The 102,965-nt window shown below is 43.2% G+C and overlaps 2 protein-coding genes across 2 annotated transcripts; one reads left to right on the top strand and one right to left on the bottom strand.

The window, feature by feature from the left end:
* Positions 1–29,199: 29,199 nt before the first annotated feature.
* LOC309569093 (SLAM family member 6-like) lies at positions 29,200–63,331 on the bottom strand (the record flags this gene model as incomplete). Its single annotated transcript, XM_082274857.1, has 7 exons — positions 29,200–29,291; positions 32,492–32,575; positions 32,668–32,786; positions 34,487–34,597; positions 47,418–47,684; positions 55,551–55,874; positions 63,208–63,331. 7 exons carry the CDS (start codon positions 63,329–63,331, stop codon positions 29,232–29,234), a joined length of 1,089 nt encoding a protein of 362 aa, XP_082130983.1. The 3' UTR covers positions 29,200–29,231.
* Positions 63,332–67,212: 3,881 nt separating this feature from the next.
* LOC309569946 (T-lymphocyte surface antigen Ly-9-like) lies at positions 67,213–82,990 on the top strand. Its single transcript, XM_082275941.1, has 3 exons — positions 67,213–67,407; positions 80,891–81,238; positions 82,810–82,990. The coding sequence occupies exons 1-3, from the start codon at positions 67,239–67,241 to the stop codon at positions 82,902–82,904; spliced, it is 612 nt and encodes a 203-aa protein (XP_082132067.1). The 5' UTR covers positions 67,213–67,238; the 3' UTR covers positions 82,905–82,990.
* Positions 82,991–102,965: the final 19,975 nt, after the last annotated feature.

Genomic DNA, 102,965 nt, shown 5'->3' with positions numbered 1-102,965 from the left:
AGCCTGATAATTTTGAAATATATATATATATATATATACAGTATATATATATAATATATATATATATATATATATATATATATATATAAATATAATATATATATACAGTATATATATATATATATATATATATATATATATATAGCAATATATTGCAATTTTTTTATAACAAAAAGTAGAAAAAGCCTGAACATTTTGAAAAAAAAAATATATATTGCATGCATATATGCATACTATACATATATATCTATGTAGATAGATAGATAGATAGATAGATAGATAGATAGATAGATAGATAGATAGATAGATAGATAGATAGATAGATAGATAGATAGATAGATAGATAGATAGATAGATAGATAGATCCTCCTGTGGTCTGATGAGACCAAGATAAACTTATTTTGTTCAGATGGTGTCAAGCGTGTGTGGCGGCAACCAGGTGAGGAGTACAAAGACAAGTGTGTCTTCCTACAGTCAAGCATGGTGGTGGGAGTGTCATGGTCTGGGACTGCATGAGTGCTGCTGGCACTGGGGAGCTACAGTTCATTGAGGGAACCATGAATGCCAACATGTACTGTGACATACTGAAGCAGAGCATGATCCCCTCCCTTCAGAGACTGGGCCACAGGGCAGTATTCCAACATAACGACCCCAAACACCTCCAAGACGACCACTGCCTTGCTAAAGAAGCTGAGGGTAAAGGTGATGGACTGGCCAAGCATGTCTCCAGACCTAAACCCTATTGACCATCTGTGGGGCATCCTCAAACAGAAGGTGGAGGAGCGCAAGGTCTCTAACATCCACCAGCTCCGTGATGTCATCATGGAGGAGGGGAAGAGGACTCCAGTGACAACCTGTGAAGCTCTGGTGAACTCCATGCCCAAGAGGGTTAAGGCAGTGCTGGAAAATAATGGCGGCCACACAAAATATTGACACTTTTGGCCCAATTCGGACATTGTCACTTAGGGGTGTACTCACTTTTGTTGACATTAATGGCTGTGTGTTGAGTTATTTTGAGGGGACAGCAAATTTACACTGTTATACAAGCTGTACACTCACTACTTTACATTGTAGCAAAGTGTCATTTCTTCAGTGTCGTCACATGGAAAGATAGAATAAAATATTTACGAAAATGTGAGGGGTGTACTTACTTTTGTGAGATACTGTAAATTACACATCTAACCTCTTAACTACCAATTACACTTTTGCAGTGGTCATATTGTACACCAGGTGTGACCAATTTGCTTTGAATCTAGGAGCCAGCCAAAAAAGTTAGGTTTTTTCTTATTTTTAAGCTAACATGATCTTACGGGTGGAACGTGTAACATGTTCCCGAAGCTGATCTTATCCTTTAACCCTTTCACAGCCAGAGCCGTTTTTGCATTTTTTTTTTCTTACATGTTTTAAAAACCATTTTGGGCCTGAAAATTACATAAGACACCCTATAGCAGTGATGGTGAACCTTGGCACCCCAGATGTTTTGGAACTACATTTCCCATGATGCTCACCTACACTGCAGAGTGCATGAGCATCTTGGGAAATGTAGTTCCAAAACATCTGGGGGGCCAACATTCGACATCACTACCCTAGAGAATAAAATAGCGATACTTCCATGTTTTTGTTTTTTGTCACCCGATATTACCGCAAAGATCTAGCAAACAAACTTTCAGCAAAAAACACATTAAAGGTTAATTTTAGGGGGACACAAAAATGCAATAAATTACCCAATTTTTTTTTGTAAAATATAAAAGACGAGGTTGCACCAAGTAAATAGATACCCAACATGTGAAACCATAAATTTGCGTGCGCCCGGGAAATGGTGACCAACTTCCACACCCTATATTTTCCATAGGCAAAGCTTTAAAATCACCCTATAGGCAGAGGCGTACCTAGGGTCTCCAGCGATCTTGGCGAGGAGCTGTATCGACGCCCCCCCGAGAGAGGGTTTGACAGAGAGAGAGGGGGGGTGACAGGGAGAGAGAGAGGGGGTGACATAAAGAGAGAGGGGGGCAGACAGAGAGAGAGGGGGGGGGGTGACAGATAGAGAGAGAGAGGGGGGGGGGGTGACAGACAGAGAGAGAGGGGGGTTGAGAGAGAGAGAGAGGGGGGGTGACAGAGAGAGGGGTGACATGGAGAGAGAGAGGGGGGGTGACAGGGAGAGAGAGAGGGGGTGACAGGGTGAGAGAGGGGGTGACAGGGAGAGAGAGAGGGGGTGACAGGGAGAGAGGGGATGACAGGGAGAGAGAGAGGGGGTGACAGGGAGAGAGGGGGGGTGACAGAGAGAGAGGGGGGTTGAGAGAGAGAGAGAGTGGGTGACAGAGAGAGAGAGAGGGGTGACATGGAGAGAGAGAGAGAGGGGGGTGACAGGGAGAGAGAGAGGGGGTGACAGGGTGAGAGAGGGGGTGACAGGGAGAGAAAGAGGGGGGGGGTGACAGAGAGAGAGGGGTGACATGGAGAGAGAGAGAGAGGGGGGTGACAGGGAGAGAGAGAGAGAGGGGGGTGACAGGGTGAGAGAGGGGGTGACAGGGAGAGAGAGAGGGGGGTGACAGAGAGAGAGAGAGGGGTGACATGGAGAGAGAGAGAGAGAGGGGGGTGACAGGGTGAGAGAGGGGGTGACAGGGAGAGAGAGGGGGGGTGACAGAGAGAGAGAGAGGGGGTGACAGGGAGAGAGAGGGGGGGGGTGACAGGGAGAGAGTGGGGGTGACAGGGAAAGAATGAGAGTGGGGGTGACAGGGAGAGAGAGGTGGTGACAGGGAGAGAGAGAGAGAGAGAGGGGGTGACAGGGAGAGAGGGGGTGACAGGGAAGGAGAGAGGTGTCCCCTGGTCAGCTTGTCCTGGGAGTGGAAAGGAGGTTGAAGGTGCTGGTCGGCGGTATGGCCTCCTCTGACAGCCTCATAATCCCCATCCCCAGCCTGCCGCCGCTGGAGCCGAATGATGATGTCACGGTCATGTGACCGCTGGAGCCGGCCTCATGTGTGGGCAGGGACAGAGCTCCGGAGAGCCCGCACTGACGCCACCTGGAGTGGACTCAGGGCTCCAGGGTTTGGAGCCGCATGCTGCCTGGGGGCGCAGGCTGTGGGGAGGGCCCAACAATCACTGCTAACACTTCCAATTTTTTTGCGCCCCCCCCCCCCCTTTGCCTGCACCCCTGGTGGGCGCCAATCTGGCCAACCCCTTGGTACGCCCCTGCCTATAGGTCATCTGTGTAGCGTTATGAAGGTCTGGTTTAGAATTATTGCTCTCGTTCCGTGTGTATCGCAATGAACGTTTTTCAGGCATAGTCGCGTTTATGTTTGTATGTGCGTATATGTAGGTTGTGCCTCCAATTTTTTTGGGGGGAGGGGGTGGGGTGGCGATTTTATGTGATTGGGTGTAACTTCAATTTTTACTATTAAAAAAAAATATTTTATTAACTTGTTTTTTTTCATCACATTTTTTCCCCTGTGTAATGCTTTTTTGGTAACAGGTTCTCTTTAACAAGACATCTAGGGTCCAAAAGACCACCCCATGGTCCCCCCTGTGCTCCACTGAATGTAATACAATGCACATCTCACTCCATTACATTCCTTCCAGGTCATCAGCTGCCAACGGAGACCTGGAAGTGATGTAAGGGATAAAATGATTGGCTGTAACCTGCTGACAAACCAGTGCTGTGGCCAATCACAGCACAGGTCAGCAGGGAGCGATGCCTGTGTAAGAAGGGTCACTGATCGAAGGCAGAACTCCTATGTAAAGGGGGACTCTGATCTAAGGGGGACTCCTGCACACAGTTGCATTCTAATATGAGGAGGGGGGGGGGGGGGGTTGACTCTGATCCAAGGGGGGATTCTTTTGTAAGGAGGGAACTCTGATTAAAGGAGGACTCCTATGTATGAGGGAACTCTGATGTAAGGGGGGACTCCTAGGTAAAGGAGAACTCTGATCTAAGGGAGGACTCCCATGTGAAGAAAAACTGATCTAAGGGAGGACACCTATGTGAAGGAGAACTCTGATCTAAGGGGGACTCCTATGTAATGGAGATCTCTGATTTAACGAGGGGACTCCTATGATCTAAGGAGGGGGCTCCTATGTAAAAAAGAACTCTGATCTGAGGGAAGGCTCCTATGTATGAGGGAACTCTGATGTAAGGGGGGACTCCTATGTGAAGGAGAACCCTGATCTAATGGAGGACTACTATGTGAAGAAGAACTCTGATCTAGGGGGGACTCCAATGTAAAGGAGAACTCTGATCTAAGGAGGGAACTCCTATGTAATGGAGAACTCCGATCTAAGGAGGGGACTCCTATGTAAAGAAGAACTCTGATCTAAGGGGGACTCCTATGTATGAGGGAACTCTGATGTAAGGGGGGACTCCTATGTGAAGGAGAACCCTGATCTAAGGGAGGACTACTATGTGAAGAAGAACTCTGATCTGACGGAGGGCTCCTATGTAAAGGAGAACTCTGATCTAAAGGGGACTCCTATGTAATGGAGAACTCTGATCTGAGGGGGAACTCCTATGTGAAGAAGAACTCTGCTCTAAGGGGGGAATCCTATGTTAAGAAGAACTCTGCTCTAAAGAAGGGACTCTTATGTAACAGAGAATTCTGATCTAAGGGGGGGACTCCTATGTAAAGGAGAACTCTGATCTAAGGGGGACTCCTATGTAATGGAGAACTCCGATCTAAGGAGGGGACTCCTATGTAATGGAGAACTCTGATCTAAGGGGGGAATCCTATGTGAAGAAGAACTCTGATCTAAGGGGGGACTCCTATGTAAAGGAGAACTCTGATCTAAAGGGGACTCCTATGTAATGGAGAACTCCGATCTAAGGAGGGGACTCCTATGTAATGAAGAACTCCGATCTAAGGAGGGGACTCCTATGTGAAGGAGAACTCTGCTCTAAGGGGGGAATCCTATGTGAAGAAGAACTATGCTCTAAAGAAGGGACTCTTATGTAACAGAGAACTCTGATCTAAGGGGGGACTCCTATGTAAAGGAGAACTCTGATCTAAGGAGGGGACTACTATGTGAAGGAGAACTCTGCTCTAAGGGGGACTCCTATGTAAAGGAGAACTCTGATCTAAGGGGGACTCCTATGTAATGGAGAACTCCGATCTAAGGAGGGGACTCCTATGTAATGGAGAACTCCGATCTAAGGAGGGGACTCCTATGTAATGGAGAACTCCGATCTAAGGAGGGGACTCCTATGTAAAGAAGAACTCTGATCTGAGGTAGGGCTCCTATGTAATGGAGAAATCTGATCTAAGGGGGGACTCCTATGTGAAGAAGAACTATGCTCTAAAGAAGGGACTCTTATGTAACAGAGAACTCTGATCTAAGGGGGGACTACTATGTGAAGGAGAGCTCCATACTGAAGCAGAGCATGATCCCCTCCCTTCATAGACTGGGCCGCAGGGCAATATTCCAACATAACGACCCCAAACACCTCCAAGACGACCACTGCCTTGCTAAAGAAGCTGAGGGTAAAGGTGATGGACTGACCAAGCATGTCTCCAGACCTAAACCCTATTGAGCATCTGTGGGGATCCTCAAACGGAAGGTGGAGGAGCGCAAGGTCTCTAACATCCACCAGCTCTGTGATGTCATCATGGAGGAGGGGAAGAGGACTCCAGTGGCAACCTGTGAAGCTCCGGTGAACTCCATGCCCAAGAGGGTTAAGGCAGTGCTGGAAAATAATGGTGGCCACACAAAATATTGACACTTTGGTCCCAATTTGGACATTTTCACTTAGGGGTGTACTGACTTTTGTTGCCAGCGGTTTAGACATTAATGGCGGTGTGTTGAGTTATTTTGAGGGGACAGCAAATTTACACTGTTATACAAGCTGTACACTTTGTAGCAAAGTGTCATTTCTTCAGTGTTGTCACATGAAAAGATAGAATAAAATAGTTACAAAAATGTGAGGGGTGTACTTACTTTTGTGAGATACTGTAACACCAGAGTGAGCACAAAAATACCAACCAGAGAAGTCATCAATGTGCTGGAGAGGTTGTAATAGGAAAGGGACTATGACCCATATATGGTGATACAAGAGTTTTAACAAGAATATAATGGAGATTACAGGTTTAGAGATACCAGATGACCCGTTGGCGCTGTCCATTCCATAGTACCAATAAAGTGACAAAACAATATTGGAGTGCAGCAGTACCACATCAATTAAACGCAGCAAAAGGAGTGATTAAAAAAAAAAATGGTTAGATCCAGAAAGACCTTCAATAAGGGATTGGTTCAAAAGAGTGGACTTTTGAAAAGGTTCCTGCACTACTTTGGTCTGACTTGGGTCCGATTTCAGCCCATTGAATTTAATGGAAATCGCATTCCAAGTTGGATCAGCGTCTTACCTGATCCGACTTGTGACATGCAGCATTTAAAAAAACCAGAGTGGGGTCGCCCCCAAAATCCATACCAAGCCCATTGGGTCTGGTACAGATTATGAGGGGAAATGAAAAAAAAGACTGGCGTGGGGTCCATCCCAAAATCCATACCAGACCCTTATCATACACTGAGCATGCAGCCTGCCAGGCCAGGAAAGGGGAGGAGAAAAGGGGGGACGAGCGATTGCTCCTTCCCTCTCCTGAACTATACCAGTCCACATGCCCTCAAGCACCTTGTCCCCAGGTTGATGGGGACAAGGGCCTCATTCCTACAACCCTGGGATGTGGTTGTGGGGGTCTGCCGGCAGGTGGTTTATCGGAATCTGGATCCCGCCCCCCCCCTGCCAGATCCTGCCCCCCCCCCTGCCCTATGTGAATGCATAGTACCCTTACCCATTCACCCAGAAAAATACCAGTGTAGTGTAAGAAAAACAAGAGGCAGTTTTTGACAAGTCCTTTATAAAAAAAAAATAATGTCCCCATTCATGACGGCTGTTGCCGCCGCCGCCCCGGCATTCTGGTAGTTCCGGTGTCTGACAGTTACATATCTATGGAGCATGGCCATATGGTGACGTCACCTGAAGAACCTGCCCTTTTTGATGTCACCACCCTAGGCATGATGGGTCTGTGATGTCACAAGGGGGGGGGGTCTCTGGGTGAATAATGTCCCCATTCATGATGGCTGTTGCCACCGCCACCCCAGCATTCTGGTAGTTCCGGTGTCTGACATATTGTTACATACTGTATCTATGGAGCATGGCCATACGGTGACGTCACCCGAAAACCCGCCCTTTTTTTATGTCACCACCGTAGGCATGATGGGTATGTGATGTCACAAAGGGGGGGGGGTCTCTGGGTGAATAATGTCCCCATTTATGATGGCTATTGTCGCCGCTACCCCGGCATTCTGGTAGTTCCGGTGTCTGACAGTTACGTACATACTGTATCTATGGAGCATGGCCATACGGTGACGTCACCTGAAGAACATACCCTTTTTTATGTCACCACCCTAGGCATGATGGGTCTGTGATGTCACAAGGGGGGGGGGTCTCTGGGTGAATAATGTCCCCATTCATGATGGCTGTTGCCGCCGCTACCCCAGCATTCTGGTAGTTCCGGTGTCTGACAGTTACATATCTATGGAGCATGGCCATACGGTGACGTCACCCGCAGAACCTGCCCCTTTTTGATGTCACCACCCTAGACATAATGGGTCTGTGATGTCACAAGGGGGGGGGGGGTCTCAGGGTAAATAATGTCCCCATTCATGATGGCTGTTGCCGCCGCTACCCCAGCATTCTGGTAGCTCCCGTGTCTGACACTTACATACTGTATCTATGGAGCATGGCCATACGGTGACGTCACCCGAAGAACCTGCCCCTTTTTGATGTCACCACCCTAGGCATGATGGGTCTGTGATGTCACAAGGGGGGGTCTCTGGGTGAATAATGTCCCCATTCATGATGGCTATTGCCGCCGCTACCCTAGCATTCTGGTAGTTCCAGTGTCTGACAGTTACATATCTATGGAGCATGGCCATACGGAGACGTCACTAGAAGAACCCTCCCTTTTTGATGTCACCACCCTTGACATGATGGGTCTGTGATGTTACAAGGGGGGGGGGGTCTCTGGGTGAATAATGTCCCCATTCATGATGGCTGATGCCACCGCTACCCCAGCATTCTGGTAGTTCCGGTGTCTGACAGTTACATTCTGTATCAATGGAGCATGGCCATACAGTGACGTCACACGAAGAACCTGCCCCTTTTTGATGTCACCACCCTAGGCATGATGGGTGTGTGATGTCACAAGGGGGGGTCTCTGGGTGAATAATGTCCCCATTCATGATGGCTATTGCTGCCGCTACCCCGGAATTCTGGTAGTTCCAGTGTCTGACAGTTACATACTGTATCTATGGAGCATGGCCATTCAGTGATGCCACCTGAAGAATCCGCCCCTTTTTGATGTCACCACCCTAGGCATGATGGGTCTGTGATGTCACAAGGGGGTAGTCTCTGGGTGAATAATGTCCCCATTCATGATGGCTGTTGCCGCCGCTACCCCGGCATTCTGGTAGTTCCGGTGTCTGACAGTTACATACTGTATCTATAGAGCATGGCCATACGGTGACGTCACCCGAAAAACCCGCCCTTTTTTGTCACCACCCTAGGCCTGATGGGTCTATGATGTCACAAGGGGGGCTCTCTGGGTGACGTCATTGCATGGCCACACCCCATAGTTATATAAGAACTGTCAGATACCAGAGCTTCCAGAATGCCTGAACAAGGGGTCCCCAAAACCCGACTTTTGAAAAGGTTTCTGCACTACTTTGGTCTGACTTGGGTGCGATTTAAGCCAGTTGAATTCAATGGAAGTCACATCCAAGTCGGATCAGCATCTTAACTGATCCGACTTGTGACATTGAAAAGAAAAATGGTGTGGGGTCCCCCCCAAAATCTATACCAGACCCTTATCTGAGCATGCAGCCTAGCAGGCCAGTGAAGGGGGGGGGGGGAGGAATGCGTGAGTGCCCCCCACCCTTCTGAACCATACCAGGCCACATGCCCCCCCACTCCAAAGCACCTTGCCCCTATCATGATGGGGACAAGGGTCTCTTCCCCACAACCCTGGGTTGTGGTTGTGGGAGTCTGAGAGCAGAGGGTTTATCAGAATCTAGGTCCAACGCGTTTCGCAGCAAGGCTTCCTCAGGGCGATGGAGATCATAAAGACCGTTGTTCTACGAGAAATACACACAAAGACGTATTATAATAAACACATACATATTGTTAATATTTCAGATATTATTTAGTGTGTAAAACAATGTCATATGTTATACAGATAAATCGTTACTAACCCCATGGGATCAGGGGCATGGCATAGCATTAAAAATGAATAATGTCCCCACCGTGGTAGCAGAGTCCCCCTGGCCCCAAAGCAGGCCCCCTCCTATGTCTAGAGCATGTGACCTGGTATGGTTCAGGAGAGAGGGGGGCGCTCACTCGTCCCCCCCCCCTTTCCTGGCCTGCCAGGGTGCATGCTCGGATAGAGGTCTGGTATGGATTTGGGGGGGACCCCACGACATTTTTGTTTTTCAATACATTTTGCATTGCTCACATTGCCTCTGAGCACATGCTGCATGCAGGGCCGGGACAAAGGGGTGGACAGGAGGGGTGGCTGCCCTGGAGGCAATGGTTTATTGCAGGGATGGAGGGACTCTCACCCTAACTCCAAGGAAAGAATCAATGCAGTCGGGCGGAGGGGCAATTACAGAAGGAAGCCCTGTGCGGCTCTCTGCAGCAGCTGAAAGCCAGTTTCTCCGCCACCTGCTGGCTTTCAGCTGCTGCAGGGAGAGACACAGACACAGGGCATCATTCCTGTAATTACTTCTCAGACACCGATGCCCCCTCAAAGGTTCTGCCTGCTTCCCCTCCCCAGGTGCCCCCCTTTGACTGTGCCTGCCCCCACCCCCCCCTACAGCGTTGCTGGCTTCCTTGTTGTGTAAAAAAAAAAAAAAATTGTAAAAAAATATATAATAATTAAACATTCCCCAAATTAGTGCCATAAATCAAATAATATACACCAAATTGCGCAAAATTATTCATAGATGAAAAAAAAATAAATGTGAGAAATCAGTAAATCATATAAAATATTAATAATATGGCTGTGCAAGATTCGAAAATAAACAAACAAACATAAATAAACAAGATTCACATTTGTTTATATGCAAATCTTGCACAGCCATATTAATAATATTTTATATGATTTACTGATTTTTCACATTTTTTTATTTATTTTTTTACATCTATCAATAATTTTGCGCAACTTGGTATATATTATTTGATATGCAAATCTTGCACAGCCATATTACTAATATTTTATATGATTTATTGATTTTTCAATTTTTTTTTTTTTTTACATCTATCAATAATTTTGCGCAACTTGGTGTATATTATTTGATTTATTGCACTAATTTGGTGAATTTAATATATTATAAGTTGCAGCACTTCTAAGAAGATTGTCACATATTAGCGCTTTATTAATTTTATTAGTGTGAGAGACCAACACTATTAATAATTAAACATTGTAAAAAATTGTATTGTAATAATACAATTGTAATTGTATTGTAATAAATAATTAAAAAAAAATTGTAAAATAAAATAATTGTAAACATTTTTATCATTTTTAAAAAAATTAAAATTTTGTTTTCTTTTTAATTCACATTTGTTTGTATGCGAATCTTGCACAGCCATATTATTAATATTTTATATGATTTACAGATTTTTTGATTTTTCACATTTATTTTTTTTTACATCTATCAATAATTTTGCGCAACTTGGTGTATATTAATTAATTTATTGCACTAATTTGGCGAATATTTAATTATTATTATTTTTTTTACAGTTTATTTTTTTTACAGGACAAGGAAGCCAGCAACGCTGCGCGGGTGGCTTGGTGTATATTATTTCATTTATTGCACTAATTTGGTGAATTTAATATATTATAAGTTGCAGCACTTCTAAGAAGATTGTCACATATTAGCGCTTTATTAATTTTATTAGCGTTAGAGACCAACACTATTAATAATTAAACGTTGTAAAAAATTGTATTGTAATATTACAATTGTAATTGTATTGTAATAATAATAAAAAAAAAAAAAATCGTAAAATAAAATAATTGTAAACATTTTTAAAAAAAATTATATATTTTTTTTTTCTTTTTAATTCACATTTGTTTATATGCAAATCTTGCACAGCCATATTATTAATATTTTATATGATTTACTGATTTTTTGATTTTTCACATTTATTATTTTTTTACATCTATCAATAATTTTGCGCAGCTTGGTGTATATTATTTGATTTATTGCACTAATTTGGCGAATGTTTAATTATTATTTTGGTTTTTTTACAATTTTTTTTTTTTTTTTTTTACAGGACAAGGAAGCCAGCAATGCTGCGTGGGTGGCTTGGTGTATATTATTTGATTTATTGCACTAATTTGGTGAATTTATTATATTATAAGTTGCAGCAGTTCTGAGAAGATTGTCACATATTAGCGCTTTATTCATTTTATTAGCGTTAGAGACCAACACTATCAATAATTAAACAATGTAATAAATTGTATTGTAATAATACAATTGTAATTGTATTGTAATAAATAATTTAAAAAAATTGTAAAATAAAATAATTGTGAACATTTTTAAAAAAATTATAATTTTTTTTCTTTTTTATTCACATTTGTTTATATGCGAATCTTGCACAGCCATATTATTAATATTTTATATGATTTACTGATTTTTTGATTTTTCACATTTATTTTTTTTTTACTATCTATCAATAATTTTGCACAACTTGGTGTATAGACCAACACTATTAATAATTAAACATTGTAATAAATTGTATTGTAATAATACAATTGTAATTGTATTGTAATAATTTAAAAAAAAAATCGTAAAATAAAATAATTGTAAACATCTTTAACATATTAGCGTGAGAGACCAACACTATTAATAATTAAACAATGTAATAAATTGTATTGTAATAAATAATTTAAAAAAAAATTGTAAAATAATTGTAAACATTTTTAACATCTTTTAATTTTTTTATTTTTTTTTAATGTAAAAAACAAATAAAAAATGGATAATTTACGCAGGTTGTCTGTTATGTTTGCGTTCGCTAATAATGATTTTAGTGTATTTTTTTGTGAAAATATTGTCTTGATATATTCGGGAGTGGGGGGCCCTGCCAGGTAGGCTGTACGGGGCCCCCCTGATTTCTAACAGCAGCCCTGATCACAGGAAAGGGGCATCAGAAGGGGCATCAGTGAATAGGTGGAGTAGGAACACTGGCGGGAGAGGCACCTGCAGTACCTGGAAAGATGGCAAGAGGGCGCCAAAGTGCAGATGGTGAAGGAAGCAAACTCACACAAAGCCATTGGCAACTCAATTGGATAGTGTAGAGATCACTTGTATGTAGTCCTATGAAGGTTTTTGTCTCCGGTCAGCCTGCCGCCTTAGTTTCCGGATCAAACGGGTAAAGAGGAGCTCTAGTCTCCAGCATAAAAAGTAAAAATCAGCAGCTACAAAAACTGTAGCTGCTGAATTTTAATAAACAGGCGCTCACCTGTCCCAGGATCCAGCGCCCTCCTCACCCGGGCCAGTTCTTCACTAGCCTTCAGGTTCCCGGCGCCGGTATCTGTGGGGCACCCGGCAGTGACAGCTTGCGGCTTCACAGCCCGGCGCCGCTGCGCATGCATTACCCGCGCTGCGCATGCACGAGCCTGTGACTTGGAGGGAGGAGGACGATCTCTGCTCCGATCACCTAAGCAGTTGGAGTGGAAGTGGGTACCTGTCAAACTCAGGTGCCCCCTCCCCAAAAGTGCCATTCTTGAATGAGTAAGGGTGAATAAAGTTGCGGTTGAACCAGGACTGTCTTTAAGGCAGGGCAAAAGGGGCAGCTGCCCCGGGCCCAGTCATTGTTGTGGGGCCCGAAGTAGCTGCCCCTTGAGCCCGCACTGCCCACAAATAGTTGATAGGTGGATTTGAGAGGGCCCAAGAACATGTTTGCCCAGGGTCAAATTGATATTAAAGATGGCCCTGGGTTGAACACCGCTGCAGGGAAGTGATGGTATGGTGTCTCAGGAGACATTAATTGGGGATTTGCAAGCCATCACTTGGCGATAATTAATTAGTGATCCAATAATGGGAGAATATAAATATTTTCACCTAGTGTGAATTGTGGAGCTCCACAAATCAGGAGTTAAACTTGACAATGAGTACAGGTTCTCTTTATCCCCCCGCCGTGTTACAGTCCAGTACTGTCCTGGTGGTACCGCTTTTAAAAAAGGGTCAGTAACTTCTTTCCCAACATTTCCTGCAGGTATAGCAGTCAATTCAAATGAATAGGCTGCTGTACCTGTGCAAATGCGCATGCGCGACCCACATAAACTTAGGCCAGCTTCACACTGCTGCTCTGTTTTTTTTTTTTCCCCCTGTATTCTGTATTCAAAATGCGAAAATACAATCTTCTTTCTATTGCTAGTGCTATGTCTCCATCTTGTGGTAGTAAATGGAAATACATATTAGAAAGGCAGAATGGATAGGATAGAGAGGAAGGAGGAAAAGGAAGGACAAGACAGGACAGGAAAGGAAAGGACAAGACAGGAAAGGACAAGAAAGGACAGGACAGGAAAGGAAAAGGACAGGACAGGGAAGGGAATGGAAAGGACAGGAAAAGGAAATGAAAGGGAAGGAAAGAAAAGGAAGGGACAGGAAAGAAAGGGGCAGGACAGGAAAGGAAAAAGAAAGGAAAGGACAGGACATGAAAATAAAGGACAGGAAAGGAAAAAGAAAGGAAAGGAAAGGACAGAAAAGGAAAAGAAAGAAAAAAGAAAGGAAAGGACAGGACAGAAAAGGAAAGGGAAGGACAGGAAAGGAAAGGACAGAAAAGGAAAGGACAGGGAAGGAAAGGACAAGAAAGGAAAAAGAAAGGAAAGGACAGAAAAGGAAAGGACAGGACAGAAAGGGAAAGGACAGAAAAGGAAAGGAAAGGACAGAAAAGGACAGGACAGAAAAGGAAAGGAAAGGACAGGAAAAGGAAAGGAAAAAGAAAGGACAGGACAGAAAAGACAAGGAAAGTAAAGAAAAGGACAGGACCGTAAAGGAAAGGACAGGACAGAAAAGGAAAGGAAAGCACAGGAAAGGAAAGGACAGAACAGGAAAGGACAGGGAAAGGAAAGGACAGGGAAGGGAAGGGTAGGACAGTGAAGGGAGAGGAAAGTAAAGTAGACTAATTGGGAACAAACTGGAAATGCAGCAAAAATAATAATAAGCAATAAAGCAAATGATATGCAAAGAAGATGGAAAGTCTTTAACCATTTGATCTCCGGAAGGTTTTACCCCCTTAATGACCAGGGCATGTTTTGCTGTTCAGCACTGTGCTACTTTATTTGCCAATTGTGCAGTCATGCAATGCTGTACACAAATGAAATTATATATTTTTTTTGATAGGGAGAAAAAAAATACAGCCACATTTCTGTTTTGTGTACAAAGCCCTGTGTTGTTAGTAAGCACAGAGCTCTGTACTGTAATTTGCTAAGCCAATCAGCAGGTCCTGGCCATATATCATTGGCCGGGACCTGCTAACCGACTTGAGCTGTGGCGAATCACAGCACAGATGGGGCGGCAAGCGCTTGAGCCCCCTACCCTATATGTGCATGCGGCAGTCTGCAAGAAGATAAAGAGCATATTTAGTGGTTTGCATCCATTTTTTTTTTAAATAATTGTGGTTGAGACTAAATAATAGCACATAAAGTAATATTTTTAGTGCCGAAAACATGAAATATTTCATAAGAATATTGTGTATTCTCATTTCAAGACATGAGATGGGGCTCTAGGTCCATTTTTACATGTTAACCCATCTTTTCTTGCTGCTCTGTTAAAAAAAAAAAAGATTTCTTGTTTACAAAGCTCAGTAACCCAAGCTGAATGTCAGAGCTGGCGTGGGAGTAGCTTCATCCAAATGTTTGTCAGAGTTGTGACGCCTCCCATTTTTTTTTCCTTTCCCTTCCCACTCACGTGGAGTTTCATCCAGAGAGAGGCTTGAGCCTGCCAGGGGCCCAGCACTGTTATGCCAATTTAGCAGGGGCATGCTTACTTTTCCCCATTCCCTAGAATTCAGGCTATATTGAGGAGGTGAGGGGACTATGACTATTCTTTATCGAGAACTTTTTGCAACAAAGGAGGTGTTAAGGTGTTGGCAAGTGAGGTGGGCTCACCCGAGTTGGGGAGTCTTCCCCATTCCACCCTGCAAAGAATGGGGGGCGGTAACCCTAGTGGCCCCTGGGCTACTTTGCTGCAAGATGTCACTAGTTCATGGCTTTCAGGTTTGCCCCACTAAGGGGATCCCAGGAACAAGGTGGCTACAATATGAAGACTGATCAGCGGCACTAAAGACGGTCAAGGTACAAGCTGAAGTATGGCCAGGCAGCAGGCAAAAGTAGCCAGAGCCCAGGCAATGGCCAGAGCAGGTGGAAGGTGAGAGTAGTCAGAATACAGTCATTGGTTGGGGTAGATGGCAGGTGAGAGTAGCCAGAGTCCAAGCAATGGTCAAGGCAGGTGGCAGGCAAGAAAAGTCATAGTCCAGGCAATGACCAAAGCAGGTAGGAGGTGAGAGTCATCAGAATCCAGTCAGTGGTTGAGGTAGGTGGCAGGAGAGAGTATCCAAAGACTAATGTGACTGTTCCAGTTTTCTCTGTACAGCACTATGGTATATGTCAGGGCTCTAAAAAAGTATACTGTATAGTATATACTCGAGTATAAGCCAAATATAAGCCGAGGCACCTAATTTTACCACAAAAAAGCAGGAAAACTTATTGACTCGAGTATAAGCCTAGGGTGGGAAATGCAGCAGCTACTGGACCCAACTGGACCACCACGAGACACAAAACAGGGGCTGCGGGCATGGTACAGGAGATGCAGGGCTGTTGGCATGGTACAGGAGATGGTACAGGAGATGGCACAGGAGGTGGCACAGGCATGGCACAGGAGATGGTACAGGCAGGGCACAGTAGAGGGTTTGGGCATGGCACAGGTGATGGTACAGGCGATGGTACAGGCATGGCACAGGAGATGGTACAGGCATGGCACAGGTGATGGTACAGGCATGGCACAGGAGATGGTACAAGCATGGCACAGGTGATGGTACAGGCATGGCACAGGAGATGGTACAGGCATGGCACAAGAGATGGTACAGGTATGGCACAGGAGATGGTACAGGCATGGCACAAGAGATGGTACAGGTATGGCACAGGTGATGGTATAGAAGATGGTACAGGCATGGCACAGGTGATGGTACAGGCATGGCATAAGAGATGGTACAGGCATGGCACAAGAGATGGTACAAGCATGACACAAGAGATGGTACAGGCATGGCACAGGTGATGGTACGGGCATGGCACAGGTGATGGTACAGGCATGGCACAAGAGATGGTACAGGCATGGGAGATGGTACAAGCATGATAAAGGAGATGCAGTGCTGCGGGCATGGTACAGGAGAATGTCCTCTACCATGCCTGCAGCACTGCAAGAGGAAATGCAGGGGCTGCGGAGGAGTCTCATTTACCTGTCGGCGAGGCGCCTTACATTTAAAAATGGCGCCGCCCAGCGCCAACACATCACCGCGCATGCGCTGCCGATGCGCTGGAAATCCCGTACACATTCGGCTATTCCCGTGCAGACGCCGCATGCGCGGTGACGTGTTGGCGCCGGGCGGCGCCATTTTTGAAAGGTAAGTGAAACCGTGACTTGCGTATAAGACGAGGGGGGCTTTTTCAGCATAAAAAAAAAATGCTAAAAAAGTCGGCTTATACCCGAGTATATACGGCAATAATAATGACAATAATAATAATAGTGTGTGACTGTGGGTGGACATTAGAGTGTAAGCTCCTCTGGTGCTCAGACGATTGTGACTGGTTCAGTTTTCCCTAAACAGCACTATGGTATGGGTCAGAGCTATAAAAAAGCATAATAATAATATTGTAGGACTGTGGGGGGACATTAGAGCGTAAGCTCCTCTGATACAGAGACTGATGTGACTGGCTCAGTGCTCAATGTACAGCACTGCTGTATAGGTCAGAGCTATATGAATGCATAACAAATAAGAATAATAATAATGCATGACTGTGGGGGGACATTAGAGTGTAAGCTCCTCTGGTGCAGAGACTGATGTGAATGGCTCAGTGCTCTCAGCACTGTAGTATATGCCAAAGCTATATGAATGTACAGTATAACAATGTGTGACTGTGGGGGGGGGGGGGGGGTACATTAGAGTGTAAGCTTCTCTGGTGCAGAGACTGATATAACTGGCCAGGTATTCTCTGTGCAGCACTTTGGAATAAGTCAGTGTTAAATAAACAATAAATACATAATAATAATATAGTGTAAGAATTAGAGTGCAAGCTCTTCTGGGGCAGAGAGCTAATAAAATAGCTATGAATTTAACTAAAACACTGATGGGGGGGGGGGGCATACTGCTTGAGTCATAATTGCGCCTATCAGTCTTGACATCTGGACGGCCATATTGGATAGGCACATGAGAATCCCTTATGTTTAGGTGATGATCCATATTGAGACATTGTGGCAATCAGTGGGGGAGGGGGGTTAATTCATCTCTCTCTAATTCAGCTCTGTTCATTCCTTTGTGGTCCAGACATCTGTGGGCTTTGTTCTATTTTAGTTGCTATAAATGACTCATTAAAAAATTAACTTGTTTTAAAGCAAAGTCACCATGTTCATGGATGCATACCCCCCCCCCCCCAATTAATTCATATATAATGTTTAAAGTGGACTTCTCATTTGATACATTTTCGCTTTCAGGTATCTATTACCTTTCACAGAGATCACAGGACTCCCCCTGACATCTGATTTTCTCTCCAGAAGGACGGCGCCATCTTTGTTCAGGCATCAACCAGGGTCACTTACTATTGACTTCCTGGACGGAGATGCTACAATCAGTGGTGGTCAACTTGAAAATGATAGAGGGCCTTAAGTGCGGCCCCCGACAGTTCCACATGGGCTCACAATAGCAGCGTATTTGAATGCATTGAGGTGGATTGCGTCAAGTTAGGCTGCCCAATTAAAATGAATGGGCTGTAATGCACCTCAGTGCCCCCAAATTCTGGACCTGCTGCACTTTTTTTGCAGCATATCGCAAAGCACGCTGAAGAAGTTGATGTATAATAAGCTCCAAGAATTGGTATCAGTGGCAGTAAAAGTAACACCCAGCATTGGTGTCAGTGGACACAATAATAACCCCCAGCATTGGTGCCAGTGGACTAAATAATAACCCCCATCATTGGTACCAGTGGACACAATAATAACCCCCACCTTTGGTACCACTGGACCCAATAATAACCCAAAGCATTGGTACCAGCGGACACAATAATAACCCCCAGTTTTAGTACCACTGGACCCAATAATAACCCAAAGCATTGGTACCAGTGGACACAATAATGACCCCCAGCATTGGTGCCAGTGGACACAAAAATAACCCCCAGCATTGGTGCCAGTGGACACAATAATAACCCCCAGCATTGGTGCCAGTGGACACAATAATAACCCCCAGCATTGGTACCAGTGGACCCAATAATAACCCAAAGCATTGGTACCAGTGGACACAATAATAACCCCCAGCATTGGTACCAGTGGACACATAAATAACCCCCAGCATTGGTACCAGTGGACCCAATAATAACCCCCAGCATTGGTAGCAGTTGACCCAAAAATAACCCCCATCATTGGTGCCAGTGGACACAATAATAACCCCCAGCATTGGTACCAGTGGACACATAAATAACCCCCAGCATTGGTACCAGTGGACCCAATAATAACCCCCAGCATTGGTACCAATGGACCCAATAATAACCCCCACCATTGGTGCCAGTGGACACAATAATAACCCCCAGCATTGGTGCCAGTGGACACAATAATAACCCCCAGCATTGGTACCAGTGGACACAATAACAAACCCCAGCATTGGAGCCAGTACACACAATAATAAGCCCCAGAATTGGTACCAGAGAACAGAAAAATAACCCCCGCCACTGATGCCAATGGACACAATACCAACCCCTAGCATTGGTGCCAGTAGACGCAATAATAACCCCAGCATTGGTGCCAGTGGACACAATAATAACCCCCAGCATTGGTGCCAATGAGCACAACAATAACCCCTAGCATTGGTGTCCCTGAATGTGATAATAACCCCCACCACTGTTGTCAGTGGCAGTAATTGTAACTCCCAGCACTGGTGTGAGTGATGACAATAATAACCTCCAGCATTGGTGTCAGTGGATGCAATAATAACCCCAGGCTTCTGTGTGAGTGGGATCAATTTATAATCCCCAACACTAATGTCAATAAAAACAGTAATTAACCCCCAGCATTGGTGTCACTGATGGCAATAATAACCCTCAGCATTAGTGTCAGTGACAATAATAGTAACCCCTAACATTGTGGTCTGTGCAATGTAAACTGAAGAAGGTGGAGTACAAAAACCCTCACCAATGGTAACTCCTCATAATGGGCACAGGAGGTGTACAGACCTGGTAACTCAGCACAGGGATGGTGGGAACCCCTCATAATGGGTACTGCAGTTGTACAGACCCAGGAACTCAGCACAGGGATAGTGGGAACCCCTCATAATGGGCACAGCAGGTGTACAGACCCGGGAACTAAGCACAGGGATGGTGGGAACCCCTTATAATGGACACAGCAGGTGTACAGACCCAGGAACTCAGCACAGGGATGGTGGGAACTCCTCATAATGGGTGCAACAGGTGTACAGACCCAGGAACTCAACACAGGGATGGTGGGAACCCCTCATAATGGGCACAGCGGGTGTACAGACCTGGGAACTCAGCACAGGGATGGTGGGAACCCCTCATAGTGGCCACACCAGGTGTACAGACCCGGGAACTCAGCACAGGGATGGTGGGAACCCCTCATAGTGGCCACACCAGGTGTACAGACCCGGGAACTCAGCACAGTGATGGTGGGAACCCCTCATAGTGGCCACACCAGGTGTACAGACCCGGGAACTCAGCACAGGGATGGTGGGAACCCCTCATAGTGGCCACACCAGGTGTACAGACCCGGGAACTCAGCACAGGGATGGTGGGAACCCCTCATAGTGGCCACACCAGGTGTACAGACCCGGGAACTCAGCACAGGGATGGTGGGAACCCCTCATAGTGGCCACACCAGGTGTACAGACCCGGGAACTCAGCACAGGGATGGTGGGAACCCCTCATAATGGGCTCAGTGATCAAAGAGTGTCAAATCTCATAGTGGCAGGAAATCAAACAATGGGCAAATCAATCTTTCATCACTCTACAGACGCCCCCCCCTCCCCCCCCAGGAGGAGACTCCAGTGGAAAGTATTGCTGTCTCTCGCCTTGTAACTTTTTCCTTCTCTTCCTCCACAACCATTGAAAACAGAAAACTCTGTTAATACTTATTGGGCCTAATCTGTAACACGGATCTGGTGTTTTCATCTGAAGCGTAGGGGTGGTTTCCTATCAACAACCACAACTGCTCTTTTGAACTTCGCTGAGTAAACGGAATACAGGAAAATAATAAGTCTCTTTCTTTTTTAAAGATGTCAGCACTGTGTGTGTGGTATGATCGCAAATAAACGTTCACAATGCCTGCGATACTGAAACATTTATGGGGGGTTATCACCCTAGTTTGGAAAATTTAACAATGACCTGAGAGATGTTCCATAAGTGTCGGTTCACAATGATCCGACTCGAAGTCGCCCTGATTTCGGGCGACTAATGAAGTCGCCCGTGCAGCGACTTTGGCGCGGCTTGCAACGACTTCACATAATGGAAGTCAATGCAAGTCGCTCCGACTTTGCAAAAAAAAAGGTGCAGGAACCTTTTTCTAAGTCGGAGCGACTTAAGTCGCTCTGATTAGAAAGGTTCCATTGCACAGCATGGACCGCTACTTGTCAGGCGACCAAGTCGCCTGACAAGTCAGATCAGTGTGAACCTAAGAGTCGGTTCACACTGGGGCGGCACGACTCTGTACTACTTCGGGGGCGACTTGTGCATTCCCATGCACCACGACTTCGGAGCGACTTGCAGGGACTTCATATAATGGAAGTCTATGCAAGTCGCTCCGAGGTCGCCTCGAAGTAGTACAGGACCCTTTTTCTAAGCCGGAGCGACTTGTGTCGCTCCTATTAGAACGGGTCCTGTAGCAGTCAATGGACCGCGAGGGAGCGCGACTTGTCAGGCTGACAAGTCGCCTGACAAGTCGCTCTAGTGTGAATGGAGACGAGAGTAATGTTTATAATGAAAGCATAAAGAAGAGCTGTTCCATTAGAGTAACGTTTATAATGAAAGCATAAAGAAGAGCTGTTCCATTAGAGTAACGTTTATAATGAAAGCATAAACAAGAGCTGTTCCATTAGAGTAACGTTTATAATGAAAGCATAAACAAGAGCTGTTCCATTAGAGTAATGTTTATAATGAAAGCATAAACAAGAGCTGTAAAGTAATGCTTATAATGAAAGCATAAACAAGAGCTGTTCCATTAGAGTAATGTTTATAATGAAAGCATAACCAGTCTAAACCTAAACTTAGTAGGCACAGATCAAATATACACAAAATTTCCAAAAGTACTGGGACACCTGCCTTTACACGAACATAAACTTTAACCACTTGCCGACCGCCTACCGCAGATATACTGCAGCAGGCTGACTCGGCTCCGCAAACCGACGTATGGGTACATCAGTTCGTGGGAGCGCTCTGCCCGCACTAGGCAGCGGGGATGCCGATCCACGGGGGCCGGCGGCCGCGATTGCCGCCGGGCACCCGCGATTGCTCCCCGCTGTAAATACAGCAGACCGTTGTTCTCTCTGAAATGATCATAGAGCTCCTGTGTTCCTCCTACTTAGGATCACAGGTCTCTGTGTTCATTTCACAAGTCCCTCCCCCATACAGTTAGAAAGCACCCCCTAGGCTCACACTTAACTCTTTTATCACCCCTGGGTTTACCCCTTCCCTGCCATTGTCATTAGTACAGTAACAGTGCATATTTTTAGCACTGATTACTGTAGTAATGTCACTGATCCTCCCAAAAGTGTCAAAAATGTCAGTTAGGGGCCCAATCTGTCCACTGCAATGTCGAAGTCCCGCTAAAAATCACTGATCACCGCCATTACTAGTAAAAAATAATAAATAAAAAATAAAAATGACATAAGTCTTTCTCCTGGTTAGTAGACGTGATAACTTTTGCGCAAACCAATCAAAATACCCTTATTGGTATGTTTTTGTACCAAAAATATGTAGCAGAAAACAAATTGGCCTAAATTATGAAAAAAAATAATTTTTTAATTTTTTTATTGGGAATGTTATATAGCAGAAAGTGAAAAATATTGTTTTTTTTTTTTTTCGGAATTGACGCTCTTTTTTTTTTTTTTTTTTTTCTTTTTAGTGCAAAAAATAAAAATCGCACAGGTGATCAAATACCACCAAAAGAAAGCTCTATTTTTGGGAAATAAAGGATGTACAACCGCTTAGCAGTGGGAGGGGCTTAAGGGAGGCTTTTAACAAAACCCAGGCTTCCTTGTATCTTAAAATAAAGCTTTGATTGCTTTGTCTGAGCCTAACTTAAAGAAGAACTTCATTAAAATAGTCAGAGACTGCATAGCAACCAGCAACTGTTGAGACAATGAAGACTTTGGTGAGAAGTATATAATGTACAGTATTGTGTATATAGTGCAGGAGTATGTAATGTACAGAATGCAGGGGACAGGAATATGTAATGTATAGAATGCAGGGGACAGGAGTAAGTAATGTACAGAATGCAGGGGACAGGAGTGTGTAATGTATAGAATGCAGGGGACAGGAGTGTGTAATGTACAGAGTGCAGTGGTCAGGAGTATGTAATGTACAGAATGCAGGGGACAGGAATATGTAATGTATAGAATGCAGGGGACAGGAGTAAGTAATGTACAGAATGCAGGGGACAGGAGTGTGTAATGTATAGAATGCAGGGGACAGGAGTGTGTAGTGTACAGAATGCAGGGGACAGGAGTGTGTAATGTACAGAATGCAGGGGACAGGAGTGTGTAATGTACAGAATGCAGGGGACAGGACTAGTGTGTAATGTACAGAATGCAGGGGACAGGAGTATGTAATGTATGAAATGCAGGGGACAGGAGTGTGTAATGTACAGAATGCAGGGGGCAGGAGTGTGTAATGTATGAAATGCAGGGGACAGGAGTGTGTAATGTACAGAATGCAGGGGACAGGAGTGTGTAATGTATGGAATGCATTGGGCAGGAGTAAGTAATGTACAGAATGCAGGGGACAGGACTAGTGTGTAGTATACAGAATGCAGGGGACAGGAGTATGTAATGTATGGAATGCAGGGGACAGGAGTGTGTAATGTACAGAATGCAGGGGACAGGAGTGTGTAATGTATGAAATGCAGGGGACAGGAGTGTGTAATGTACAGAATGCAGGGGACAGGAGTGTGTAATGTACAGAATGCAGGGGACAGGAGTGTGTAATGTACAGAATGCAGGGGACAGGAGTGTGTAATGTACAGAATGCAGGGGACAGGAGTGTGTAATGTATAGAATGCAGGGGACAGGAATAAGTAATGTACAGAATGCAGGGGACAGGAGTGTGTAATGTATAGAATGCAGGGAACAGGGGTGTGTAATGTACGCAATGCAGGGGACAGGAGTGTGTAATGTACAGAATGCAGGGGACAGGACTAGTGTGTAATGTACAGAATGCAGGGGACAGGAGTGTGTAATGTATAGAATGCAGGGGACAGGAGTAAGTAATGTACAGAATGCAGGGGACAGGAGTGTGTAATGTATAGAATGCAGGGGACAGGAGTAAGTAATGTACAGAATGCAGGGGACAGGAGTGTGTAATATATAGAATGCAGGGAACAGGGGTGTGTAATGTACGCAATGCAGGGGACAGGAGTGTGTAATGTACAGAATGCAGGGGACAGGAGTGTGTAATGTACAGAATGCAGGGGACAGGAGTGTGTAACGTACAGAATGCAGGGCATCCATTCCCCCCAATCCCATACTGGCTCCATCCACCACCCCGATCCCATTCCGGCTCCATCCACCACCCCGATCCAATCCCAGCTCCATCCACCACCCCGATCCAATTCCGGCTCCATCTATCCCCCAATCCCATCCCAACTCTATCCGTTCCCTGATCTCATCCCGGCTCCATCTGTCACCTGATCCCATCCCAACTCCATCTGTTCCCGATCCCATTCTGGCTCTATTTATCCCCCGATCCTATACAGGCTCCATCCTTGCCCCCCTGATCTCACCCCAGCTCCATCCATCTCAAACACCCATCCTAGCTCCATCCATTCCAAACACCCATCCCAGCTCTATCAACCCCCTCCCTTGCCCATGCTTCCCTCCTCTGCAAGTTAGTGTAGTAGTAAAAATCACAGACCTCAGATCAGCAGTTGTGGGAGAGTGGTGTGCTGCTCCCCGCCTCCTCTGTGTATAGGAAAACATAGGAAGGCAGAGGGGCGGGTTCAGTGCACTCCACTCTCTGCACTGTGTGTCAGAGGCAGCTGGAGAGAGATACCAGCTGCCATGTGTTGCTCACGGCATGCGGCAACCAAGCCGCCGTGGGTATTTCAGGACTCAGCCCTGATTCACGGTACTCCGGGACACGGACCATTTTCCGGGACGGTCCCGGCAAATCAGGGACTGTTGGGAGGTATGCCAAAGGTATTATACCGGGTTGAGGTCAGGACTCTCTGCAGGCCAGTAAAGTTCCTCCACCCCAAACTCACTCATTCGTGTCTTTATGGACCTTGCTTTGTGCAGTCATGTTGGAACAGGAAGGGGTCATCCCTAAACTGTTCCCACAAAGTTGGGAGCATGAAATTGTCCAAAATGTCTTGGTATGCTGACACCTTAAGAATTCCCTTCACTATTACTAAGGGGCCAACCCCAACCCCTGAAATACAACCCCACACTATAATCCCCCCTCCACCAAATGATTTGGACCAGTGCACAAAGCAAGGTCCATAAAGACATGGTTGAGCGAGTTTGGGGTGGAGGAACTTGACTGGCCTGCACAGAGTCCTGACCTCATCCCCATAGAGTACCTTTGGGATGAATTAGAGTGGAGACTGCGAGCCGGGCCTTTTTGTCCAACATCAGTGCCTGACCTCACAAATGTGTTTCTGGAAGAATGATGAAACATTCCCATAGACACACTCCTAAACTTTGTGGACGGCCTTTCCAGAAGAGTTGAAGCTGTTATAGCTGCAAAGGGTGGGCCAACTCAATATTGAACCCTACTGACTACAGATGGAATGCCATTAAAGTCAATGTGAGTATAAAGGCAGGCGTCCCAATTTTTTCTGGTAATATGGTGTATATATACTGTAGCTGCCAAGGGATTTTTTTATATCTGTCCATCCAGTCCTGAGTTTTTCACAGCCCTGCCATACAGTACGGGCCTTTCCTGCAAGGCAGGAGGTTTGATTTTTCATTGCAACACTTACCGATCTTGTCCTTCCCCCAGCCTATGAGTGGACAGTGAAAGGAGAAGCAGCAGACTGATGAGCTCATCTCTCTGTCACTTTGCACTCTCCTCCTATCATCAGGGCGGGGACAAGGGGCGGGCGAGAGGGACGGCTGCCCTAGCCGCAATGGTTTACTGTAGGGATGAGGGTGCCGTCCTTCAGTTACAAAGCTGACAGGAGTAGTGACAGCAGCAGGCAAATGACTGCTGGGTGTAGGATCCCCTAATCTTGCACATCATGAAGGGGGGAGGGGGGATGCGGTTTGCAGTGCCGGGACAAGGTCATCCAGCGCCCAGGGCAAATATCCCAAACTGCACCCCCCTCCCCTTCTCATGATGTCCAAGCTTAGGGGATCCTACACCCAGCAGTCACTCGCTTGTCAAAATCACTGCCGCTATCACTACATCTGTCAGCTTTGTAACAGAAGGAAGGCGCCCCCAGTAAACCATTGTGTCCAGGGCAGTTTTCCCCTGGCCCACCCCCTTTGTCCTGGCCCTGGTAGTTTGGCATCTTAGCCCTGGGCTCTGGATGACCTTGTCTCAGCGCTGCCTATCAGCATGTCCTTTGGTAAAACATTCACACGGCAGCACGACTGATTGGCTCCTTTGTGATGTTGCACCCTCTCCCAGTCTGAACTCTGTTGTACTGGTGGCCAGCAAAAAAAAAACAGCTTTTGCTGCAATAGTCACCTTCAGTTAGGAGATTTCCTTTTTTTCCGCCACTATTGGAACTGATAGAGTTTTTGGGTGTCGAAATGTAGCCATCATCCCGAAAACTACCGAAATGAATACCCTCCAAACATAGTAAAGAGACTATCATGGGCTACTTATAGGATACACAAGACAAATTTATATAAAAGATATATTTTTATTGTACAAAAATATAAAAAGATATGCGTCTAGAGTGTAAAACGTAGCACAGAAGTTTATCACACAGTAACATCCCAGTGATTGATGACAGCAGGGCAGTTGACGCGTTTCGAAGCCACCTTCTTGTTCAGAGGTTCCATACACAGACGGAGTAAACTAGAATTGAAAAATAACATCCAAAAATGAGTCTGAATACAACATTAACCAAAAAGCTAGATGCGTACATACACAGATTTATGCATATACACTCACTGGCTACTTTATTAGTACCGCGTTGGACCCCTTTTGCCTTCAGAACTGCCTTCATTCTTGGTGCCATAGATCCAACAAGGTGTTGGAAACGTTCCTCAGAGATTTATGGTGGAGGGGGGATTATGGTGTGGGGTTATTTTTCAAGGGTTGGGCTTGGCCCCTTAGTTCCAGTGAAGGGAACTCTTAAGGCGTCAGCATACCAAGACATTTTGGACAATTTCATGCTCCCAACTTTGTGGGAACAGTTTGGGGATGGCCCCTTCCTGTTCCAACATGACTGCGCACCAGTGCACAAAGTAAGGTCCACAAAGACATGGATGAGTGAATTTGGGGTGGAGGAACTTGACTGGTCTGCAGAGTCCTGACCTCAACCCAATAGAACACTTTAGATCGGAGACTGCGAGCCGGGCCTTCTTGTCAAACATCAGTGTCTGACCTCACAAATGCGGTTCTGGAAGAATGGTAGAGCATTCCCATAGACACACTCCTAAACCTTGTAGACGGCCTTCCCAGAAGAGTTGAAGCTGTTATAGCTGCAAAGGGTGGGCCAACTCAATATTGAACCCTATGGAGTCCTGAGTCCTGACCTCAACCCAAAAGAACACTTTAGATCGGAGACTGTGAGCCAGGCCTTCTCGTTCAACATCAGTACTTGACCTCACAAATGTGCTTCTGGAAGAATGGTCAAACATTCCCATAGACACTCCTAAACCTTGTGCACAGCCTTGTGCACAGCCTTGAAGCTGTTATAGCTGCAAAGGGTGGGCCAACTCAATATTGAACCCTACGGACTAAGACTGGGATGCCATTAACCACTTTACCACCGGAGGATTTTGCTGTCTTACGTCCGGGCCACTTTTTGCGATTCGGCGCTGCGCGACTTTAACTGACAATTGCACGGTCGTGCGACACCGTACCCAAACGAAGTTTACGTCCTTTTTTTCCCACAAACAGAGCTTTCTTTTGGTGCTATTTGATCACCTGTGCGATTTTTACTTTTTGCGCTATAAACAAAAAAAGAGCGTTTATTTTGAAAAAATAACAATATTTTTAAAATTTTTTTATATGAAATTCCTCCCAAAAAATATGTAAAAATCTATTTTTTTTTAAATTTTTGGCCAATTTGTTTTCTGCTACCTATCTTTTGTAAATAAAATCACAATAAGCGTATTTTTATTGATTTGCGCAAAAGTTATTGCGTTTACTAACAAAGGGAAAGATTTTGGTCATTTTTGGTGTTTTTTTTTTTTTTAACGAGCAATGGCGGCGATCTGCGATTTTTTTTGCGGGACTGCGACATTGCGGCGGACAGATCAGACCCTTGACGGACATTTTTGACACTTTTGGGGGGTACCAGTGACATTACGGCAGTAATCAGTGCTATAAATATGCATTGTTACTGTAAAAATGACACTGCCGCCGCTCCTCCCCTGGCCCGACTCCCGCTGTGAATGAAAACAGCGGGAGCGCGCCTCCGGCGGCGCGCGAGCGCCGCCTACAGGGGGAGGAGTCCAGTGACGTAGGTCTACGTCGCTGGACGATAACGAGCCACTGTGCCGCAGTAGAGGCACAGTGGCCGGAGTTAAAGTGGTTAAAGTTCATGTGTGTAAAGGCAGGCGTCCCAATACTTTTGATAAAATAGTGTACTAGAAATGAAGAAGTAGGTATATGTAAACCATCAATATGTTGTAACAAGTGTATAGTGTCACGTATGTATGTAGGTAACCTCGTAACATGTGGCCTAAGGTGCCCATCCACCATTTGACTTCATATTTTGGTGATAGACCCATTGCCTGATACAATGGGACGTCAGGGAGGTGAAGTAAATTTTTTAATGGAGTTTGGGTAGGGCATAAAAAGTGGGTCAGCATGGGTAACGCGTATTTGTATGAATTCCCATTGGTCCTTAGAAATTATGCCATTGCCATATGCTGAATCGACAAATTTGTAACAGTCATCATGGATTTTATTGATATGACTATTGGTAATGGGGGTGATACCATTTTTTGTTGTATAAAATTTTGCCACTAGTCGTCTACAGTTTGATGGACAGTGTTATTCATCCCACTTCCCCTGAGCCCAGGTTGTCCTGGAACCGCCCCCCAGAGTCAGGTTCAGGTTCTTCCATTACTTGCATGTAAAAAGTACATTTAATGATTTATTAAGGAGTACAGAGCGTTTGAGTTTGCTATGTCTGCCTATAGTTCAGCATTAGAGAATCTCACTTAAAAACAGCTAGAATAAGCACGTAAAAGTGTCTTTCTAATAGCTTCTACCAGCAGTCACAGGGAGAAGGTAAGGTCAGCACTAGGAACGTGCCAGTGTTTTTTTTTTTTTTTTGCTGTCAGTCTAACCATGTAAACATGCTTAAAGTAGGGTAGAGCAGATGACTTTGGCTGTCCAACCAGGAGGTTGGAGGCGGGGCTTTGACCAAGGTATATGTGTTAATTACAGGAGAGAAAAGTGAGGTCACTAAACTGGCTTTGGGTTTTTTTTTTTTTTTTTTTGGGGGGGGATCACAAAGTTGGCTGAACAGAGCTACAAATCATATTTCAGTTCCTTCATTCCAGTTTATGGCATTACAGTGTCTGCTTACCATAGTCGGGGGTGAAGTTATAATTTGGCTGTAAAGTCTTCTCATGGGTCTACTGTGCAGGGACCAGCCAGCTCATAAACCGTGTTGTAGTTATCTTCACTCTTAAAACAAAGAAAAAGAAAGGTATCAGGGGGGGGCAGTAACAGGATGGAGACTGGAGAGGGCGCACCAGCTTAGAGCATTATCTCTAAAACCATTTATTCAAGAGCACATTAATAAATCTACTCCCAGACGTCCAGACTGACAAGGCGTACCAGAATAATATCATCAGTTTGTCCATTCTGCTTTCCTTTGGGCTTGGGAGGACTTCATCAAAGATCCAAATCTCTTACACGTTTCGAGGGCTGTGCCCTCTTCCTCAGAACCAGTTTTCATCAGTTTTAGCTCTGAGGAAGAGGGCATAGCCCTCGAAAAATGTTAGCTATTTTGGTTCTTTGATGAGGTCTTCCCAAGCCCAGGAGCAAGTGGAGTGCCTATCAGTGCCGCTTCATCCTAATCAGTGAAGCCTCATCATTACCCATCAGTGCCGCCTCAATAGTGCCCATCAGTGCCGCCTCATCCTCATCAGTGCAGCCTCATAAGTGCCCATCAGAGCTGCCTCATCCTCATCAGTGCCCATCAGTGCAGCCTCATCAGTAACCATCAGTGCCGCCTCGTCCTCATCAGTGCCCATCAGTGAAGCCTCATCAGTACCCATCAGTGCTGCCTCATCCTAATCAGTGCCTATCAGTGCAGCCTCACCCTAATCAGTGCCCATCAGTGCAGCCTCATCGGTACCCATCAGTGCCCCCTCGTCCTCATCAGTACCCATCAGTGCAGCCTCATCAGTACCGCCTCATCCTCATCCTAATCAGTGCTCATCAGTGCAGCCTCATCCTAATCAGTGCCCATCAGTACAGCCTCATCCTCATCAGTGCAGCCTCATCACTACTCATCAGTGCCCATCAGTGCAGCCTCATCAGTACCCCTCATTGGCATTAGTGCCCATCAGTGCAGCCTCATCCTAATCAGTGCCCATTAGTGCAGCCTCGTCCTAATCAGTGCCCATCAGTACAGCCTCATCCTCATCAGTGCAGCCTCATCACTACACATCAGTGCTGCCTCATCAGTGCCCATCCGTGCCGCCTCATCCCCATCAGTGCCCATCAGTGCAGCCTCATCAGTGCCACCTCATCTTCATCAGTGCAGCCTCATTAGTGCCCATCAGTGCTGCCTCATCCTCATCAGTGCCCAACAGTGCAGCCTCATCAGTACCCATCAGTGCCACCTCATCCTCATCAGTGCCCATCAGCGCGGCCTCATCAGTGCCCATCAGTGCTACCTCATCCTAATCAGTGCCCATTAGTGCAGCCTCATCCTAATCAGTACTCATGGGTCGAAGAAATTAGTTTTAGAAAGAAATTAATGAACATGCTCAAAGAGATAACTTCATATCAGAATCCCTTATCACATTAGAGGACCAACTCCCCATCAAAGCCCCATTTCAGGTCAGAAGCTCCCCTTGCACATCAGAGGTCCCCCCCCCCCCCCAGCATATCCAAATCACCTTTCCCCCCTGAAAATCCACAGCCCTCCCCTGAACATCAGAGATTCCCCCTTCACATTAGAGTCCACAGTCCATCTATGCTGCCCTACAATATTTACCACCATGGCACAGGGCTGGAGCAGGTCTGGATAGCAGGCTGGAGTTGGAGCAGGTTCTTCTCTGAATGCTGGAGTGATCCTGGATGCTACCACCCGAGGACAAGGGGCGGGCAGGCGGGAAAGTTGCCCTGGGCGCAGTGAAGCAAAGGGACAACAAATTGATGCAGGGTGGTACACTAATTCTATGGCATGTATTAATATTGGGTTAGCTGGCACAATTCTGAAACCTTGGAAATGGACAACCCTGTCCCAGTACTGACTACCCTGGAACTGCATTATGCTTTTCCATGATGCGGTTGGGCCGGATACCAGTGCCATAGCATGGAATGGCGCAATGTGTATGGCTGCTCAGCCAGGGCTGCTGTTAGAAATCATGGGGCCCCGTACACCCTAGCTGACAGGAACAGTGAACCAAGCATAACAAGTTGCTCCAGCTGCACGAACATACCACTCATTTATGCAACCAGAATACCTGTCAGACTGACCCTTTAATTATGTTTTTTTATTATTTTTTAACTTTAGTTATTTTTTACATTTCTGGAAAAGCCCTGTGGGGGTTGGTGAAATATCAGGAGTCTAAACAGACACCCAACATCTCGCTTTTGAGAAAGAGATTGAGGACCCTTATTCCTCAATCCTCTGTCTGCAGCCTCAGCTGCAGAGTGAATGATCAGGAAGCACTTTGTACAGAAACTTCCTGTTCATTCACAAATTGAAGAATTGTAAACACAGGTAGGGCCACAAGGAGATTGGTTCCAGTAATTGTGCCCACTCCTGCTGCTCTGGGCCCCCCTGCTGAACTTATGGGGCCTGGGCCCTGTACAGGAGGGAAGGTGCTACCCCCCTTATTAGCAGCCCTGCACTCAGCACCATTGGTTGTTATGGTGCTGGTGGCCGGCCCACCTGCACCATGGACATATAAAGAACAAGATCCTGCAGGTCAAGTAAGCCCTAGTAGAGGAACAGATATGGCCACCTGGGCCTTAGTTTGGAGACTCCAGCCGGACTCTATCCAATATGAAAGGAAAAGTTTTGACCTTAGTTATACTTTAATGCAGTATTCGAAGGGCCAGTAATCAGGGAACCTTTTTAGGGGGATTGTGGGTACATTGATGATATATAAGAGAAATTGCAGGAGGGCAGGTGCTACCCCCTTATTAGCAGATCTGCACTCAGCACCATTGGTTGTTATGGTGCTGGTGGCCGGCCCACCTGCACCATGGACATTGAAAGAACAAGGTCCTGCAGGTCAAGTAAACCCTTGGGGAGGAACAGATATGGCCACCTGGGCCTTAGTTTGGAGACTCCAGCCGGACTCTATCCAATATGAAAGGAAAAGTTTTGACCTTAGTTATACTTTAATGCAATATTCGAAGGGCCAGTAATCAGGGAACCTTTTTAGGGGGATTGTGGGTACATTGACGATATATAAGAGAAGTTGCATCTCCATTAGCTGTGTTCATAACACCCATCACGTGAAGAATAGAAAAAACTATGTGATCGCTAAATATATCTCATTGGGAGACTAGATTCCCACTTGTAATCCATACTAGTTATCTCTTCTGAAAGGCCAAGGGAATTTAAATTATCTTATTGTGCTAGATAAAAAGTCAACAACCAAGCCTTATTTGCCCCTAGTGCCATATATATTGCGTACCTTTTTCCTCTTGACATTGTCATAAACCGTGGTCACTTGCTTCACGGGCTCTGAAGGAACTTGAATCGGACTTGTCGTACTTAACTGGAAATAGATTGACATATCCTCAATGTATCTTTAACAGGTTGGCAATTACCCAACAAGTTGGCACTCGCACCTCATAAAAACCTTCATACCTCTTTTTTGTAGACTACCGCGTAAACTGTGTTTGGACCTTGAGTGGCTACAGTCTCCGATGCTGGATTTGGCGGAGGAGGCAGTCGTGAAGGACATCGTGACTGTATGTGGTGTTTACCTTAAAAAAGTAAGCACATTGGATGTATCCGTTCTGATTGGTCAAAAGTTTAGCCTAACCCTGTGAGTCTTCCAATATTCTGATTGTTAACCCTGGAAATGTTCTACTTCAAAAGTTGGCTACAGAGTGGCTTGTCCAATGATTCAAGGGAAAGTCCCAATTCTTAGGTTATATTAGGACTTTTCTGGTACAGCTGCACCAAAAAAAAAGTGCCAAACAAAAGATCAAAGAGTCCAGTAATGATCTGTTAGCTCATTAAGTGACCATGAAAAGGATGACATTTTTGCACCTTTAAAACCCTGAGGGGGGTGGAGATCTTTGAGCCCCTGAAATGTGTTGGTTGCCTGTTTTCCTTTCCATGGTCTTTAACAGCCGATAAATAATTTTTCACAATTTTTGGACTTAATTTTTGAATCATTAGCTTGGCGTTTTTTTGGTGCAACTGTATTTGGACTACTCAACTTGGGCGACCCTTTTTGTTGTGAAGAGCTGCCAAACCCAAGCCATTTGGCTCCACTAAGGACTTTTTACCGGTAGAGAATTCAGTGTCTCACCTTCACCCTATCTCTAATTCTTAGGCAGGTTGTAAGTTCATCAAGACTTCTTAACCACTTGCCGACTGCCTAACGCCGATCTACGTCGGCAGTCAGCCCCTCACAGGCAAAGTGACGTAGGGCTACGTCACTAGCTTGTGAGGGTCTAGGGAGCGAGCGCGCGCCCCCGGAGGCGCGCTCCCTCTCCCGCGTGGTCACGGACCCCCCCCGCGCGTGTGACCGGCGGACCCGATGTCCGCCGGTCACTCGGCGATCGGCGGGGGAGAGGGAGAAAGTCAGGCGGCTTGTGTAAACAAGCCACCTGTCATTCTCCTCGGTGTAAAAACACTGATCACACGGATCTACTATGTAGATCCGTTGATCAGTGTCCTTACAGCTCAAGCCACAGCCAATCACAGTAGAAAGCACGCCCCTAGGGACACACACAGCCCCTCCCTCCCAAATAAAGTTAACCCCTTCACTACCAGTGTATTTTTACAGTAACAGTGCATATGTATAGCACTGATTACTGTAGAAATGTCACTGGTAACCCCAAAAGTGTCAAAAATGTCAGTCAAGGGTCCGATCTGTCCGCTCCAATGTCGCAGTACCGCAAAAAAAATCGCAGATCGCCGCCATTACGCGTTAAAAAAAAAAACAACAAAAATGACAGAAATCTTTCCCTTTGTTAGTAAACGCGATAACTTTTGCGCAAACCAATCAAAATACGCTAATTGTGATTTTTTGTACCAAACATAAGTAGCAGAAAACAAATTGTCCAAAAATAAAAAAATAATTTGATTTTTACATTTTTTGGGGGGAATTTCATATAAAAAAATGTTAAAAATATTGTTATTTTTTGTTTATAGCGCAAAAAGTAAAAATCGCACAGGTGATCAAATACCACCAAAAGAAAGCTCTGTTTGTGGGAAAAAAAGGACGTAAATTTCGTTTGGGTTTGGCGTCGCACGACCGCGCAATTTTCAGTTAAATTCGCACAGCGCCGAATCGCAAAAAGTGGCCCAGACGTAAGACAGCAAAATCCTCCGGTGGTAAAGTGGTTAAAGTTTTCTAATCTTGAGATTGGAAATACTGAAAGTCAGTCATCAAATTTTCTGGACTGAACAAGAAAACTGTTATTTATGTAACAGTGTAACATGCACTTACCTATTTTTTGATTGAGTAGTTTTCTTATCAAGAATCCCACAATCACAATGATGGTGACCACAGCAAGCGAACCAATTATAAAATATTTAGGGTCCAAAATTTTTACTGGAGCTAAAAAACATAAAATTATAAAAAGCAGATTATGGATTTACCAAGAATGCACACCACACAATAAATAAATATATATATATATATATATATATATATATATATATATATATATATATATATATATATACAGGGCTTTTTTTCTCAGAAAAAAGGTGCAGGAACTCAACCACTACCCTGTGTTTACAAGTGATAGCGGTGAGCAAGGAACAGAGGTTCTGAGCCAAAGGTGGTGGAACTGAGTTCCTCCAAGTTCCAGCTGAAAAAAAGCCCTGTATATATATATATATATATATATATATATATATATATATACATACATATATATATATATATATATATATATATATACTGTATATATATAAAAGTTGTAAGGACAACCTAGAAAATATGCCATGCAGCAGATATTTTGTGGACACCTGACCAACATGCCTATTTGAGATGGATGGACATCCAATTCCAAAACCATGGCCATTATTATGGACTTGACCTCCCTTTGTGGCTATAACATCCTCCGCTCTTCTGGGAAGGTGTTCCACAAGATGATTTCAGCATGTGTCTGGGGAAATTTGTGTCTTTTTCAGCCAAAAGGACATTTGTGACCTGGCTCAAAAATGGCCTTCCAAATCATCATTCTCATTGATCCAGTTCCTGGTTTATCTAGTAGCAGTTAGTCACATTCAACTGGATTTGTACTATAATGCTGAAGACGTTTCGTAGTTTCTCCAAGCCATGCCTTCCGTTTCAATGCACTGGAACCAAAAAAGTGGAGAAGCTACAATACATCTTCAACATTACAGAATAAGTTCAGCTGAATGCAACTAAGTACTACTAGAAATAAAATAGATACTCCAAACCATTATAGTTTATTTATAGAGCTTCCCGATGCTCACAGAACCGAAACGGATATCTATCGAAGTTCTTCCATTCACAATCCACCCTTTTCATTACTGATGATTTCAGATAAAGACTTATGCCTCGTAGCACACGCAACGATTGTTGGTCGTGAATTTTCGCCCAGCGTCCGATCGGCCGATTTTCGGCTTGTTAGTATGATGCTTCCGACAACCGACTGCGACTTTTCGGCCGAACAAAATCTGGTGTGCAGGCTATAAAATTTATGTTGGCCGTCAACACAACGGCCAATTTTTCGTCAGTCAGTACAGATTTCGGCAGACAAAAATCTGATGAGCAAGACTGGGCATGCTCAGAGAAGAAAAAACACACGGAAAGTAAACCAGAACATGACATCACTTCTGAAGTTGGTTTTTGTTGGCTGAGAAAATTCGGCTTAAGCCTCGTACACACGCAACGATTATAGGCCGACCGATCGGCTGTCTTTTGTCCAGTGTTGTTGTGTTGGTTGAAATGTGCTCTAGACTTGCACACGAATTTTCTCGGCCAACAAAAACCAACTTCAGAAGTCATATGCTGGTTTACTTTTCGTGTGTTTTTTCTGCTCAGAGCATGCCCGAAAAATCGGCCGTGCTGTTGACGGCCAACAAAAATTTTATAGCATGCACACCAGATTTTGTTCGGCCGAAAAGTCGCAGTTGGTTGTCGGAAGCATCATACTAACAAGCCGAAAATCGGCCGATCGGACGTTGGCCGAAAATTCACGGCCAACAATTGTTGCCTGTGTACGAGGCTTTACTCTTCACAAAGCCGTGAGCCTTAATGTTAATACCCCTGAAGCTGGCCATGAACAGCAAGATTTGCTTTTATAGAAGTTCAGAAAAATCGTTCATCAGAGCATTTGATCTTGCCATCAGCGAGTCAACTAATTGTGTTCAAACACCCCTAAAATATTGGCTAGACTTGCTACTTGAATGAAATCTTTCAGAAATGTATTCTCATGTTCTTGTTTTGTGCATTATGTCAATGGCCATTTGCGCACATTTGTACGTATTTTCGTCAGGCTTAAATTACTGCCCAAAAATGCAGATTTTTAAATTTTTTTCTTTTACTGAAGAATGCACGGCCCTCGTTTACGCGCCTGTGTGCAAAGGTACATTACAATGAATGGGCTGATTTTGAGCTCTGTAAAAAAAAAAAAAAAAAAAGCTTTTTTTAACCGCATTCGGACCGCCTGCTACAGAAATACTGCGGCAGGCTGGCCCTCCTGCGCGAACCGCCGTAGGTATGCGTCAGTTGTGCGACTGCAGCTAGGGGGCGAGCACGCGCCGCCCCCACTCAGCAGCGGGGACTCCGATGCACGGGGCAGGCAGCTCTGAATCCGATTGCCGCCTGACACCCGCGATCGCTCCCCACTGAGAGAGAAGAACGGTCGGCTGTTGTAAACACATCTGACCGTTCTTCTCTCTGAAATGATCACAGAGTGCCTGTGATCCTTCTATATAGGATCACATGTCTCTATGGTCATTTCACAAGCCAAACACAGCCGTCTGTCATTCTCCCTGACATGATCACAGAGACCATGCGATCCTTCTATATAGGATCACAGGTCTCTATGATACTTTCACAAGCCCTGCCCCCATACAGTTAGAAAACACTCCCCTAGGCTTACATTTAACCTCTTGATCACCCCTGGTGTTAACCCCTTCCCTGCCAGTGTCATTATTACAGTAACAGTGCCTATTTTAGCACTGATTACTGTAGTAATGTCACTGGTCCCCCCCCCCCCCCCAAAAGTGTCAAAAATGTCAGTCAAGGGTCCGATCTGTCCGCCGCAATGTCGCAGTCCCGCAAAAAAAAATCGCAGATCGCCGCCATTACTCGTTAAAAAAAAAACACCAAAAATTACATAAATCTTTCCCTTAGTTAGTAAACGCAATAACTTTTGCGCAAACCAATCAAAATACGCTTATTTTGATTTTTTTTTTTACCAAACATAGGTAGCAGAAAACAAATTGGCCAAAAATGTAAAAAAATTTAGATTTTTACATTTTTTATGGGGGGGAATTTCATATAAAAAAATGTGAAAAATATTGTTATTTTTTTCAAAATTTACGCTCTTTTTTTGTTTATAGCGCAAAAAGTAAAAATCGCACAGGTGATCAAATACCACCAAAAGAAAGCTCTGTTTGTGGGAAAAAAAGGACGTAAATTTCGTTTGGGTACGGCGTCGCACGACCGCGCAATTGTCAGTTAAAGTCGCACAGCGCCTAATCGCAAAAAGTGGCCTGGACGTAAGACAGCAAAATCCTCCGGTGGTAAAGTGGTTAAAGTAATGCAGTGCCAAATCGCAAAATATGGCCTGGTCATTAAGGGGGGCAAATCCTTCCGGGGCTGAAGTGGTTAAGCTGCAGTGTGCAAGAGGCCTAAGAAGGTCATAAGGGTTGTTTTAGCCTCGGTAAAAGGAATCCCCCGCCTCCACACACTTCTTTTTTTTTTTTTTGCTTTTTTTGTCTTATGAGAAGCGTAGGCGAGGTGAAAAGAGAGATCGTGCAAGATAAGTTACGAGGAAACTTTGTTAAGCATCTATATTGACCGCATTTTAATTCCAGGAAAACAACAACTCCCTTCCATTAAACTGAAGACGACAATTAGGGGGTCTATTTATTATTATTTTCACCTGAAAGTCACATTTTTTTGCTTTTTTTTGCATATATTTGCTTTTGAGTCAAATCAGTGAATCCTGTGTAGCACCCCCATAGTTGGGCTGATCAGGGCCGTTTTTTTCCTGGGGGGGTTCACCCTTGAATACCCAGAGAACAATAATTAGCACGCCTGCCACGCTGTGATAAATTGTGGTGTGTGTGTATTAGTGATCGACCGATATCGGTTTTTCGTTGCCGATACCGATATTTCGCCGATCGCATATCGGTATCTGCCGATATTGGCCGATATTTTCACACATGTAAAATTTTGCCAAAAAAACCCCCACAAAATTCGAAACAAATCTCTTAATAAACAAGTTAATCTTTATTTATTAACATTTTTAACATTAGGTGCTCGTTCTTCGCAACTGCACAAAAACTGATAGGAAAACTTCAATTGCAGGGACCTTTGCTTTGCATTTCATATCATCTGATTGTGCATTAATGCATAATAAAGTGCTGCAGTGGTGGACTCACTCACTGCAATATGTTTTAATTCACTACTGCAGTGCAGTCAGTGCAAAACTGGTAGAAAAAAAGCTAGGCAACAACAACAGCTACACAAAATACACATACATACACAGTGGATTGGATGGACTGGAAGACTAACTCTGCAGTAAGGCACTGACTGCAACTAATACAGTGCAGTCAGTGCAAAACTGCTAGAAAAAGAGCAAGGCAACAGCTACACATGTCAAAGTGGATTGGACTGGAGTCAGTGGAGGACTACCTCTGTCTGCAGTATGGCACTCACTGCAACTACTGCAGTCAGTGCAATACTGCTAGAAAAAAATCAAGGCAACAGCTAGACAGTGGACTGGATTGGAGTCACTGGACTACCTCTGCAGTAGGGCACTCACTGCAACTACAGCAGTCAGTGCAAAACTGCTAGAAAAAAAGCTAGGCAACAGCTAGACAGTGGATTGGACTCTTAGTAGTAGGGCACTGACTGCAACTACAGCAGTCAGTGCAAAACTGCTAGAAAAATGCTAGGCAACAGCTAGACAGTGGATTGGAGTCAGTGGACTACCTCTACAGTAGGGCACTCACTGCAACTACAGCAGTCAGTGCAGAACTGCTAGAAAAAAAAAGCTAGGTAACTGCTACACATTGGATTGGATTGGATTGGACTCTTAGCAGTAGGGCACTCACTGCAACTACAACAGTCAGTGCAAAACTGCTAGAAAAAAAGCTAGGCAACAGCTAGACAGTGGATTGGATTGGAGTCAGTGGACTACCTATGCAGTAGGGCACTCACTGCAACTACAGCAGTCAGTGCAAAACTGCTAGAAAAAAAGCTAGGCAACAACAACAGCTACACAAAATACACATACATTCACAGTGGATTGGACTGGACTGGAGTCCGTGGAAGACTAACTCTGCAGTAAGGCACTGACTGCAACTAATGCAGTGCAGTCAGGGCAAAACTGCTAGAAAAAGGGCAAGATGACAGCTACACATGTCACAGTGGATTGGACTGGAGTCAGTGGAGGACTACCTCTGTCTGCAGTGTGGCACTCACTGCAACTACTGCAGTCAGTGCAATACTGCTAGAAAAAAATCAAGGCAACAGCTAGACAGTGGATTGGATTGGAGTCACTGGACTACCTCTGCAGTAAGGCACTTAATGAAACTACAGCAGTCAGTGCAAAACTGCTAGAAAAAAGAGCTAGGCAACAGCTAGACATTGGATTGGACTCTTAGTAGGGCACTCACTGCAACTACTGCAGTCAGTGCAAAACTGCTAGAAAAAAAGCTAGGCAACAGCTAGACATTGGATTGGACTCTTAGCAGTAGGGCACTCACTGCAACTATTGCAATCAGTACAAAACTGCTAGAAAAAAAAGCTAGGCAACAGCTAGACAGTGGATTGGATTGGAGTCACTCAGTGGACTATCTCTGCAGTAAGGCACTCACTGCAACTACAGCAGTCAGTGCAAAACTGCTAGAAAAAAAAAGCTAGGCAACAGCTAGGCAGTGGATTGGAGTGGAGTGGAGTGGACACTACTCTTTTCAATACTCCCAGTTAAGTAGAACAATATTATAATGCAGAAAGCAGAACATTTCATCATGTCCATGGTGACCTGTTAAAGGTCTTCTGTTTTGTTCATACAATGCTGCCACTTCATAAACATGCTCAGGAGGAGTGGAGGACAGAGGAGCAGAAAGAGAGAGGTATCTTCTAGCATGGGAAGCAAGTCTTTTGTAGCTTGCCTCATTTTCTCTCCACCACTGAAGAGGATGACTTCTTCTGTCAATTACTGCTTCTTTCAAATAGAGATGAAGTTCATCATCCAGGCTCATCGTTGCAGATTCAGAAGAAATTGAATCCTCCGCATGAAGCCCGATCAATTGGACGATGATGAAGAAGATTCTCTTCTGTTCGTTGACTTATTTTTGGACATTTGTCTGTTTTTGCAGCATGCTGCTCTTCATAAAAATAATGTTCTGGACTTGTCTTTTCAGCAGGAACCTCCTGCACCTCCTGTTGAATATCTTCTGTCAGCCATTGTTTGGCCTTAGCCAATACATCATCAGAAGAGAAAGCATGGTTCTTGTATTGAGTAATCAAAAGATTTGCAAGCATAACATTTTTGATCTCTTCATGCTTCTCAAAACATACAGTATATCAATCAAAGCTCTTTGGCTTGACAGACCATCATTTGAAAGTTGGATGATGTTGTGTGCCATGATGACACAGAGGTCTGACATATCAGCAAGCCTCACTCCTTTACGCATGTTTGCTCAACTGTCTCGAAGTTGCGTAAGCATCACTCGGTCTTTGTTGATTCCCCATTCTTCAAGCATGCCTAGAAACATTTCTCTAGTGTACTCAGCTGTGTGGGATCCTTGTATTACTTTTGTATTCAACACCAATTGCCTTTTTGTCCATCTGAAGTGGCATCCAAGAATGAGTACTGACTCTGACTCTGTTTGTGACCAGCAGTCCGTCGTGAATGAGAGTGAGTTGCCATCATTCTCTGGTTGCAGCATAGCCTTTACTTTGTCAATGACCTTTTGGTGAAGCTTTGCCAGCATTTTGGTTCGATAATACTTCTCACTTCAGTGTGTAGCTTGGCTCAAGTATGGACTTCAACCACTGAAATCCTGAGTCAGACACCATTGTAAATGGCTGGTTATCAGTGACAATCATCTCTGTGATTACTCTGTCCAGCAGTTGGGATCTTTCATCTGAATCTAGACAGTGACATCTGTTTTTTTTTTCACAAACATATCTGTTATTGTTGCCTGGGATAGTGGGGGAGGTATTGAAATTGAATCACAATCACATTGGTATTCATTTTGTTTTTTTTCTGTGCTGCATGATACAATTCAATATGATGAACTCTTAGATGGGCCCAAAGATTTGAGGTATTTTTGTTTTTTTGCAGTTACTGATCCCATGCTTATGTTGTTTGTACATGTGTTGCACACTGCTGCTTTTCTTGGAGATGGTTGAGACGAGAAATAGTCCCAGACCACACGTTTACTCTTTCTCTCCTCATCCATCTCCATTTCAACTTGAAAGATACAAAAAAGATTAAAGAAATGGCTTGCTGAAGTTGCTGCTGGCACTGGCACCCTGTTGTGGGTTGGTGACTGACGCCTGGCATTGTGGGTTGCTTGCTGGCACCCTGTTGTGGGTTGGTGGTTGACACCTGGCAGTGTGGGTTGGTGGCTGACGCCTGGTAGTGTGGATTGGTGGCTGACGCCTGGTAGTGTGGATTGGTGGCTGACGCCTGGCAGTGTGGGTTGCTTGCTGGCACCCTGTTGTGGGTTGGTGGTTGACACCTGGCAGTGTGGGTTGGTGGCTGACGCCTGGTAGTGTGGATTGTTGGCTGACGCCTGGCAGTGTGGGTTGCTTGCTGGCACCCTGTTGTGGGTTGGTGGTTGACACCTGGCAGTGTGGGTTGGTGGCTGACGCCTGGTAGTGTGGATTGGTGGCTGACGCCTGGCAGTGTGGGTTGCTTGCTGGCACCCTGTTGTGGGTTGGTGGCTGACGCCTGGCAGTGCAGGTTGCTTGCTGGCACCCTGTTGTGGGTTGGTGGCTGACGCCTGGCAGTGTGGTTTGCTTGCTGGCTCCCTGTTGTGGGTTGGTGGCTGATGCCTGGCAGTGTGGGTTGGTGGCTGATGCCTGGCAGTGTGGGTTGCTTGCTGGCACCCTGTTGTGGGTTGGTGGCTGACGCCTGGCAGTGCGGGTTGCTTGCTGGCACCCTGTTGTGGGTTGGTGGCTGACGCCTGGCAGTGCGGGTTGCTTTCTGGCACCCTGTTGTGGGTTGGTGGCTGACGCCTGGCAGTGTGGGTTGCTTGCTGGCACCCTGTTGCGGGTTGGTGGCTGACACCTGGCAGTGTGGGTTGGTGGCTGACGCCTTGCAGAGTGGGTTGCTGGCTGACGCCTGGCAGTGTGGGTTGCTTGCTGACACCCTGTTGTGGGTTGGTGGCTGACGCCTGGCAGTGTGGGGTACTTGCTGGCACCCTGTTGTGGGTTGGTGGCTGACGCCTGGTAGTGTGGGTTGGTGGCTGACGCCTGGCAGTGTGGGTTGCTTGCTGACACCCTGTTGTGGGTTGGTGGCTGTTGCCTGGCAGTGTGGGTTGGTGGCTGACGCCCTGTTGTGGGTTGCTTGCTGGCACACTGTTGTGGGTTGGTGGCTGACACCTGGAAGTGTGAGTTGGTGGCTGACGCCTGGCAGTGTGGCTGGCTTGGTGTCACCCTGTTGTGGGTGGCTTACTTGCCAGAACACTGTGGTGGCTGGCTGGCTTTACCCAGTTCTGGGTGGCTGGCTTGTAGGAACACTGTGGTGGCACTGGCTGGCTGGGTGGCTTGCTTGCCAGAACACGGTGGTGGCTGGCTTGCAGGAACACTGTGGTGGGTGGCTTGCTTGCTGGAACACTGTGGTGGGTGGCTGGCTTGCTGGAACACTGTGGTGGGTGGCTAACTTGGGGTCACCCTGTTGTGTGGGGGGCTGGCTTGGTGTCACTCACCCACCCTGGACTGTTGTGGGTAGCTAGCTTGCTGGAACACTGTGTGGTCACTAGTCACTGTGGCGGGTGGCTGGCTTGGTGTCATCTGGGTGGCTGGTTGCTTGCTCACTGGAACCCTGTTGTGGGCTGGGTGGCTGGATGCTGGCCAGTCTGTTGCTGTAGGTCAGATGGCTGGCATCTGGCACCCTGGTGTGGGTGGCTGAGGCCAGGGCCTGTGGGTGGATGGCTGGCTGGCACCGTGACCAGACTGTTGCGGACTGTAACATGAGGCTGTGTGAGGCGGTCTTAAGGCAGAGAACGTGTGCAGCGCGCGGTGAAATAGCGTCATGTATGGGCCGCGCAGGCGTTGTTAGAAGGCAGAATGTGTGCGCGCAACATACGCAATGACGTCTCGAAAATATTGGCAATACCGGTAAATCCAAAGGCCGATACAGATATATCGGAGAAAGTGCACATCGGCCCCCGATATATTGGTGTTGCCGATAGTGGGTCGATCTCTAGTGTATATATACAATATATACAGCGCCCCCAATTGGCACATCTGTTAATGAAGCAAATGGTAAACATGGCTTCAATGTCTGGTTTCTAAAGAGGTCAGCCTGTTAAGTACGACAATTTTATCGTGTTTGATAGAATAATATTAAATTATTATGTATTGATGAGTCCTTATATAGATGATGATGGATGGGGGGGGGGGGGGGTACGATTCGCATCCTAGAGAAGGAATTCAGTTATTTTTTTGGAAGCGAGTTCGTATTTCATGCGTTTTTTCTTCTGGTTATGAGAGCCTGTTTTTTTTTACTATAATGAGTTTCTTATTACAATGAGCCTTTTATTACAAGAGTTTAGAATATAACAATGTTAAAGGTTGTTTCCAATATTCAACATTCCCTTTAATAAGAAGTTTATTTGATTGTAAGATAAACTTATGAATTATATATGTGTCGTTATATATATAGTGTATGCTATATTTAATCATTTTAATAATTTTGATGGATCAATATATAAATTACATATCTGTTTTTGCTGCCGCGATTTTGACTGGGCTTGAAGCAATGCCTATGCCTTTGGACCTCAAAACGCATTAAAATTGGCCCAAAGTAGCGCAGGGACTACTTTGAAGTCGGTGCGACTTCAAGTCGCACAGATATGAACGGCACTCATTGGAAATAATGGAGAACGACTTGCAGTCCCAAATCGCAGGGCAAGTGTGAAAGGGGCCTTAACCACTTCAGCTCCGGAAGATTTTACCCCCTTCCTGACCAGGGTTTTTTTTGCGATTTTTTTTTTTTTTTTTACTGCGTGAATTTAATGGACAATTGCGCGGTCGTACGATGCTGTACCTAAACGAATTTGACGTCCTTTTTTTCCCACAAACAGAGCTTTCTTTTGGTGGTATTTGATCACCTGTGCGATTTTTTGATCATGCGCTATAAACAAAAAAAGAGCGTCAATTTTGCAAAAATAACAATATTTTTCACATTTTTTTATATGAAATTCCCCCCAAAAAAATGTAAAAATCAAAATTTTTTAACATTTTCGGCCAATTTGTTTTCTGCTACATATGTTTGGTAAAAAAAATAGCAAAAAGCGTATTTTGATTGGTTTGCGCAAAAGTTATTGCGTTTACTAACAAAGGGAAAGATTTTTGTCATTTTTGGTGTTTTTTTTTTTTAACGAGTAATGGCGGCGATCTGCGATTTTTTTTGCGGGACTGCGACATTGCGGCTGTCAGTTTCTCTGATGATCACGGGAGGCCGGTGGCAATTGCCGCCGCCCTTCCCGCGGCCCTCTGTCTAAACACAGCGGGAGCGCGGCTCCGGTGGCGTGAGACCACGTGCACAAAACCGCGTAGATCTAGGTGATTTCGTGCAGCCGAGGCGCCCTGCTGCAGTATATTTGCGTGGGGCGGTCGGCAAGCGGTTAATATAAAAAAAAAAGGTTCTTAAAAATACAGCAACTACAGTGAAAGTAGGGAAAAATCTGCTGATACGTTTCATTGTGAACTAACGCTTACTCATAATACACCCATAATACATTGCGTGATGAGTAAGCGTTCGTTCAGCATGGAACCCATCAGCAGATTTCTCTACTTTCATCACTGGGATTAAACTTATATCCAATATTTTGTATTATTAGACATTGTTACCGGAGTGCGGATATCCAGCCTGGTAACCATAGGAGTGTGCAGACTATTGCATTAGAGTGTGCACCCCCAAAGCCCAAACACGCCTGTGTGTGTGTATACACATACAGGGTATATATATATATATATATAGTACATATGTATACACACACAGGAGATTATATATATATATATATATATATATATATATATATATATATATATATATATATATAGTACATATATATACCCCCACAGAATATGTATAAAGTACATATGTATACACACACAGGATATATATAGTAAATATGTATACACACATAGGATATATATATATATATATATATATATATATATATATATATATATATATATATATAGTACATATGTATACACACACACACGGGATATATATACTACATATGTATACACACACACACACACACACACAGGATATATATATAGTACATATGTATATACACACAGGATATATATATATAGTACACATGTATACACACACACACGGGATATATATACTACATATGTATACACACACACACACACACACACAGGATATATATATAGTACATATGTATATACACACAGGATATATATATATAGTACACATGTATACACACACAGGATATATATATAGTACATATGTATACACACAGGATATATATATATAGTACATATGTATACACACACAGGATATATATATAGTACATATGTATACACAAACACACAGGGTATATATAGTACATATGTATACACACACACACAGGATATATATATATATATATATATATATATATATATATATATAGTACATATGTATACACACACACAGGGTATATATAGTACATATGTATACACACAGGATATATATAGTACACATGTATACACACACAGGGTATATATATAGTACATATGTATACACACACACACACACAGGGTATATATATAGTACATATGTATACACACAGGATATATATAGTACACATGTATACACACACAGGGTATATATATAGTACATGTGTATACACACACACACACAGGGTATATATATAGTACATATGTATACACACAGGATATATATAGTACATATGTATACACACACACACACAGGATATATATATATATATATATATATATATATATATATATATATATATATATATATAGTACATATGTATACACACACACAGGATATATATATATATATATATATATATATATATATATATATATATATAGTACATACGTATGTATACACACACACACACACAGGGTATATATAGTACATATGTATACACACACACACACAGGATATATATATATATATATATATATATATATATATATATATATATATATATAGTACATATGTATACACACACACAGGATATATATATATATATATATATATATATATATATATATATATATATAGTACATACGTATGTATACACACACACACACACAGGATATATATAGTACATATGTATACACACACACACACAGGATATATATATATATATATATATATATATATATATATATATATATATATATATATATAGTACATATGTATACACACACACAGGATATATATATATATATATATATATATATATATATATATATATATATATAGTACATACGTATGTATACACACACACACACACAGGGTATATATAGTACATATGTATACACACACAGGATAGATATATATATAGTACATATGTATACACACACACACAGGATATATATAGTACATATGTAAATACACACACACAGCATTTATATATATGTATATATAGTACATATGTATACACACACACGGGGTATATATAGCACATATGTATATACACACACACAGGGTATATATAGTACATATGTATACACACACACACACACACACACCCAGGGTATATGTATATATAGTACATATGTATACACACACACAGGATATATATACTGTATATAGTACATATGTACACACACACACACAGGATATATATGACTAAAGACTAACGTCTGAAATGCATAGGATGTTTTTACAGCATTGTACACGTCTTTTCAGTAAAGGAATACCATTTTTGGGTTCCCCTTCTAATATTCATAATAAATGTGTGATATAGAATATTTGTACCTGCTCTCTTGCTGCATATCTCCGTTAAGTTGACTTCACTAGAAACCCTACTGACAGGGTTCTCGGCTCGGCATGTGTAGGTGATATTTGCATTGTCTTTTGTGACCCAAACTATAATAATACTGCTATTGTAGTGTAAATCGGTCCGGGTCTCAATCCAGCCAAAGGTTATATTGTCCCCAGTCTGAGGGACGCAGTCCATGGTGACCATGCAGCTGTCATTGTGGAGCCTGGGAGTCAGGTTGACCGTCACATTATTGATCTTCTCTGTGAAGAGGGAAAGATTTTTGGGCTAAATTTTTGTGACTATTCTATTTATTTAGTATATTCATTAAGCACTGTGGGAGCTATGTAAGTGCACTACAACAAAAACATTATAACATACTTGGTTGCATATACAAAAAAAGGTTTGCAGGACACAGTCCTGCTTGTGGTGGATTATAATGGCACTCACAGGAGACAGATTCCTTATATATAAAAGTATCAGATTTTATTATACATTGTTAAAACAGGCACCTAAGGAGTCAAAACATAAAAGAAAACACACAATAAAAAATGTGATAACAGTATCCTTGGGAGAATTTTAGGACAGACACCTATATAAGATCAATCTAATGATCGATGGATTATGTGTACTTTGCTGATCGACGCGTTTCGCAAACTGCTTCCTCAGGACCAACAGCAGGTGTATCTCATTCTGGTAATATGCGTTGCAGTAGAAGTATACTTTTATGTCACATACATCTGGGTGTAGGAACCAGCATCTCAATGGATTCTATCCATTATGTCAATATATTTATACTAGTCTATATGAAGTAGGATTCCGACATGTATGGAGAAAAGAAGTATAATTACCATGGGTGCAAGATTGACCTCATTTTAGTAGTTGATAATATATACCTTGATACTTCACTGGAAAAAAGAAAGCTGCCTTGTACATCAGCCTGAACAGAAAAACAGATGTGTTCCATATCTGAAGACAGGGGAGGACTGGGCCAGGGGGCAGGGGGGCAATTGCCCCCCGGGCCGCTCTGATTTCCTGTAAAAAGGCTGCACCGCTTCTGCCACAGACATGCTTAAAGGATTCCTGGTGAAGAGAAGTAAAAAGTCCCTACTGACCTACTGAGTGCGGGTTGAAGACAAGGACAGAACGGAGGCCTCCCTGCCCAGCATGGATGGTGTAAACTGTGTCTGAGCAGAGGACGGTTCCATGCCCCACTGGAGACTCTCCTCCCCTGGCCAGCCTCAGCAGAGCTGTCCCAGCTCCTCCAACCGCCCCCTGCTGGCCAAGTTGATCCAGATTCAGTTGGTGAGTAGAGAGTACCTGGAGCAGGGCTTCAGCCTGGAATAGGGGTCAGGAAGAGGACGGGAAGAAGGAGAGTGGGAGGGGGCTGATTCGCTACAACATGGGCCTCTGGTTTGTACTTGCCCCCTGGGCCGAAAGTTACCAGTCTGCCCCTGTTTGAAGATATAGAGTAATGCTCGTGTATTCCTTCAATCTGTCCACCCAGGGGGGATATGTGTCATCTGCCTCAACGTTGAGTTGAGGGCAGTAGGAAGTCTACGGAAAAAAACTTATATTTAAAGTGGTGGGAAGCAGAGATCAGAAAGAGAACTGGATCCCAGACCAGTCTGAGAGCAAGACTTCTGATACGGGGGAAGCACCTACCCTTCTATATGGGGCCAAGGCCCCATAAGTTTAATGGGGGGGGCAGAGCAGCAGGAGTGGGCGCATTTACTAGAACTAATCACGTACTACTTAGGACCAATCACGCTGTGGCCTTCCCTGTGTTTACAGTGCTTCAGTTTATAAATGAACAGGGATCCTCTGTACAGAGCACTACCTGTTCATACACTCCACAGGAAAGGATTGGGGAATGTGTGTCCTCAATCTCTTTCTCTGTCTCAAAAGTGAGACTTTGGGTGCAGGGGCAGACTGGCAACTTTCAGTACAAACCAGAGGCCCATGGTGCAGCGACTCGGCCCCCCCTCCCACTCTCCCTCTTTCCCGTCCCTCTCCTGACCCCCATTCCAGGCTGAATCCCTGCTCCAGGAACTCTCTACTGACTCCGGATTCCCAACCTGGTCAGCAGGGGGGCGGTTGGGGGGAGCTGGGACAGCTCGGTTGGGACTGGCCAGGGGAGGAGGGAGGAGAATCTCCAGTGGGGCATGGAACCGGCCTCTGCTCAGACACAGTTTACACCATCTATCCTGGGGAGGGAGTCCTGCGCCCTGTCCTTGTCTTTATCCTGCACTCAGTAGGTCAGTGGCGGGGACTTTTTACTTCTCTCCACCAGGAATCCTTTAGGCATGTCTGTGGCAGAAGCGGTGCAGTCTTTTTACAGGACATCTGAGCGGCCCAGGGGGCAATTGCCCACCTGGCCCATTCCTTTCCTGGTTGGGTGTCTGATTAGACCCCTGATTTTACACCAACCCCCACAGGGCTGTTTAAAAAAATTCAAAAACTAAAATTGTAAAAAATAATTTAAAAAACATAATTAGGGGCACATTCTCACAGGTATTCTAGTTACATTAATGAGTGGTTTATTCAAGCGGCTGGAGCCACCTGCTAGGCTTGGTTCACTATTCCTGTCAACTAGGCTGTGTGAGGCCCCATAATTTCTAACAGAGAGATATGAGAAATCATGGTTAGAAAGGAAGATAAGAGGAGCAGCAGATGGGAAGTTCAGAAGAAATAAGTGAGAAGTTGGGATCAGAAGAAAAGAGCTCCAGAGAAGACAAACAGTAAGAGAGATGTCCCTAAGATGTTAGTGTAACACTCTCCCGGATAGGTTGCTAGTTAGTTTATTCAAATGTAGTTCTTGTGGCTCTCCTGTAATCTGTAGAGCAGCTTGTGATTACTTTGGGCTGCTCTGGGCTCTGAAGGCTGAGGGTTTGATTGGTTCCCCCTGTCTTCCGGAGGTTTCCAAAATGTGGTGGGTAGGAGAGTCAAATAAGCAGTGTGAATATTTATGTGACCCCAGCTTATCCCTGGGGGAGTGTGCCCAGATGGTGGCTGGGGAGGTCATAATGGGTTTGGCGCCTGAGAAGTTCCGAGCCACAAGCTGAATATTCTGCTTGTGATTAAAGAGGTCCCAGCTGGGGGGGGGGGGGGGGCTTTCCTGCTATAAGGATAGTTTCAGAAGAGGGGGGGGGGGCTTTCCTGCTCTAAGGATAGCTTCAGAAGAGGAGCAGCACATAAGAAGTTGGAACCAAATAATGGGTGACCAGAGAAGAAGAGAATCCAGAAAAGAGGAGAAGAACATTAGAAGTCCCTAAGGAATAAGTGAGAAGTTTTGATAACATAAAAAAGCTCTGAAAAAGAGAAGAAGCCTGAGAGATGTCCATAGTCAGTACATAAGAAGCACTGATCAGAAATAAAGATAGCTCCAGAAAAGAGGAGCAACACATGAGCATTCGGAACCAAAAAAATAAGAAGTGGTGATCAGAGAAGAAGAGAATCCAGAAAAAAGGAGCAGCACATTAGAAGTACTAAAGGCAGGGCTTTTTTTCTCAGAGAATAAGTGCAGGAACTCCCCCTTTCCGGGTCAATTATTGTCTCTGCCCTTACCCAACTCTAAGCACCGTTTCTTGATTCAACCCCTCAACCTCTCAGTGCTGCCCCCTTTAGAGAATACAGAGGCAGGTATCATTTTGTGGTGCTAAGTAATTTGTATAGAATTTGGTAATAATAGCAAGAAAAGCAGTAAAATAGATCCCCTGCAGCCACCAGCAATAGACCCCCCCCCCAGCAACCACAGATCTCCCAGCAGCCAGCATCAATAGACCCCTTCTTCAACAGCAGGTCCTATCCAGCAACAATTGACTCCCCAGCATCATAAGCCCCCCCTCCAGCAAACCAGCAACAATTGACCTTCTCAGAAACGATAAACAACCATGCAAAAACAGCTCCTCTCCAGCAACAATAGATGCCCCAGCAGCCAGTATCAATAGACCCTCCAGCACACCCTGCCATTAAATACAGTACCATTCAGTACTGAAGGTGCCGGAACTGCGTTCCCCCACGTTCCTGCTGAAAAAAAGCCCTGCCTAAAGGAATAAATGAGAAGCTGTGATAGGATTAAAAATAAAGCTCTGGATAAGAGAAGGAACCTGAAGTCCCTAGGAAGTAAGTACTGATCAGAAATAAAAGCTCCAGATAATAGGCACAGCACATGAGAAGTCTAGAAGAAATTTGTGAGAAGTTGTGATCAGAGGGAAAAAAGCTCCAGAGAAGAGAAGAAACCTGAGAAAATACCCTAATAATAATAAGCACTATTCAGAAATAGGAGAGCTCCAGATAAGAGGAGCAGCACAAAAGGCGTTCTAAAGAAATAAGTAAGAATTTGTGAGGAGAGGCAAAAAGCTCCAGAAAAGAGAAGGAAGTCCTCGAGAAGTAAGTAAGCAATACTGATGTTATGAGGCTGGTGGAAGCCTGTCGTGCAGAGAAGGCTCACCGTTGCCGGTGGGCGGACCTTGGATGGAAACCCGAGGTGAGTAGCACAGGCTAGCCAGAGGTGCGGGGTCTAAGCATCCACCGGTCTTCACCAGAGCCTCTGATGGTGAGAATGGATTTGGCTGCAGGTGGATACCAGGTCACGATCCCCAGGGTCGCCCCACCATAGGGTAACCGGTCAAGGTCCGAAGATGGATGAGCCGACAAGGAGAATCCAGAAGAGTAGTCAAAACGAGCCGGGGTCAGGACGGGCAGCAAACAAGCGAGGTCAGGGACGAGCCAAAGGTCAACAGGTATCAGACAGGAATCAACAGGAAGCAGGTTCGGGAACACAGGAGAGCTGAAGACAACACAGCAAAGTGCAAATGCACCAGCTGCCTTTAAATAGGCCTCCTTTGGCGCCAAACGTCCGGGTTAACGTGTGAGAACGTGAGAACGCATAATGTGCATGGGGTCATGCACATTAGCGAATGCGCATTGGCTAATGTGCATGACCCCATGCACATTATGCGTTCTCACGTTCTCACACGTTAACCCGGACGTTTGGCGCCAAAGGAGGCCTATTAGCCAGGTGCTAATTCGCGCATGGGCATTAGCCAATTAGCGTTTTCTAACAACTGATTAGAAAGAAGGATAGCTCCAGAGAAGAGGAGGAGCACGTGAGAGATCCCAAAGAAAAATTAGAAAAATTGTGATCAGAGGAGAAAAGCTCCAAGGAAAAGAAGGAATCTGAAAGAAGAGTCTAAGTAGTACGTAAAAAGCACTGATCAGAATAAGGATAGCTCAAGAAAATGGGAGCAATACATGAGAAGTCAAGACCAAATAACGGGAAGTGGTGATCAGGGAAGGAACCTGAGAGAAGTCCTCAAGAAGTAGGTAAGCAATACTGAATAGAAAAAAGGATAGCGCCAGAGAAGAGGAGAAACCGCACATGAGGAACCCTGAAGTAATAAGTGAGATCTGGTGATCAGAGGGGAAGAAGAGCAGCATGAAACAAGTTTGGAAGTTGTAATGGTAAGTAAGCTCCAGAGGAGAGCAGCAGGGTAGGCAGGGCCGCTGATAGGGGGGGACCACCAGCCCTCTTGTAGGGGGCCTGAGCACACAGGGGGGCCCACACAGAGAGGGGATTAATGATGGACAACAAATACAGAAATCTTCCTCCAGCACCTGAATCTGATCTGTCCCTCTCCCTGCTATCAGCTTTTATCTGTTGGGAAAGAGACAGTTGTCCCTCACTAATCCCCCTCCCTTGTGTAGGCCCCCCTCCCAGCACTTATCTCTGCTCAGGAGTTTATTTGTAAATTGTAACTTTGTTTCTCTCTCTCTGTCTCTCTGATCACTGAGCTCCAACTGCACAGCCTGTATATTTTTCTCATCTCATCTTCTTTTTTATTTAACATAGTTTTTTTTTTAGATTTAATTATGTGAGTTATGTTATATTTGTGTCTGATAATAGTGATTTTGTTGTAATTTTAACTAAATATATCTTTAATATTTTCTTGGGGGGCCCTGCCAGGTAGTCTGTACGGGACCCCGCGATTTCTAACAGCAGCCCTGAGGGTAGGGTAGAAGTTGTGATTGGAGAGGAAGAGAGCTCCATAGTAGAGGAGCAGCACATCAGAAGTCTTGAAGGAATGGGGAAAAGTTGTGATCGGAGAGAAAGAGAGCTCCATAGTAGAGGAGCAGCACATCAGAAGTCTTGAAGGAATGGGGAAAAGTTGTGATCGGAGAGGAAGAGAGCTCCAGGGTAGAGGAGCACCACATCAGAAGTCTTGAAGGACTGGGGTAAAGTTGTGATCGGAGAGGAAGAGAGCTCCAATGAAGAGGAGCAGCACAGCAGAAGTTTGGAAGGAATGGAGAAAAGTTGTGATCGGAAAGGAAGAAAACTCCAGAGTAGAGGAGCAGCACATCAGAAGTCTTGAAGGAATGGGGAAAAGTTGTGATCGGAAAGGAAGAGAGCTCCATAGTAGAGGAGCAGCACATCAGAAGTCTTGAAGGAATGGGGAAAAGTTGTGATCGGAGAGGAAGAGAGCTCCAATGAAGAGGAGCAGCACATCAGAAGTCTTGAAGGAATGGGGAAAAGTTGTGATCGGAAAGGAAGAGAGCTCCAGGGTAGAGGAGCAGTACATCAGAAGTCTTGATGGAATGGGGAAAAGTTGTGATCGGAAAGGAAGAGAGCTCCAATGAAGAGGAGCAGCATATCAGAAGTCTTGAAGGAATGGGGAAAAGTTGTGATCGGAGAGGAAGATGGCTCCAATGAAGAGAAGCAGCACAGCAGAAGTCTTGAAGGAATGGGGAAAAGTTGTGATCGGAGAGGAAGAGAGCTCCAATGAAGAGAAGCAGCACAGCAGAAGTCTTGAAGGAATGGGGAAAAGTTGTGATCGGAGAGGAAGAGAGCTCCAATGAAGAGGAGCAGCACATCAGAAGTCTTGAAGGAATGGGGAAAAGTTGTGATCGGAAAGGAAGAGAGCTCCAATGAAGAGGAGCAGCACATCAGAAGTCTTGAAGGAATGGGGAAAAGTTATGATCGGAGAGGAAGAGAGCTCCAAGGAAGAGGAGCAGCACATCAGAAGTCTTGAAGGAATGGGGAAAAGTTGTGATCGGAAAGGAAGAGAGCTCCAATGAAGAGGAGCAGCACATCAGAAGTCTTGAAGGAATGGGAAAAAGTTGTGATCGTAAAGGAAGAGAGCTCCAATGAAGAGGAGCAGCACATCAGAAGTCTTGAAGGAATGGGGAAAAGTTGTGATCGGAGAGGAAGAGAGCTCCAATGAAGAGGAGCAGCACATCAGAAGTCTTGAAGGAATGGGGAAAAGTTGTGATCGGAGAGGAAGAGAGCTCCAATGAAGAGAAGCAGCACAGCAGAAGTCTTGAAGGAATGGGGAAAAGTTGTGATCGGAGAGGAAGAGAGCTCCAATGAAGAGGAGCAGCACAGCAGAAGTCTTGAAGGAATGGAGAAAAGTTGTGATCGGAGAGGAAGAGAGCTCCAATGAAGAGGAGCAGCACATCAGAAGTCTTGAAGGAATGGGGAAAAGTTGTGATCGGAGAGGAAGAGAGCTCCAATGAAGAGAAGCAGCACAGCAGAAGTCTTGAAGGAATGGGGAAAAGTTGTGATCGGAGAGGAAGAGAGCTCCAATGAAGAGGAGCAGCACAGCAGAAGTCTTGAAGGAATGGAGAAAAGTTGTGATCGGAGAGGAAGAGAGCTCCAATGAAGAGGAGCAGCACATCAGAAGTCTTGAAGGAATGGGGAAAAGTTGTGATCGGAGAGGAAGAGAGCTCCAATGAAGAGGAGCAGCACATCAGAAGTCTTGAAGGAATGGGGAAAAGTTGTGATCGGAAAGGAAGAGAGCTCCAGGGTAGAGGAGCAGCACATCAGAAGTCTTGAACGAATGGGGAAAAGTTGTGATCGGAAAGGAAGAGAGCTCCATAGTAGAGGAGCAGCACATCAGAAGCTCTGAAAGACCAAAGAAGAAGGTTTGATTACGGAGAAAGAGAGTTCCAGAGAAAAGCAGGCAAGTACACAAAACCTTTGCACAGTGTATTCTGCTATGAATTTTAACCTCGCGGGAGTCTTTCTTTCTTTCAGTTCTGTATTTGGTATGTTTACTATTGATTTGTATCACAGACTATTTCAATCTAGATCACGTCCTGCTCTTACCCAATCATGCAATATATCTTACCGTAAACTTTGAGCTCATATTTACAAAATGTTTCTTTGCTGCCATTGGTGACCCTTATCTCATAGGTCCCTTGATCCTCCCTCTGGAGCTTCAGAATCTCGAAAGAGGAATTTCCCCCATTGTACCTGTATCTTCCATCAGATGAATTTCTGGGCACTTCAGGTGTCTGACTATAAATCAGTAGGTTCCATCTTTGGTTTGTATTGGTCCGCTGCAGCGCCAGACTTTCAGATTTCAATTCAAGAGCCACTTTTTCAAAATGAAAGGGATGTCCAAGAGTCCCCTTTAATTCAGTGACCAAGTCACCACATTGAGACACCAAACCTTTATGGAGAAGACATGTTTTGTCAAGCCTTTTCAGGGTAATGATACTAAACGCAATGAACACATACAAAATTGAACAAAAAACAAGTTTTCTTTCATTCATTTTATTTTTTTTTTTACTGGAGATTATTTCTAATTAAAGGAAAAGGAATAATCCACAAGAATCAATTAGAATTGATCTTTCATTGCTCTGGCTTCAGTATACAGTGCATTGCGAAAGTATTCGGCCCCCTTGAACTTTTCGACCTTTTGCCACATTTCAGGCTTCAAACCTAAAGATATAAAACTGTAATTTTTTTTGAAGAATCAACAACAAGTGGGACACCATCATGAAGTGGAACAAAATTTATTAGATATTTCAAACTTTTTTAACAAATAAAAAACTGAAAAATTTGGCGTGCAAAATTATTCAGCCCCCTTAAGTTAATACTTTGTAGCGCCACCTTTTGCTGCGATTACAGCTGTAAGTCGCTTGGGGTATGTCTCTATCAGTTCTGCACATCGAGAGACTGAAATTTTTGCCCATTCCTCCTTGCAAAACAGCTCGAGCTCAGTGAGGTTGGATGGAGAGCGTTTGTGAACAGCAGTTTTCAGTTCTTTCCACAGATTCTCGATTGGATTCAGGTCTGGACTTTGACTTGGCCATTCTAACACTTGGATATGTTTATTTTTGAACCATTTCATTGTAGATTTTGCTTTATGTTTTGGATCATTGTCTTGTTGGAAGACAAATCTCCGTCCTAATCTCAGGTCTTTTGCAGACTCCCTCAGGTTTTCTTCCAGAATGGTCCTGTATTTGGCTCCATCCATCTTCCCATCAATTGTAACCATCTTCCCTGTCCCTGCTGAAGAAAAGCAGGCACAAACCATGATGCTGCCACCACCATGTTTGACAGTGGGGATGGTGTGTTCAGGGTGATGAGCTGTGTTGCTTTTACGCCAAATATAACGTTTTGCATTGTTGCCAAAAAGTTCGATTTTGGTTTCATCTGACCAGAGCACCTTCTTCCACATGTTTGGTGTCTCCCAGGTGGCTTGTGGCAAACTTTAAACGACACTTTTTATGGATATCTTTAAGAAATGGCTTTCTTCTTGCCACTCTTCCATAAAGGCCAGATTTGTGCAGTATAGGACTGATTGTTGTCCTATGGACAGAGTCTCCCACCTCAGCTGTAGATCTCTGCAGTTCATCCAGAGTGATCATGGGCCTCTTGGCTGCATCTCTGATCAGTCTTCTCCTTGTATGAGCTGAAAGTTTAGAGGGACGGCCAGGTCTTCGTAGATTTGCAGCGGTCTGATACTCCTTCCATTTCAATATTATCGCTTGCACAGTGCTCCTTGGGATGTTTAAAGCTTGGGAAATCTTTTTGTATCCAAATCCAGCTTTAAACTTCTCCACAACAGTATCTCGGACCTGCCTGGTGTGTTCCTTGTTCTTCATGATGCTCTCTGCACTTTAAACGGACCTCTGAGACTATCACAGTGTAGGTGCATTTATACGGAGACTTGATTACACACAGGTGGATTCTATTTATCATCATTAGTCATTTAGGTCAACATTGGATCATTCAGAGATCCTCACTGGAGAGAGTTTGCTGCACTGAAAGTAAAGGGGCTGAATAATTTTGCACGCCCAATTTTTTTATTTGTTAACAAAGTTTGAAATATCCAATAAATTTCGTTCCACTTCATGATTGTGTCCCACTTGTTGTTGATTCTTCAAAAAAAAAATTACAGTTTTATATCTTTATGTTTGAAGCCTGAAATGTGGCAAAAAGTCGAAAAGTTCAAGGGGGCCGAATACTTTCGCAATGCACTGTAGTGACATCCTTTTGGTGGCTAAATAGGATGCCACTTTATTTGATCTATATCTCTGAAAGAATGATTGGTCCCTGTGGATTTTTTCCCTCCTTTTTAGAGAGAACCTCCAAAAATATAAATATTTTATCTTTTTTGGTTAATTTCTGTACTTCTGTGTACGTCTTTGAAAGTTGCAAAAAATGTTTTTTTGTGAAATCTGTCAATATATAGCGAAGCCACACACTACATAAAAGCTGAGATTGGCCTTGCAGTGGAAATAACTGCTCTGTAATCTGATTGCCTGGGCAAAAGGGTCTACAAAAGAGAAAGACTTCAAAGATAAGGACACTATAACCCCCTCAATAAGCAAGAGTAATGGCACTGGACCATCTGACCATCAATATGAGCTTGTTGGACATCCCATTCCAAATCCACGCCCAATGATATGAAGTTTGCTCCTTTGCAGCTATAACAGTCTACATTCGTCTGAGAAGGGTTTTCACAAGTTTTTGGAGTGTGTGGGAATTTGTGTCCATTCAGCTGAAAGAATCTTTGTCAGGTCAGGCACTGATGTTGAACGAGAAGACCTGGTTCATCATCAGCATTCCAATATATCCCAAAATTGTTTATTAGGGCTGAGGTCAGGGTTTTATGTAGGACACTGGAGTTCCTCCACACCAAACTGGTCAAAGGTGTTCAGTAAGGTTGAGGTCAAGGCTCTGTGCAGGCCATTCAAGTTACTCCACACCAAACTGGTCAAAGGTGTTCTGTAGGGTTGAAGTCAGGGCTCTGTGCATGCCATTTAAGTTTCTCAACACCAAACTGGTCAAAGGTGTTCAGTAAAGTTGAGGTCAGGGCTTTCTGCAATCCACTCAAATTCCTCCACACCAGACTGGTCAACAGTGTTCAGTAGGGTTTGAGGTCAAGGCCTTGTGAAGGTAATTTAGGTCCCCCCACATCAAATTGGTCAAAGGTGTTCAGTAAGGTTGAGCTCAAGACTGAGCAGGCCATTCAAGTTCCTCCACACCAGACTGGTCAAAGGTGTTCAGTAAGGTTGAGGTCAGGGCTCTCTGTCGGCCACTTGAGTTCCTCCACACAATACTGGTCAAAGGTGTCCAGTAGGGTTGAGATTATGACTCTTTGCAGGCAACTTGAGTTCCTACACACCAAACTGGTCAAAGGTGTCCAGTAGGGTTGAGGGCAAGTCTATGTGCAGGCCATTCAAGGTCCTCCACATAAAACTGGTCTAAGGTGTCCAGTAGGGTTGAGCTTAAGGCTCTGTGCATGCAATCCATGCTCCTTGACACCAGACTGCTCGAAGGTGCCTAGTAAGGTGGAATTCAAGGCTCTGTGCAGGCCATTCAAGTTACTCCACACCAAACTGGTCAAATGTGTTCAGCAGGGTTAAGGTCAGGACTCTCTGCAGACCACTTGAGTTCCTCCACAACAAACTGGTCAAAAGTGTTCAGTAGGGTTGAGGTCAGGGCTCTGTGCAGGCCCCCTCATGTTCCTCCACACAAAACTCATTAAACCACAACTTATGAAGCTAGCCTTGTGTGTACAGGGGCATAGTCCTCCTGTAGTCATGATCACAATGTTGGAAGTGCATGATTGTCTAAAATATATTTCTATGTAGGCATGGGCGAGCTGTTCAGGCTGAGCATGAGTTCAGCCTGAAGATCACCTGTTCGGGTGTTCACCTAACACCCGAATCTGATTTTTGCCCACCGAGTGCACAGGCAATAAGTTGTTAAGGAGAAGCTAGCCACCGCATCCTTTACAATGGATGAGTCATTAGCTGTCAGTGGGCTTTCCCGTTGACAGCTGAATGAAAATAAAATAATAATGCAGAATTTGCCAGCAATAGAAAAAAAAACGCATGGGGGTCCCCCCCAATACATACCAGGCTCTTTGGGTCTGGTATGGGTTTTAAGGGGAACCCTACACCAAAATTAATAGCAAAAACACCATAGGGGTACCCCCCAGAATCCATACCAGAGCCTTAGGTCTGGTATGAATTTTTAGGGGAACCCTAAATTTAAAATAAAAATGGCATTGGGTCCTTCTTAAGATCCACACCAGACCCTTATCCGAGCATGCAGCCTGGCAGGCAAGGAAAGGGAGAGGAAGTGTGAGCCCCCTCCTCCTGAACCATAAAATACCTCATGCCCTCAACATGGAGGGGTGCTTTGGGGCAGGAGGGGCTCTTCCCCCCCACCCCAAAGCACTTATCCCCATGTTGATGGGGACAAAGGCCTCTTCCCCACAACCCTGGCTGGTGGTTGTGGGGGTCTGTGGGCAGGGTGCTTATCAGAATTTGGAAGCCCCCTTTAACAAGGGGGGCCCCCAGATTCCAGCCCCCCCATGCCTCCCTTATTAAAAAATAAAAAAAACAATGTCCCCTATATACATCCATCATCAGTCACGACGACCGCTGGACCCGAAAAAGAAATCGCCGACTGCCTACTCCACTGTCTGACAGTTCTTAAATAGGTAAGGGGTGGGGCTGTCTGGTTACGTCACCTGGTGTCAGTACCCCCTTGTGAGGTCACTGACCAGCGCATGCTGGGTCGGTGATGTCTAATGGGGGGCGGTGCCAAGGTGACGTCACCAGGTGGCCCTGCCCCTTAGCTATTTAAAAACTGTCAGATGGCAGAGCAGGCAGTCGATGGTTGGCCATTGTCACAGGCAGAGCTTTTTTTCCGGCAGTGTGGCAGGCATCACGGTTGACGATGGATCTGCATGGGGGGACATTGTTTTTATAATTTTTAATAAAGAACTTGCCAAAAACTGTGTTTGTTTTTATTTCTTTTTGACACTTTTTTTGGTGAATGAGTAGAGGTACAATGTACCCCATACTCATTCATATGGGGGGGGGTGGGATCTGGGGGTCCCTTTGTTAAAGGGGGCTTCCAGATATCAATAAGCCCCCTGCCTGCAGACCCCAACGCCACAACCACCCCAAAATCACTGCTCCTTTAAAAACGGTGTTTAAAAATGTTTGTTTTTGCATTGGTAGCATCAATGCAAAAAAAATCTTTTTAAAAATATTGTTTTTAAAGGAGCAGTGATTTTAAAGATGCTTAAAGGGAAACAATGAAAATGAAAAATTCCTTTACATAAAGTGCCTGGGGTCTGCCTTAGTCTGCCTGTATAATGGCGCATCTGTACCGTGTATAGAACCTGCTTCAGCAAAACAGAGATATATGCAAGCCATTGCCGGCAATAAAAAAAATAAATAAAAAAATGGTGTGGGGTCCCCCCATGTATACAGGCCCTTTTGGTCTGGCATGGATTTTAAGGGGAGCCCAATGCCAAATGTAAAAAAAAACTGCGTGGGGGGTCCCTCCCAAAATCCATACCCAGTCCCTCAGGGCTGCAAGCCAGTGCCGGGCAAAAGAAAGAAAATTAAAAAATGGCGCCCCCCATCCATAGCCCATTGCCAAAATGTACAAAAAATGGCATTGGGTCCCCCTCAAAATCCATACCAGGCTCTTATCTGAGCATACAGCCTGGCAGGGACGAGCTAACCCCCCATCCCCCTCCTGAACCATACCAGACAACATGCCCTCAGTCCCCTTACCCCAAAGCCCTTTTCCCCATGTTGTTAGGGACAAGAGCTTCTTCCCCACAACCCTGGGCGGTGTTTTTTGGGGGTCTGAGAGCAGGGGACTTAATGGAATCTAGAAGCCCCCTTTAACAAGGAGGCCCCCAGATCCTGCCCCCCCCCCTCATGTGAATGAGTATGGGATACATTGTACCGCTACTCATTCACCAATAAAAGTTTTTGACAAGTCCTTTATTAAAAAATAAAAAAAAAACAATGTCCCCTGATGTTTTATCGGGTTGAGGTGCAGGCCATAGAAACATAGAATGTGTCGGCAGATAAGAACCATTTGGCCCATCTAGTCTGCCCAATATATCTGAATCCTATGAATAGTCCCTGGCCCTATCTTATATGAAGGATAGCCTTATGCCTATCCCATGCATGCTTAAACTCCTTCACTGTATTTGCAGCTACCACTTCTGCAGGAAGGTTATTCCATGCATCCACTACTCTCTCAGTAAAGTAATACTTCCTCATATTACTTTTAAACCTTTGCCCCTCTAATTTAAAACTGTGTCCTCTTGTGGTGGTTTTTCTTCTTTTAAATATGCTCTCCTCCTTTACCGAGTTGATTCCCTTTATGTATTTAAAAGTTTCTATCATATCCCCTCTGTCTCTTCTTTCTTCCAAGCTATACATGTTCCTCCACCCCAAACTCGCTCATCCATGTCTTTATGTACCTTGAATTGTGAACTGGTCCAAGTCATTTAGTGGAGGGGGGGATTATGGTGTGGGGTTGTTTTTCAGGGGTTGGACTTGGCCCCTTAGTTCCAGTGAAGGCGTCAGCATACCAAGACATTTTGGACAATTTCATGCTCCCAACTTTGTGGGAACAGTTTGGGGATGGCCCCTTCCTGTTCCAACATGACTGCGCACCAGTGCACAAAGCAAGGTCCATAAAGACATGGATGAGCGAATTTGGGGTGGAGGAACTTGACTGGCCTGCACAGCAGTGTTCATTTTGGCAGCAAATTTCAATTTAGTTTTAGTCTTAGTCTTAGGACTAAAATGGCATTTTAGTTTTAGTCCCATTTTAGTGTTTTAGTTTTAGTCGTATTTAGTCGACTAAAACGTCCTACATTTTAGTCAACTAAAACTAATTTTAGTCATCTATAATGGAATGGGTGTAGTTCAATTGTAATTTGTAATGCATTATATAAGCATTTCTCTACAATTTCCAAACTCATTATATACTACTTGCTGGTCCTGGAGTGAAAAATCGAATATGTTATTATTTATGGTATTAAGCTCTGAGCATGCACCAGTGTTAATTTTGGCAGCAAATTTCAATTTAGTTTTAGTTATAGTCTTTTGACTAAAATGCCATTTTAGTTTTAGTCATATTTTAGTCATCTGAATTGTTTTAGTTTTAGTCGTATTTTAGTCGACTAAAATTGTGTTAATTTAGTCGACGAAAACGTTTTTGAGTCCTGACCTCAACCCGATAGAACACCTTTGGAATGAATTAGAGCGGAGACTGCGAGCCAGGCCTTCCAGTCCAACATCAATGCTTGACCTCACAAATGCACTTCTGGAAGAATGGTCAAACATTCCCATAGACACACTCCACTCTTAAACCTTGTTCTTCTTCCCAGAAGAGTTGAAGCTGTTATAGCTGCAAAGGATGGGCCAACTCAATATTGAACCCTATGGACTAAGACTGGGATTCCATTAATGTTCATGTGCGTGTATAGGCAGGCGTCCCAATACTTTTGGTAATATAGTGTATGTTGCCACAATCAAATTTAAAAAAGTCAGTGAGCCTCAGCTAAGCAACATCTGGAGGAGCCCGGGTTCAGAATGGTTGGTATACAGTGTGACCTGCAACTACGAAGTGCAGTCAGATGTTATAGCACAACAGAATGACCTCCGTTTTGTTTCTTAGATCGATAAAAATTGGTTTAAAATATGAATATATGAACTTACCAAAACATCCGCGGGCAATAAAGCAGATAATGTAGCAGAAGTAAAACATAATTCCGTAAGTTTGTTGTCTTGCCTTCCTGTGCAGGTTCAGAGAACTGACACGGTCTACTGTACATTCTTTCATCTCTTGTAGGTTGGGGGTTGAGCATGAAAATCTATTTTCCTTTACATCTGCTGTGTCTGCACCATATTATTATTTAAGATAAAATAGTTTCGGAAATAACAACTTTGGTGGAGGTTTTTTTTTTTTTCAAGTGGTTTATTTAGCTGTGTTCTATTCCTGGTATAAAGAGGTATGCGCTACAGCAGATTTCACTTTCATGAGTAATGCTACCTGTAATGGAACCGGGACCCACACTGTGTTTGTGGGCTTCCATCAGTATACGGCTTCCTCCAGTCTGAAAATAGATATCAGATATTATAGCCGCCCCCCATACAAAAGTAGCCGACAACTTAGCTTGTATAGAACTGGAACCTTTATTGAACAAATTCACACTGAATATATATACCTCACAGGAGGACATCCCCCTCCTGATCAGATTACCCTACCAGGTCGGGTGCCTGATTACATTATCCTATGCAGATGAAATTATGTACAGAAATAGAATTAACCTGTACTAATTATCTAAGGAACCACCAACACAAACAGTATTCTACTTTCCCACCAGTAAATAATAGATGACAGTGATTCAATCAACATGAGCCAATTAACTATTAGACTGCCGTCATCGAGTTCCTGAAGTACAATACACCTTATTATAAGTGTAAACACATCCCCACAGTAGATAGCAGGTGAGTAAACCAGCATATTCATCAATGTGTGGAAGACAGGTGGTTGAGATGATGATATTAGCATCTGCTATGAGTCTGACTGTGTGAAGTAGTCTCTTATTGGCAATAGGCAGCTAGGCCTTAACATGAATCCTAGGTCTAGAGTCTTCATATGTTCCTTGAGATATATGAACTTTAATGGCATCCCAGTCTTAGTCCGTAGGTTTCATAATTGAGTTGGCCCACCCTTTGCCTTGGGCGCATCAGAAGGAGGGGGTTACAGAAAGAGCAGGAACAACACTATATTGTCAAAGGTATTGGGACGCATGCCTTTTCACCCACATTTAATGGCATCCCAGTCTCAGTCTGTAGGGTTCAATATTGAGTTGGCCCACCCTTTGCCTTGGGCGCATCAGAAGGAGGGGTTACAGAAAGAGCAGGACCTACACTATATTGTCAAAGGTATTGGGACGCATGCCTTTACACGCATATTTAATGGCATCCTAGTCTCAGTCTGTAGGGTTCAATATTGAGTTGGCCCACCCTTTGCACCTATAACAGCTTTAACTCTTCTGGGAAGGCTATTACCAAGGTTTAGGAGTGTCTATGGGAATGCCATTAAAGTTCATGTGCGTGTAAAGGCAGGCGTCCCAATACTTTTGACAATATAGTGTATATGACTAAGCCCTGATTCACACTGTGGAACCACATGTTATTCGCACAAGAGTCGCACCACATTTCTGTGCAAATCACATGCGATTCTGTGCAGTGCCATTTGAGCCCATTCATTTTGTATGGCTCAAATCACACCGCATCTGCACAAAAAAAGGTGAAGACACCGTTTTTTTTGCCGCACTTGAATCCGATCGCATGGGTGTTTATATCCATGCGATCCAAATCAGGCAAGCACACTGCATTTTGTGACCAACTTTTGGGATGTTGTTAAATTTTAATTGACACCCGCAGCAGATACACAGTTCGATTGCTATGCGGTGCGTTGATATCTAACCATAACAACAAAATGATCTTGATAGACATCCCATTTCAAAACCATGGGCATTATTACGGAGTTTTCCTCTTTGTGACACTAGCAGCTTCCACTCTTCTGGGAAGACTTTCCACAATATTTAAGAATGTGTCTAGGAATTTGTGTCCATTCAGTCAAAAGAGCAATTGTGAGGTCACTGATGTTGAATGAGAAGACCTGGCTAGTAAACAGTGTTCCAATTTATCACAAAGATGTCTAGTAGGGTTGAGGTCAGGGCTCTATGCAGGCCATTCATGTCCCCCCACACCAAACTGGTCAAAGGTGTTCAGTAAGGTTGAGCTCAGGGCTCTGTGAAGGCCATTCAGGTTCCCCCACACCAAACTAGTCAAAGGTGTTCAGTAAAGTTGATGTCAGGTCTCTGTCAAGTTCCTCCACACCTAACTGGTCAAAGGTGTTCAGTAAGGTTGAGCTCCAGATTCTGTGCAGGCCATTTAAGTTTCTCAACACCAAACTGGTCTAAGGTGTTCAGTAAAGTTGAGGTCAGGGCTTTCTGCAGTCCACTTGAGTTCCACCACACCAGACTGGTCAATGGTGTTCAGTAGGGTTTGAGGTCAAGGCCTTGTGAAGGTCATTTATGACACTTTTCCACTGCAAGTACCGGCTCGGCTCTACTCGACCCTGCTTGGCCTGGTTTGCTTTTCCACTGCTGGTACCGCATGGTACGGTGTTGGAATGGTTCGGTACGGTTTGGTATGGTTTGCTTTTCCACTAAAGTAGTACTAAAGTTAAGTGGGTGGGATAACAACGATTCTCTGACCAATCAGTGGCTAGTAGTGACTGCATGCAAAGGATTGTGGGATATGGTACCGGTATGGTACCTCTTGGAACCACAATCGAGGTGGTACTGTTTTAGAGAGCCGTACCATTCGGTTCCATGCAGTGGAAAAGCGCCGCCGTACATTACCGTACCGTACCGAACCGTTCCTACACCGTACCATGCGGTACCAGCAGTGGAAAAGCACAAAAGCGAGCTGAACCGTTCGGTTCCATGCAGTGGAAAAGCGCCATTAGATTCCCCCACATCAAATTGGTCAAAGGTGTTCAGTAAGGTTGAGCTCAAGACTGAGCAGGCCATTCAAGTTCCTCAACACCAGACTGGTCAAAGGTTTTCAGTAAGGTTGAGGTCAGGGCTCTCTGTAGGCCACTTGAGTTCCTCCACACCAAACTGGTCAAAGGTGTCCAGTAGGGCTGAGATTACGACTCTTTGCAGGCAAATTCTGTTCCTACACACCAAACTGGTCAAAGTTGTCCAGTAGGGTTGAGTTCAAGACTCTATGCAGGCCTTTCAAGGTCCTCCACATAAAACTGGTCTAAGGTGTCCAGTAGGGTTGAGCTTAAGGCTCTGTGCAGGCAATCCATGTTCCTTCACGCCAGACTGGTCAAAGGTGCCTAAAAAGGGGGAATTCAAGGCTCTGTGCAGGCCATTCAAGTTCCTCTACACCAAACTGGTCAAAGGTGTCCAGTAGGGATGAGCTCAAGGCTCTGTGCAGGCCACTCAAGTTCCTCCACACCAAACTGGTCAAAGGTGTCCAGTGGGGATGAGCTCAAGGCTCTGTGCAGGCCACTCAAGTTCCTCCACACCAAACTGGTCAAGGGTGTTTAGTAAGGTTGAGGTTAGGGCTCTGTGCAGGCCACTCGAGTTCCTTCATACCAAACTGGTCAAAGGTGTTTCGTAGGCTTGAAATCAGGGCTCCACTCTAAAAGAGTCAACATTTTTTAGTAGGTCAAGGTCAGGGCCTTGTGCAGACCACTTGAGTTCCTCCATACCAAAATGATAAAATCATGTCCTTATGGACTTTGTGCACAGGGCTAAAGTCAGGGCGGAATTAAATCAGAGGCAGGTGCTGAGCTGTGGGGAGTGCCGGTTGAGCAAGAGCCAATCCTTCTTTCGCATCACACAGCCGTGCCCTGCACTGTGCATGATCGAGTTGGCAAACTGACGGGTGGAGGTGAGTATATCTGTATACTGTACCTTGTATTGCCTTTACAAGGACCTTCGTGGCAAGATCAAAAGGGATTATTTTATTCAAAGCTGAAGCTTTAAAAAAGTAGAAAAGACCTTTAAATGAGACTTATACGGGATTTTAGTGATGATTGGGTTTACATCTACTTCTTCCTCTTGGGCCAGGCTGGTTTCTCCCCTTTGAGGTGTCTGCTAACCTGCTAGATCTGATTGCAGGTCCTTCCTTACTTCCACCTCAGAGAGTTTTATATGGCCACTATCCATGCAGGAAGTGGTGCCTTCCTGCTCTTTATTAAGAAAAACAACAAGTCACATTTTTCTTGCAAAGACATCAGCATTGTCAGCCGAGAGGATCTGTGCTATAGAATCCACAATCGAGGAATGGTGATACTTCTTTTCTTGTTTATGCCTCTATGGGGTAAGTGATATTTTTATTGTAGTTTTCAGGCCCCAGAGTGAACCTCCTGGTCCCACTGGTCTCTCGTTTCCACACAAGTTCTCCTTTTGGTTAAATGTATCGTTTTTCATATTAGGCCACATTGGTGTCAGTAATGGTGTCCCATCATTGGTATCAGTGGGAGGAATAGTGCCCCATCATTGGTATCAGTGGGAGGAATAGTGCCCCATCATTGGTATCAGTGGAAGGAATAGTGCCCCATCATTGGTGTCAGTGGGAGGAATAGTGCCCCATCATTGGTACCAGTGAGAGGAATAGTGCCCCATCATTGGTATCATTGGAAGGAATAGTGCCCCATCATTGGTGTCAGTGGGAGGAATAGTGCCCCATCATTGGTACCAGTGAGAGGAATAGTGCCCCATCATTGGTATCATTGGAAGGAATAGTGCCCCATCATTGGTGACAGTGGGAGGAATAGTGCCCCATCATTGGTGTCAGTGGAAGGAATAGTGCCCCATCATTGGTGTCTGTGGGAGGAATAGTGCCCCATCATTGGTATCAGTGGGAGGAATAGTGCCCCATCATTGGTGTCAGTGGGAGGAATAGTGCCCCATCATTGGAGTCGGTGGGAGGAATAGTGCCCCATCATTGGTGTCAGTGGGAGGAATAGTGCCCCATCATTGGTGTCAGTGGAAGGAATAGTGCCCCATCATTGGTGTCTGTGGTAGGAATAGTGCCCCATCATTGGTATCAGTGGGAGGAATAGTGCCCCATCATTGGTGTCAGTGGGAAGAATAGTGCCCCATCATTGGTGTCAGTGGGAGGAATATTGCCCCATCATTGGTTACAGTAGGAGGAATAGTGCCCCATCATTGGTATAAGTGGGAGGAAAAGTGCCCCATCATTGATGTCAGTGGGAGGAATAGTGCTCCATCATTGGTGTCAGTAGGAGGAATAGAGCCCCATCATTGGTGTCAGTAGGAGGAATAGTGCCTCAAAGGCCAGATAAAGGCAAGCAAAGGACCACATGCGGGCCCCCCAGGCCACATTTCAGGGACCACTGCACTATACAATCCGATTGCACAATCTCTGTACAATCTCCATACATTGTTGATGATAGCTCTGAAGATTATACAGTTACATTGTAAAGTGTATGGTTTGCCTTAGAGCCATAAATATTGCTGGCCATACATGTGACCATTTTTAGCCAATTTCAAACACTTTTCGATCCACCAAGATTTTCAAATACTTTAAAAATTAACCACCAAAAACGAAACAATCTCCCACATGTTCAATCGACCAACAGAATTATTGTAGATGTTTTATAAAGTTGAAATGGTCCTTGTATCTATCAAATATGCCTTTTTATTTTATTTTGATCATTTTTTTATTTTATTTTTAAGAAAAAAGAATTTTGATGTGAAAAAAAAAAATTGAATGCAAATCAAATTAAATGGGAAAAGTTATGTAGAAATGATCAGATTTTCCCACGACATTCAAAGAGAGAAATATGATTTCCTGTGGTCTGTTAAAAACACCATTTTATGTTTTTGATCGCTTTGCAATTGTGATCATAAAAATCGAGTGAAAAGTTTCAATGCTCAAATTGCCATGTGTATGGACAGCTTAACTATATAGTTTCAAGGGCCTGCCTGACTGAAAATAGATTGGATGGACTACAATACAATGATTGATAAATATTGAGGAGATTGTAAACATAAATTGCAATGTGTGTGGGCAGATTAACCTAATTTTCTCATTTTATCTATAAGTCTATTATTTTTGTAATAACTTTGTCTATTATTTTTGTAATAAATGTGTCTATTATTTTTGTAATAACTTTGTCTATTATTTTTGTAATAAATGTGTCTATTATTTTTGTAATAACTTTGTCTATTATTTTTGTAATAACTTAGTCACTACTTATGAAATAGAAAAAAACACATTGTTTTAGAGGAAAACAAAATTTTCCTTTGAGTTCTTTTTTTCTTCCAAAATCTATTTAACTTGATGTGTGTTTAAAGTCAAAAAGCAGTAAAAAAAACAGAAACCTTTTACATTTCATTATATTTTTGTTATTTAATTAATTGATTGTACTAATCATTATTATTACATTTTTATTTAATTTTTTCCTTTAAAATTTTTTCATTTAAAATTTTTATTTTTAAAATGACTAGCGTTACTACGGGTACAAAACCAATTATTTTAATTTGGTATTTGTCTTATTTATCAAGATGTGATTTGGTTGCAAGCTGTGACAAACTTATTTATAATAATTAAATAAAAAATATAATAAATAAAAAATAAATAAATATAATAAATAAAAAAAAATTAAATAAAATATATAATAATTAAAAAAAATATTTAAAAAAAATGCTGTGTCTCGTGCCATGAAAAAAGATGAAAAAAAAAAAAGAATGAGTGTTTTTTTTTTATTTATTTTTTTACATTTTGAATGAAAACTAGTGAGTGCAAATTAATTTGAGCTGGTTAGGGGTTAAAATAGTGAGGACCTTTTGTAAAAAAAAAACAAAAAAAAAAAACTTTTTTTCAAGTTGTACTTTTTTTTTACATGCTTTAGTGACCCCCTGTTGCACAGAATGAAACTTTTTTTTTAAGTTGTACTTTTTTACTTGACTATATGAATACAAGAGAAACGTGGACTTTTTAGGCACACGTATGTCAAAGCCAAAAAGTTATTTTTTACTTGCCATTTTAGTGGGTTCTTTGTTACAGAATCACTAAAGCAAGAAAAAAAAAAAAAAACGTATTTAGATAATTTATGTGTTATAGAATCACTAATATAAGTTGAAATGACTTGCGTTTATTTTAATGCATAAAGTAAAAGCAAAAGTACGTTTATTATTTATTTATTATTATTTTTTTTATTATTTATTTATTAATCTTTTATTTGTTTTCCTTCTTTTATTTACTTTGGTGGCTCTGAAAAATGATATTGTTGCTGTATATTGTGACGTACAGTATCAGGAATTCATTCACGAAAGCCTCTAGAGCTACTAACAGGTCCATTATGTCCCTTCTGTCTACCTTTGTGGGTTTTTTTTTGCGGTATCTATTTTATTTATTTTTTATTATTCACCTTTTATTTGTTTTATTTCTTTTATTTGCTTTGGGAACTCTGAAAAATGATATTGTTTCTGTATATTGTGACGTACAGTATCAGAAATTAATTCATGAAGGCCTGTAAAGTTACTAACAGGTCCATTATGTAGCCTTCTGTCTACCTTTGTGGGTTTTTTTTGTGGTATCTATTTTATTTATTTTTTATTATTAATTTATTAATCTTTTTTTTTTGTTTTCTTTTTTTTATTTGCTTTGGTGGCTCTGAAAAATGATATTGTTGCTGTATATTGTGACGTACAGTATCAGGAATTCATTCATGCAGGCCTGTAAAGTTACTATCAGGTCCATTATGTCCCTTCTGTCTAACTTTGTGGGTTTTATTGCGGTATCTATATTTACAATTGACAGGAAAGGTAGACTTGTCATTCATAGCCTTGATCAGATGTTTTTTTTTTTTTTGCTGGAATTTGGTTTGCGATGGGCAGCGCTACTATTATATTTTAAAGGAAACTTGAAAGAAATATAAAAAGTATGTCATTGTGGTTTTTCTGCTAAAAATGCTAGTTTCCTGGCCGTGGTGCTGGTGCCCATTGGGTCACCATTCCAAGAGTAGTAGGACATCTTGGGATTTTTTATTTCAATTACAGCATGGCCAGTGACTAAGAAAATATTGAATCTGGAGGCAGTTGGGCAACCAAAATTTTCCAAAGAAGGCCAGAAAAGGTGGCCCACATAATTTTTCTTGCAAATTTTTTATTTTTTTTGTTTAAGAAGCACCAGTTTGTTTACAATTTATCTCCTCCCAAATTCTTTTTTTGTCTGACTTTTGGATACATTTTCGAATTTTCTCCAACCAAACAAGAAGTAAGGAGAACAAGAAGTAAGGAGAAATCTTTCCAACATGGACGTAGATGGAAATTAAAACCCGATGTTGTCCAATCTGCCCAGCATTGTACCCTATCCACCCTATTCAGTGGTGCATGGCCAATGGAGATTCCATATTAAAGCTCAAAATTTCTAAAATTTAATTATAAAGTGCATTGTGATAAAGGACAAAAAGAAGCACACTAATGGCACTTTTCCACTGCAAGTACCGGCTAGTACCGGCTCGGCTCTACTCGGCCCTGCTTGGCCCGGTTTGCTTTTCCACTGCTGGTACCGCATGGTATAGGGTCGGAACGGTTCGGTACGGTACAGTATAGGTTTGCTTTTCCACTAAAGTAGTACTAAGTTAAGTGGGTGGGATAACAACGGGGTGCGTGGGATTCTCTGACCAATCAGTGGCTAGTAGTGACTGCATGCAAAGGATTGTGGGATATGGTACCAGTTTGGTACCTGTTGGAACCACAATCGAGTAGGTACTGTTTTTTCAGAGACGTACCGTACCGTACCGTTCGGTTCCATGCAGTGGAAAAGCAAACCTATACCGTACCGTACCGAACCGTTCCGACCCTATACCATGCGGTACCAGCAGTGGAAAAGCACAAAAGGGTGCCAAACCGGTACGGTTCCATGCAGTGGAAAAGCGCCATAAGAGGCAAGTTCAAAGACGTTTGATACCAAACCAGACCTTTTTCCATCGTGGTCTTGAAAGGTTGGTGCATGTGCTTCCTTTTGCCCTTTATTTCAACTTGAGCCTCAAACATTTTTCCTGGCTCCAACATGGAAGCACACATGTGGGGCTACTATCTTATGTACCACATGTATGTTGTCATGGATTGGTGGTATGAAAGGAAAGTATTTGGTACAATTTTTGGTTTTTCTGGCTCCAACATGGCAGCATACATGTGGTACATGTAGTAGTAGCCTCACATGTATGCTGCCATGGATTGGAAAATAAGGAAAGGAAAATTAAGGTAAGTATTTGATATAATTTTCGGTTTTTCTGGTGCCAACATGGCAGCATACATGTGATACACATGGTAGTAGCCCCACATGTATGCTGCCATGGATTGGAAAATAAGGAAAGGAAAATTAAGGTAAGGATTTTCTACAATTTTAGGTTTTTCTTTTGCCAACATGGCAGCATACATGTGATACACGTGGTAGTAGCCCCACATGTATGCTGCCACGGATTGGAAAATAAGGAAAGGAAAATTAAGGTAAGTATTTGATTCAATTTTTCATTTAATTTCAATTTCTATTTGTCACCAGAGCAAGAGGTAAAGGTAAATCTTCCAAAGTTCTGGTGACAATTGGAAATTCTACTCACTTCAGAGAGGTTTTCTCTCACTTCCTTTTATATCTCTGGAACAGAAAAATCTCCTCAGTGAGGCACAGACAGCAAACAAAGATAAGGGTTTTTTTTTTTAACCTCTCCCTATTCTATCCAGAACCTAAAAAAACAGAAAATTGTATCAAATACTTACCGTAATTTTTATTTCCTTAATTTTCCAATCCATGGCAGCATACATATAGGGCTACTACCACATGTACCACATGTATGCTGCCATTGATTGGTGCCAGGAAAGCAAAATTAAGGTAAGTATTTGATACAATTTTCCATTTTCCTGGTGCCAACATGGCAGCATACAAGTGGTACATGTGGTAGTAGCCCCACAAGTATGCTGCCATGGATATAAAATTAAGGGAAAAAAATTAAGGGAAATATTTGATACAATTTTCCATTTTCCTGGTACCAACATGGCAGCATACACGTGGTAGTCGTCCCACAAGTATGCTGCCATGGATTTGAAAATGAAGGGGAAAAAATGAAGGGAAGTATTTGATACAATTTTCCGCTTTCCTGGAACCAACCTGGCAGCATACATGTGGTACATGTGGAAGTAGCCCCACATGTATGCTGCCATGGATTGGAAAATAAGGAAAGGAAAATTAAGGTAAGTATTTGAAACAATTTTCCATTTTATTTCTATTTCAATTCTATTTGTCACCAGAGCAAGGGGTAAGGGTAAATCTTCCGAAGTTCTGGTGACACTTGTCTATGGAGATTCTACTCACTTCAGAGAGGTTTTCTCTCACTTCCTTTTATATCTCTGGAACAGAAAAGGAAGAAAATTCTCCTCAGTGAGGCACAGACAGCAAACAAGAAAAGGTTTTTTTTTTAACCCCTCCCTATTCTATCCAGAACCTAAAAAAAAAAACAGAAAATTGTATCAAATACTTACCGTAATTTTTATTTCCTTAATTTTCCAATCCATGGCAGCATACATGTAGGGCTACTACCACATGTACGCTGCCATGGATTGGTGCCAGGAAAGCAAAATTAAGGTAAGTATTTGATACAATTTTCAATTTTCCTGGTGCCAACACAGCAGCATACATGTGGTAGTAGCCCCACAAATATGCTGCCACGGATTTTAAAATTAAGGGAAAAAATTAAGGTAAGTATTTGATAAAATTTTCTGTTTTCCTGGAACCAACATGGCAGCATACATGTGATACACGTGGTAGTAGCCTCACATGTATGCTGCCATGGATTGGAAAATAAAGAAAGGAAAATTAAGGTAAGTATTTGATACAATTTTCCATTTTATTTTTATTTCAATTCTATTTGTCACCAGAGCAAGAGGTAAGGTTAAATCTTCCAAAGTTCCGGTGACACTTGGAAATTCTACTCACTTCAGAGAGGTTTTCTCTCACTTCCTTTTATATCTCTGGAACAGAAAAGGAAGAAAATTCTCCTCAGTGAGGCATAGACAGCAAAAAAAGAGAAGGGTTTTTTTTTTAACCCCTCCCTATTCTATCCAGAACCTAAAAAAAACATAAAATTGTATCAAATACTTAATTCTAATACTTAAATACTCTTTCCTTAATTTTGCAATCCATGGCAGCATACATGTAGGGCTACTACCACATGTATGCTGCCATGGATTGGTGCCAGGAAAGCAAAATTAAGGTAAGTATTTGATAAAATTTTCAATTTTCCTGGCGCAGACATGGCAGCATACATGTGGTAGTAGCCTCACATCTATGCTGCCATGGATTGGAAAATTAAGAAAAGAAAAATTAAGTTAAGTACTTGATACAATTTTTAGTTTTATGTCTATTTCTTTTCTAATTGTCACTAGAGCAAGAGGTAAGGGTGTCACAAGTTAGCCTGCAGTTCCGTGTATACTTCTACCTCCTTGCTGCAGTATTTTTCGATTTCCTTTCACATGTGTGGTTTGGCTGTGGTCACCTGTGGGCCTCATCTGCTATTCTGTGGGCTTTTATTTACTTCCCTTCCATCACTTCCTGGCCCCTCTCCTAGTTGGCTTGTCTATATAAGGCATGCTCAGTGTAACCCACATTGCCTGAGCAACTTCACAGTTCTCTGAGCTCATTTTTGCATATCACTTGTCTATAATGGGTCTGAATATATGTGTACCGACCCCAGCTTCCTTTACCACCTGTGCTTGTTCACTACCCACCCTGACCTCGGCTTGTCTCCTGGATTTCCTTTCATCTGCTGCTTGTACTCTGCACATGCAAGTGGTCTCCGCATCCTCAGCTGGGCGTAGCTGAGGGCCACAACCTGGTTCCAGCATTCTGCAAGCCCATCCCCACCATCAGGGGCTCTGGTGAAGAAGCAGGGTGGGGCTTAGACTCCTCGTTCTGGGGAACCCTGAGCTGGCGATCTACAAGGGCTTATTACCACAGACTCCTGACAAAGGGTAAATCTTCCAGTTCTAGGGACAATTGTCTATGGAAATTCCACATATAGTAGGGAGATTTTCTCTGACTTCCCATTGTATCTCTGGAAAAGGAAATGAAAAAAATTCTCTTCAGTCAGGCACAGACTACAAAAAAGAGAAGGTGTTTTCAACCCCTCCCTAATTTATCCAGGATCTAAGCAATGGAAAATTGTTACATAGTTACATAGTAGGGGAGGTTGAATAAAGACAATAGTCCATCCAGTTCAACCTGTGTATGTGTGTGTGGCTGTAATCATCTCTCATACCCCTTAATGTTCTGATCCTTGAGATGTACGTCTAAGAGTCTTTTGAAAGCCACCATACTTCCCGCAGAAACCACTTCTTGTGGTAGAGAATTCCACAATCTTGTAGCCCTAACAGTAAAGAACCCCCCACGTTGCCTGAGGTTAAAACGCTTCTCCTCTAATCGCATTGTATGCCCTCTTGTCCTCATGCAATCCCTTTGACTGAACAGCTTTTCTTCTAAGCTGAGATCCCCATTGAGATATTTATAAATTGCTATGTCCCCCCTCAGGCGTCTCTTCTCCAGGGAGAATAAATCAAGCGATTGTTATATTGTTATTTACACTAAATGTGATCATACTGTGATCGCTAGAGCCCAGGTAGTCCTGGACTCCTACCTCCGAGATTAGGTCTGGGTCATTCGTGATCAATAGATCCAGGACTGCGTTTTCTCTAGTCGGAGAAATTGTATCAAATACTTACCGTAATTTTCCTTTTCTGACTCCAATCCATGGCAGCATATACAGTATGTGGTAGTATGCTGCCCTGTGGACACCAGAAAAACGTAAAATTCTATCAAATATTTACCGCAATTTTCCTTTTCTGGCTCAAATCCATGGCAGCTTACATGCAGTGGTATGATGCCCTGTTGACTCCAGAAAAACGTAAAATTGTATCAAATACTTACCTTAATTTTCCTTTCCTTGCGCCAATCAATGGGAGCATACCCCCACCATGTTGGCACCAGGAAACTAGTTTTGGCTATTCATGCTTTTTTTTTCGTCCAGGACCGAAGAGCGCCTTGTATTTTACAGTGACCTATTTATTTTTTTGGACCCCCTTGATCTTCATTACGAAAGATACCATTGCACTTGTTTCCTGTCATGTGACCAATTTCCTAGGCATTTGGTAATGTAATCCCTACTGAAGTCCAAGACCACAGTTCAGTTTAGCTTATTTATCTTATCATCCTCGTTAGCCTATATTTTATGACCAAATTCCAAGGCATTGGCCTGGAGCATTGTCCAGCATGAAATCCCCGAGGATTCTCCAGTTAATGTGAGAATTTTGTGGCATCCTTTAGTTTAAGTGAGTCGGGGGAAGATGGGGGTGTCATAATTGGATAGCAGGTCTCTTTTTATGTGCTATCGTGCATACATCCAGGAAAAGGATCTCTATAAAGTGTGGTGATAATGATCTCATCATTTCAACAGGGAACAATGGACTATTTCCACTAATTGTTGGATATCAAAGGGCCAGGAAATTGTTTTTCCGGCCACCATTTCCTACTAAGTAATTGTATTTACTGTAATAATTTGTAACACAATACAACGCATGAAAGCGTATCTAAGTGTATCTAACTACTTTTTTTTATTTTTATTTTTTGATGAAGAATTGGAACCCCTGTGAGATGTTCATTGGTGTTTGTGTCCCCACCAAGGTGATTTACCTTCTTTGGTGATGGGAAACCCAAAAGTTTAGTTTCTTCTCACCTTAGAGAGATTTCCTGTTGTGTCTCTTGATGGCAAATTAAATAAATGACCTGATGGAGTTTTAAGGGTTTCCCACTCTATCCAACTCAACAACAATTTGCCTTAAAAGCATAAGTCTTGTATTTTTCTTCTGCTTTCACCAGGACTGAAAGTGATGGAAAACTCAAAATGTTGGAGTTTCTCCTCACGTTGGCAAGATATCTTCCCATTTCCTGTTGTGTCTTTTGATGGAAAATGAAAAAGATAAATAAATAAACCGAATTAAGTTTTAAGATTTCTTACTCTATTTAACGTTTTTAACTTTAAAGCATAAGTCCCGTATTTTTCTTCTGGTGTCACCAGTACTTTTAGTGATGAGAAATCCAAAATTTTGGAGTTTCTCCTCATATTAGAAAGACTTCTTTTAATTTCCTGTAGTGTCTCTGGGTGGCAAATTAAATAAATAAACCTAATGAAGTTTTAATGATTTTCCACTCTATAAAACTCTACAAAGTTTTTTGACTTTGAAGCATGAGTCTTGTATTTTTCTCCTGGTGTTGCCAGGATTGAAAGTGATCAAAAACCCAAAGTTTTGGAGTTTCGAAAACCCAAAGTTTTGGAGTTTCTCCTTACATTGGAGAGATTTCTTCTCATTTCTTGTTGTGTCCCTTGATGGCAAATTAAATAAATGACCTGATGGAGTTTTAAGGGTTTCCCACTCTATCCAACTCTACAATGTTTTGCCTTAAAAGCATAAGTCTTGTATTTTTCTTCTGCTTTCACGAGGACTGAAGGTGATGGGAAACTCAAAATGTTGGAGTTTCTCCTCACGTTGGCAAGACATCTTCCCATTTCCTGTTGTGTCTTTTGATGGCAAATTAAAAAGATAAATAAATAAACCGAATTAAGTTTTAAGATTTCTTACTCTATTTAATGTTTTTAACTTTAAAGCATAAGTCCCGTATTCTTCTTCTGGTGTCACCAGTACTTAAAGTGATGAGAAATCCAAAATTTGGGAGTTTCTCCTCATATTAGAGAGACTCCTTTTCATTTCCTGTAGTGTCTCTGATTTTTCTACTCTATAAAACTCTACAAAGTTTTTGACTTTGGAGCATAAGTCTTGTATTTTTCTCCTGGTGTTGCCAGGATTGAGAGTGATCAAAAACCCAAAGTTTTGGAGTTTCGAAAACCCAAAGTTTCGGAGTTTCGAAAACCCAAAGTTTCGGAGTTTCGAAATCCCAAAGTTTCGGAGTTTCGAAAACCCAAAGTTTTGGAGTTTCGAAAACCCAAAGTTTTGGAGTTTCTCCTTACATTGGAGAGATTTCTTCTCATTTCTTGTTGTGTCTCTGGATGGCAAATTAAATAAATAAATGACCTGATGGGGTTTTACAGGCTTCCTACTCTATCCAACTCTACAAAGCTTTTGATTTTAGCATAGTCCATAGTCCACTGACTGCCGGTTAAACCTACTGGCAATCAATGAACAGCCTGCTGTAGTTCAGGTCTGATTTGAGGTCTGGAGCACAGTGGGTGGTATGCTAAGCACAGGTGGGCTACATTAAGCCCACACCCTAACTGTTGGGCACAAGGAACCTCAAGAGCAAAATGAAGCATGTGTAGGGTGGGTTCCATGTGGACCAAGTTCTGGAAACCATTTAGTACAGGGCTATCTGAGACTTTTTCCCCAAACTCAGGACTGTTCTCTTTCTTCTGGTCCCCGTAGGAAGCTCAAACCCCAGGACCACTCGATGAACTCCAAACCAGTCTTCCTGGGTCTATTCATGTCCAAATCCAGGAATAAAATATTCAGAGCCGTCACAGTGTGTAAAAATATAGTGTCCCCTGCCCTTGCCCTACATGAAAATGAGGAGCCTTGCATGAAAAAGTCAGACTAGTCTATACCAGGGAACTCTGAAGAAAGTTGTTAGTGCCAGCTGGACGATACCTCACCCTGAAACTTCACATACACAAAGGAGTTGAGATGCTTGTGAAATCAGTGACCTTATTTGGCCACTTGTCTATATTACGTCAATAACATCAGAATCCCCACATACAACCATACGTCAGAGCCTCCCTATACAGGAGAACCCCCCATGAAATCAGAATACCCCCATGACAGAGACCCTGTATCACATCAAAGAACCTTCCATCACCACTCAGTCTCTCCAACACAGAGTCCTCTTATCACATCATATTCCTCCATCAAATAGCCCTCAAATCACAGAGCTCCCCCAATCACACAGTCCCCCCATCACAAAGCCCCCCGTCACAAAGTTCCCCCCCATCATAAAACCTCCTAGTCACACAGTCCCCCCATCACAAAGTCCTCCAGTCACACAGTTCTCCCATCACAGAACCTTCCAGTCACACAGTCTCCTCTTCACATCAGAACCCTACCTTTTGGCTCCAGCAGCATATCAGAGGGCGAGAGGTGGAGAAGGACTGGAGGAGGGGGAGTTCCGTCTTCTCCTAAATGCTGGGGGTGGCATCTGCCCGGAAGTGGCATCTTACATCAAGCAACGAATGACACCGTACACATTGGCTTAGTGTCATTGGTTGTTATGGTGCTGGTCTACTCCCACTATAGCAACTCATGACGCTGATCCAGGTTGAACAAGGTCCTATGCTTGTGGCACCTCAGAGCAGTGGCACCTCAGAGCAGTGGCACTTCAGAGAAGGGCTGCTGATAAGGGGGTCGCACCTGCCCTCTTGTACAAGGCCTAGGCCCCATAAATTCAACACTGAGGCCCAGGGCAGCAGGAGTGGAGTGGGCGCAATTACTGGTACTACCTGTATTTAAGGAAGTAGTATATATGGTTTGCCACAAATGTCCAATTGCCTCCATCCCTTTGTATATATGTGTAAAAGCAAAAAAGATTTATGGGACTTTGATTGAGGTCAGTTGGACATAAAAAAATCCAAAAATCCAAAAAAATAGTAGGGTATCCAAAATGAATACAATTTTTTCTAGGACCAAAATGGATCACTCAAGAATACAATGGATAAAACATGACATAAATGCTCTGTGTGCTCACAATATTTGAATATATCACAGTTAGATGAAACATATGAGTAATTGTAGGCTCGACGCGTTTCATGGACCTCCGTCCATTCATCAGGAGCTTGAAAGTTTATCTAGAGATGAGAATATAGGTTATATTAATGTACTAGTGTAAAATATGGACTAATGGGGGATATAATGGATTGGACACTACCTTAAGCAGTGTCATATATCCAAGAGCCATCCAGTCTGAAGCGGGAAGACCGAAGCCAATCCAGGGAGTTCCTGACCCGGGGCTGAGGCATGGATCACAACCAGCAACACAAGGGCAACAAGGAGGAAAGGACCAGAGATGGAGTAAGAACGAACCAATAAAAAGGCTCCAAGGATGCAAATCCAAGAAGTGATGGTAAAGGCACATAGGGAGCATATGCAGTCTGAAAAAATATATATACAAATGCAATAAATCTATAGAATAAATATACTGAGGAAAACAATCTCAAAAATGTCTATAAATAACAAAGTGTATACCCCCCCTGTATTTGCTATGCTTCAGTTTGTGAATGAACAGGCAACCTCTGTACAGAGCGCTTCCTGTTCATTCACTTTGCAGCTGAGGCTGCAGAGAAAGGATTGAGGAATCTGTGTCCATAGTCTTTGTCTCTGTCTCAAAAGCGAGATGTTGGCTGTCTGTTTGGACCCTTGATATTTCACCAACCCCCACGGGGGTGTTAAAAATAAATAAATAAATAAATAAATAAATAGATAAGGACTCATTCTCACAGGTATTCTGGTTGCATGATTGAGTGGTTTCTCCGTGTGGCTGGAGCCACTTGTTAGGCTTGGTTTCCTGTTGCTGTCAACTAGGCTGTACGGGCCTCCATGACAGCCCTGCCTCAGAGTGTCGAACCATCCCCACTGTAGGTGGGACATTAAAGCATAGGCCCCCTGGCACAGCCAGATACCCAAAATGAGAAGGGAGCCTTAGGGTTTACATCAACTTTAACATCTTAATCTGCATGCTCGGTGCCTCCTAATCTACTGAGACTTTTCTCTGTGTTCTTTAGCACCAGGTGTCTTCTCCAGCGTGGTCCTTCAAGAACTTTCGGCACCTATAGGGGGCTCCGTTTTGTTTCAAGTCAAGCTTTCAACAGATACTTACCTGAACAGTATATTCTGGGCCTCCACCAGGAAGGGAAAGAAGCAAATGTTGGCCATTGCCAAGCCAGACAGCTTTCGAGTCATCGATTCCACATTCAAGAAACGATTGAAATGCCAAGAGTCGGGACAGACATTAAACCTGAGTGATCTGAGAGAGGAGGACAGCGGAATATACGAAGCAGAGATATATGGCAGCGGAAATACAACGCATTTGATGTTCCATTTGCAAGTGAATAGTAAAAGCCAAGACAAGGGTAAGGAAAAGCATTTGGCTAAGGTAATGTTTTGGGGGGGGAACATATTTATGTATAATTTACTGGGGGTGGTGGCTCCCCTGCGCCGCCGGCAACCCACTCCTGCTGTGATTGGATACAGCCGGATCCAACCCGCTCCCGCTGTGATTGGAAAAATTTGTGTAGTTTCTGATTAGTTCATTAACCTGTTGCCAACCACCCCACGTACATTTACTGGGGCCGGCGGCTCCTCTGCACTTCCGGGTCTAGGGCACGCACATGCACCACCAGCAACCCGCTCCCGTTGTGAGTGGACACAGTGGGAGCCAATCAGCGGGCCTGGCGGACTCGATGTCCGCTGGCACCCAGTGATCATTTGGGGCAGAAGCAGAACTGAGGTCAGTAAACAAGGCAGATCGCCGTTCTGTGAGAGGGGAAGATAGAAATCCTGTGTTAGAATAGAATAGTTTTCTAATTTGAATAGTTTTCGAATATGAATAGTTTTTTAATTCAAATAGTTTTCTTAGATTTGAAAAGTTTTTTAATTCAAATTGCAGAAGAGAATAAAATAGAATAGAAAATAAACTCAAAGAATAGAATAGAAAACAAAATAATAGAATAGAACAGAACAGAAAATAAAATAAAATAAAAAAGAATAGAATAGAATAAAAAAAAAATAGAATACTTTTCAAATTCAAATAGTTTTCGAATCCAAATAGCTTTCAAATTTGAATTCAAATTTCTGAAGAGAATAAAATAGAATAGAAAATAAACTCAAAGAATAGAATAGAAAACAAAATAATAGAATAGAACAGAATAGAAAATAAAATAAAATAAAAAAGAATAGAATAAAAAAAAAAATAGAATACTTTTCAAATTCAAATAGTTTTCGAATCCAAATAGCTTTCAAATTAGAATTCAAATTTCTGAAGAGAATAAAATAGAATAGAAAATAAACTCAAAGAATAGAATAGAAAACAAAATAATAGAATAGAACAGAATAGAAAATAAAATAAAATAAAAATGAATAGAATAAAAAAAATAGAATAATTTTCAAATTCAAATAGTTTTCGATTTCAAATAGCTTTCAAATTTGAATTCAATTTTCTGAAGAAAATAAATAAGAATAGAAAATAAACTCAAAGAATAGAATAGAAAACAAAATAATAGAATAGAATAGAAAATAAAATACAATAGAAAATAAAATAAAAAAGAATAGAATAGAATAAGATAAAAAATTTTAAAATATAACAATATAACTGTTTTTCGAAAGTAAAATTTTGAATAAAATAAATTCAAATTCGAATAGAATATGAAAAAAAAAAGGATTGAACAGAAAATAGAACAGAATAGAAAATAAATAGAATAGAGTGGAATAAAAAGAATATAACCATCTTCCAAAATTCGAATTCAAATCTATTTAAATTTTCCAAATTCGACTGAATTAGGAAAATTCGAATCAATTAAAATTAAAATAAACAAAACGAATTCCGTAAACAAATTAAACAAATTTACGTAAATATCAAATTAAAAACGAAACAAAACTAATTTTTTTTGTTCTGGTCCCTAATCTTCATTTTCCTTTTTCCCAGCTGGAAGTTATTTGGGAGGAGCTCCGGGGACGTGGAACAACATCCGACTCACAACCTTTGGAATTCTCATCAGCTACATTATCACAGAAACCTAAAAACTGCGGGATCAACCACCGCCATAGCCAGTCCTGGAATTGCTTCAGATCTTTGAATAGTGAGGTCCATTCACTTTAGATAGGGTGACAATCTTTATTTTGAGGTTTTTGGAGGGGGAGGGTGTATTCAGGGTACTTATTTCTTTTAGGAGGCTATTTATAAAAAAAAAAAAGTGCAAGAAAAAATAAATAAAACAAATAATTTGACAGTAGAGAAATAATGAATAAATACACAAAAAGAAAAAAATACTAAAAAAAGAAAAAAAAAAAAAAAAAGGAAAAAAAATGTTAATAGGGAAAAAATGAATAAATATACACAACAAAATACTAAAAAAGTAAAATAAAAAAAATATTTGACAGTAGAGAAGTAATGAGTAAATACACACACAAACATGCTTTGTAAAAGTAACAAACACAAAGTAAAATTAAAAAAAAACACTGACAGTAGTGAAATAATGAATAAAGACACACAAAAAAAAGTGAATAAAAATAATAATAATCAGAAAGGGGAGAAATAATGAATAAATACACACACACACACACACAAAATAGAAAAAGTAATATAAAAAATTGACAGTAGAGAAATAATGAATAAATACACAAAGAAGAAGAAAAATACTGTACTAGAAAAAAAAAAAAAGAAAATATAAGAATTTGACAGTAGAAAATTAGAAATATTAATAAATACACAAAAAAAAAAGAAATCAAAAGCTTTATACACCTGAGGGTCTATTTATTATTAAAAAATTGCAGTGCAAATATCTCAGTATGTGCACAGGCATGGCAAATATTTCCTTTGATGTGTTTACTTACATGTATTTCCTTCATCATCAGCTCCATCTGGTGGCCATAATATGATATTTTCCTGATTGAGGATTTTCACCATGGCTGGCTAAGACCCTCCTTAGTGTATAGCATTTTTTCTTGTTTGTGTATTTATTCATTATTTCCCTCCTTTCATTTTTTTTATTTTACTTTTTTCATTTTTTTTGTATTTTTTGTGTGTATTTATTAATTATTTATTTTCTGTCAATTATTTTTCTTTCTTTGTATTTTTGTGTATTTATTTATTATTTCTCTACTGTCAGATTTCTATTTTACTTAATTTTTTCTTTTTTAGTACTTTTTTGTGTAGTTATTCATTTTTTTTCTCTGCTGAAAAATATATATTTTTTTATTTTTACTTTTTTATTTTTTTGTATTTTCTTCTTTTTTGAGCATTTATTCATTTTTTCTGAACCGCCAAATTATTTTTCTTTATTTTACTTTTTCCTTGCATTGTCTGTTTTTTTTTTCCAGTGAAAAACAGGTCTAGGATAATAAAAAGGATCTTTTTTTTTACTCTTTTTAAAGTCCATTACACCTCTAAAAACACCAGAACACCTTACTTTGGGCTTTTTAGCTAAAATGTTAACTTTTTATTAAATTTCCCAAAAAATTTCAGAGATATTAAAACTCTCAATTTTGCTCATCGCTAGTGGTCAGCAAGCAATCATGTGCCATTTTTAAATTGATGCATAAGTAAAATTATTAGGTTGTCTGAATGTATTGCAATTTTTTGTGCAAAATATATTATAATATAATTATTCGCAAGTGGTAACAGACCAGAAAGATGCGAAGAGACCCAGCGATGATGGATACGGTTTTTGTATATGTTTTTTTCCTCTTTACCGATTATCAGGACTTACAAAATGCTATTTATATTTCTTATTATTATTTTCATTGCATTTCTCTCCAGTAACTGGAGCTACTGTATAGGCTCCTCTTCATGTTTATCTGACTATTTTTAACTGCTTTGCATAAAAAAAAAAAAAAAAAAGTTGTTTGCGATCTCAATTAGAGAAAGACAGTCTGAAAGCAAACATCTTTTCTGTGCTATGCCATTAGAAAAAAAACGTATAAATACTTTATGACACTGATGTCTCTCTATATTCATTTTTTTTGTAAAATAAAAAAAAAAATACAAATAATTAAAGAAAAGTATAAAACATGAGTTTTATGAGTTATAACTGCTAAAAATCAATAGCTTGTGGTTTGTGTTTATTATAAAAAAAAAAGTTGTTTGCGATCTCTATATTCATTTTTTTTTTTTAATAAAAAAAATACAAATAATTAAAGAAAAGTATAAAACATGAGTTTTACAAGTCATACCTGCTGAAAATATCAATAGCTTGCGGGTTGTGTTTATAAAAAAAAAAAAAAAGAAAAAGTTGTTTGCGATCTCAATTAGAGAAAGACAGTCTGAAAGCAAAGATCTTTTTCTGTGCTATGCCATTAGAAAAAAACGTATAAATACTTTATTACACTGGCGTTTCTCTGTATTCATTTTTTTTTTTGTAAAATAAAAAAATAAAAAAAATACAAATAATTAAAGAAAAGTATAAAACATGAGTTTTATGAGTCATACCTGCTAAAAATATCAATAGCTTGTGGGTTGTGTTTATAAAAATAAAAAAAAATTGCAGAGCTGCGAGACTGCCTGTACATTAATGCTTTACAAATTGGAATGAAATGTTACCTGGCTCTGTACTCTGCAAGTCGAATGTTATTTATTAATTCATAAGGAGTGAAGATTGAATCAGAATAATACTGCATATTGGCCACTAGATGGAGCTGACGATTATAGTAAATAAATATGTATTTCCTATGATCTTCTGCTCCATTTAGTGGCCATGATGAGGCATTTTCCTGATTGGGGTATTTTTTCTGCTCTCATAGAATTTTTTTTTTTTTTATTTATTTATTTATTTTTTTATATGCAAAGTTATCCTACGAATTGCACAGAGCTCTATCCTATGAAATTTCAAGTACATTTGTTTTGGGCAAAATGTTACCAATTTTCTCTACAGCTCGAATGTTTTTCATTCACAAAAATAATGTGAATCGGTGAAATACTGCATCATGGCCACTAGATGGAGCTAATAAAATACTATTTCTTATGTTCATCAGCGCCATCTAGTGGCCATAATGTGGTATTTTACCGACTGAAGCTTTTCAAGAAAATAGTGCAATATGGCCTCTAGAAGGAGCTGTAAATTATAGTAAATAAATATTAATTTCCTATGATCATCTGCTCCATCTAGTGGCCAGAATGAGACATTATCCCAATTGAGGGATCTAATTGAAATTTAGTGTTTATTTTTTTTCTATTTGCAAAGTTATCATACAAAACCTATGAGGATTTCCAGAAAAATACTGCAATATGGCCACTAGATGGAGCTGGCAATCATAATAGATAAACATTTATTTCCTATGATCAGCTGCTCCATCTAGTGGCCATAATGTGGTATTTTCCTCACTGAGGAATTTCTTTTTCTGCTCTCATAGAAACTCAGGGGTGTGTTTTTTTTTTTTTTTTTACAGCTGTGGGCAAAATGTTACCACGCAATTTTCGAGCTTGAATATTCTTCATTCACAAAAATAGTGTGAATTAGGAAAATACTGCATAATTTTTACTAAATGGAGCTAATTAAATACTGTCTTCTTACCTTCATTAGTGCGATCTAGTGGCCATAATGGGGGATTTACCTGATTGTGGAATGTCAGAAAAATATTCCATTAATGGCCACTAGATGGAGCTGATGATCATAGCAAATAAACATGTATTTAATAATATTCTTCATTCACTAAAAAAGTGTGAATCAGGAAAATACTGCATCATGGCCACTAGATGGATCTTATAAAATACTATTATGCACATCGTTTTGGTAAGAGGCCAATTGATCTTGGTGGAGGAGTTTCACTTCTGGTGTTAATTATTCACACTTTGTGGGAAGCAATACGTGGAGATCTTCACTTCACTGGTGTTGGACTTTGCTGAACTTATGGACAATTCATATCACTTATAATTCATATTTATATTTTATATTTTGTTTTTGGTACTTTAAGCGCAACTTTTTTTTGATATATATAGTTTATTGTGTTTGTTTTACTTATTGTTGCTGCTATTATTTTATGTAAGCGCAGCTCCTTTTGGAACCACCAACTGAGCCATCATGGAGCCACCAACCGAGCCATCATGGAACCACCAACTGAGCCCTGAGCCATCATGGAGCCACCAACCAAGCCATCATGGAGACACCAACTATGCCATCATGGAGCCACCAACCTAGCTATCATGGAACCACCAACTGAGCCATCATGGAGCCACCAACCAAGCCATCATGGAGCCACCAACTATGACATCATGGAGCCACCAACCGAGCTATCATGGAACCACCAACCGAGTCATCATGGAGCCACCAACTGAGCCATCATGGAGCCACCAACTGAGGCATCATGAAGCTACCAACCGAGCCATCATGGAGCCACCAACCAAGCTATCATGGAACAACTAACCGAGCCATCATGGAGCCACCAACCTAGCTATCATGGAACCACCAACTGAGCCATCATGGAGCCACCAACTGAGGCATCATGAAGCCACCAACCGAGCCATCATGGAGCCACCAACCGAGCTATCATGGAACCACTAACCGAGCCATCATGGAGCCACCAACCGAGCCATCATGGAGCCACCAACAGAGCCATCATGGAGCCACCAACTGAGCCATCATGGAGCCACCAACTGAGCCATCATGGAGCCACCAACCTAGCCATCATGGAGCCACCAACTGAGCCATCATGGAGCCACCAACTGAGGCATCATAGAGCCACCAACCGAGCCATCATGGAGCCACCAACTAAGGCATCATGGAGCCACCAACCGAGCCATCATGGAGCCACCAACTGAGGCATCATGGAGCCACCAACCGAGCCATCATGGAACCACCAACTGATCCATTATGGAGCCACAAACCGAGCCATCATGGAACCACCAACTGAGGCATCATGGAGTCATCAACCGAGCCCTAATGAAGCTACCAACCGATCCATCATCAAGCCACCAACTGAGCCATCATGGAGCCACCAACTGAGGCATCATGGAGCCACAAACCAAGTCATCATGGAGCCACCAACCGAGCCATCATGGAGCCACCAACCTAGGCATCATGGAGCCACCAACCGATCCATCATGGAGCCACTAACTGAGCCATCATGGAGCCACCAAACGAGCCATCATGGAGCCACCAACCGATCCATCATGGAGCCACTAACTGAGCCATCATGGAGCCACCAAACGAGCCATCATGGAGCCACCAACAGAGCCACCAACAGAGCCATCATGGAGCCACTAACCGAGCCATCATGGAGCCACCAATCGAGCCATCATGGAGCCACCAACTGAGGCATCCAACCGAGCCATCATGGAGCCACCAACTGAGGAATCATGGAGCCACCAACCGAAAAAGAAAACAAATTTGAAAACTCTCGAATGCTTTAAATTTCATCTTTGAGCTTCCGGCTGCCAAAGTGAACTAAAATACTTGATCAGTTTTGGGTGGAGTCTCCCTTTAAATTAAATGCCCCCCCAGGCGTTAGAAAGCATCAGCAGGGGGTTCTTTATGCCGAGACCACGACTTTGGATCATTTCCAGGAAAGTATGCGCCGATCCCAGGGGAGGCAGAACATAACGACCGCTGTCAATCACATCGCCTGCCTTGCCAGCCCATCCATCTTGCAGTGAGTCCGCCGGGAATCGCCATACGCAATACCGGTCCTTGCCAGAATAATTTTTTTTTTCGCTCTCTCCGGTGCCTGGGGAACGCGCGGCCGTTTGACGAATGGCCCAGCTCGCTGGAGTCCTCATTGATCTCCGTCTGGTAAAAAGGAGAATCCATCATGCCCCCCCCCCATCTCTCGCGCTGGCTCAACAATACTTCATCGGCAACCGGATTGCCAAATAGACGTCTGGGTATTCCACGATCAGATTTACAGCCTGGCCACTGAGACGGGGGAACCTGGAGCTGTCGCGTTTCCAGACTCTGATGTCATTTTCTGCTCTTCTCTTTATGGAATGTTTGTAGAATATCACTGGACTTTGGTCAACCATGGCAATAGGAGACACTGGAACTGTAGTTCTTATATAATTCCTTATGCAGGTCTTCTCAGGGCAGAAAGGGTTACTAAAAAGATGGCACTCTAGGAGGCCTTTAGAAATTCTGCAACTGTATGGGCTGGGTTCACACCGCACAGGTAGAGCAGACCATTCACTTCTACAGTTTGCACTACACATGAGAAGCACGGAAAAAAAAAAGGCCCTTGACTCTTTTCTAAAAAACACGTCACACCGAACACATAGCCGACCACTCCTAAAACTTTCCTAGTTGTGTCATTTCCATATCATTTAGTACATTTTGGAGGCAATTCTGAATTTTGCCAACAGGTGGCAGTATGGCTCCTTGGTAAAGCTTTCTGTAGCAGAAGTGATAAGCCCCAGCATCCAAACTGATATTTTCGTACTTGGTAAAGGTAAACCTGATGAGAGTCTCTTCTGTCTCTTGGAGTTTCTATTGGTAAAATCCCTGTGCTGAGTTCCCGGGTCTGTACACCTGCTGTACCCATTATGAGGGGTTCCCACCATCCCTGTGCTAAGTTCCTGGGTCTGTACACCTGCTGAGCCCATTATGAGGGCTTCCCACCATCCCTGTGCTAAGTTCCTGGGTCTGTACACCTGCTGAGCCCATTATGAGGGGTTCCCACCATCCCTGCGCTGAGTTCCTGGGTCTGTACACCTGCTGTGCCCATTATGAGGGCTTCCCACCATCCCTGTGCTGAGTTCTCGGGTCTGTACACCTGCTGTGCTCATTATGAGGGCTTCCCACCATCCGTGTGCTGAGTTCCCGGGTCTGCACACCTGATGTGCCCATTATGAGGGCTTCCCACCATCCCTGTGCTGAGTTCCTGGGTCTGTATACCTGCTGTGTCCATTATGAGGGGTTCCCACCATCCCTGTGCTGAGTTCCTGAGTCTATACACCTGCTGTGCCCATTATGAGGGGTTCCCACCATCCTTGTGCTGAGTTCCTGGGTCTGTACACCTGCTGTGCCCATTATGAGGAGTTCCCACCATTCCTGTGCTGAGTTCCTGGGTCTGCACACCTGCTGTGTTCATTATGAGGGGTTCCCCCCATCCCTGTGCTGAGTTCCTGGGTCTGTACACCTACTGTGCCCATTATGAGGGGTTCTCACCATCCCTGAGCTGAGTTCCTGGGTCTGTACACTTGCTTTGCCCATTATTAGGGGTTCTCACCATCCCTGTGCTGAGTTCCCAGATCTGTACACCTGCTGTGTCCATTATGAGGGGTTCCCGCCATCCCTGTGCTAAGTTCCTGGGTCTGTACACCTGCTGAGCCCATTATGAGGAGTTCCCACCATCCCTGTGCTGAGTTCCTGGGTCTGTACACCTGCTGTGCCCATTATGAGGGCTTCCCACCATCCCTGTGCTGAGTTCTCGGGTCTGTACACCTGCTGTGCTCATTATGAGGGGTTCCCACCATCCCTGTGCTGAGTTCCCGGGTCTGTACACCTGCTGTGCCCATTATGAGGGCTTTCCACCATCCCTGTGCTGAGTTCCCGGGTCTGTACACCTGCTGTGCCCATTATGAGGGGTTCCCACCATCCCTGTGCTGAGTTCTCGGGTCTGTACACCTGCTGTGCTCATTATGAGGGGTTCCCATCATCCCTGCTAAATTTGTATTTATTTAAAGAATGCAACAGAAGTGTGGACATTGAAAAGTGGGTATGAAAAGACAAATCTTCAAGGTCAACTCCACTTCTACACCAAATAAATCTGCTAAAAGACAACAAAATAACCTCCTTTGTAAATAGAGATAATTATTATTATTGAGGAACATAATACAAATAATAATATTTATTGTTATTATTATAATACAGGATATACAGTATACAGAGTGCCAACAGTCTGACAGTACAGTTAGAATACATTTAATTCTTAAATTAACTATCTTGTAACATTAGGTCTTTTTAATACATGCTTTTCCATAACTCCAGGAAAAAAAAAATTCTTCCGTCCACTAGATGGCGCTCCATAGTAATAAAAAGAGGCTGCAGGAATGCGTTTGAATTAACAAGAAATGCAATTACGTGGTCAGTGGCATGATCGGGAGCGAGCAATCCTACAGCTGTTACCGAGAGTCATGCATATCACTGATAAAGTATATTAGCTATAATCACATAGAATGTATTCACAGCTCGTCTCTTCCACAGCAATTACTATTCTTTCGCCATTGACATCACTCTCGGCGTACATTAAATACACAATAAGTGGGCCCATCCGTACGCGGAAACATTTTTTTGCATACAGAAGACATAATTTTATCCACCGAACCGCTTGCTTTGCTGATGTCACTGGATTTTAATGCATTTATACAGAGCTCCTTATATGGACTGCTTATACAGGGCCCCTGAGTAAATTCATAAGGGGGCCACATCACCTCTATACAAGTTTACTCCATGCTGACTGACCCCCCTTCTCTGTGCTAAATTGCGATGGAGCAGGTATGTGTAACGGAACCGCTGACCCACACTGTGTTTGTGGTCTTCCGTCAGTATACGGCTTCCTTGCAGTCATGAACATATATACCAGATTTTCCCAGCCGCCCCCATACAAAGCTAGCCAACAACTTAGCTTGTAGTGGAATCACACTTTATTGAACAGTCACACAGAATTTATATACAGCATGGACTTCCCCCTCCTGATCAGATTACCACACACAGGTCAGGGGTTGCCTGATTACATTATCATATGCAGATTAAATTGTATACAGAAATAGAATTAACCTGAACTAATTATCTAGCCATCTGGACAGAACAATGTGGGCTCATTAACATTTAACAATGGAACAGGCAGACTTAACACATTCCACATTCCACATCAATAGATAGACCATAGGATAAGACTGCCAATGACAGTCTGTCCGTCTCCTACATTGAAGTACATGGAATACACATCTACGTATTGCTATGATTATTTAGGAGTCAGACTTCATGGCAACAGGCCTCACAGTGTAAAGTGGGATTAAATCTTCAAATATCTTGAGATATATTGCTGACAAATATTACTGTCCCACTTGAAGCAATCCAAACCATTAAGTATCTGTCTTTCACAGTATGGTCATATCTGGTCAATTTAAACCTGCAACCCTTTTCACAGGTCAGAAAATCAATATCATGTTAATGCTAAACTCCAGGCAGATATAAGACACACATTAATAAAACCCAATAATCAATAATACATCATTAAATGCATTGCAAGCAGTGTATATACCTTATTATGACCTGGTATCATCCTTCTACAGTTCCTGGAGCAAGAGAGGAGGAAGCAGCACAAGGAGCCAATCCATTCATGTGCTGGGAAGAAGAATCCCGAAAGGAGGAGAGAGCAGAGTGACAGAGAGATGAGGTCATTACTGTGCTGCTTCTCCTTTCACTGTCCAGTCACAGGTTGGGGGCTCGTCCGGGACAACTTGAGTTTAGAAGTTAGGTTGAATGGTGCTGACCATCAGACTGAAGACATCTAGTGGCAGACAGAAGTCCCTACAGTGGAAACCTCAGAAATGAAGCTGAATCTTGCGGTAAAATCTGGTTTTATTATTTTTACTTTTTTTATTTCTTTTTTTTTTATTATTTTAACTTTTAACCACTTGCCGACCGCCCGCCCGCCACAGTTTTCCTTCGGCTTGCTGGCTCGGCTTCGCGAAACGACATAGGGGTACATCTGTTTGTGGGAGTGCTCCAGGGGGCGAGCGCACTCCGCCGGCGGCACGCTGCAACCTCCATTAGGCAGCAGGGATGCCGATCCACGAGACCGGCGGCACCGATTGCCGCCAGCCACCTGCAATCGCTCCCCCTGAGAGAGAAGGATGGTCTTCTGTTGTAAACACAGCACACTGTTGTTCTCTCTGAAATGATCACAGACAGCCTGTGATCCTTCTATATAGGAACACAGGTCTCTATGATCATTTCACAAGTCCCTCCCCCATACAGTTAGAAAACACTCCCCTAGGCTCACAACTAACCCTTTGATCACCCCTAGGTTAACCCCTTCCCTGCCAGTGTCATTATTACAGTAACAGTGGCATATTTTTTAGCACTGATTACTGTTGTAATATCACTGGTCCCCCCAAAAGTGTCAAAAATGTCAGTCAGGGGTCCGTTCTGTCCGCCGCAATGTCGCAGTCCCGCTAAAAATCGCAGATCGCCGCCATTACTAGTAAAAGATTAATAAAAATGACATTATTCTTTCCCCTATTTTGTAGACGCGATAACTTTTGCGCAAACCAATCAAAATACGCTTATTGGGATTTTTTTATTTTATGTAGCAGAAAACAAATTGGCCTAAAAGGATGAAAATTTTTGATTTTTAGATTTTTTGGGGGAATGTTTTATAGCAGAATGTGAAAAATATTGGTTTTTTTTTTGTCAGAATTGTCGCTCTTTTTTTGTTTATAGGAATAAAAATCGCACAGGTGATTATATACCACCAAAGAAAGCTCTATTTGTGGGAAAAAAAGGACATCCATTTTTATTTGGGTACAGCATCGCACGACTGCGCAGGTTTCCGTTAAAATAACGCAGTGCTGAATCACAAAAAAATGGCCTGGTCATTAAGGGGGAAAATCCTTGCGGTCCAGAAGTGGTTAATGGGCTTTTCATTTCTATCTTATTTATTTTTTGGGCTGGAGTTCTGCTTTAAAGCTTCAGGGAGATTTTGGTGATTGGGTTTCAATCTTTGTTAGGAGGTTAATTGAGCTGCAGTGTGCTGGAATTGTGTTTCTGACGGGGGTCCCCTTTTTTTTTTTTTTTGCTGATCCTTCCAAGTGTCTGAAATGCATGAAAATGTGTCTTTTCTCCGCCAAGTATTGATTGTCTGTCGCCTTCTTTTACCCGAAATAATGGAAGGATGACCTGAGGCAGGGATATAATGAGCAGCCACACTTTTTACAAAAAATATTCAAAAATGCTTCGGTGGTCAGTTCATGAGGCAACATTAAACTCTTACATGATATTTCATTTTGATATGCTTGATATAATACTAAGAAATATAAAAGGGGAAACATGTCATGAATACATATGTAAAGTGCAGGTGCAGACTCATGACCCAAATAGCTGAAACAACGTACCACATGTGTAATAAATACGAGCGAAAAATGTATTTATCGCAGCAGGTCTCGCAGATCTTTTGATGCCTACTGTCAATGCAGAAATGACTACTACTAAAAAAAAAAAAAAAGAGAAAAAACAGAACTCCAGCCCAAAAACATGGTACATATAATTAGCACGTTAAAAGATAAATTAATAAAATCAGTTTTTGCTGTTATAGAGCTATCCCCTGCAGTACTATTCCCTACCACGAGATGTCCCCAGTCTGATGGCTGGTATCATTACACAATTCCTGCAATATTCAGCCTCAATCCAGAAAATCCCTCCCCCCAGTACTTTTTATGGCCACTAGAGGTCCTCAGTCTGATGGCTGGTATCATTACACAATTTCTGCAATATTCAGCTTCAAACCAGAAATCCCCCCCACACCCCCCAGTACCTTTAATGGCCGTAAGATGTCCTCAGTCTGATGGCTGGTATCATTACAAAATTTCTGCAATATTCAGCTTCAATCCAGAAATCCCCCCCCCCCCCCCAAGTGCCTTTTATGACCATTAGATGTCCTGAGTCTGATGGCGGGTAACATTCCACAATTCCTGCAATACTCACCTTCAACCTAGAAATTTTGAGCACAGTACTTTTTTTTTTCTGCCACCAGATGTCCTATTTCTGAAAGTCGGCATCATTCTACAAATGCTGCAATGTTCAGCTTCAAGCCAGAGAGTTAACTTACAGTATTGTTTTCTGCCACTAGATGTCCTCGGTCATATGGCCAGCTTCATTCCACAATTCCTGCAATATTCAGCTTCAATCCAGAGGTTTCCCTTACTGTATTGCTTTCTGACACTAGATGTCCCCAGTCGGATGGCTGGTATTATTCCACAATTCCTGCAATATTCATCTTTAATCCAGAGATTTTCAATGCAGTACTTTTTCTGACATTAGATGTCCTTAGTTATCATTTCACAATTCCTGCAATACTTAGATCCAAAGATTTCCCTTACAGTCCTTTTTTTCTGCCACTAGATGTCCCCAGTCTGATATCCAGCATCATTCAATCCCAGGTTGTCCCGGACCAGCCCCCAACCTGTGACTGGGCAGTGATAGGAGAAGCAACACAATGATGAGCTCCTCTCTTTGTCTATGTTTTTACATATACCCAGGGTGCATTCATGATGCCTATGCGTAACAAAATCTGTCCTAATTCTAATAGCAGCATTATTCCACAAATCCTGCAATGTTCAACTTAAATCCATAGATTTCCCATACAGTACTTTTTTCTACCACTAGATGTCCTCTGTCTGATGGCTGGTATCATTACACAATCCCTGCAATATTCAGCTTCAATCCAGAACCCCCCCCAAGTACCTTTTATGGCCACTAGATGTCCTCAGTCTGATGGCTGGTAACATTCCACAATTCCTGCAATACTCACCTTCAACCCAGAAAGTTTGATCACAGTACTTTTTTTTTTTCTGCCACTGGATGGCCTATCTCTGATAGTCATTCTACAAATGCTGCAATGTTCAGCTTCAAGCCAGAGATTTCCCTTCTTACAGTACTGTTTTCTGGCACTCAATGACCTCAGTCTGATGGCCAGCATCATTCCACAATTCCTGCAATATTCAGCTTCAAGCCAGAGATTTCCCTTCATACAGTACTGTTTTCTGGCACTCAATGACCTCAGTCTGATGGCCAGCATCATTCCACAATTCCTGCAACATTCAGCTTCAAGCCAGAGATTTCCCTTCTTACAGTACTGTTTTTCTGCCACTAGATGTCCTCAGTCTAATATCCAGCATGATTCATTCCCAGGCTGTCCCGGACCAGCCCCCAACTTGTGACTGGGCAGTGATAGGAGAAGCAGCACAATGTTGAGCTAATTTCTTTGTCTATTTTTTTACATATACCCAGAACGCATCCGTTAAGCCTAGGGGTCTATGTATGAAAAAAGAAAATTTGAACAAATGTCACAAGCCTTTGTCTAACTGAGATGAAATTTGATTTTATTTTGTTCAAAAGGGTTGTAAAGACAGAATGCATTCTATGCAATAAGATAAAAAGCCTTCTGTGTGCAGTAGCCCCCCCCCCAAAGCCCCCCTAATACTTACCTGAGCCCCATCTCTATCCAGCGATGTGAACAAGTGCCTCAGCCGTCTGAGTCTCTCCCTCCTCCTTGGCTGAAACACAGCAGTGGCACCATTGGCTCACTCTGCTGTCAATCAAAGTGAGTTAGCCAATCAGGAGAGAGAGGGGTGGGGGCCAAACCGTGGCTTAGTGTCTGAATGGACACACGGAGCTGTGGCACGGGTGCCCCCATAGCAAGCTGCTTGCTGTGGGGGCACTGGACATGAGGGAGGGGCCAGGAGCACCGAACAGGGACCCGAGAAGAGGAGGATCCGGGCTGCTCTGTGCAAAACCACTACACAGAGCAGGTAAGTATAACATGGTCTTTTTTACTAATAATGGCGACAATCAGCGATTTTTAGCGGGACTGCGACATTGCGGCAGACAGATCGGACCCCTAAACTGACATTTTTGACACTTTTCGGGGGACCAGTGTCATTACTACAGTAATCAGTGCTAATAATATGCACTGTTACTGTAATAATGACACTGGCAGGGAAGGGGTTAATCCAGGGGCGACCAAAGGGTTAAATGTGTTCCTAGGGGGTGTTTTCTAACTGTGAGGGGGATGGGCTTGTGGAAACAACACAGAGACCTGTGGTACTAAATAGGAGGAACACAGGCGCTCTGTGTTGATTCCAGAGTGAACAACGGTCTGTTGTGTTTACAACAGCAGACCGCCGTTCTCTCTCGACGAGGAGCGATTGCCGATGCCCGGCGGCAATCGCAGCCGCTGGCCCCGTGAATCAGCTTCCCCACTGGCGAAGGGGGGGGGGGGGCGATTCATGCAGCTGAGCCAACCTGCCTCAGTATATATGCGGAGGGCGGTCGGCAAGCAGTTAATATTGATATCCTATGTTCGTCAGCTCCATCTAGTGGCCATAATGATTTTTTTGTCCTGAAAAACTTCAGTCTGGGAATAAACTGCATTATGGCCACTAGATGGAGCTGAAAATCGTAAGAAAAATTTGGATGAATTTCATCTCAGTGAGAGGAATGCTTGCGACATTTGTCCAACAAATTTTTAATAAGTAAACCCCTTAGTGTGCAAAGCCCCCCCCCCCCAATGTTGAGGACAATATCCCATCCCAACTGTTTTTGGTTGCAGAAAAACTGTGTTTGCCTAAAGTTGATGACACCTGGGAGAGTCACCATGATGTGCAGCCCAGCCACTTCCCGTACTAGGCGCCACCTCGCTAGCGAGTGAGGTTCTGCTCTTCTCCGGGCAAGCAAGAGAGCATTGCACATCAGGGGACATTGCGTTTGTGAGGGAGCAATGCCATAGGAGAAAGCAAGCAATGTATGGGATTGCCTATGTGAAATGACCCTAAAGTGTGCCACCTACTGGTTGCAAGTGGTAAATATTCACAAACTATATTTTAAATCACCTAAATAAAAAAGAAGTAAATACTTTTAATGTATGCTTTGGTCCAGCATGAAAAATGAAAAACAATTGTTTAAATTCCCTACAAAATTGTTTTTGGGGAGCAGGGTGGGTCGGTGGTTTGTTACTGCTCCTAAGTGGAGCAAGACAAGAGCATGTCTTCAATTAAACAACATGGTGCTACAACATTTCTGTCTATCTCATCTCAGAACATCAGAGGTGTGATCTTGCCTAACGAGACGGCACATCAGCAGTTCAGTGACAGCATCGCGCCAGTTGTCCTGGTTCCCTATAATTGATGCTGCTGGTCTACACGTAGGCCACTGCCTGCCAGACGCTTGGTTGACCAAGCTGCTCCTAATAGCCGTCTTTGCCTGTGGCTCGGGTATCAGCAGACCTCTCTATGTCCGGTGACAAGTCGTGATGGAGCTGAGAGCGCGCCGGGCAGATTAACCTAGACATCTCGTCTCCCCGCCTCTGCACCAGTGCTCCCCGGGGACACCCCATCCACTCTGCCAAGTGGCAGGAGTCTTCAGGATCTTCTTGGATGAGCGTAGACAGGCCGGGGGGCCCCGGGAGGGTGGCAGTCAAAGGAAATCGGGCCTGACGGATGGAAGGGGGGAGTCCCTTTGCTGTCACGGCGCATCAATGGGGCTGCTTGTCCCATCCCAAGGTGGCTAAAATCAGCAGGCTTGTCAACCAGATGGACACGGTGCCCCGAAGAACAAGACGGACACTTGTAACGCGTGTCAGGGTAATGCGAGGCAGCTTATCCATTTTAACGTCTAAATCACATCGTGCTTGGCCTCTTTCGCAACGTCGCCGTGGTTTGAGGTTGAAAATGGCATTTGTGGTTGCTATAAGGTGCTATCAGTGTACCTGCTACCAACCCCATACTCCCAGGGCAGGAGGAGTATCTTTCTTGGCCAGGTTAGTGGAGACATCACGTATAGTTTCCAACTTGCCATGAACTGCACTGGTCAAAGAGATTTGTGTTTGAAGGATTTCTGCCCATCTTTAGGGACCAAAGATTTCTGGTGGAGGGAGTATGTAGCTAGGTGCTGAACTACAGAAACATGGAGAAGGAGATATTTCCCACCTTACATGTCCCTGGAAATTGCCCCGGTTTTCAAGACCAAACAACCAACCTAAACACAACTTTTAAAGCCTTCCCAGCCCCTTTTACGGTCCTGTAACTAAGTCTTAAGGCCCGTGGGGGATTCCCCGATAACGTGACTTCTGAGATTGGTTGTCACAGTGGTCACATGATCCCATCTCTAGGAGTATCTTTCTTGACCAGGTTAGTGGAGACGTCACGTACAGTTTCCAACTTGCCCTGAACTGGACTGGTCAAAAAGATTTGTGTTTGAAGGACTTCTGCCCGTCTTTAGGGACCAAAGATTTCTGGTGGGGGGAGTATGTAGCTAGGTGCTGAACTACAGAAACATGGAGAAGGAGACATTTCCCACTTTAAATGTCCCTGGAAATTGCCCCGGTTTTCAAGACCAAACAACTAACCTAAACACAACTTTTAATGCCTTCCCACCTCCTTTTACGGCCCTGTAACTAAATCTTAAGGCCCATGGGGGATTCCCTGATAACGTGACTTCTGAGATTGGTTTTCACAGTGGTCACATGATCCCATCTCGAGGAGTATCTTTCTTGGCCAGGTTAGTGGAGACGTCACGTACAGTTTCCAATTTGCCCTGGACTGCACTGGTCAATGAGATTTGTGTTTGAAGGACTTCTGCCCATCTTTAGGGACCAAAGAATTCTGATGGGGGGAGTATGTAGCTAGGTGCTGAACAACAGAAACATGGTGAAGGAGACATTTCCCACTTTACATGTCCCTGGAAATTGCCCCGGTTTTGAAGACCAAACAACCAATCTAAACACAACTTTTAATGCCTTCCCACCCCCTTTTACGGCCCTTTAACTAAGTCTTAAGGCCCCTGGGGGATTCCCCCATAACGTGACTTATGAGATTGTTTGTCACAGTGGTAACATGATCGAGAGCCAATCTCACCAACTCCCCATGATAACCCATCATTGTGATGGGATCGCGATCTTAGAACAAAAACCTCAGCCGCCATAGAGGCATATGTGTGGCTTGTGGGCATCAAGGTCCTCTGGTTGCCGCACACATGCGTTACTTGTTCGGCAGGAGAATAGAAAGGAAAAAAATACTCCTTGGTTCCTTTAGGACCCTCACAATCACCCAGCTGGTTACCCTATCTAAAACCCTACCCCTTTAAAGCAGTGAGTTCCATATCTTGCAGTGAGGAGCACTAATAAGCCTAAAACACACGCATTCATGTAGAATAAAGGAAATCCAACATCGTTTTTCAGATACATTTGTGTATTGTAAGAATATGGGGTTGTTTTTTAAGAATTAGCCTTCGCATTCATCCAGTGAAAGTGCATGTACAGTTTGGTGAGAATGGGGTAAAAAAAAAAAAACTGAATGCGAATAGGAAAAATCTTGTGCTGTTCAAATGTGAATAAATGATTTAAATAGAAAATATCACATTTGGCCACTAGATGGAGCTAAATGTTATAGGAAATTCCTATAAGTCTTAGGCCCATCATGTAGCCAAATTTAAAGGCGAAAATACTGGATTTGGCCACTGGGTGGAGCTAAGTGTTTTAGGAAATTCCTATGATATTTAGCCCCACCTAGTGGCCAAGTCAATATTTTTTATTTTAATTCAATGGATTACATTCGAACAGTACAGGATATGGTCTAATTACATGTTTTTTAAAAGCTACAAATTAATGCAGCTCTGTATTTAGTAATAGGCCATGAAATGTATTTTTAAGGCAAGCAGCGTAATTACCTGAATTTGACTTGATATCAGCCTCTTGCATTCACTGTACAGCAGAGCTAAGACAAGAAGCATGCTAATAGGAGGAGAGAACAGAGTGACAGGGGGAAGGAGCGCATCAGCCTGCTGCTTCTCCCTTCATTATCCAGTCACAGGCTGGGGGCTGGTCCAAGAGGATACATAGGGGTGTCAAACTGGTGGCCCTCCAGCGCGGGCTCAAGGGGGCAGCTGCTTTGGGCCCCACAACAACGACTGGACCCAGGGCAGCTGCCCCTTTTGCCCTGTGTTAAAAACGGCCCTGATGCTGTACATACTACCTAATATAAAAACTGCCACTAGGGGGAGCCTCCACACACCTTAATTGCAAATATTCACTATATATGTGAATATGCAAACTCCTTGGGGATAGTGTCCTGCCTGGGACTCAAATCACAGATCCCAGTGCAGCATGGAAATTATTATGTAGGATTTATAAAGCGCCGACAGTTTACGCAGCGCTTTACAACTTGAGGGTAGACAGTACAAATACAATACACTTTAATACAGGAGGAATCGGAGGGCCCTGCTCGTTAGGGCTTACAATCTAAGAGGGAAATGAGTGTTACCCACTAAAACACTGGCTTAACACACAATTTCAACTATTCTTTTATCGCGGATGCAGCATTTACTACATAATATAAAAAACTGCCACTAGAGGGAGCCTCTGAAAACCTCAATAGCAAATATTCTCAAATGCAACAATGTAACATACAGTGAATGTTGCAATGATGTTGAAATTATGTTACACTTTCCCAGAAATGAAAAATTGGAAAGATTGGGTTCAGCCACCGGAATCTTTGGGGAGGGGGGGGGGGGGGGGTCATGACCTTCTATATTTAGACATGCAATTTTTTTCTGCAACTAGCGATATTCCTGTTGAAGGCGGCACGGCATGGAAAGTTTCATGGACCCCCCCCCCCCACACCCCCTCCTTCTTCGCATAACAAAGACATAGTTTCACAGTCACTGTCCGTGAACGCCACAGAATTGCCTGTCTTCTAATGACGGGAGATTAAAGCGTTTTCTGGAGGCGGTATATATTTAACGAGGACTGTTTGAAATGTGACACAAATGATGGTTACGGAGGAATTACCACGGTCTGGTGTGCTGATCCCACATGATAATGTCGCAATAAATAAGCATTAACTAATGCCTTCAATTAATTTCTGCAGCAGAACACATCACATCCGCATTAATACCTAATGAGCCCGTCGCCTCGATTACATTGCGGGGTAATCTGTCAGCGGCGGGCGGCGGCGATAGCTCATAGTTATGCAGTCTGCAAGGCCTTTCCGTCACCGCTGTCGGTTTGATATTTTCTGTCGCTGATGGGGATGCGCGGCAAAGATAATGGAGAAAGGTTTTTAACCCCCCGAGTGACCGGGGAGGTTCTGAATGCATAGGGGGGGGGGGGGGGTCATTCACATCGGCAGCGTTGGGTATACATTGCCCATTGCAAAAACGGGGCAACCTCCCTCTATTTTCTAAGGGGCCACTTCATTGAAATAAATTAGGGCACGTCACGATTAGACGAAACGCGTTGTGACCTGCTGTAATATGTCGCAGCCCGTTGCACTTTGCGTTCATACCATACGGCTAGCAAAAGGAGGGTTTAACCGCTTCAATACCGGGCATTTTCACCTCCTTCTTGCCCAGGCAGGGCCATCTTTAACACAGGGCAAAAATGGCAGCTGCCCCAGGCCCAGTCATTGTTGTGGGGCCCAAGGCAGCTTCCCCTTGAGACCACACTGCCTGCAAATAGTTGATAAGTGGATTCGGGAGGGGCCAAGAAAATGTTTGCCCAGGGTCCAGTCAATATTAAAGATGGCGCTGTGCCCAGGCCAATATTCAGCTTTCAGCGCTGTCGCACTTTGAGTGAAAATTGCGCGGTCATGCAATGCTGTACCCATATGATATGTTTATCATTTTTTCTTTTCACACAAATAGAGCTTTTTTTTGGTGGTATTTATTCACCACTGGATTTTTTTTTTTTGCTAAAAAAAAAAACTAAAAAAGCCCAGAAATTTTTTCTTAGTTTCGGTCATTAAATTTTATAAATAAGTCAATTTTCTCTTTCACTGGTAGGTACTGATGAGGCGGCACTGATTTGGTGGCACTGATGAGGAGGGACTAATATGCCGCACTGATGGGCACTGATAGGTGGCCTCCAGGGGGCGTGCGCCCGCCCCCATAAGGAAGCGGGGAAGCCGATCCACGGAACCTGCAGCCGCAATTGCCGCCGGCCACCCGCGATCGCTCCCCGCTGAGAGAGAGGGACGGTCGGCTGTTGTAAACACAGCTGAGCGTTCTTCTCTCTGGAATGATCACAGAGCGCCTGCGGTCCTTCTATATAGGATCACAGGTCTCTGTATTGATTCCACAAGCCCATCCCCCCTCACAGTTAGAAAACACCCCCTAGGCTCACACTTAACCCTTTGATCACCCCTGGGTTAACCCCTTCCCTGCCAGTGTCATTAGTACAGTGACAGTGCATATTTTTTAGCACTGATTACTGTAGTAATGTCACTGGTCCCCCCAAAAGTGTCAAAAATGTCAGTTAGGGGTCCGATCTGTCCGCCGCAATCTCGCGGTCCCACTAAAAATCGCTGATCGCCACCATTACTAGTAAAATTAAAAAAATGACATAAATCTTTCCCCTAGTTTGTAGATGCGATAACTTTTG

The sequence above is a fragment of the Pelophylax lessonae genome (genome assembly GCF_965119305.1).
Source record: "Pelophylax lessonae genome assembly, chromosome: 13".
Classification (NCBI taxonomy): Eukaryota; Metazoa; Chordata; class Amphibia; order Anura; family Ranidae; genus Pelophylax; species Pelophylax lessonae.
The sequence above is the reverse complement of the archived record's forward strand: the minus strand, read 5'-3'. Positions and strand labels throughout refer to the sequence as shown.

Coding starts and splice junctions, on each gene's coding strand:
- LOC309569946 (XM_082275941.1), top strand. CDS start 67,239: ATGGCCACTATCCATGCAGGAAGTGGTGCCTTCCTGCTCTTTATTAAG. Junction 67,408..80,890: donor CTTGTTTATGCCTCTATGGG/GTAAGTGATATT, acceptor TGTGTTCTTTAG/CACCAGGTGTCTTCTCCAGC. Junction 81,239..82,809: donor TAGTAAAAGCCAAGACAAGG/GTAAGGAAAAGC, acceptor CCTTTTTCCCAG/CTGGAAGTTATTTGGGAGGA.